The sequence below is a fragment of the Rattus norvegicus genome, chromosome X (genome assembly GCF_036323735.1).
Source record: "Rattus norvegicus strain BN/NHsdMcwi chromosome X, GRCr8, whole genome shotgun sequence".
NCBI classification, from domain to species: Eukaryota; Metazoa; Chordata; class Mammalia; order Rodentia; family Muridae; genus Rattus; species Rattus norvegicus.
The window spans coordinates 119,282,745-119,426,923 of NC_086039.1; the positions used below are offsets into that span (position 1 = coordinate 119,282,745).

The 144,179-nt window shown below is 37.4% G+C and overlaps 1 protein-coding gene across 4 annotated transcripts; it reads left to right on the forward strand.

The window, feature by feature from the left end:
* Window positions 1-4,057: 4,057 nt before the first annotated feature.
* Window positions 4,058-109,496, forward strand: Wdr44 (WD repeat domain 44). Of its 4 annotated transcripts, none has more exons than XM_039099449.2 (21): window positions 4,058-4,421; window positions 4,504-4,690; window positions 37,640-37,673; window positions 45,205-45,279; window positions 55,403-56,048; window positions 56,803-56,933; window positions 57,912-58,007; window positions 60,165-60,313; window positions 61,004-61,087; window positions 73,349-73,455; window positions 76,707-76,858; window positions 78,631-78,769; window positions 81,076-81,140; window positions 85,942-86,055; window positions 91,969-92,091; window positions 96,332-96,523; window positions 96,696-96,797; window positions 102,855-102,970; window positions 103,973-104,100; window positions 105,544-105,678; window positions 108,346-109,419. In XM_039099449.2, the coding sequence occupies exons 2-21, from the start codon at window positions 4,614-4,616 to the stop codon at window positions 108,438-108,440; spliced, it is 2,760 nt and encodes a 919-aa protein (XP_038955377.1). In that variant the 5' UTR covers window positions 4,058-4,421; window positions 4,504-4,613; the 3' UTR covers window positions 108,441-109,419. The 4 variants fall into 4 exon arrangements, with proteins under 4 accessions (XP_038955377.1, XP_063135846.1, XP_038955378.1 ...); XM_063279776.1 differs by having other exon boundaries at window positions 60,165-60,301; XM_039099450.2 differs by having other exon boundaries at window positions 4,058-4,199.
* Window positions 109,497-144,179: the final 34,683 nt, after the last annotated feature.

The window sequence follows — 144,179 nt, forward strand, 5'->3', positions numbered from 1 at the left end:
CAGGGGATTTTAAACACAATGGATTTTGTTAGGTAGTAGATTTCTGAGATATGGGTGTGTACATTTTGTATAGTCCTATGTTACTTGATTCAGTTTAAATGTGGATTTTTGCTTTTACCTAGTTTGGGGGCAATGAAATAAATGCATATGTAAATGTGAAATTCTTCTCATGTTGTATTTTTAATGTATTTATCATGATAGAGTAAACATCTTCTAACAAATTCATTCTTTTAAAGATAATTATTTTGCCTTCTTTCAGAGTCCTGAACAAGAGTGCATTGCTACATAATATTCTACTATAAAATAACATGTTTGAATTGCAGTCTGGTTCTCCTATGTCAATACATTTTAGACTTTTTATTTCAGTTCTGCTTAGCTTAAGGTTTGAAAATTCATTCTGATGTTAACATAAAGTATAATTTTAAAGGTACACTGATGGGCTGAAAAAAAACATATAAAGATTTCAAGGCCAAATAGCAACAATTTATTTAATTACGGTTTTAACACAATTGATCTTTCCAACAGATAATTCAGGGCCAATGATTAGCAAATGTTATCTTGTCCCTGACAAGTACTCAACAATTTCAGAACATGTTCTTAATGGATTCTGATATTTCAAAGCACACAAAAATATCTCATAAATGGCAATATCAAATCTTTTAATGTCTATAATGTATCTCCACCAACCTCATCCTCTATGAGTTATTTATCCTGAGTTATCACTGTCTTGCTTACAAGAAAAGGTTACATGGATTATAAGCTGCTTGGATTTTCTGATTGACTACTGCCTACTAGTTGTAGGGATACTGACAGTTTATATGATTCTGGTTAAGAGGAGAGAGAAAACACCCACACCAAGCTGCTCCATATGGTAATGTTGACTTCTTCCCTTTAGAATAGAATTATTCATATATGGAGAAGTAAAATAGCCAAGCAAGAAGAGTTTCCTTAAACCTAACCTTAGCTTTAGGTCTGTGTAGTTCTCCAGACATTGGGAATGAGCCAAGTGGAAAAATATTTTATCGTAATTTCCATTTATGCATAAGATTTTGTGAGGTATTATGATTTTTGTGGAAGGAATTCAAATAATCAATTGAAGAGTACTTTCATTTATGAGGTGGCCTATAAATTTCTATTGTATAGACCAGAGTACAAAAACATTTTTGTAATGACTCTGATAGTAAATATTCACACTTTACAAGCTGCACAATCAACATTTCAAGTGCTAAACTCTGCCAGGAAAACAGTGAGCACATAACATATAAATAGGACTAGCTATATCAAATTAAATTTTATTTTCAAAAGCAGCAAGGACTAGTTTGTTCATCACTATATAGGAAGACAATAGTTTTGTCTTTTTCTTATGCTTGTTTTTGTTTGTTTTACAGCACTTCAGGGCTGTCCATGAAGGGGTCAGAGAAGGTCAATAAAACAGGGACCTCAATCATCCCTGTTTCAAACAGAGCATTTAAAAATGTATATATGGATTTTCCTGTGAAATTAGATTTGATTAATGGGCTCATTTATAAAAACCATTGCTTTGAACTTAACTTAATGCTTCAAAACTCAGAAACAGATATTCAGGCAAAATAAACACATCTTTAACATTTTCAAAAATGATGAAAGTTAAGGTACATTTTATTGCTCCCAGCAATTAACTTCCATGCAGTTATAAAAGCACTTGAATAGACAACTATAACAGCTCTAAGATGTTATTGGCTTATCATTCTTGCTACCCATTTTGACCTTTTCTCAACTGAGTAATTAATGTTTAACTTACCTTAAACACTCCATAGAGAATTGGCATAGAGTATTCAAATAAAACATCAAACCAGGACTGCAACACTAGACTATGAGCTTGTGTAAGATCGTAACTAAGTTGTTTCCTTCATATTCAAATTGTCTTCAGCATTTTGGAATATTCCATGGCACCAAATAAGACATGTTTACTGAATTGCTACATACTCCACACATAGTAACACTGCATCAAAATATTTTTCTTCAAATATTCAAACAGGTGATACCTCTACAATAAACCAAAATATTTTAAGAAATGTGTAGGTTTGCTGACAAGTAATTAGGAAGAAAATAAATTTATATGGTTATATGCTTTCATATAACAATATTTTTCAATAATTTTTCCATAACTCAAAACAAAAAGTCTGTCTTTTATAGTGAACAAAAAATTGTAATTTGAGATGAACCTTTGTTTGTTTGTTTGTTTGTTTGTTTGTTTCTGAGACAGATTCTTAAGTAACATCATTATACAGCATAAGATGACTTTGGCATACTGATCTTCCTGTCTCCATCTCTCAAATGCTAGTATTGCTGATATGCACCATTGCACACAGTATAATTAACTTGCTTTTTAATTGTCAAATAATTTTTTATATTTGGGGGAGCACAGTGTGATGTGTTAATCACTGTAAACACTGGAGAAAATTCAATAAAGCTGTTATCATCTTACCAGTTTATTTTGTAGTAAGGATCATAAGTCCATTCTTTAAAATAAGACATTTAAAACACTTGAAATCTAATAGAAATTGTTGACAAAAGTTATACTTTCAAAAGAATCTATAACTCCTTTGCCTGCACTATGGACATTTCTAAAGTTTTTGAAACCCAGATATTTTCCTGTTAATTAAAAAGTCTGGATTTCAAACCTTCATCTAAAAAAAATTCATATGTCCCAAGTGGCCATCCCTAAAAAGATATATGAGCAACAGAAACTGGTATCGGTAGGTTATATTTATATATTTACTCATATAAATATGACATTAATAATTAAAAGAATTGGGGAGGCAATGGCATTGGAGGGATTGGAGGGAGGGGGAAATGATATAAACACAGTACACAGTTTTTTTCTAAGGAACTTATTTGCCAATCAAATTGTCAATCCTAGTCTTATTTGGCAGTCGTTATCTGAACAGAATGAGGTTATACACTAGTTTGTTTATTTATATGAACTATCATATCTTCTACTGCAAAATACTAGCAGAATTGATTATGTTGTGTTTTCCCTAACCCCTCTAGGATGTTTCAGAACGGAGTTTATAGCATTTAAATTTATAGAAGTCCACCAGAGCACACTAGATCTTGTCTGGTGTTGCACTGCTCCATCATATCTTTAGAACCCTGTTTCTAATTTCTATGAGGCTATGTCCCTGATCCCAATCCAAGCTTTTCTGCTGCCGTTTTGATTAAAGCTGCATGAACTACTCCAAGAGCCTTTCATGACATCAGTGGAAGAAATAACTGTGCCTCATGAAAACACTGAAAGTCAATATTATCACTTTAATGGGCAAAAATGACCATTTGTTTCTGAAAGAGCATCTGTCTTTCAAAATATATCTTTCTATTTTAGTCACAGGACACTGAGCAGTTGAAGATCTTAGTCTTGTAATGGTATCCTCTTTTCTGTCTTATGTTTGTAGATCAATCACATCTTTGTGTGTGTGTGTGTGTGTGTGTGTGTGTGTGTGTCGGTCTGTCTGTCTGTCTGTCTTTTGGGTGACACACATTTTGGGCAGTATACACTTTCTCTCACATCATTGGGCAACGAGGACAGATCAGTGTTGAGAAAAAGTTGGAGTTCTATTGCTGGCTCAGCTCCAGCAATAAATCCACCATTACTCTTTGGAAATGGGACACACCCCAGCTATTTCTTTCTTATGGACTTTGCCCCTTTGTTATCTGGATCTCAATTAGGGATCTCATAGTAAGTGAATAAGACAGGTCTATTCCTATAGACTAGAGATGGTAGAAGTGCCAAAACCCTAAGGCAAGATATTTCAGACTTGGCTAAACGACTAAGTAATATACAATCCTAAATGCTCACACGGCTCTCTCATGATAGACGGAAGAGATTCAAAAATCATCCCTCTCAAAATGCTTCTTTCGAACTGCAGTTAGCAGAATTAGTAAATAAAACACTAAGGGAAACTCCACCGAAGTCGGGCGTGTCTCAGACTTTTGGCACCCAGCTGCTCCTGCGCAGGTCCTAGACTCCTCCCCTCCGCAGGCTAGACACCTCCCTTATTCCCACTACTTCCGGCCTCTACCAAACGCCCTCAACACGCTTGCGCCATTTTGACAGGCTTCTCCCGCATTAGTAATCAGAAGATTGTCTCTCTGGGACCGCCCCCCGCCACCTCTCCGCCCCGCCCACGCTTTACCGGCCGGACGCGAAATCTCGCGAGGTTAGGTGCGCGTCGGTATTTTGCGGGCTAGTAGCTTTCCCTGCAACTGTAATTGCCGCTGCGGGAGAAATTGGAGCTGCTGTCGCTGGCACGCCCGCTGCCTGCTCTCCGGGACTGAGAAGAGCCACAGCTTCTTCTCTAGCGCTCTCCATACACCTAGCACCCGGGTCGCCGGCAACAATCCCAGACCCACTGCAGCCACCTCGGGCAGTCGCTTTGCAGGTCATACCCTTAGCCCAGCAACTGAGGGTGGTCCCCTGTCCCTAACCGACTTCTCACTCCACGTCATCTGTGCCCTCTTCAGAGTCGCCTGGGACCCACCTCTCTACACTCTTAACTGACGAGGAGGAGACGCTCGGAATCACCCTTTCTCTAGGCGGAGCCGGCCCCCTCACCCGCGGGTGTGTCCTATAAATGGCGTCGGAAAGCGACACTGAGGAATTCTATGATGCCCCTGAAGATGTGCACCTGGGGGGCAGCTATCCTGTGGGGTAAGTAACAGAAGCCCGGGCCCAGAGCTCAGACATCCTAGTCTCTTGCTTTTCCCGCACCTCCCTATACTCCTTTCCTAAATCCCGCTGTGTCCGTCACCGCTGTTCCTTAGTCTCACTTGGACACCTCAGAACACAGACCTGGGACTTCTTAGGGCAGGATGAGTTGGAAGAGGGAGAGGGACTCCTCCTCCACCCTTTTCCATAGTGAACAGCTCGGTGCCTGTTTCGGAACCCCTTTCTTGTCTTAGCCAGCCATTGAGTGGATGGCATTCGTGCCTCAGAGGCAGCGATTTGTATTTGCGGGGTTCAAAGCTTACCTTTCCAACATCTGTTTTGGCCCTCGGGGACCAAAAGGAGCAGTAGCAGGAGAAATTGAACTTCCTGGCTCTTTAAAAGCAAAACAAAACAAAAAAAAACCAAAAAACAAAAACAAAAACAAAAAACCAAAAAAAAAAAAAACCCCTCTAGCTTACCTATTCATTTCCGAAGTGGCTGTAACTCGACCCTATTTGCCATTCACCTTTTCTTTTGCATAAAAAGAGAAGCGGGGAGAAGGCAGATAGATATTTATTTAAGGAGGTCCTCCAGCCAGCGCATGTGTTCAACATCAGCTGTGTTTTACTGAAATAGCACTTTACTGTGTGCCAGAGGAAATTGTAGACAAGATCCTTAGCATTAGGGAGAATGATGTGGTCTGAAAGGGCAGCCGGACATAAATGTACACAGCCGAGTACAGAGCTACAAACAAGTGCTGAGTAATATGGTCCTTGGAAGGAGTGCCCAGCTTGGTCCCCTTTCTCTCATTTTGCAAGATGTTTTACTGGTGATTAATATGGTTAGCTCTGAGTAGGAAGTTCACTCTTAGGAAAGCTTCTCTGACCAGGATTTGGACTTAACTTATTTTATTCCCCTCCACATTTCAGAGTTAAAATACAGTTTCAAATTATTTCCCAAACTCATCTCCTGACATGTCTAACTAGAAGCACTGAAATGTATTCTCCAAATATAAGATCTTGAAAATTAATTGGTAAAATGTGTATGTTCATGTATGGTTCTTAGAGCTGAACTCTTAGTTTTTAGAGTTACCTTGTGGAGGAAATACTCTGACAGAAATAAAGTGACAACTACCTTTTAGAAGGGCTTTCAAAAATCTGCTCTATATTATATACACTATATTCCCCAAAGTTACAGCAACAAGATCTGAAAGAAACATATGTTGGTAGATTACTAATGTATGTGTTTCCAGCAAGCTGTCTGTCACTATTGTGAGATGTGGGTTCAATAGTGATCTGTCTTGAGATAGCACTGAATCGCCTTGAAGTTCAGTATTTGATCCAGGTTCAGAACTTAGATTTTCAAATATAATGGATTCTTCTGAAATAAATGGATTCTGTGTGGCTATTCCTTCAAAGTAAGAAACTGTCAGCTCTGGTTAATTGAGAATAAAACACTTAGTAAGCGTTTATGGGTTGTTTTTTTCTTTTTTCTTTTCTTTTCTTTTTCTTTTTTTAAGTCGGGAAGGAGAAATTATCAGCTTTCACTATTGTTAGCAACTCAGTAACAGTTATTTCAGAACCTCTGTAAATTGCTAGTTCAGGACCTGACATAGAACATGTATTCCAGTGTGAATTCTTCTCTTTTCTTTTTGGCATTGGATCTGTTAATTTTATAGAGTGCTTACTGCAGGAGGAAGTATACAGAACTTATTTGAATCCAATGAGTCATTATGAGAGAATTGATAGGCACTTATTTCCCCCGGGATGATAGAGTTTCTCAAGAACTTTATAGTAGGTGAAAAGTTTGTTTCTCTTTAAAGTCCTGTGAGTGTCACTTTCCTAAATTTAACTCTAGTTTACCCCCAAATTGAGTATGTTGAGAGTTCTATGGATAAAGTGACAAGATTTGTTTGGATTATATGTCCTCCCTCCTAGTGTATTAGTGAGAGACTTGGAAGAAAATACACTTTACCTGGAGAATTGGACCTGAGGAACGTTAGTAATATTGGGAAGGCAGAAAAGGGATGGCTTTGTTTATATTTTCCTCTATCCCTTGTGGCATATTTGTAAGGTACTGTGAGCAGACTTAGCTTGGCAGCTAACAGCTTAAAAAACCCAGTGACAAATTGTGATTTTGGAAAACAGGTGGCATCACTAGCTGGTTGAGCATAAGAAATGTCTTCTGTTCCTTGCTATGAACCAAAGTGGCTCTATTTAAGCTCTAAGAGGCTAATTGAGTGAATTTGACCACTTGAAAAAATGCTTCTTCATGTTTGTGTGTTTGGGAATACATAGAGCATTTCACCAAATTCTACTAAATTGAGGACGCACTTGAGAGACTCCTTATATTTTGTTAATTTTGTTAATCAGCAGATTCCAAATACATAGTTTGTTCCCTAATATTGATTTATTGCATGTTTTTTATTTATTAATCTATATTTTGAAAGCTAATTTAATAAGCAGCCCATTTATTAGAGTTTGAGTCCAGGGCAGTTATGTTTCCACCATGGCAGACCATCTCTTACCCAGTTTGTAATGTGTACATTTGTGATGATACCTTTTGATTAGTACTTGGTGCATTTTGACATATATGATCTTAGAGAAATTAAATATATTGTTAAAGGAGAAACAACTTGTAAGCAACAGAGCTAGCATTTGAAACCAGCTCACCAAACACTAGTGTAGTGTTTATTCTAATATATCATAATTGCTATACACTGTATAAAGCGATCTTCCCCTAGTAGATCCCTGAGTAAAGTCCTTTTGTACAAACCTTCTAAATTGAACTGATACATCTGTTTACAACCAGCAGCCCAAACCTTTCAGTTCTCTTGGCTACGAATTCCAAATTTCTCTTTCAAGAATTTATATTTTCATTTTGTTATGTAGAACTTTTATAATATAATTTTTATACCTAGAAATGGCAATTTGTTGAACTCTTTCCCAAAACATTATGAAAACTAGAGTACATAGTGAGAAAGTAGCTTATCCATGATGCCATACTGAATTAATTACAGAACTCTATACTAGATCACTTTCATAATAGGGCATTCTTTCTGCTCTGCTGCTTAATACAGCAGGAAAGGCAGGAGGAACTGTGGTGTAGCAGAAAAGAGTGGAACACTGTGAGTCATCTCATTTCCTCAACTTTAACTTTAAATTGAAATTACATTTTTGAGAACCCTTTAAAATTTGAATGTCTGTCATATTGAGATTTAGTAGTATATGGTTTGTTTTATTGACAAATTTTTGTTCTTGGAGAAATCTATAGGCATTCGTGTGTGTGTGTGTGTGTGTGTGTGTGTGTGTGTGTGTGTGTTGGTGTGTGTGTGTGTGTGTTGGTGTGTTCCTATGTTGTTTGTTTTTATTGTACTGACAACTTAATCTCAGATATACTCTAACACTGAGCAGTGTTCCCGGCCTATGTTTTGTTTGATTTTTATTTTAATGTGTATTTGTTAAGTTGCCCGGGCTGGCCTGGACTTTTTGTAGCACAGGTAGGCCTTGAACATTGTGGCCTATCTCAGCTTCCTGAGTAGCTGGTCTTACTAGCCTGCTCCACCAGGCCTGGCTTACATGTTTTTATAATCTTTTATTTTAACAAACATTGATGGCTTTGGCACATGCATGGTTCAGAATCTACAGATTTGAAATTATTTACTGCTTAAATTATATATGAGTTGGATACCTTTCTCAACTGTGAATTATACCTATCTATTCTCAAGGGCTGCATCTGAGAACATTTTTATAAAAATAAATGTAATGTTTTCAACTTTTTTAGTGACAACCAAAATCCTAGACTTCCTAGGTCTCGGGGCGTTAGGATAAAATAATGCATTTTTTAGAATAGGAGTTAATTATACATATTTTGGCTTAGCCTGCCAATTTGGTTGAAAGTGAAACCTAGACTTAGAGAAGGAAGTGGCACATTACTTAGTAGTTGAAGCTAAAATGCAGGTCTTTTCGATCCCTTATCTATGTGATGCTGCCACATTTGAATGGACAGAGAATTATAGCAAGTAGCTATGCTACAGGGTTTTGGCACATAACTTGTTAAGTCAGGGCACGAAGGTGGTCTACTTCTAGTTCACAGTTTTTATGCTTTACCTTTCAAAAGTTTTACTGTTACAGGATTCTGACTATGGCTTGTTCATTTCCTGTAAGTCAGAATGAAAAACCAATGATTGAATAGCTTATTTATGACAGTCAATGTGTAGTTTTGTTTCACTTTTAGGGGTCTTGTTAGTATTAACAGCAAGCCATGTTTAGGCTAGAGTAATGGTAAAGTATGGTCTGAATAATGAAAACAGAGGTAAAAGTATTGGGAAGAATTAATTGTTAGGTCTAGCTGATCATAGTAGCTCACTTATAGCTTATATATACACAGAGAAATTTAAAAAAGCAAACCTCCCCTAAACCAGAAGTGTTTAGATCTAAAAACATCCCTAAATTGAGTATTTTCCTTTATTGAAAACTCTATTATCTCACTTTATTTAGGCGTCAGAAGCATTTCACCCTGAAATGAAAATTTATATTGGGGGGGGTGAAAAAAAAGAAATTTATATTTGTTTTTGCTTGGTGGTGGGGGTGGCGGTGGTGTGGGGTGTGTGTGTGGGGGCGGTGTTTGTGTTTTGACATTGTCTTAGTATATAGCTTCAAACCCATGATCCTCCTGTCTCAGCATGTGGGGCTGGGACTGTAGGACTGTTCTACTACAGTCACCTCAGCACACATTTTTATTTGCAAAATATTAGTGTATTATAAGTTTAGGAAAAAATACTTGTAAATGGCTGTTTGAGCTAGGCATAGTAACATACTTTTAATTTAGTATTTGAGAGATGGAGGCGTTGAGGATCAAGAATTGAAGTTCTTTTTCAGTTGTATGGTGAGTTTCAGGCCGGCCTTGGCTATATGAGAATCTGTCAAAACTACCATAAAAAATGCTTGGTTGTTCCTGAGTTGGCATTTAATCATAGATTATATTGATTTCTCTTGGCTCTGTAGATTGATAGAAATATATTTATCAGTGAAGTTTTAACATACTCATGTAACATATTGGAGTGGGGAAAAACCTTCTACATATTAATTAGTAAATTTAGCTTCTAAATGTGGTGACCTCCAACTGTCAGTTGGTGACTCATGGAGGTAGGACAGTTGGTAGCAATATGGCAACTTGGAGATGTAATTTGAATCTGTACAAATTAATGTAAGTTGAAAACTTTATCTTATGGTAACTTATTTCACAAAATACAACATAAAATGATTTTCTCAAAACATATAGAAGCAGACATGGTGTATGTCTGTAATATTAGTACTTGACGAAATGGAGACAGGAGAATCCTGAGTTCAGAACATGGGTCCTCCGCAAGAGCTCTTAACCATGGAGCCACCTCTTCAGCCCCCATGCCTATCTTCAGAAGTCAGGTCTTCATGCTTGCTTCGCAGGATTTTTTCCTTCTTTATACTCTTGCTGCAAATACGGTAACTACTTTCTGGGAGTATAGTAGAGATAATATAGAAGGAATAGTAGTTTGAGATCATGGAAATTGTGATGGTGATGGAAGAGGAGAATGTCACCCTAAGCATCTGGTATAGGGAGGGTCCAGATTCTGAGCTACTTTCTGTGACCTGGTAGCTGAGATAGGATATATAATTCCTTTGGACATTTCTGTCATATGGATACGCATATATGTAAGATACTAGTACCCAGTTTAAGCTTTGTTTAAAGTAATAAAATTTGTAGCCACTTTGTGATACCCTACTGATACTTTATTTGAATTGATAATCTATATTTCTTTCTTCTATTTATACACAACTAAGCTATTTTCCATGATCAGTTCTGTTCCCCTCTGGCTTTGATATATTTTTCAGCTGAACTGAAAAATTGGTTGCTTTCTTGATCTTCAACATGGAATTCTATCTTACTTCAAATTGAACCTTTTTATATTAGTCTGCTCTCAGGATTCAAAATGGGAGGAAAAGCAACCAAGATATACTATAGATTTCATATCTTATAGCAACTTCAGTGGTTTTTCATCGTAGTCAGTATAGAAATTTATCTCAGTTATTATAGCAACCAGTCTGTCAGTTATTCTTCTAGTTGTTTTGCCTTCTCTCAGATACTGGGATTTGCCATATAATCAGACTTTGGGAATGTGTTTCAGGCCTCAGCGTTTTTATTACTAGCTGCAGATGTCTACCAGTTTACAATTTGTCATTCCATCATTTCTCTCAAGTTTGCCAAACATGCAAACATTTTAAGCATACAGAATTAACAAAAGCCCTGTGTTCTTTAAACTGCTTTTCTGTTTCAGAGTTAGCCATTGTCTTGAAGGCTGAATGCATGGTATCACCTTTCCTACCTACCAACTGTGCTTATCCCTTTGTAATGTCAATGAAAATGAACTCCAAGCCCCAAAGTACCATTTAGAAAGTACATTTACAAATAAGATTCTGAATACAGCATCATCACTAAGTAGCTGAAGTGCCTTGACTGAAAGAAAGCACCTTGATACACCAACAACTATCAAATAAATAATCTGGCTTTTAAAACAGTTATTTTATAGGCCATTGAAAGAATGCTTAGCCTGAAAATTACTTTATTCTAATGTAAGAAAATGTTACCTATCTTTTGCTGCCTTTGAATAAGCAATAAATGAAACAACTGAATAATTGTATGGGTCTTTAAATTTGTCCTATTCACTTAATAAAGTTTTGTCTTCTAGAAATATCACAGCTTCGTAAATAAAATAGGCTTAAAATACATGTTTATTTTGCTGAAATATAAGAAATATTTAGAATATTCAAGTTATTTCTGTTACTACATGGTTCTGGTACTGATTGTTAATGCTGCAAAGCGTAGTAATAATTTCTGATTTGTGTTACAGCTGTTCTTTTGGACTGAATGAGTTCTAGGTGGTTACTCTTATCAATGATAGTACCAATATGGATGTCATTTTATTTATATATATAATGACATGTTCCATTTTGTTTTAAAATTCAAAGGAAAGTTTTGTTTTAAACAATGGATATGTAAGAATATACTTATGTCTGTGGTATAATATGTTTTGATAATGCATATATGTGTGATGTTTATTTCCATTTCTTCTTTCATTATGGTGAAAATATTAAAAATTCTTAACAGTTTAAAAAATACAATAAGTTATGATAGCCTCCAATCTTTGCAGTAGTACACCTACATTTCTTTCTTCTAACTAATGTAACATCCATTTATCAGGCTTGTCATATTCTTCCCTTCTTCTCAAATTTCTGCTAACCATGACTCTTCTCCATCTATAAGATTTCCTTACTTGGATTCTATATGAATGAGCTAATGAAGTACTTATCTTTTGTGTCTAGCTTATTTCACTTAACAAAATGACATCCATTCCCACAAAAGCGATCATAAATGACACACTTTAATCCTTTGGTAGAAGTGAAGTGTATTCTTTTGTGTGTATATGCCATGTTTCTTTATCTCTTCTTCAGCTAATAGACACTTATCTTTCTATTTCTTGAGTATGTGAATAGTGCTACAGTATGTATACAGGTGTAGGCATATCTTTTTGGTTCATGTTTTATTTTCTTTGGATATATAATCAATAATATGATTACAGGATCATATTATAGTTCCATTTTTACCTTTTACGAAAAATCACATGCCATTTTTTAGTGATAGCCTTATTAATTTACATTACCATCCAGGATTCTCCTTTCTGTACAATGGCATTAGCACTTGTTATCATTTGTCTTTTTTGTAGTTAGCTCTTCTTATTGGAGAGAGGATATACCTCATTGTTATTCTGATTTGCATTTCCCCAGTGATTAGTGCTATACAGTATAATATTTATTTTACATGTTGGTCATTTGTATATGTTCTTTTGAGAAATTTCTATTTAGGTTTCGTGCTCATTTTTATTAGATTATTTTATTTTGTTGTTAATTTGAGTTATTTACAGATTCTGACCATGAACCTTTTGTCACATGTATACTTTTCATTTTTCTATATAAATTGTCATTTTATTTATTGCTTCTTTTGCTTTACAGAATCTTTTAGTTTAATAAAATCCTATTCAAAATGCATTCATCTACTGTTCTTTTATATTTCTACCTAAAGAAAGCATTTCTTGTGCCTCTATACCTTAAAGTGTTTTTTCTTTTTTTTTCTTTTTTTTTTTAGGTTTTTTTTTTTGTTTTGTTTTGTTTTTTTGTTTTTTTTTTTTTTTCGGAGCTGGGGACCGAACCCAGGGCCTTGCCCAGGGCCTTGCGCTTCCTAGGTAAGCGCTCTACCACTGAGCTAAATCCCCAGCCCCCTAAAGTGTTTTTTCTATTCTGTGTTTTAGTAGTGTCAGTTTCCAGTTTTATATTTAGATCTTTAATCTATTTTTAGTTGATTTTTGTAATTGGTAAGAGACACGGATCTAATTTCATTCTTCTACATTTGAATATATGATTTCTCCAACTCTATTTATTGTCCTTTCTCCAATTTGTGTTCTTAGCACTTTTTTTGTCAATGATATTTGGGAACAAATATGTGTGTTTTCTTCTAGGGTCCTGTTCTGTTCCATTCCATAGTCTCTTAATACCATTGCTATGCTGTTTTAATTATAATAGCTCTGTAGCTTGTTTTGAAATTACAGTGCAATGATTCCTGATTTGTTGTTATGCTCAAGAAAGACTCTTTTGGCTGTTTCAGAGTTATATGTTTGTGAAGGTGCACATGCACAGTTACATAGGAACTTATTTTTAAAAGAAAGGGACTTACTTTTAAAAGCATCATATTTGTGAAACTTCTTTTTCTTTTCTCATATCACCCAGGCTAGCCTTGAACTCATTATGTAGCCCAAATATGACCCTGAACACCTGACTTTCCTATTCCTACCTCCTACCTGCTGGTAGGCATGTGCCACCTTTAAGGTTTTTACATCCCTTAAGCTGTTCTAGAACAAAACTTGTTGAACCCTGGACATTCTTGTGAAGTACAGATGAAACTTTCCAGTGAACCAATAAATGTGCTGTATTCAAATACAATTTGTCCAAATCAGGCATTTACGTCATTAAGTAGGCTTATGAGAAGGATTTGGGAGTATTTCATTTCTCTGGCAGTGCTCTTGCATTGCTAAGAGTAGTTGTGGATGAAAATTAATCTCATAGTTTCTTTTAAGTTGGTCCTTGAAAGTGTTTGATAAAATTTGGAGACTGAAGAAATCACCTTTTTTGCATATCGAAAGTACCCATGAGCATACTGGTACATTTTTAAAAGTCTCTCTTTTAAAGGTATGCTTATCTACCCTTGTCAAACAAAAATGGCAGGTAGTATTCATATCTCCTTGCCAATTTTCTCCTTTGTAGATTAGCCAATGCCATTATTACTGTAAGAGGTACTAACATTACTTCTTGTCCCTTACAACTGTAAAAGGATAGTGACGGATGAAATATACAGGGTAGGGAAACTTGGGAAGACGCAAGGGATGGGTAGGTTAAATTGGATATAGTATATATTGGTGAATGGAATTGGTAGATATGTCAGCAGGGAGTTAGTTACTGAGTTAGTGAACGATGCTTGAGCTGAGTGATTTAGGTAGCTATATAAAGATTAGCTCCTTGAATGAATAAGAGCAAGTAGAATTATCAATATTTTTAGATGCACTTTTTTAGGATTTACTTATTTATTTATGTATATGAGTGCTCTATCTGCATGTACACCTGTATGCCAGGGCATTAGATCATCGTTTTTTAAAAGATTTATTTATTTATTTTATGTATTTGAGTACACTGTAGCTGTCTTCAGACACCAGAAGAGAGCATCTGATCCCATTACAGATGGTTGTGAGCCACCATGTGGTTGCTGGGAATTGAACTCAGGACCTCTGGAAGAGCAGTCAGTGCTCTTAAACGCTGAGCCATCTCTCCAACTTGAATTGTCAATATTTTATAGAAAGTATTTGATCTTTATCAGATTGGCTTAAGGGGTTAAAGTAAATGACTGAGATTAGTTGTTTTTTTTGTTTTTGTTTTTGTTTTTGTTTTTTGCCTTTAGGTGTATTTTTCTATTTCCATTATGTCCCAGTCATAGCTCTTGACTGTTGACTTTTATGTTAGCCTTTACTTTATTTTTTTAACAGAGAGAGATGTACACAATTGATATGTAGAAGAAGTGGGAATAGAGTTGGTATGTAAGCATATTCTGTAATGTTCCACTTTTCTTCTTTTACTTTTGAATGTCTTAGCTCTGTCTCATTCAGTGTTCCTAGCTCCACTCATTCAACCCCCACCCTCCCTCAATCTCTTTCCCCTCTCTCTTACACACACACACACACACACACACACACACACACACACACACACCCCTCTCTCTCACCACCTCTCTTTCTCTCTCTCTCTCTCTCTCTCTCTCTCTTTCACACACACACACACACACACACACACAGAAAATTCATAAAATACATGAAAAAATGAAAAGTCCAGGTTCCTCTCTACTTTTTTGAAAGAATGAGCATTTTCTGTATTTTACATGTAATTAGAATGTTCAAGGTAACCTACCATTCCCATATGCGTACTGTTAAAAAACACAAGATAGCATTTTCATTTTCTTCTTATGCATTAATTTAATTAATAATTGGCCAGGAGCCAAATTCAAAGTTTCAAAGTGATTTTGCTATTGAAAAAGCTGGAATTCCTGACCCCACTCACTACCTTTTAAATAATATAGTCTTTGTTTCCAGAGGAGATCATACTCCGAGTATGAGCCACTGACTTGAGTTGTCAGAGCCTCCTCAAAGCCTCTGTGCATAATTTTCCTGTAATTGTTTTTTAGATTGTTGTCAGTTGTTTAGTGAGGCATATAGTACCATGTTGTGACTTTTTTTGTAACTCTAATTCATTTTTTGGCCACAAGCCACTAACTGGAAACACAGTATTCTTTTCTTTTTTTCTTTTTTACTCTCTTCCTCCTCAGATGTGTTTTCTAATAGTCACAATGAATTTATGTGGTAGACTTTAACAGTTTTCACCTAATCAATCCTCAGTTGGCTGTTAAAATAATGGAAAAATACATTGTTGACAACTAACTAGAAAAATTAAGTGAATGAGGATTATTATTTAAGATATATGTAAGATTGAATAAGATTTATAATAAATAATAAAGGGCTTAAACTTGGCCTATGGACTCTCTTATGTAGGTAAATGTAGATAGTTTGTGTTTATAGAATGTTGATACATATCTTATAAAAGAATATAGAAATATAAATTTCATATATATAGAACATTAATTGAATTAATAAAAATAAAATTGAGCCATGCGTTGGTTACAAATGCCTTTTGTCCCAGCACTTAGTTTATACAATATTGCATATCAAAAATTAAAAAATTCACATAGACAGAGGCTTAACACAGAAGTGTTGTTTTATAAATTTTCTCCTCCTCTTTCCTATATTTAAGCCCTCCCATATAATCCTCCCTACTGTCTTTCAAATGTATGTCTTTTTAAAGTAATTGTCACTTGCATGGATATTGTGGATATACCTATGTATTCCTAAATGTGACCTGCACAGTCTGTATATTGTTACTTTTGTGTATGTTTCCAGGCTGGGTTTTTTTCCTCTGTTTAGCTTAGGATTGGTTGCTTTATTTGTGCTTATTTATCTATTTATGTCTATCTTCCTCTTTTTCCTTGCCTGGCCTTTTAGGCAAAAAATAAATCATCATACTAGTTTTCAGAGCACCAGAAACTTTCTAAGTTCCTTATTAGACTTTATACTTTAGTGCTGGCCTTAAGGTTTGCTCTCAGATTTTACTGTTTCAGCTTGCTGGGCTTTAGAATTTAAATCCCTTGCATTAGCTTCTTACTAGAGTGCCTGATGAAGGCTTTATCTCTGCTCATGTCCTCTTCACTTCAAGGAATTGTCTCAGTACTTACTTCATAGAAACAACTTGGTTTTTGCTCTTTTTGTTTCAGTTGCTTGTTACACTGCTTTATCTTATCTCATTTTTATGTAGTCCATATAGCAAAAGCGGAAGAGAAGGAAGGGCAGAATGAAACTACAAAGTGGTTCCTGTTAAGCAGCTCTTTGTAGTCACCTTCCTATAAGAAATGTTCCGGAGCAACCAGCTTTGTTCCAGCTGACTAACTCTAGGCACTTTGCTTCTGTGTCATTACCCCTTTTACCTCTTCCAGACTGTGTCAGTGATTTTTTTCAGACTAGCTACTTAAGAAACAACCATCCTGGACTGGAGAGATGGCTCAGCCTTTAAATGCTAGGCTCACAACCAAAAATGTAAGAAACAACCATCCGTCTAATTCCCTCAAGATTAAAGTTGTCAGATTTTTTTAAAACAAAAAGAAAATTCATTGTTAGTCAATTTTGCTGTGTGTAGTCCTGATAGTTTTCTGTTTGCGTTGGGGTTGGTTTTCTTTTTCTTTGAATTTTGCTTGCTTGTTTGTTGTTCTTGGCGGTGGTGATGATGATGATGGTAGTGGGTGGGTGGTTGGTCGGTTGGTTTACAATACTGAGACTTTTCCAGGGCTAGGAAGGTCCTCTACCACTAAGCTACATTCCTGGGTTTTGGCTGGTTGTTTTATTATATTTTTCGAAGTACAGTGAGAAATTTAAAATTGGCAATGTTGAGGATGAGATTGCACTTTTGAGTTTCTTGTTTTTTAATTGAATATGAAACAGGTGGCAAATGAGGAATAGTCTGTTTACTGATTCCACTTTATTTGCCAAAGACTTACAGATTGTTTGTTTTCAGATAACCCTCAGGTTAGGGGAAGAAAAACAACAACCCCTAAAACAGAGAATCTGTGGTTAAATGTGCAAGAAACTATACATAGGATAGCTTTTAATCTCTGGCTTTTGAAACTGTAAGCATTTAATGTTATTTATAAAAAGTAGTTTTTAGCACTTGACAGTGGACTTTAGTTCTTTATAATTCAAGGCATGAACAATGAAGATCTGAGCTTAAAATTGGGAAAGATGACCCAACAGTGATTGTCTACAAGCAGTGGCCTAACCCACACAGGTCACGTGCAGCCCAGTATAGCTATGAATGCAACTCAACATTAAACTGTGAACTTAGTTAGAACATTGTATGGTTTTGTGGCTATTTTTTATAACTTGATTATGTGATTTTTAAACTTGAACTTTATATATGATGGTGCTATTTCATAATGTCACAGAAAACAAGAATATATGTATGTCCTCACAGTCTACTGGCCATAGTTTGGAAACCTGTCTTGCCAAGATGGCTTAGGGAGCCAGAAATTTAGATACACTTGGCCCTCTAAAGGAACCCTTCACTGAGGTTCTGGGGAAAATGAATTAAATTGATATTATGATCATGTCAACAGCTGCTTTTGAAAAGGCAGCTTTTCAGGTTAATATATCTATATGAGATCTTTTTAAAAATTTTTATTATACATTTCTTCTTTACTTACATTTCAAAGGTTATTCCTCTTCCCAGTTTTCTGTCCATAATCCCCATTCCCTCCCCTCCCTCCCCCTATACGGGTATTCCCCCTATATATCCCCCTTATTGCTCTCCCCCCTATTCCCCTGTACTGGGGGTCCAACCTTGGCAAGACCAAGGGCTTTCCCTTCCACTGGTGCCCCAACAAGGCTATTCTCTGCTACATATGCAGTTGGAGCCTTGGGTCAGTCCATGTATAGTCTTTCGGTAGTGGTTTAGTCCCTGGAAGCTCTGGTTGATTGGCATTGTTGTTTTTATGGGGTTGCAAGCTCCTTCAACTCTTTCAATCCTTCCTCTAATTCCTCCCAAGGGGGTCCTGTTATCAGTCCAGTGATTTGTTGCTAGCATTGACCTCTGTATTGGATGCGCTTTGGATGTGTCTCCCAGGAGAGATCTATATCCAGCCTCTTTCCACACATGCATTTTTAGCTTCATCAATCTTTTCTAGTTTTGGTGACTGTGTGTGTGTGTGTGTGTGTGTGTGTGTGTGTGTGTGTGTGTGTGTGTGTATATATATATATATATATATATATATATATATATATATATATATATATATGGGCCACATGTGTGTCAGGCTCTGAATGGCCATTCCTTGAGTCACTGCTCTAAACTTTGCTTCCATATCCCCTCCTTTGGATATTTTCCCCCTTTTAAGAAGGAGTGGGAGCATCTGCATTTTGGTCATCTTTCTTCTTGAGCTTCCTGTGGTCTGTAGATTGCATCTTGAGTAATTTGAGCTTTTTGGCTAATATCCACTTATCAATGAGTGCATACCATGTGTGTTTTACTGTGATTGGGTTACCTCACTCAGAATGATATTTTCCAGTTCCAACCATTTGCCTATGAATTTCATAAAGTCATTGTTTTTGATAGCTGAGTAGTATTCCATTGTGTAGCTTTACCACATTTTCTGTATCCATTTCTCTGTTGAAGGGCATCTGGTTTCTTTCCAGCTTCTGGCTATTATAAATAAGGCTGCTACATAGTGGAACATGTGTGTTTATTGTATGTTGGAACATCTTTTCGGTATATGCCCAAGAGAGGTATAGCTGGGTCCTCAGGTAGTTCAATGTCCAATTTTCTGAGGACCCTCCAGACTGATTTCCAGAGTGGTTGTACCAGTGTGCAATCCCACCAACAATGGAGGAGTGTTCCTCTTTCTCCGTATCCTCACCAGCATCTGCTGTCACCTGAGTTTTTGATCTTAGCCATTCTGACTGGTGAGAGGTGGAATCTCAGGGTTGTTTGATTTGCATTTCCCTAATGACTAAAGATGTTGAACATTTCTTTAGGTGCTTTTTGGCCATTCGATAATCTATACTTGTATTGACTGCTATTGAAACTAGGAGCTTAATTCTTCAAGTTGTGGGAGGATTATTAGTTGAAAGAATTGAGACACAAAATCTCTTTCGTATTGCAGTTTGTTCACTAGTTGTTGATTGATATATGATAATGTGTCTGAAATGTTACTAATAACCTTTTTATAATGCAGGAAGAGTACCCCAATGGCTCTTTTTATGTGGTGACTGATTCTTTTAAATGACAACAAATTGGCTGTTGATATTTATTTGACCTACTCCTATTACCCCACATATATTGAAGTAAGTCTGTTTTATATACATATCTGAGTAATGGGGGCAATTGTCAATTTACCTATCTAGACATTGTGTCAGTTTGCAATAGTAGCCTTCTTGAAATTTTAGGAGTAGAAACAATCTAAGCAAATAAAATGCAGCTGTTAATTTTCCATTCTATTCTTCATTAAGTATTTTTGCTAACTGTACATAATACCATATAAGTAAATAATATTTGCATTTTTGCCTTTACACTGAATATACTCTGATAGAATTTTGACTACACACATGTGCAGTTCCCTTCATTGAGTGAATGCTACTAAATATTTATATAATGATGTTAGCCATTCGATTCCTTTCTTGTCCTTTAGTCATACACCAGCAAAGTTACTAATAATTAACTTGATGAGGTAGAATTACTAAATAAGGTATAGACTCTTGCTTAAATTCTAATTTCAGATAAGTACATTGAGTTGTATTCTAATTATAGATAAATACATTAAGGATTATTCATTGTCTGTTATTGAAAGCTGGCTGTGTGTTCCATTCTCTGTTTTCTTTTCAATTTTTAATTATGACAATCAGTGGATATGTGGATATAGGCCCAGGTATGAAATTTAAGTATAACTGTAGAGTACAATAAAAAGAGTAGCATTTAGTCTGACAAAAGTCTAAGGTTTTTAGTGTGATGCTGAATTTTGTTGTGTTTCTTGTTAGTTTTTTGTTTTCTAGTGTCCATCACTTTTTTATTGGGAAGAACACTAGTAGAAAGAAAGCGTCATATATTGTTTAGGGATTCACATGTGGGAATGGTTGATGAAACTATTTTTTTTTTTAGTTTGTTAAGTCAGGGTTTCTCTGTATAGCTTTATAGCCTTGGTTGTCCTAGAACTGACCAGACTGGCCTCAAACTGAGAGATCTGCTTGGATCTGTGTCCTGAAAGCTGGGTTAATGGCATGCACCACCACATCCCACACCCAGTATGATAAAACTTTTGTTTGTTTTGTTTTTTGTCAAGACAGGGTTTCTCTGTGTAACCTTGGCTGCTCTAAAACCCATTTTGTAAACCAATCTAGCCTTGAACTCACAGAGATCCACCTACCTCTGCCTCCTGAAAGCTGGGATTAAAGACATGAGCCATAAACAACCAGTAAAACTATTTTTACAAAACCACAAATTAGGGAATTTTACCCAGTTTTACCTGTATTGGGTAGGCAGACATAGCATATAATAATGATTCTGGGATGGCTGTTATCCAACAGTCTAGGTAAAATGGGGACTCATAGGAGTTAATTCTATGTCTCATATCTAAAAATGACATAATATGTTGAATATCCCTTATTCAAAATGTGTGGGAACAGAAATATTTTAGATTTAAAATTTTTAGGCATTGAGGATACTTTCATAGATACTATAAGATATCTTTGGAATGGAAACTGACTCTACATGCAAGAATCACTTATGAGCTATTTATGCCCTATGAACATAACTTGAAGGTAATTTTATAGTATTTTTGTGAGCCTGTACTTCATACCCTTCACATGAAATTGGGTACAAAATTTTCCATTTGTGGCATCATTGTTGGCCCTCAAAATTTTTGACTTTTGAAACATTTTAAATTTTCAGATCTAGGTGTTCAAGTTAGCTATTCTAATATAGTCTTGTACATAGCAAATAAATAGCAATAGTTTAAAGGTTAAAACATGGATGACAGTGAAAAAATTTGTCTATACATGTGGTATTATTGCATGTACTTTATGAACTAAATCCAAAATGAAAAGTCTCCACTAATTCCCCAAAGATCCTATCATGTAATAAGTTTTAACAGGATGACTGAAATATTATAATACAACTAAATTCAACCTCTTGATAAAGCTTTATAATTTTTTTCATTATTCTACGTCTACCATCAAAGCTTTAGTTTGTGTTTTCACTTGGAAAAATTAAAGGTTCAGATGTGTTATATATCAAGTTAAGGAAGGTTCTAGAGAGCATGTGGAAAGACATGATTAATCCAAGTGATCTAGCTAAAAATATTAGAATTCTTAGAATAAAAATTACAAAGACTTCTTCTGTATTTTATTAATATTTAAAAATTAGATTTCAAACTATTCCCATATGAGAACTACAACCATGTGATGCATAATAATATTCTTAGTTAAAAACAGCTTTCACATAGAACAGTGACATGTAAGATATCATCCTCGATGACATCATTGCCATCTTCATTTTGTGTAGGTGTACTCTATGATGTTCACGTAACAAAACTGTGTAACACACATTTCTTAGCGTGTGTCCTAGTTGTTAATTTAGTCATGCCTGTGCTTGGACAGTCTATAATAACTCTCAAGAAGATCTGAAGATAAGGCTTGGTGGTAGATTGCTTGTGTAGCATGTGCAAGGCTCTGGTTTCAGCCTCAGCACTACAATAATATGCATGAATTCATTCACACACATACAAACAAGTACTAGTTTCATGCATAAAGCTGAAGTGTTTTGTTTATATTTAATGTTTTACAAGAACTTTTATTTTCTTTAGCTTCCAATAAATTGCCATTGTAGAAATAACTAAAAGGGCTATTCTATTCCAGGGAGCCTTTTAAATATCTTTCATCCCCTTACATACACTTAAATTCCCTTATTGTGTCCTTGCATTATATCGTGTGAGCCTTTGGGTACAGTTATCGTATATTAAAATTGTCTCTTCATAGGTTTGCCTCACTTACTATATTATGACTTCTCTCTGTGCAAAGGCTGGGTCTTTTTTACCTTTGCTTTCTCATTGTTGCTTGGCAATGCCTGACTTGTGGAAAACAACCAGTCATGGTTTGTTGATTAAATGAAGGAACTCAAAAGCCCAGCATATCCATCGCCTTAAATTTACAAGGTGAAAAGTGAGGCTTAGTGAGATTGTGGCTTTAGTGAGATTGTAGGAACAGAAGACTGTAGAGGTCATTTGTTTCAACTGTCTGTGATGCCCTTGTTAAGGTTATCATGCAGTTCTGTTTGAACACCTTATCACAAAAGAGGTTCTAAACGACTGCTGTTATTAAGCAAGCTCATTAAGTTGATAAAAAGACAAGTCCACCTTAAGGTTTCTGCTTTCAGTGTTTGTTCTGAAATAGAATGCTTCAAACATTTTAAGGTAGATTTTCTTTTTTCCTTTTTGTTTTTCTGGTCTTCTCTGGATTGACCATCCTTATTTCTTTACATAATTTTACATGGGTTTCAGAACATTCACCAAATTGGTGAATTCACCAGCGTTCTTTTAAAAATGTTATTTCTTAGTAAACAGTAAACTTCAGTGTATTTCCATCAGTGAGGTGAACCCCCTTCCTTTATTCTGTTAAGTCAGTCTAGGATGGCAACCACATCACAACGTTTTCAAGTGTAAGCTATCAAGAGAAACACATACAGTTTCACTGGGCATGTTGTTAAACTATGAATTCTTTATTGGACAGTTTGCATTTATTACTGTTACATTTTGTTTTGTTAAGATTTAGTCTATTTTTCTAGTCCATCTGAATATTTCTCAGTCTTCTAGACAGTATGTTACTTTTCTGGCCCAACTTTGCCTCATTGGCAAATTTAGTAATATATGGTCATTTTATTTATCGAGACTTTCATCAAGACTTTGCAATAGATAAGAAATTAGTGTTTGCAGTGATTTGGATAAAATATCCACTATCGTTTCAGGTATCTAAACCTGATCCGCAGTTGGTGATGTTGTTTATGGAGGAAGTACACCACTGGAAAGAGGCTTTGAAATCAAAAGCCTTACATTCAATTTACTCTGTCTTCTTCGTGCTTGAGATTTAAGATTTGAACCCTAAGCTTCCTGCTCCTGCCAATGCCTGCTGCTTGCTGCCATGCTTCCCCACCATGATGGAACCTTACCCTTCTGGATGTAAACTCAGATTTTTTCTTTTGTAAATTTCCCTGGTTGTGCTGTTTGACTTAGCAATAGAAACCAAATTAGAACAGTGCTTTAATCTTAATTTTTGTGTACAGTATTCCTTTTATGTCCTAGTTCAGTATCCCCATCTAAAAGGAAAATCAGGATAATCTTGTATGATTGATTTCAGTGAATGCCCATGGCTCTTAAACAGTTTACTAGTGTGTGTCAGATATTTGGGATTGACTTATAATGATATATATATAAATTTATGCTATCTACCTGCTTCCCATTGTTGATTATCAGAGTGTTTTCATTGTGGTGTCCTTTCCTATTCTTGTTTTTTTTCTGAGATTTTCATAGGGAATGAGCTGTGTAAATTCTCACATAGGCCAAGAGATAATGTATATGATACCATAAAGCTGGGCTTTAGAACAGCCTGAGACTTTATTCTTGAATGCTATAGGTCCCAGTTTCCTCATTCTACAATCTGTTTTTCTTCTTTGAATATACTGTTAATGATGTTATTTGAAGAAATAATTCACATGTAAGCAAACCTGCATTCTCTTTTGGTTGTTCTTGTTATGAGTGTAAATTAGAGCTTCTTGTATTTTTTTAAACTTTAGTGTACTCTATGCACCAAACTTCTGACACTTTTTCTTCAGTCTTTTTTTAGTCAACTCTCTTCAGACAGTGTACCCATTCAATCCTTCCAGACTCCCCTGAAGGGTTTTCTTTGAAATATTTCTTATAATGTGCTTTCAGCCTCCATGGTAGAGTTTCATTCAGGTCTTCTTCCAGAGATATCTGCAGACCTCACAGAAGCAAAGACCCCCGGAATTATAATACCCAGAAAGCCTGTTTATCTGTCAATATAAGAACAAGAGGAAAAAGAACAAGTACAATAAAACTGATGTACAGAATTTAATCCTGAAATGGGAAAGTTTCAGTAATTCAGATTTTACTACAGCAAGTAACATTGTCCACCTGAAAATAAGCTTCTTCAATAAAGACAAAATTGAATTAGAGAACAACAGACTAGAGCTCAACAAAAAGAAGGAACACATATCCAGAATATGATAAGGAATTCCATTATACTGTATGAAGGACTGTAGGCTACCTTGGGTGGTTTGATTAAAATACAAATGAAAATAGAAGTGTTGTATTCCAAGAGAATTTGTGAACTGGAGAATTATTATAATTATGAAAAGGGTACTAAGTGAACCCTACTGTTTTACATGTGGCCAAAATGCATTTTACGAAATCTGCCTGCTGCTTTCTGGTATGTACAGAAAGGAAATCCTCCTCAGTACACCATTAGGGTAGAGCTGGCCCCTCACCAAACTATGACCTCATCCTGAGATGCCTGTTCTTGTGGCTACACTTGTAGCTAGAAAGGAAGCAAGCTACAACTACAGGGCACATTGCTGGAAACAGAACCAGGCCCTTTGACTCCCTAGATACCTTGGCCTTTGAGCACAGCCTAAGCTGTAGACCACTAGTTGGACAGTCCCCTCTATGGGACCTGGTATTGTGCATCTGAGCCAGACACCTTGCTGGCAAGACCACCAGCCCTCTTAGGGTTCTAAGGTCACTGAAGTAGTCCTTGCAGCCTCTGCAGGTTCACTTTGTGCATCACACCTACTTGTTGTGAAGGATCACTCCTGAGCATTTAGTAAAATAAATTAGTTCCCTAGGGAAATGATATTTCTTATGTTATTATCATGGTGATACAATCAACAAAATTCAAACCATGTAATTGTATGAGATGAACAACATAGTTTCTTTGGCACATGAATCACAAGAAATAAACATTAAAAGGAGAACCTACTGATTAGTACAAAGAGACATTTCAACTGATCAATCAATGTGTAAAAGACAATGCCCCTCAAACTGAGTTCAGTTTAACTCTGTGTGGAAGAGAGAACCAACTACTGCAAATTATTTTCCGACCTCCACACCCCCACACACCTGGTGTACACACATATATCACTTCTCAACCAAATACTTTGTTTAAAAAAACATTGACATGACTTTAGAAATTTGGGTATGAGCTATAAATAATTATGACATGTTAAATATTATAATATTATAGTTATGTTTTAAAGAGAAATCTTTATCATTTTTAGATTCATATCGAAATAGTTAATCTATAAAAAAAGTCATTTGAATCAAAATATCTGACAGCAGAGTATAGAGAGGTGTGTTAATCTATCATTGTTGAACATGGTCAGTATATAGAGTGTAACTTTATCATCTTATCCTCCAGGTTCTGTGTATATTTTAAATATTCATAATGAAAATAGCAAATTCTCCCTGAAACATTTTTTGCTCAAAGATAGTTATTTACAGGTTTAGGTTCAAACCTCAGCTCTGATTTAAACAGTTAAAGTTTCAAATAGCTGGACATCTACCTATGTGAAATCAAAAAGGGTCATAAGAATCATTAAAATAAATTGGACAACTAGATGACTTGTAGGAAACAGCAAAGAAACTACTCACACCCTCTCTAGTTCTAAGTAGGCTTCGTTGGTTTGTGCTAGTTGATTTGTGATGGGAATTGAACCCAGGACCTCAAACATGTTCAGTATGCACTCTACCACTAATTTAACATAAGTCTTTGACCTTAGCATAAGTACTTGCATACCAGGGGCAGTGTCTGCTTTTTTCCCTCCTTTATACCCAGTGCTTAATAAGTACCATGCTATCAATTAGTAATAGGTAGATATTAAATGCATTAATTTAAACTTTTTGTGTTATTCTCATTTTTTAAAAAAATGAGGTAATTCCAAGTATGTTCAGTCTGTGGCTATAGGCTGCATATATCCCATGATAACAATAAATGTGGACCAATATATATGTAGATATCACTGCCATATCAGAATGAAGATCGGATACTTCTGGAAATGAATCCCTTGAGTTTTTTTCCTAAAAAAAAAAAAACCCAAAATTTGTGCATAATGTGTATATATGAGTGTGTCTGGAAGGCCATGGTAAACATGTGGAGGTTAAGACAACATTGTGGAATTGGTTTTCTCCTTCTACCCTTACATTGGTCCTAGGGATTGAACTAAGGTCTACAGAATTCAAATGTAGGTGTCTTTACCACATAAGCAGTTTCATTGGCCTTGGAGATAATTATGATACATGCAAACACCAAAAAAGGTGTTTTTGTGTTGAGACTAATTTTCAAGAACAGTTTAGAAAGTATCGCTATAATTCCTTTATATAGTCAGTAGCATCATAGATGGCATGCTTTTTTTTTATTAATTCTCCAGGAGTTTTTCATATTTTGATCATATTCACCCCGTAATGCTTCACAGATCCACATCTCCTTCCCTACCCACTCAACTTCGTGTCTGTTTTTTAAAAATCCATCAAAACCAATTTCTGATACTCAAATACTCTTAGCTGTATGGATTTTTCATTAGAGTGTGCTCGAGTTACAAGGGCTGTGCTCTTAGAGGAAATAGTATCTTTCTCTTGCAGCAGCTAACAGTTGCCAGTAGCTAAATGATTAGAAGTAGGAGTTTGCTACAAATTCCTTTCTCCACGCTGGACTTTTGTCTGACTTGAGCTTGCACAGATCTTGTGTATGTTACCACAAATACTCTGCATTCCTGTATGCAGCTGCTCTACTGTGACCATAAGACACTGTTTTCTTCTACCACCTCTAGCTCTTATACTCTTTCTGACCCTTTTTGCCCAGTGATTCCTGAGCCTGGGTAGGAGGGGTGCTATATATATTCCATTTAAGGCTCTTTACAGTCTCATATTCTCTGTACCCATGGTTAGTTGTGGTCTTTGTGTTAATCAATATCTACTCAAATAGAAGTTTCTCCAAGGAGGATTGAAAGATGTATTGATACGTGAGTATAAGTATGAGTCATTAGGAATCAATACAGTGCTATGGCATTTTAGCAGAATAATAGTAGTAGGCTCTCATCAAGGTCTTCTGACCTGTCTAGCTCTGATAAAGGGTAACAAAAATGGGTTTGCCTTGTAGATCAGGACTTAAAAATTCAATCAGAAAGTGGCTGCTTGCTCCCATGATATTCATGCCTCTATGCACTAGTTGGCATGTCTTGCCAGGCCATTCATATTGTAGTTCATAGGGTTCACATGGGGTAAGATCGATAATTACTTTTCTGGAAGCATGCATGGTACCTTGATTGTGAAATTTAGCTAGTACAGGTGAAGCTTCCAGAAGAGTACCAGCTTGATTTCTCCCTGTTCTCTAACTGAAATATGTGGTGTCATCAGCAACAACAGAACATGAAATTCTATCAAATGCTGGAGGGTAACCAAGAGCAATAGCTTGTAATTTTTTTTGGGGGGGGGGGCTCTATAGGACCTCTCCAGCCAACAGTTCAAAAGAATTAACCCATTGATGGCACTGGACTTTTTATTTGTTAGCCTTTGCGTCTAGTATGAACATCATTGCCATGTTAAAGTATAACTCCATTCTAACTCTGTATATGTATGTGTGTATTAGGAAACTTCTATAGTAGTAATTTTCCATATGACTTTAAAAAGTCTTTTGTGTTATTTTCCTTTCTTGCACTCCTTCCCTTCTTCCGCTCTACCATGCTGATTTAATTTTTTCTATTCCACTATCCCATTTTAACTCTTTATACCAGTGCATTCTATCTCCCCTAATATGAAAGCCCTTCCCCGTGGTTTCTTAGTAATTTCCTAACCTCTATGGTCATTCCAAATAAAACACAAACACTGGAAGGCTGAAATATAGCATCCACAAATGGGAGAAAACATGACATTTGTCTCTTTGGATCTGGGCTTCCTATCTCAGAATAACTGTTTCTGGTTCCATTCATTTACCTGTGAATGTCATAATTTCATCTTTCTTTATAGCTGAATAATACTCAATTGTGTAAATATATTTTTGTTATTGATCCCTCAGTTTATGGACATCTATGCTATTTCCATTTCCTCACTATTGTGAGTAGATGAATAAGGAACATGAATGGCCAGCTATCTTTAGAGTAGGTTATAGAGTCCTTTGGGTGTATACCCAGGAGTGGTTTAGTTGGGTCATGTGGTAGGTCTATTTTTAGTTTTTTGAGGAACCTCCACAATGATTTCCATAGTTGCTGCACCAGTTTGTACTTCCACCAGCAGTGAATACGTATTTCCTATTCCCTACTAAACCTGATAGCAAAACAAACCATAGTTGTTATATCTAAATCTCTGAAACGATAGCCTGATTCTCTAATATTATTTGAGGTATGCTAGAGATCTAACTCAGTCTTTTGTGTACATTAGGCACATATAGGATTTGGGGAATAAATTACTTTTATTTTAAAAAGTAAAGACTGTTCCGCCAGAGAAGGTGTACCTAACTCTCTAGAGACTGGAGGCCCCAGGAAGTTTAGAAGTCTGATAGGGTGGGTGGGGTGGGGGCGTCCTTGTAGAGTCAGGGGTGGGGGAAGGAGGTATGTGATGTGGAACAGTCAAGGGGGCTGGTAAAATCTGGAGTGTACAAATAAAAAAAAAGATTAAAGACTGTTCTCAACACATTAAAAGGTCAAGGTTAGCAAGTTCCAAAGACTATCGGTAAGAGCATTGTTAAAATGTTGCTTTGCTGATATGTCTGTGCTTTTTATTGCAGTTGTATTTGGTTTTACAGCCTGTACAGTAATTAGGTTAGAAATTTTAAAGAGGAAAATAATGTCTACCATATTCTACAAAACACAAAATTAGTAATGTGTTAAAAGTTTTGTGATTTTTTAAATGACTGTAATGCAGATAGTAAAATAATTTTTATTGTAGCTACCAATACAGTGTCTGCAAAAAGAATACTCTTCATAAAAATCTTCATCAAAATACTAAACAGATAAGAGACTAGAGAAAATATCTATAATGCATAGTTTTATATTCAAATATAATTTTATTAGTATAAACTGTAGCTAGTATGCAAAAATAACTTAATCATAGAAAATTTATAGCCAGCATGTAGGTACATGACTGCAGTAACAACTACTGGAGAGGCTAAGCATGAGGCTTGAACCTAGGAGTTGGTGATTTATCTTGACAATACACTGATAGCCCACTTTCAAAATATAAAGGCAAATTATTATAAATAAAAGTATTCTATTTATGTAGATGGTTGCCGAGATGCTAATATGAAAATTCCATTTATATTCAAATTCTAAGTGGAAGCTGTACTACTTTTTGCTAAGTTTTTACATGAAAGCCATGATTTCTTTTTTAGAAAAATTCCAATGTTAGTTTAAAGTAGACTTTCATTTTGAAACTGTTTCACAAATAGTTTTGTTCATATTTATAGCTAAAATATATTGATAGACTGTTTTCAATATGCTACAAACTCAAATTTTTACTGTGTGCATTGATCTAGTCAGTGATTTTTTTTTTGTATTTGACTCTAAAAGGACAAATAACAGCAGTGATCTACAAATGAGATTACATTGAACATAAAAGCTATTGAACAGGGAAAGAAACAGTTAACAGAGGAAAAAATAAAGTGTAGATTGGGATAAAATGCAAACTTTATATTTTATAAGGGATTAATATCTATAATATGTCAGAAACTTAAAAAACTCAGAAGCAAGAAAATAATGACCCAGTTTTAAAATGGGAAGGGCCCAGAGAGATTGCTTAGTGGTTAGGAGCACTGGTTGCTCTTCCAGAGGACCCTGGTTCCATTCCTAGCATCCATATGGTAGCTTATAACCATCTGTAATTCCAATTCCAGGGTATTTGGTACCCTCCTCTGGCCTCTGAGGTAGGGTACTAGGCACCTATTTGGTATACAGAAATAAAAGCAGGCAAAACACCCATACATATAAAATAGTAAAACAATTCCTTTAAATGAACAAAGAGATATTCTTACAATTCCAGTATTAGGGAGGCAGAGATAGGAAGATCAGAATTTCTAGTTCATCCTCAGCTATTAATGAGTTTGAGGTGGCCTATATGCTACACATGACCTTGCCTCACCCTCTGCACTCAAAATGAACAAAAACCCGAAGAGGCAGTTTCGAAAAAGAGACATAGGAATAGCCAACAAATATATGAACTGCTCAACATTACTAATCATAGAGGCAATGCAAAAATCATGACATACATGTTAGGGCTGTTACCAAAATGTAAGGTAAGTGGTGAGAATATAGTACTCTGTACATTGTTGGTAGGGATATAAATTAGTATAGCAATACTTTGAAGACAGTTTTATTTAGCTCAGAATTGCCTTGAAATCATTGCATAGCTGAGGATGACCTTGAGCCTCTTTTGATCCTCATGCTCCTGTCTCCCAAGTGCTAGGATTACAGGTATGTACCATGACACCCAATTTATATATACAGAGACAGGTTTCTCAACTAGACATAGAACTAGAGTATGAAATAGTAATTCTATCTGATGGTATGTAGCAAAAGAACATGAAATCAGTATAGTGTAATGAATATTTTAATTCCCATGTTTACTGTAGTATTCATAACCAAGATACAAAGTCAAGGTAAATGTTTATCAGAGTCTGAATAGATAAAGATAATGTGTTATGTATGCACAATAGAATATTATTCTGCCATAAAAGAAGACCATTCTGTGATTTACAGCAACATGGATAAACTTAAAACTTATGTTAAGTAAAATAATACAGGCACAAAAAGTCAAAAGCTTTATCCTCTCACTTATGTTACAATCTAAAATAAGTCATACCTGTAGAAATCGAGGTCTAGTGGGGTTATGGAGTGCTGGAGAGAAGGATCAGTATAGGAAGGTTTCCTTCAAAAGGTTTAGAAAGAAAGTTTAACATCTATGGTATAGCATATGACAATAGCAAGTAATGCATATTTAAAAATTGCTGTGTTGGCTTAGTTGATAAAGTGCACATGGCTCTAGGTTATAACCCCAGCACCATATAAATTGGGTCTTGTACATATCTGTACTCCCAGCACCTGGGAGATAGAAGCAGGGATATGAGAAGAGGTTCAGGTTACCCTCAGATATACAGTGATTTCAAAGCAAATCTGGGCTCAATGAAACCCATCTACAAAAAATTGCTGTGATTATAAATTTCAATTGCTGTTAGAAACACGATGAATGTATCAACTGATGGGGTAATTATCTTGATTTAATTATATATACATATATATACATATTTATATATAAATATATGTATATATAAACTTCATTTTTCCAATAGTTAAGAACATCATTTGTCTCTTCCCTCCCTGCCTGCCTGCCTTCCTTCCTTTCCTTTTTTCCTTTTTTTTTTTTTTTTTTTTTGGAGACAGAGTGTCTTAGAAAGTTGGCCAACAAGACCACCTTTTGCCGCAAATCTCTCTGCGAGGTCTGTAGATGTGTCATAGTGTCTTTGCTTATACAGCATTATAATATAAAACCATGTCACATAAAGAGGAGGCATTACACATACATATATTTATGCCTTTCTTCATCTGCTTTCTAAGTAGACTGGGCTCTGCCTATACTAACATTGTTTTCTTACTGTGTCCATATGATGATATTAAACTTCTGATCTGGCCTAGCTATTAAGATAAAATGAATATGGTCTGTTGAAATTATTATAAAAGTAATTAAATGATCATGATCCACCAAGTGGCTGCTGGGAATTGAATTCAGAATCTCTGGAAGAGCAGCTAGTGATCTTAAATGCTGAACCATCTTCCCAGCTCCAATAGCATTGTTATTATTATATGTTTCTGGGAATAAATTAGAAAAATAAAGTCTTGGCTTTTGTAATATTAAAAAAAACTTCCTAAAAATCACATAAACTCTACAAGATCCTTGTTTAGGATCTTGCAGCTAGTTATAGTTGAGGTAAAAGGATGTTTTTTTTTCTTTTTTGACATCTAGTCCTTTATTTTTCCCTCCCATCCCTAAGCCTGACCTCAGTAATTTTTGTAAGTACTTTATGCCCACTCTGAAATGGTAAATGTTACCCTCACTTTCAAATCGGAGACTGAGATACATAGAGGGCTGAGTGGTCCCAGGACACTAAAGATTAGTAACATACTTATCTGGCTTCTACTTCTTGGTTAATAATAATTTTCTGATAGAGCTGAGCATACGAAATAAGCATAATAACCATTTTAAAACCTTGGAATGATTGAAAAAAATGCTACAAAGTGTAAAATCACATGCATAAAGTGTCGTTGGCAGCATCCCAGATCCCTAGTCTTATTTGACCAGGCAATTACAGTTTTCAAAAATGTGGTTTCTCTGTTCAGCACAGATAAGAAACATAGTTAGAAGGGCAAGACAGTTTTTAAGCTTAAGAACATAGTCAATTATAAGAAGTGACCACTTAAAGTAAGGAAGAAACAGAACTAAATTCCATGTATTTTAGCACCTCCAGGAGAAAATTGTTATATTAAAATATTTATTGTTTGTGTATACTAATTAAGAGGGATTCATATATTTTATTTAAAGAGATATTTCTAAATGACAGACATTGAAACTGCAAGGCTTACTCTTATATTCATATACAAAATAATTTTGAGATTTTATGTTAAAAAACATTAAAAGACAAAGGTTAATAAAATCCAGTAGCTGCTGCTACGCATCGAAGGCAATTAGAGCTGCTTCTTGAGTTGGACTAAACCTGTCTAAGGCTTTGAATTCTGACTGGCTCTTAGCAGGTACACTAAATGCCTAATTGACATGAAATGGCCTGGGAAAGAAATAAGCAAAGATTCATATGGGAAATCTCCAGAGAAGTGAATTCTTTGAGTCCCCCACTTTTGTAGTGTTTTAAGACGTGGCCTACCTAGAAAGTAGGCAATAGTGCAAAGTTGTTGAGAGCCTGGAGTCAGGCTTCCTAAGGTCGCATTCGTGCCCCTGTGTTTTAAAGATAGAATTTAAATGATTGAGTCTAATCTAAGTCAGACTTCTGTTCTGTGAAATTAATATAATTAGTAGGAAATTTTCCAGGACTTAAAAGAGTTCAAGCATGCAAACATGATTTAGGCTTATATGTTAGCCAATTTTTTTTTGTTTCCAAAACCTTTATTAGAAAAGCTTGAAGTGGATATATATCATAATGTTTGCTACTATTACTTTGTTTATTATTTATGTCTGTGTGAGTATATGCCACATGTGTGTGACTGCCCACAGAGGCCAGAAAAGTGTATTGGCTCCAGTAGAGTTTGAGGTACCCGCAGTTGTTAAAGCCAGGATGTACTGAGACCTTAACTCAGTCTTCTGCACCCCTAACCATTGAGCCATCTCTGCAGTCCCTGTTTACTGTTTGTATGCTGAAGTGAATTATTCTTTTTTCATTTTGGTATATAACAATGGTTATTTACAAGTTAAATGTAATTTTTTTATTCTTTACTAGTCATTGAAGTTCTAGAAATAGAATAGAAATGTATAACAAATTCTAGCCTTACATACTACCCTAATAAAAACACTTTCAAACTGAACAAATTAGAAGAAACCATGGTTGTTTGAAATATTTTGCACCAAACTCTTAACAACTTTATATTTAAAATATGCTTTAAACGTGAGTGTTTTAAGGCGTTGGGGATTTAGTTCAGTGGTAGAGCGCTTGCCTAGCAACCCTAAAGCCCTGGGTTCGGTCCCCAGCTCCGAAAAAAAGAAAAGGAAAAAAAAAACGTGAGTGTTTTGGTTTACCAGGCTTTTGTTTAATAATATTGTCTATTGGTAAGACTTCATTTTAATCACCAGCTCAGTGTAATCTATTTTTTTCCACTCATTTTAGATGAGATTTTTATTTATTTTTTTATTAACTTGAGTATTTTTTATTTACATTTGGAATGTTATTCTTTATATGAGTTTTATAGGCTGCAGAGTACTCTTTTTGTTTTCAGAAATCCATTTTTGGCTCCTTACTACTGATAGCTGCCAGAACACCACGGAAAAATGTAGAGTAATTCAAAGTTGCTGACGAAACTGCATGTACTATGTTGTCTTCATGTACTCAGATTGAATCTTCACATCAGTCCAAAGTAAATGTTTTTTTCCCCTTTTGAAGAGGACAAACCAGAAACTGAATCATTAGTGATATGATCGCACACCGGGTGTCATAGAACAGTGATCATACAAAGTTAGCCTGCTTAACAGACTACTTTACTATGTCCCTTGTCTCTCAAGAGGAAGTAGTTACTCTGCATAATCTGGAATAGCTCCATGAATGTCAACAACTAGCCAATAACTTCGATTCTGTGATTCAATAGCCAGAAATGTATTGCATACAAGAGCTAACTAAGTATAGCTTTTTTATTTCTAGAGGATACAGCCAGCTAAAGAACCTGGTCAAATTTCTCCAGGTACAAGGATTCTGGATAAACACAATTTTCTCCCTTCTGTATTTTATGTGGGGTTTAGTTATTTTGGTTTTGTTTTTAAACACTTTAAATTTTCTTGGTTTTAGAAGTCTATTAAAGGTGTGTACCTCTCCTTTCTTGTTTTGTGATACATGGAAATTTGAGTCTTCGTTTTTGTTTGATTGTACTTGCTTGATTTAAACATCCATTTATATAGAATCGATCTTTATTTATTTCTTTGGAGTTAAAATAGTACCCCCAGTTCTAACCAGCTTTATATATGCAGGATTTTATTATACAGCAATATAGGTTTGACTAGAGAACCAAATAACTGTCAACTTACCACATATAATCCAACAATTCAGGAGACAGAGGCAGGAAAATCTTTTGACTTTGGACTATGTAGCAAGTCCTTTTCTTTTTTTTTCCTTTCCTTTTCTTTTCTTTTCTTTCTTTTTTTTTTTTTAGCAAGTCCTTTTCTTAAGAAAACAAAGCCTGCTTTTATTTCTGGAAATGGTCCTTTGTTAACACAATTTTATATTGACCAGACACTGGTAGTTAAATGGGCACTGTTTATGACATCTAATTTTGCGTTGTTTATTTTTTTAAACAACTTTAGTAACTACAAATGTCTACTTCATCTTCTTATCTCTAGTCCTCGCACTTAGTGGTATTCTCTAAGTGTTTGTTCAGTGACAGGATTTAGTGTTCCTTGAAAGAAATTTAGTTTTCCACTAAATTTTGAACATTTCTATAATAACATCATCTAAATTTGGCATATAAAGAACATGGTAGTTTGGTTCTGCCTTTAAATATGACTTAGAGGAAAAGTCACCTAGTCTTTTCATCTTTTTTTTGTTTTGTCTGCCCCAAGACACACTGTAATTAAATGGGTTCGGCTTGGCTTTGAAGCTGTCTTTCAACACAAAGCTGTATCATCTGTGATCATTGCATTTTATTTTTCAAAATCCAGGAATGACATGTTAATTATTTACTGTTGCCATGTAGCACTGAGGTAAAATAATTAGTGGCCATAAATATATTTGTTCAATTGTGTATTGAAGCAAATATTAAACTGTTCTTACTTGGAGAAAACGAAAAGATGAGGATTGAGAGATTCTTTTGAAATTACTGTATCTAAAGTAGTCTATGTTCAAGGTTAGAGTATTTTTTCATTATTTTTGTCTTTTATTTAAATAGATTCTTTTTTGCATAATATAACCTGATTATAGTTTCCCCTCCCTCTACTCTTTCCAGTTCCTCTCCACTTCCCCTTCCATTGAGATCCACTCTCTTTCTGTCTCATTAGAAAAGAACAGGCTTCCAAGGGACAAAATTAAAATATAAGATAAAACAAAAACTATCACATCAAAGTTGGAAAGGGCAAGCCAACAGAAAGAAAACAGTCCAAGAGAAGCAATAAGGATCAGAGACCGACTATTTTGAGCACTCAGAGATCCTATAAAGATACATAAAAAACAAAACTAGAAGCCATAATTTAAGTGTAGAGGACCTGGTGCAGACCTGTGTAGCCCCTGGGCATGCTGCTTTAGTCTCTCTGAGTTCATATGAGCTTTGCTCACATCGATTTACAAGGCCCTGGCTCTTACACTATTTGCTTTTTCATTTATGGGGTTCCTTGAGGCCTGAGGGGAGGAATTTCATAGAGACATCCTATTTACGTGAGTGTTCCAACATCTCTCACTCTCTGTATAATGTCTGACTGGAGTTTCTATATTTGTTCCTATCAGGAAGCTTCTCTGATAAGGGCTGAACAAGGCACCAATCTATGAGAATAGCGGAATGTCATTAAGAGTCAGACCCATAACAACTAGAGCAGAGGCTCTTTGTTAAAGGTGTAGCCCGACTGATATCTATTCCCTAATAGGGCTGCTTTGTCTATTCTCATTGGAAGAGGATGAGCCTACTTTGAGAGACTTGATGTGCCAGGGTGGGGTGATACCCAGAAGGGCCCCACCCCTCTCAGAGGAAAAGGGGAGGGTCTGTGTGAGGGGGTGCAGGTTTGAGATGTAAATAAATACACATGGATTTCAAAAAGAGTCGTTTTATCAACACACGTTTTTGGTTTTTTTTTTTTTTTGTTTGTTTGTTTTCGTTTTTTGAGCCAGTAGAATTTGATTTTGGCTTAGGTAAGAGTAGAGTTTGCCTCAGTAGAATAACTGAGGTCAAAACAAAAATGATTTTTTCTCCAAAATCAATATGACTAGCACATGAAAAATTTCAACCATGATAGAAATTAAAGAAGTATAATGTAAGACAAAAATAATATATATATTTGCTTAACAAATTGACAAAGATGGTACTCACTTTTGGAAAAGGTAACTAGGCATTCTTAAAGCAGGGAGAGCATAAATTAGTGTGGTGTTCTGGGTGGCAACCTAAAAGCATCCCCCAAATTTGAAGCTTTTATACTTTTAACTCACAATTTCACATTTATCAAAATCATGTTGAGGAAGTTTATCACGGAGTTGCAATGTTTCTTATGGACAAGGCTTCATATATATGTATACATATATGTATACACACACACACACACACACACACACACACGAAGACAAATAGCTTCTGTTTTCCAGATTTTGTTATGTAAAAACAAGACTTTCCAGTAACAAAATATATTCCTATTTTTAAAATGCCTTTATTAATATGTAGAAGTCTTTCTTATTTCTTCTATTCAGTATCTTCTTTTGTTTCTGAACAGGTCTCCAGGAAAAGTTGGACTTTTATCATTCAAGGTGAGTCGTGCTTTCTCACAGATTTAGGCATTTGTGACCTTCTTGTTACCTTTTTTAAAAACTTTTTCTCCAACAACATTCTCTTTCTACTCTTTTAATTTACCAATTAGTTAGATATCCCATAAATACCTCAGTGAGTATTGTGCTTTAAGTATATATATGTATATATATATAATTTTTAGAATTTCATTAATTTTTATTTGATTTATAGTCTTAAAAATAAAAGAAAACTATAAAGGACTAAGTATATAACAATGATGGAGTACTTGCCTAGTATAAACAAAGCCTGAAGTTCAGACCCTAGTGTTTTAAAAAAGAAAAAAAATAACCAAAACACTTATATGGTTCTTATGGGCACATATTTTGACACTATTAGTACACATAAAAATTAATCCTAGCCTTATACTTAAATGAAAATATTGTGACAGTATGTCATCGGGAGTCATTTTTGTTTGGTCTTTTGATGCTGGTTATCAAACCTGGAGCCTAACACATGCTAGGTAACTGTTCCATCACTGAGCTACATCTTGTTTCTGAACACTCACCTATTTTACATGCAAGAATATAATCAAGAAAATTTACTTACTTATAAGTATTTATATATTTGTATTATATGTTTTGTATGTATAATCTTGACCATGCTCTACATCTCTACATTTAGTGTGTGTATGTGTGTGTGTGTGTGTGTGTGTGTGTGTGTCTGTGTGTATGTAGTATATTATGTAGAAGATTTTGAAGAAATAAAAATTAATTATACACAAAACCCAAGTGAGTTTCAAACACCAGAGTGTTGATTAGAGGTACAAGGAACAGAAAATTATATATACTTTGATTCTATTATGTTAAGTTCAAAAGCATACAAAAATGAATATAGTATTTACAAATATAATGAAGGGATTTGCCTCAGTCCTTTGGTTCAATTCCCTTAGCACCCCATAAAAAACAAGCATGATGTTTCATGCTTATAAGCACAGCACTAGGGATGTGGAGGCAGGGAAATCAAAAATTCAAACTCATTTTTGTTTATATAGTGAGTTTAAGGCCATCTTGGTCTACATGAGACATCAAACAAACAAACAAACAAAGAATGAAAGGAAATAATTGTGGTCAAACTGGAAAGAAAGCAAAGTAATGATAAACATAATTTAGGCTATCATTTCTCAGAATGAGAGACTATAAAGAAAAATGATAACAATATACAAAAGATTTAAAAGTTCTTTTCTTAAACTAGGTGCTTAAGAAAGAGTTTATCATAATTCTTGTATTTTATAGAATATTTGTACTTAATATTTCCATAAACATGTTTAAAAGTTTTATATATATATATATATATATATATGTATAATAGTTTGTTTGTTTAAATGTCCTCAGAGCAGAAGATACATGGTGGAAATAGCCTTTCTTCTTATTGCTCATCTCCTTTGTCCTAGTCTTCCTATCTAGAAGTGATGCATTTTATGGTTGTAGGATTTTCAAGTCACTTGACTCTAAAATAGGTTTGGAGAATCTACTTTATTCCAGTAATTAACGATTTTTCTCACTTGATTAAAAATAGATAGCACATATGTATTTTTAGTAAATAAATATGAGATTGGGTATTATTCCCTTCTTTTTTATTTCTAAATAAGTATGGAGTCACAGGAAACTACAAAATAGTAGGAAGAGGCCTTATTTATCCTTTACCCAGTTTCTCCAGTGGTTATAACTTAATCATAGAACCGTGTGAAAACCAGGAATTTGACATTGGTACAGTGTGAACGTATAATCTTCCCAGTAGTTTTTGTGTGTATGCCTGTGTAGCTACCACAACCAAGATGCAGAACTGTGTCATCAACACCTGCTTTGTGTACCACTTTATATTTAGCATGCTACCAACAACTCACATCGTTTTCAAATTTGTTTTTCATCTCTGTAATTTTGTCATTTGAAGATAGTCTATAAATAAAATTATATGCCCCTATGAAATTAGCTGAAAGTATTGAGATGCATCAGTCTTGTTGCATTCATCAGCTTTGTGTTCATTTTCATTACTTAGTAGCGTATGATATACGTGCACTGAGGCTACTAGTATGTTTTATATATATGGGACATATCTACAGGTATCCTTTTTAAAGATTTAGTTTTATATGTATATCTGTCTCTGTATATACCACAGAGGGTAGAAGAGAGCATTGGATCCCATGGAGTTAGTTTACAGCCAGCTGTGAGCCACCGAGATGTGGGTGCAGATAACTGAAGTCTGACCCTGTGGGAAAGCACATAGTGCTTTCAATACTGACTTTTCTCCAGCTTCTCATTTCCAAATATCTCAAATGGTACAAATAAAGGTCCTGGTTTGTGGTAATTTTACAGTCTCACATTATAGCTATCTATGGAAAGGGATAAAATGGCCTTGGCTTTTGTAGAACAGACTAAATGCTGAGTATATCAGGAAGGTTGGAGGAAGGAGAACACAATGTAGCAACCACGAGAGCACTGTTAAATGAGGAAATAAAAAAAAACACTTTTAAAAAAGAAGATAGACTTTGTGCTAAGATTAGAAAATTGGGACATTGCATGGGTAGGTAGAGGACTGTTGTCAGGGTATTCTGTTAGGTAACAGCAGTATGAACTAATATGTAAAGGAAGCATGTGCTGGAAGCATTCAAGACACTTAACTAGTGTGACATCTGTAGAAGCTTCAGTGATACAAGGTTGAAAGAATAGAGTAGGTTGTGATGAGCCTTAGACAGCAAGCTAAGAATTTTAGTCTTTAACATTTTAAAGCAGGGCATAGGAGTCACTTTGTATGTCACACTTATTCTAGCCTATGTTTCTGTTCGTGTGTGTGTGTGTGTGTGTGTGTGTGTGTGTGTGTGTGTGTTTGTTACAAGGTCTCACTATGTAGCTCAAGGTCACCTTTTGAGATTATTCTGCCTCTGACAAAGAGACATTGGAAATAACATTGAAAGGAATGGACGGGTAGATATAAAAGCCATTAAGAAGGAACCGGATGTAGATCTCTCCTGAGAGACACAGCCAGAATACAGCAAATACAGAGGCGAATGCCAGCAGCAAACCACTGAACTGAGAACAGGACCCCCGTTGAAGGAATCAGAGAAAGAACTGGAAGAGCTTGAAGGGGCTCGAGACCCCATATGTAAAACAATGCCAAGCAACCAGAGCTTCCAGGGACTAAGCCACTACCTAAAGACTATACATGGACTGACCCTGAACTCTGACCCCATAGGTAGCAATGAATAGCCTAGTAAGAGCACCAGTGGAAGGGGAAGCCCTGGGTCCTGCTAAGACTGAACCCCCAGTGAACGTGATTGTTGGGGGGAGGGCGGTAATGGGGGGAGGATGGTAATGGGGGGAGGATGGGGAGGGGAACACCCATATAGAAGGGGGATATTGGCCCGGAAACCGGGAAAGGAAATAACAATCGAAATGTAAATAAGAAATACTCAAGTTAATAAAGAAAAAAAGAAAAAAAAGAAAGAAAAATGATAAAGTCAAATAAAATCTGTAGGTCAGTCAATAAAAAAAAGAATTGTTTCTTTTTTTATTTTCTCAGCAGAAAGTTAATAGAAGTTTTTGTAATTCTAATCTATATTAAATATCTACCTCTTCACTAAGAAAAACTGGGAGTCAACAGAATTAATGAATGTATCATTTTTTTTAATTTTGAGATTATACTGATAGTGTTTCTCCCTTTCCATCCTCCAAAACCTCCCAAATACCCTTTCCTGCTCACCTTCCAATTCATGATGCCTTCTGAATTTCTTTTTATATATTTACTATTTGTAGCTTAATGTTCTATATCCATCCAGGAACTGTGTAGCAAGGCTGGCCTTGTACTGCCAACAAAACCCCTGTTCTGGCCTCTGAAATACTGAGGTGACAGGTGTGAGGTGCGGTACCTGGTGCCTATATTACTGTTCTTTCATAAATAACATAGAAATAAAAACTATTTCTGTGAGTATGGATGATTCAGTTTTGGACAAAGTAATTGTGAAAATGAGTTTTCACAAACTTTTTTTTGCATTCTTTCATTGAAAATAGATTTTTTTCTCCTAAAATTTATTCTGATTACAGTTTTCCCTCCATATCATCATATCTAGCTACACTACCTTTCTATCTCTCATTAGAAAATGTGGGGTTCTCTGAGATAACAACAAAACAAAAACAAAATATAATATAATAAGATGAAACAAAACTGTCACGTGGATGTTAGTTAACAAGGCAAACCGAAGAAGGAAAAGAGCTCAAGAGAAGGCAAAAGAATCAGAGACCCACTCATTCACCCACTCAGAAGACCCGTAAGAACACTAAACTGAAAGCTATAATCTATGTACACAAAGAACATGGTGCAGACTCCTGTATGCTCAATGCTTACGGCTTCAGTCTCTCTGAGTTGCTATGAACCTTTCACAGTTGATTTAGAGGGCCACGTTCTCCTGGCTCTTCCACTTTTTCTACTTCCTTCTTTATGGCTTTCCCGAGCCTTGAGTGGAGGGACTTGATGGAGACATCCCATTTAGAGATGTGGGTCCTAAGGCTTTTCTCTCCACATATTTTATGGCTGTGGACTCTTAATTTGTTCCCATCTGCTGCAAGAAGAAGGTTCTTTGATGACGGCTGAATAAGGCACTTATGGTATGAGTATGGCAGAATATCATTAGGAGTCATTTTATCACTACTTTTTAAACCAGTATTATTTGGTTTTAACCTAGGCTGCTGCTTCTTGATAACCCAAGAGGTGTTGGGTATAGGTTCCATCTCATGGAGTGGGCTTTAAGTCAAATGAAACATTGGTTGGTTATTTTCTCAAGCTTTGTGCTACTATTTCTCTAACATAATTTCCTGGCAGGGCAGCATTGTAGAACAAAGGTTTTGAGGCTGGGTTGGCTTTTATTTTACACTTTTGGTAATCGGCAGTGTATCTTCCTGTACAATGAAACCAGAAAGTAGGGGTGAAGGCACCAGATTGACCTCTTCATGTTCAGTGAGTTCTGTGGGTGGATCCTTGGTGACAGTTTATGGAGAGTAACCTTTTGTGGCAACAGCCTGGTTTGCTTGGGGATTTCGATGGCCAACAACTCAATCAGATATAACCCAGTCCTGGTACAGGAAGCCTTGTTTGCTGACAGAAGATGGCTAGTTAAGACTCTGTCTCCTTCATTATTTGGAAACTTCATTAGGATTGCCTTCATGTTTTTAGAAAGTTTCCACTGTGCTAGCTTTCCATAACACCAAATGCACCTCAAGTCTAGCTGTTTTCCCCTGCATTCCCTCCCTCAAACACATCTCTTTTCCCCATCACTACCTGATCCTTCCATTTCTGGTCAATCATCCTGAGTAAGGTAACCCAGACCCAGAAAGATAAATATGGTATGTATCCACTTATATGTGGATATTAGCTAATAAATAAATGATAACCAAGCTGCAATCTGTAACCATAGAGAGATTAGGTATAGAGGAAGGGACTGGGTAGTGGACAAATAGTCCTGAGAGAGGGAAATAGAACAGATTTTATGGATGAACTGGGAGCAGCATATTAAAAGTAAAATGTTCAATCATATAATTAAAGACCATGGAGAAAGTATAAGCAACTCTATTAGCCAACACAAGTGGAGCATAATATCTACATGGATGACTAAAATGTGAATCATGAATTGTGCCTTTTATGAAAGTATGTTTCTGATACTGTGATACATAGGGGTTAGAGGAATTGCATGATATTGGGAAAGCTGGAATTTAGTAAGTTTTGTGTTTCAGTAATGAACATCCCCACCCCATAAGAAGAAGATACTGAAGACTCAAGTCTAGCTAACTGGGTGATGTTGTCATGTCACATGTCTTACATCCATTGTCTTATCCTCACAGCCTGATATGTTATCAAAAGAATCTAAGTCTACATGTAGTTAACTACTGTGATGTTTCTCCCAGTGAAAAATATCATTGACTTATATGTGCTTAGGTTTTACTAAGAAGCATTCTGATTAACTCCCTTTCCTGGAGATTAGGTCTTTTGGCTGGTACCATATGACCTCTTTTGACTTTTGACACAACAACTTGCTACCTTTTAAATTCAAAGTCCAAAGTCCAAAAAATATTGTTAAGCCACATAAAATAGAAATCTAATTACTACCTAGAATTTTTTGTCAGTGTAAGAGTATTAACTTAGGGTCGTTGTGTATATTAATGAAAACAAATCAAATCGTGGCCTAGGATGTTTTCGTGTATATTTTTACTTAGCTTAACTGAGAAAATTTTCTGTTAAATTATGTTGTAAAATGTTTTTGATTTACTAGATAATAAACATTTGGAATATAATTGAATTAAAATACTTTAAATTGATAGAATTGACAGTGCTTTTTTTTTAGGTTATATCCCATTTTTTTATTAGATATATTTCTTTACTTACATTTCAAATGGTATTCCCTTTCCTGGTTTCCTGTCCTTAAGCCCCCATCCCCACCCCCTACCCCAAACGGGTGTTCCCCTATCCACCCCTTTACCCCCCCCCCCAGCATTCCCCTGCACTGGTGGTCCAACCTTGGCAGGACCAAGGGCTTTCCCTTCCACTGGTGCCCCAACAAGGCTATTCTCTGCTACTTATGCAGTTAGAGCCGTGGGTCAGTCAGTCCATGTATAGTCTTTGGGTAGTGGCTTAGTCCCTGGAAGCTCTGGTTGGTTGGCATTGTTGTTTTTATGGGGTTGCAAGACCCTTCACCTCTTTCAATTGTGCTAACTATTAAAGATGATTATTTCAAATATCCTCTATCTTCGTTCAAGTTCTGTTTACTAAGTTTTGATTTGTTCTTTCGTTTAAAGCTAACCTGGAGCCGTAACAATGGCTCAGTGGTTAAGTGAGCTTGTTCTCATAGTGAGCCCAAGTTTGATTTCCAGCAGGCATATGACAGCCTACAGCCACTAGTCATCATCCAGTTCCATAGAATCATGTATGCACACAGTGTATATATGTACACGTGGACAAAACAGTTATACACATTACATTTAAAAATAGGTAAATTAATAAATACATTAAAAAATACTTCCTTTCCACAAGGCTCTGCTCTACATTAAAAACTGTACTAAACTAAGAAATGCTGAAAATGGGACAAATATTCTTTTATAGGGAAGAGTACTAGTTGGTTGTCCAGTACCAAATAGTCAAACATGAAAATATATTATACAGACACATCAGCTTATATTTTAGGACTATACATTTGCATATACATGCACATGCAGGCAGAACACTGATACATATTAAAAAATAAACCTTTGCTAAAAGATAGGCTTAATTTTAACATTTAAAAGTGAAAAATTATAAATTTGCTTATTATTATTTATTTTTTTTGCAAATCATAGTGGTGTACCATCCGTGGGTACCTTTTATATTTCTTTGCTGTGATTAGTATTACTTTTTTATTTTAGTTTGTAAGGGACATTTTCGTGATTTCTTTGCTTTATTAATGTTGTATTTTCCCCCTTTCCACCCTTTTTGAGCAAACTTTTAAAGAAAGTCTTCTCTTCCTTTCAACAGGAAACAAAGAATACAGGAAACAAAGCTGGAAATGAGTCCCCTGTACAAGAATTGAGACAAGATGTATCTAAAAAGGTTGGAAAGATATAATGTCAACTTTAGTTTGTAGGGGACATCAAATTTATATGATATATTTAGAATAGAATGGTTTCTGTATTGTTTAAGCATACTATTCTACACATACTACTTGTTTAGGACATGGTTTCGCATCTCTCAGTTTTATGGTGCAAGAACATTGGCCTTTTTAGAAGTCATATCATTATCTACTTGGTAATTCATCCTTGAAACAATTGTTTGATTGTTTAATATGGCTGCTAAGTACTATGACACTAGTCTTTAATCTTAGCAAGTGGGAGAATCTCTGTATTCTTCCTAATGAGTTCTAGATCAACGAGGCCTACAAAGGGAGATTCTGTCTCAAAAAATCAATACAGTAACACCAACAGCAAAATATGGTTGTAACTACTGGTTTAGGCTTTCCTAATCATGAGTTTACTATTAAAAGTTACACAAGCTGACTAAATGTGGTGCTGCACATCTTTAATCCCAGCACTTGGGAGCTAGAAGCAGCCTGATCTCTAGGAGTTTGAGGTCATCCTGATCTATATAGCAAGCTCCAGGACAGACAGGGATAGTTAGGCTCATCTCCAAATAACAACAAAATACAGATAATGAAAGGCTCATTGTAGCAAATTATGATATCTTTAGGAGTCAGAGGTACCAGGAGGATCTTGTGCTAATTGTGTTCATAGTATCTTTTAAACAATTGGTGCTGTGAAGCTTCAGAAGTTAGTTCACAAAGGAGAGATACAGATTTGGGGCTTGGGGAGATGTCTTAGTGGGCAAAAGCACTTACTGTTTAAACATGAGGAACTGAATTCAAATACTCAGAACCTATATAAAAATGCTGGTCATGACTGGGTGTGATTTGGTTTAAGAGTGAAAGGATGGACACGGGTTGATCCCATAGAGTGTTCTGCCTCAGCAACATAACTTGTCTTTAATGAATAAGGTAGAGTGATGGAGGAAGACAGAGGGTATCCTTAGCTGTTCTCTGTATGTAGTGCACACAGCACTACATACTGGAGTGAGGGAATAGCCGGGGTGGGGGGGAAGACACATTCTTAGAGGTGAAAGAGAGGGGGGTAGGGAAAAGGGACTCTATGAAGAGGGGACCAGGAGGGGGTCAGCATTTGGAGTGTAAATAAATAAGCTAATAATTTTGGTTTATTTTATTATTTCTTAATATACTTTTATTGGATTTTTAAAATACATTTACATTTCAAATGTTATTCCCTTTCCCAATTACCCTTCCAGGAATCCCCTCCTCCATTTCTCCTTCTTCTATGAGGGTGTTCTCCCACCCATCCACCTACCCCTTCCTGCCTCCCGGCCCCAATATTCTAGTACACTGAGGACCCAGAATTTCTACTCCCATTGGTGCCCAACAAGGCCATCCTCTGCTATACATACAGGTGGAGCCATGGGGTCTGTCCACGTGAACACAATGGATGGTGGTTTAGTCCCTGGGAACTCTGGTTTGTTGTTATTGTTCTTATGGTGTTGGAAACCCCTTTAGCTCCTTCTCTAACTCCTGTGATGGGGACCCCGTTCTCAGGTCAATGGTTTGCTGTGAGTATCTGCCTCTGTATTTGTCATGCTCTGACAGAGCCTCTCAGGAGACAGCTATATCAGGCTCCTGTCAGCATGCAGTTTCTGGCATCAGCAATATTGTGTAGGTTTGGTGGCTGTATGTATATGGGCTAGATCCACAGGCGGGGCAGTCTCCTTATCTTCTCCCATGAATATTTTTGTTCCCCCTTCCAAGAAGAAATAAAGCATCCATACTTTGGTCACCCTTCTCCTTGAACTTCATGTGGTCTTTGGATTGTATCTTGAGTAATCTGAGCTTTGGGGCTAATATCCACTTATCAATGAGTGCATACCATGTGTGTTTTTCTGTGATTGGATTACCTCACTCAGGATTATATTTTCTTCTTCCACCATTTGCCTACGAATTTCATAAAGTCATTGTTTTTGATAGCTGAGTAATATTCCATTGTGTAAATGTACCACATTTTCTATATCCATTCCTCTGTTGAAGGGCATCTGGATTCTTTCCAGCTTCTGGCTATTATAAATAAGGCTGCTATGAACATAGTGGAGCATGTGTCCTTGTTATAAGTTTGAGCATCATTTGGGTAGATGCCCAGGAGTGGTATAGCTGGGTCCTCAGGTAGTGCAATGTTCAATTTTCTGAGGAACCAGACTGATTTCCAGAGCGGTTGTACCAGCTTGCAATCCCACCAACAATGGAGGGGTGTTCCTCGTTCTCCACATCCACACCAGGATCTGTTGTCACCTAAGATTTTTATCTTAAGCATTCTGCCTGATGTGAGGTGGAATCTCAGGATTGTCTTGATTTGCATTTCCCTGATGATTAAGGATATTGAACATTTCTTTAGGCGTTTCTCAGCCATTGGATATTCCTCAGCTGAGAATTCTTTGTTTAGTTCTGTAGTGCCGCGCCCAAACTCGACCAGCAAGGAAGACAGGACCACAGGAGATCTTCTTCAAGCAGTTTTACTCAGGAACCTTGATACAATCTTCTGACCTCTATCTCTTCTTTTTTTTTTTAAAGATTTATTCATTTATTATATATGAGTACACTGTAGCTGTCTTCAGACACACCAGAAGAGTGCATCAGATCTCATTACAGATGGTTGTGAGCCACCATGTGGTTGCTGGGAATTGAACCCAGGACCTCTGGAAGAGTAGTCGGGTGCTCTACCGCTGAGCCATCTCTCCAGCCCACCTCTATCTCTTCTGACTCTCTCCCTCCTGACTTTCTCTCTTCTTACTGTCTCTCTCTCTTCTGACTCTCTCTCTCTGACTCTTTCTCTTCTGACTCTCTCTCTTCTCTTTTCCGACTCTCTCTTCCTGGGGAACGCACTGCACCACACTTAAATAGCTAGCACTGGCCAGTCCTAGCAAGCCACGTGGGTCATGTAGATAGGCTGTCACTATGCGGAAGCTAGTGGGCCAGGCAGACCTAGCCAAATAAGGACTTGTTTACTGCAAGGAGCGCTCACCTTTGGGAGGGTGGAAGGTGGAAACCAGTGCCATTTTTGAGGCGTGGCACGTCGCAGCTCTCTACACTGTAGCCCATTTTTAATAGGGTTATTTTATTTTCTGGAGTCTAACTGCTTGAGTTCTTTCTATATATTGGATATTAGCCCTCTGTCAGACATAGGGTTGGTAAAGATCTTTTCCCAATCCATCGCTTGCCATTTTGTCCTAATGACAGTGTTCTTTGCCTTACAGAAGCTTTGTAGTTTTATGAGATCCCATTTGTCGATTCTTGATCTTACAGCCTAAGCCATTGGTGTTTTGTTCAGGAAATTTTCCCCAGTGCCCATGTGTTTGAGGCTCTTTCCCATTTTTTCTTCTAATAGTTTGAGTGTATTTGGTTTTATGTGGAGGTCTTTGATCCATTTGGACTTGTACCTTGTACAGAGCAATAAGAAAGGGTCAGTTTGCATTCTTCTATATGCTGGCCACTAGTTGAAACAGCACCATTTGTTGAAAATGCTATCTTTTTTCCCACTAGAAGGATTTAGGTCCTTTGTAAAATATCAAGTGTCCATAGGTGTGTGGGTTATTTTCTGAGTCTTCAATTCTGTTCCACTGATCGACCTGCCTGTCTCTGTACTAATACCATACAGTTTTATCACTATTCTCTGTAATAAAGCTTCAGGTCAGGGATGGTGAATACCCCAGAATTTCTTTTATTATTGAGCATAATTTTAGCTATGTTCTTTTTTTTGTTATTCCAAATTAATTTTCAAATTGCTCTTTCTAACTCTGAAGATTTGCGTTGGATTTTTGATGGGGATTGCATAGAATCTGCAAACTGTGTTTGGCAAGGTGGCCATTTTTACAATATTAATCCTGCCAATCTATGAGCATGGGAGATCCTCCTTCTAACTTCTGAGATCTTCTTCAGTTTCTTTCCTCAGAGATTTGAAGTTCATGTCATATAGACCATTCACTTGCTTGGTTAAAGTCACACTGTGACATTCTATATTATTTGTTACTATTGTGAAAGGTGTTGTTTTCCTAATTTCTTTCTCAGCCTGTTTATCCTTTGAGTAGAGGAAGGCTACTGATTTATTTGAGTCAATTTTATATCCACCAACTTCGTTGAAGTTGTTTATCAGGCTTAGTAGTTGTCTCCTGGAACTTTTCCAGTCACATAATTATACTATCATATCCTCTGCAAATAGTGATATTTTGACTTCTTGCTATCTAATTTGTATCCTTTTGATCTCCTTTTGCTGTCTGATTGCTCTGGCTAGGACTTCTACTATATTGAATAGTTAGGGGAAAAGTGGGCAGCCTTATGTAGTCCCTGATTTTAGTACGGTTGCTTCAAGTTTCTCTCCATTTAGTTTAAAGTTCACTACTAGTTTGCTATATATTGCTTCTACTATGTTTAGATATAGGCCCTGAATTCCTGATCTTTCTAAGACTTTTATCATGAAGGGGTGTTGAATTTTGTCAAATGTTTTTTCAGCATCTAATTAGTTAATCATGTGATTTTTTTTCCTTGAGTTTGTTTATATAGTGGATTACATTGATGGAGTTCTTTAATTTGAACCATTCCTGCATCCCTGGAATGAACATGATAGATGATCATTTTTTTTTTTAAACAATTGGCATTTGCTTTTATTTTTCAAGCGAGTCCTTGGATTTCTGCAAGAACAAACAACTTCCCAAAGATCACACACACACAAAAAATCAAGTGCTAGATGCAGGCAGGGAGCCCAAAACTGTCTGATAACAGATACTATCACCAGCCAGGCCTCAGACTCTGGGCTCATTTACACCTTGCTTTGATAACAGAAACAAAGCGAGTCATCATAAAAGACAGTATAGCTGGGAGCACGGGTCTGCCTCCACTTCTCTTAGAAAGGAGGGTTTCCACATAGGTCTGCGTTCTTGCCTCAAATTCTGTGATCTTCGGACGCACATCTTTTTAAAAGTACATCTCTAAAGACTCGCCCTCACTGCAACTGCTTCTTTGGGGACAGGAAAACAATGCTCCAACAGTTGAAAGACTATTGCCTTAAGGTGTCCAGTTTTCATGCAGACACACCCTCCCCTCACCCAACAGGCATGCTTTCTTTCCATGCAAGTTTGAAAGGCAAACTTTTTAAATGTAATTATTTTTTTTTAATTGAGATGGAAGATAGGAGATAGGCAGTATAATGAAGCCCTGAATTGTATCTGTTTTTCTTGGCTTACAACTCACTCTTGGCCTCCAAGAAAGAAAACAGTATCTTCTCCAGAGTATTAGAAAGCTCCAGATGGAAACACGGCTTCAAGGGGAGATTAAGGTGGGCTTCAAAAAGCATGAAGACAGCACAACCATCCGTCTTCAATGCATCTTCCCTATAGCCAGTGAACTCATCCCCTAGTTTTTATTCTCATTTATGACATTGTCCAGAGAAAACTAAATTGATTTTGCTATAGGGACGTAGGAAAAAATTAAATCCCAAACCTTCTGTGTCCAAGGAGAAAACCCATAGACAGTGGCCGTTATGTTCTGGACTGTCTAACGAAGCTAGATGATCATTTTTATGTGTTCTTGGATTCGGTTTGCAAGAATTTTATTAAGTATTTTTTCCATCAATATTCATAAGTGAGATTTGTCTGAAGTTCTCTTTATTTGTTGGTTCTTTGTGTTTAAGGTTCTAGGTTTACGTATAACTGTGGCTTTGTAGAAGGAATTGGGTAGTGTTTTGTGGAATAGTTTGAAGAGTATTGGTATTATGTCTTCTTTGAAGGTCTGATAATTTCTGGATTAAACCCGTCTGGTCCTGGGCTTTTTTTTGGGGGGGGGGATTGGGAGTCTTTTAATGACTGCTTTTGTTATTTTCAGGTTATGAGACTGTTTAAATGGTTTATCTCATCCTGATTTAACTTTGGTACCTGGTATCTGTGTAAAAAGTTATCCATTTCATACCGATTCTCCAGTTTTGTTTAGTATAGGTTTTTGTAGTAGGATCTGATGATTTTTAAAATATCCTTGGTTTCTGTTGTTATGTTTCCCTTTTTGTTTCTGACTTTGTAAATTTGGATACTGTCTCTATGCCCTGTGATTAGCCTCGCTAAGCATTCATCTGTCTTGTTGATTTTTTTTTTTCAAAGAATGAGTTCCCAGTTTTCTTGATTCTTTGTACGGTTCTTAGTTGATTTCAGTCCAGATTTTGATTAGTTGCTACCTTCTTCCACTCTTCTTGGTTATACTTGCTTCTTTTTGTCCTAGAACTTTCTGATGTGCTGCAAACTGCTAGTGTATGCTCTGTCCATTTTCATTTTGAAGGCACTGAGAATTGTGAGTTCTCCTCTTAGTATTCCTTTCATTGTACCCATAAGTTTGTGTATGTTGTGCTTCCATTTTCATTAAATTCTAAAAAGTTGTTTATTTTTTTATTTAATCCTTGACCAAGTTATCATCGAGTAGGTCATTGTTCAGCTTTCATGTGTATGTGGGCTTTCTGTTATTTTTGTTATTATTAAAGTCCAGCTATAGTCCATGGTGGTCTGATAAGATGCATGCGATTATTTTAATCTTTTTGTATCTGTTGCAGCCTGTTTTGTGACCAATTATATGGTCAGTTTTGGTGAAGGTATCATGAGATCCTGAGAAGAAGGTATTTTCTTTTAGGGTGAAATGTTCTGTAGATATCTGTTAAATCCATTTGGTTCTGAATTCTATTAGTTTTACTGCATCTGTTTAGTTTATGTTTCCATGATTTGTCCATTGATTAGATTGGAGTGTTGAAATCTCCCACTATTATTTTATGAGTTGCAATGTGTGCTTTGAGCTTTAGTAGAGTTTCTTTTATGAATGTGTTTGCCCCTGCATTTGGAGCATAGATGTTAGGTATTGAGACTGTATCTTGGTGGATTTTTCCATAACTTTTGGTTGAATTGATTTTATTTGATATTCGAATGGCTACTCCAGCTTGTTTCTTGAGACTATTTGCTTGGAAAATTTATTTCCAGCCTTTTACTCTGAGGTAGTGTCTGTCTTTGTCACTGAGGTGTGTTTTCTGTATGCAGCAAAATGCTGGGTCCCATTTACCTATCCAGTCTGTTAGTTTACGTCATTTTATTGGGGAATTGAGTCCATTGATGTTAAGAGATATTTAAAAAATAGTGATTGCTGGGGGTTGGGGATTTAGCTCAGTGGTAGAGCGCTCGCCTAGCAAGCGCGCAAGGCCCAGGTTCGGTCCCCAGCTCTGAAAAAAAAATAATGATTGCCGTTTCCTGTTATTTTTATTGTTATATGTAGAATTTTGTTTGTGTGTCTATCTTCTTTTGTGTTGGTTGAAAGAAAGATTACTTTCTTGCTTTTTCTAAGGTGTTGTTTCCCTTCTTGTGTTGGAGTTTTCCATCTATTATTTTTTGTGGGGTTAGACTTGTGGAAAGAGATTGTTTAAATTAGGTTTTGTCACGGAATATCTTGGTTTCTCCATCTATGTTAATTGAAAGTTTTGCTGGGTACAGTAACTTGGGCTGGCATTTGTGTTCTCTTAGCGTCTGTATGACATCTGTCCAGGATCTTCTAGCTTGAATAGTCTCTGGTGAGAAGTCGGGTATAATTCTGATAGGTCTGCCTTTATGTTACTTTATATGTTGAACTTTTCCTCTACTGCTTTCAATATTCTTTCTTTGTTTTGTGCGTTTGGTGTTTTGACTGTTATGTGGTGGGAGGAATTTATTTTCTGGTCTAATCTATTTGGAGTTCTTTGGGCTTCTTTTATATTCATGGGGATCTCTTTCTTTAGGTTAAGGAAGTTTTCTGTATTTTTGCTGAAGGTATTTTCTGGCCCTTTAATTTGGGAATCTTTGTTCTCTTTTATAACTGTTATCCTTAGGTTTGACCTTCTCATTGTTTAGTGTGTTTCCTGGATGTTTTGGGTTAGGAGCTTTTTTCATTTTGCATTTTCTTTGACTATTGTATCATTTTTTTCCTATGGTATCTCCTGCCTCTGAGATTCTCTCCTTTATCTCTTATATTCTGTTGGTGATGCTTGCATCTGTGACTTCTGATCTCTTTCCTAGGTTTTTTATCTCCCAGGTTGTCTCTTTTTGTGTTTTTTTATTATTCTTTATGTGTTTCTATTTCCATTTTTAGATCCTGGATGGTTTTTTTTTCAATTCCTTCATCTGTTTGGTTGTGTTTTCCTGTAATTCTTTAAGGGATTTTTGTATTTTTTCTTTAAATGTTTCTACCTGCTTACCTGTGTTCTCTTGTATTTCTTTTCATTATTTATGTTTTCCTAAAGTCTTCTGTCATGTTCATGAGATGTGTTTTTAAATCTGAATGTTGGTTTTTAGGTGTGATGGGGAGACTTGCTCTAGTGGGTGAACTGGTTTTGAGCCTTAGTTAATATTATATATGGTGAAATGAGGTAAGTTTTAGTATTAAAATTTCAAGACAGAGAAAAACTATTACTTGTAACATTCTGGGATATCAAAGGTGAATCTTACTGAATAGCAGTAATTATCAGTTTTTTGGTGTAGAATTGTCAAAAAAAAAAAGCTGACCACAATAGGTCTAGGACTACTCTGTTAACTTACTGAGCTGAGGAATTGAGAAAGTAGAACTTATTCAGGGTTGGTACAGTAGAAGGATAAGTAGATCAGAGGGTTTAATGTGTTAATGATGACAACACTGTGTAGAAGAGGAGTGCTGGAGAGATGGCTCAAAGGTTAAGAGTACTGGGTTCAATTGCCAGCACCCACATGCCAGCTCACAACAGTCTGTAACTCCTGTTCCAGAAGACCCAACACTGTAACACAGACACACATGCAGGCAAAACACCAATGTACATAAAATAAAAATAAATAATGTTTTTAAAAAGATTGGGTAGAAGATGTTTTCTTCTAAATATTACTTGAGGATATAGGTCACCTGAGTAAGAGCAGTGAAGGCTGGTGTTTGAGCTTTTTTCATAGATCTGTCCACAGTCTGAGGAATGAAGCCTTACTCAGAGTTTTTCAAGAATGTTCATCGCCTTGCATCTGCTGGCTTTCCTCCTATACTCTTGAGTTCAGACTGAAACAAGTTGAACCCTTATCCTAAGTGGATTTTTGTTAACTAAAGGTAGCAGGGAGTTGCTGTAGCCAGTGTGGCAGCGCTATGTAAATGAACTCTTGGCATTTGGAGTCTTCATAAGAAGATATATGACTTTACCTTACAAGGGTGACTCAATTTTTGTGACTGTATTAACATAGATTATTATAGTGTTTAAGAGTATAGATTCTGAAAGCAAACTTTTAGGGTTTATGCTCCTTTTATTACTGACTAGTTCTAAAACATTGGACAAATCACTTGGTCCAGGTATACTTTAGTTCCTTCATATGTAAAATGATGAAATTATAAGTGAAACTTTGTAGGATGATGTCATTATGCAGCATGGTGGGTCTAGCCTATCATTGGATGAGAAGGAAGGGTAGGCGGGAAAAAGTCTAGGAAAAAGAGAGGAGAAGGAGCAAGTGGAATCAAGGTAGAAACAACTGAGGAAGATGATTCCGATCCAGGTGGTCTAGGACAATTTTTATCTTGTCTAGGTGGGTGGTTTTTAATCTTTATTAATTGGCAGTGAATTTATTCTGTAGATGTAGATTGAGAATTTATCTATAAATCTGATTGTTGGGTTATAGTTTGTTGAGTCTTGATTTTTACTGGGTCATTGGGAATTTGTACTTTAACTACCAGAGGGTGGTTTTTAGGAGTGTGGGAAGTCATGGCAGGAAATTGTGCTAGGCTATAGAATGCCCAAGGCTAGCGTGAGGTGTTGCCACACTAGAGCAACCCTTGGAACTCGATGTGTGTGTCAGGCATGGTAAAAATCCACCAAGGAAGACAGTGCATGGAAGTGGTTGTTTCTAGCTGGAGCACACAGCTCTTGCGGCTCTCCGTGGAGTGAGAATGCATGGGAACTGGTAGTTGCCTATTTATTTTTTATTTATATTGCAACAAAACTTCATATAGGTTATTGTAAAGATGAAAATCAATGAAATGTTATAGACATTGCCTGACACATACTGAATTAGCTATTATTTTTTTTCTTGTGAATAGCTTCATTATTTTTAAAACTGCTTTTTAACCTTTCATTAGATAATTGAATGTATTATTGAGGAAAGTCAGAAAGTACTACAATTGGAAGATGACTCTTTGGATTCCAAAGGAAAAGGACTTTCTGATCAGGCCACTGCTAGTCATTCTGTGGCTGGGACAGAGTTTAGTAACATACCTGGACTATTAGCCATACAGCATGAACTACAACAAGGTTCCAGAAAGGCAGACAGTCAGAATGCAGCTGAAGAAACTGAACTAGAAACACAAAAATGTTTTCCTTCTGATAACAACTGTGAGAAGAGTGAGAAGACAGAAGATGAAACTAATAATTTAACTGAAGTAAGTTCAGCTGATCAGCTTGATGCTTCTAAACTAGAAACTGAAATATTGAACAAGGAAGCAGTGGAAGTCAAAGAAGGTGATGTTGTAAATCCTGCATCCTCAGATGCTCTATCTACTAAAGATTTTGCTGCTGTGGAAGAAGTGGCTCCCGCCAAACCCCCAAGGCACCTTACTCCAGAACCTGATATAGTAGCCAGTACAAAGAAGCCTGTTCCTGCACGCCCACCCCCACCAACTAATTTCCCACCTCCTAGACCGCCACCTCCATCTCGACCTGCACCACCACCAAGAAAAAAGAAAAGTGACCTGGAGTTTGAGGCTCTTAAAACACCTGATCTGGATGGCAAGTATTAGTTGAAAAATATTTTGGTTGGGAAACATGAGAGTTGAAACTTTAATGTTTCTGCTTTGAGTTAGGGAGAAATAAGAGTGGGTCTTTTCTGTCATCCAGGCTAGCATGGGCTTTACTATGTTGACCAGGCTACCCTTGAACTTAGGGAAATGCCTCTACCTCCCAAGCATAGGCATTTCCTATGATTCTCAGCTAACTTTTCTGCTTTTGTTTCAGTTTGTGCCAAAGAAAAACCACAGATACCTAGGTTATATAAATTATTTCTTGAATAAGTTGACAAAAGGTGAAAGGTATTAGATTGGTAATAAATTATAATAATAAGTAAAATATCTTGACAAACTTGAGACTTTCACATATTTTTTCTTCTAAGAATTTGTATGTCAATGGTGGAAAGAAAATGGGATTGGAAAACTTACAATTTAAATTTAAATCCTAAAGCTTTGAATATATATAAGGTAGTCTTGGAAAAGTTAAATAATTAATTTGAAGCATGTCTTTTCGATAAAGAAAATGAAGAATAAAAGCCACTGTTCTTATAGGCTTGCTACAAGAAATAAAGTTGAAGGTACTTGGTGTGTGTGTGTGTGTGTGTGTGTGTGTGTGTCTGTGTGTGTGTGTGTGTGTATTCACATGCTTGAATAGGCATGCATGTACACATGTGTATGTATATAATTGTTGGCATTATTGTTCTGTTATAAATATTGTCATATTATTGTTACTATTATTAGTTTTATTATCATTTCAGTACCCAAAGACAATATTGCATCTGATTCTCTGCTAACTACAAATATGGCTTCAGAAAGTACAGTTAGAGATTCTCTGCCTTCTCTCGATTTAGCAAGTGCTACCAGTGGAGATAAAATAGTTACTGCCCAGGTTGGTGAATTACTGTTGTATTTGATATAGGCGAATTTAAACTTTATATAACTGGCTGATATAATTTTTGACACTGTCTTTTCTAGGCCAAATATTTCTTTGTCCCCAACACCTGACCACTTTACGTCCATGTCTAGCTTGGCTAGTAACTAGTTTAGTGATGTCAGCTAACTGTTTAGCATGTGATTTTTAGAGGCCTCACTGATAAAGTGGGGAAATGACCCACCTTGAAGGTTTTTGTAAGAATGAAATATGCTATTATATGTCAAGTGTGTGGCAGGTTATGGTATTTATAAAAATAGCTGCTGTTGTGTTTAATGTTATAAGTTGCCTTTCCTAGACATAAAAACTCATGCACTAGGCTGTTGGCTATACAGAAATACTGCATAGCATTTTACCACAGCCAAATTCTAGAAATCAGGATAATTCATAGAGTAGCTGAGGTGGAGGGGGATGGGGTGAGGTGGGTAAACAGACCTGGAAATGTGACAAGACCATCTTCTTATAGCAATACAGTACAGGTCAAAAAACAGCCTGCTTTTTGGAGGACTTTTGTGTTTTCCTTTTTAAACCATTGTTTTTTTTTAATGTAGAAAAATATGCAATACAACTGTATATGAAATTTTTAACATATTTGTTGTCTAGCTTTTTATATAAACAGAAGTTGTCCTAAACTTTCTTCAGCAATATCCACATATGGCCTGAATTAATTACAGTCTTAATAGAGAGCTGTTGTTTTGGATGGGTTCAAATAAAACATTTATTTGTTTGTAATACTACTAGGCATGATTTCATGAGCAGCAGTAGTTTTGGTGTCTAATGTCTTTAAGCATGCAGAGAATAATAAAGGACTAAAATCTGTCTTTTAAATGTTCAGTAGGCTCTTTTATCTAATTTTATAGAAGTACACATAGTAATGAATAATTAAAATTTATAGAAATTATTTCAGTAGGTCTGTTTATATAATTACAATTTTAGGAAAATGGAAAAGCACCTGATGTGCAGACAGTAGCAGGTGAAGTGATGGGCCCTCAGAGACCTAGATCCAACTCTGGAAGAGAGCTTACTGATGAGGTAAAAACCGAAAATGTAAAAATTCTAGTGGGGAAGTGACTAGAGATTGATCATGCTGTTGGTTACATAACGCTAGAAGTGTACATAATGACCCTAAAATACACTTAGAAATAGTTAACACAGTGATGTTTCATGTCACAGTAATAATTTACTATATTTTAATTGACATTTCACATTTGTTTATATTTGTGCGTTACAATACAATGGTTTAACAGATCAGTACAGTATATAATGACTAAATCCAGAAAAACTGCATTTCCACTTTTGAACATTATTTCAGTACCAGAAACATTGAACTTGTCTTAGGCCCGAATCATTAAAATTAAGATTATCTTAGGTTTGGAATTTCATTTATATATTGAAGTTTGAATCTCTGATGGAAATTTGTCATTTCACAAAGATGTGCAATGGAGTGCATACATTAAAATAAAATTGAAGATAGGCTGATAACAAAGCAGGGCTGTAGGATGAGGTATGAAGATTACATGTTCTATATCTATCTGGGCTGTAGAGTAAGTTCAAGGCCAGCCTGGTAACTTTCTGAGACATTAGATCAGAAAGAAAAAGGCAAAAAACATCCGGAGCTGTAACTCAATTGTATGTTTGCAATCACTCATAAGCTCATAGATTCCAGCCCTTCACTCTAAATTTTAAAGGTAAGAAACCATTATCAGATCGCGGCTCAAGGCTGGTGTGATATCTCTCTCTGTCTCTCTGTCTCTCTGTCTCTCTGTCTCTCTCTCTCTCTCTCTCTCTCTCTCTCTCTCTCTATCTCTCTCTCATACACACACACACACACACACACACACACGGGGAGGGGGATGGGAGAAAGTGAGGGAGGGGCAGAGAAATGTAAAAAAAAGCCATAAGTATCAGAAATGAGTATCTAACATACTGGGATTGTTTTTTTATTTTATTTAATTTTTATTTTTTCTCCATCTTTATTAAATTGGGTATTTCTTATTTATATTTCAATTGTTATTCCCTTTCCCGGTTTCCAGGCAAACATCCCCCTAACGCCTCCCCCTCCTCTTTTCTATGGGTGTTCCGCTCGCCATCCTCCCCCGCATTACTGCCCTCCCCCCAACAATCCCATTCACCTTTTTTTTTTTTTTCGGCGCTGGGGACCGAACCCAGGGCCTTGTGCTTCCTAGGCAAGCGCTCTACCACTGAGCTAAATCCCCAACCCCCCCATTCACCTTTTATAAAATACAGATTCTGCTGGTTTGTACTGTGTGTGCATGTGGTACTGGGAATAAAAAAAAACACATTTGGAAAATGGTTTAGCATTTTCTCAAAATGCTAAACAGTGTTCTATTCCTGTTTTCATACTAAAGCAAAATAAAAACATATTCACACAAATATATACACAGATATTCAAAGCAACATTGTTCATAATTGCCAAAAGTGGACACAGCCCTAACATGTATCATTGATGGTTCAATCCTTAAATAAATGTAGTATGCCCATTCAATAATATATTTTCAACAATTCAAAGGAATATAGTATTGATATTTGGATAAGCCTTAAATGTAGCATGCAATTTGAACGAATCCAGATACAAAAAGATATATGTATACATATATGATTGAACTTGTAAAATGTCTTAAATAGACAGACCAGTGGAGTAAAAAAGTAGAATAGTAATTACCAGAGACTAAAAAAAATTAAATGGGATTGAAAACTAATATATAAGTGGGTTTTTTTTGTGAGTAGTCAAATGTTACATTTTAATGAGAAACTAAGAACTGTAAATATATTATATGCCATTGAATTACATACTTTAAGGCATTGTACTTTGTGTTAGAGCAATTATATCTCAGTGGAAAATATACACCCAGTAGTGACTATTCAGAAAATCCTTAACTTAAAATTTTACGGAGTTTGTAGACTCAAAACAGATAATTAAAAGCTAGAGAGGTGGCTTAGCAGTTAAGAGTCCTTCTTGCTCTTCTAGAAGCCCCAAGTTCAACTTTCAGTATCCAGATCAGATGACTCACAACTACCTGTCACTCCTCGTCCAGGAGAACCAACACCTCTTGCCTCTGCACAGCGCATGTATATATGTACAAACATGCGCACACATATGTAATTATATATGTTCATGCACATAATTCAAAATAATTTTAAAAGAAAAATTTTTTTCTTACAATTCAGGAAATTTTAGCCAGTGTAATGATTAAGAACCTGGATACTGGAGAAGAAATACCTTTAAGTCTTGCTGAAGAGAAGTTGCCCACAGGTATTAATCCTCTCACCCTGCACATCATGAGGAGGACAAAGGAGTATGTAAGGTATGAATTAAGGTTAGTTAACAATTTCACTATTGCACTGTGGTGGTGACTATTTAGGTTCGTGAACTACAACTGTCCCTATTTTCTTTTATCTTTTATCTCTCTTATCGACATACCATTATTTTGGGAGACTATTCTAAATCTTTAAACTTTAATCTTTAGTCTCTTGTCTTTTAAAAGGATTGATGCTAGAGACAGTATTAAACCAATACATTAAGACTAAAATGCCAAGTCTGAGAAGCACTTAGTCTTCTAAAACTTTGCTTTTTAAGTATTTGTAGTATTTATTGCAGTCAGAAAAATTGCTTTAGAGTGAAGTAACTGATCTTTTCTTATGCAGTCTAAGGAATAAGTTCTAGAAAAACAAGTACTTTTACTACGTTTAATATATGTTGTATCAAATGGACTAAGAAAATGCTGTCTACAAGTTACTTTATTATTTAATATGTACAGCCTTGTTATAATAGGATATCACAAGCTATTAAATTGCATTAACTTAAATTTTATACATTGCATCTTCTTTAATATTCCATATTTTAATCTTGGAAACTAGTAATTCTGTGTTTCTTCATTAATTTGAAGTTAGATAAAACTTATTAAGATAAATTTTTATATTATGATTAGTAACTGCATAAAAAGCATTCAAGTACATTTTTGAGAAGAAAAATTATTTCTTTTTAAATGACTTCCCCCTTCTTGTAGCAATGATGCCACACAGTCAGATGATGAAGAAAAGTTACAGTCACAACAAACAGATACTGACGGTGGAAGGTTAAAACAGAAAACGTGAGTTATACATCTCTTTTCTTCTTTTTAAGTATTTATTAGAAGGCTAATTAAATTGCCAGGTATATTTTTAATCAAAATTGTGATACAAAAATGTTCTTGGTCACTTTTTTCATTATTATAAAGCAGGTCTTGTGAGATTTATCTCCTATATAGCCCCTACATACACTCATTTTGAAGCTTCTAATATGATAGTATTACGTTATATTACCACAATCCGAGTATTGTTCTGTTGCCCCAACTAATTATCATAACAAGGCATTGATCTATCATAAACTCATAAGAGGATCAAATCTTTGCAATATTGCTTGGACATATCTGCTATCACTTAATTCCAGTAAATTCTTTCTCATAATTACTTTCAGCCTGAGAGAAATGCTTTAAATTGGAGTATGTGATCTCCCTCCTGGTTTTAAATCAGTGATAAATGTGCATTATGTACTACTCTTCCTTACCCTCTATTGACTGATCATGACTTTTTTCCCCCATCTTTATTAAATTGGGTATTTTTCATTTACACTTCAAATGTTATTCACTTTCCCGGATTCCAGGCCAACATCCCCCTAATCCCTCCCCTTATATATGGGTGTTCCCCTCCCAACTCTCCCCCCATTGCCGCCCTCCCCACACCAGTCTAGTTCACTGGGGGTTCAGTCTTAGCAGGACCCAGGGCTTCCCCTTCCACTGGTGCTCTTACTAGGATATTCATTGCTACCTATGAGGTCAGAGTCCAGGGTCAGTCCATGTATAGTCTTTAGGTAGTGGCTTAGTCCCTGGAAGCTCTGGTTGCTTGGCATTGTTGTTCATATGGGGTCTCAAGCCCCTTCAAGCTCTTTCAGTCTTTTCTCTGATTCCTCCAATGGGGGTCCTGTTCTCAGTTCAGTGGTTTGCTGCTGGCATTCGCCTCTGTATTTGACATATTCTGGCTGTGTCTCTCAGGAGAGATCTACATCCGGTTCCTGTCGGTCTGCACTTCTTTGCTTCATCCATCTTGTCTAGTTTGGTAGCTGTATATGTATGGGCCACATGTGGGGCAGGCTCTGAATGGGTGTTCCTTCTGCCTCTGTTCTAAACTTTGCCTCTCTATTCCCTTCCAAGTGTATTCTTGTTCCCCCTTTTAAAGAAGGAGTGAAGCATTCACATTTTGATCATCCGTCTTGAGTTTCATGTGTTCTGTGCATCTAGGATAATTCAAGCGTTTGGGCTAAGAGCCACTTATCAATGAGTGCAAACCATGTGTGTTTTTTTGTGATTGGGTTACCTCACTCAGGATGATATTTTCTAGTTCCATCCATTTGCCTATGAATTTCATAAAGTCATTGTTTTTGATAGCTGAGTAATATTCCATTGTGTAGATGTACCTCATTTTCTGTATGCATTCCTCTGTTGAAGGGCAGTTCCATCCATTTGCCTATGAATTTCATAAAGTCATTGTTTTTGATAGCTGAGTAATATTCCATTGTGTAGATGTACCTCATTTTCTGTATGCATTCCTCTGTTGAAGGGCATCTGGGTTCTTTCCAGCTTCTGGCTATTATAAATAAGGCTGCTATGAACATAGTGGAGCACGTGTCTTTGTTATATGTTGGGGCACCTTTTGTATATATGCCCAAGAGAGGTATAGCTGGATCCTCAGGCAGTTCAATGTCCAATTTTCTGAGGAACCTCCAGACTGATTTCTAGAATGGTTGTACCAGTCTGCAATCCCACCAACAATGGAGGAGTGTTCCTCTTTCTCCACATCCTCGCCAGCATTTGCTGTCTCTAGAGTTTTTGATCTTAGCCATTCTGACTGGTGTGAGGTAGAATCTCAGGATTGTTTTGATTTGCATTTCCCTTATGACTAAAGATGTTGAACATTTCTTTAGGTGTTTCTCAGCCATTCAGCATTCCTCAGCTGTGAATTCTTTGTTTAGCTCTGAACCCCATTTTTAATAGGGTTATTTGTCTCCTTGCAGTCTAACTTGGTGAGTTCTTTGTATATTTTGGATATAAGCCCTCTATCTGTTATAGGATTGGTAAAGATCTTTTCCCAAACTGTTGGTTGCTGTTTTGTCCTAACCACAGTGTCCTTTGCCTTACAGAAGCTTTTTTGCAGTTTTATGAGATCCCATTTGTCGATTCTTGATCTTAGAACATAAGCCATTGGTGTTTTGTTCAGGAAATTTTTTCCAGTATCCATGTGTTCCAGATGCTTCCCTAGTTTTTCTTCCATTAGTTTGAGTGTGTCTGGTTTGATGTGGAGGTCCTTGATCCACTTGGACTTAAACTTTGTACAGGGTGATAAGCATGGATCGATCTGCATTCTTCTACATGTTGACCTCCAGGTGAACCAGCACCATTTGCTGAAAATGCTATCTTTTTTCCATTGGATGGTTTTGGCTCCTTTGTCAAAAATCAAGTTACCATAGATAGGTGTGTGGTTCCATTTCTGGGTCTTCAATTCTATTTCACTGGTCTATCTGCCTGTCTCTGTACCAATACCATAGTTTTTTTTTATCACAATTGCTCTGTAATACTGCTTGAGTTCAGGGATAGTGATTCCCCCTGAAGTACTTTTATTGTTGAGGATAGTTTTAGCTATCCTGGGTTTTTTGTTATTCCAGATTAATTTGCAAAATGTTCTGTATAACTCTATGAAGAATTGGATTAGAATTTTGATGGGGATTGCATTGAATCTCTAGATCGCTTTTGGTAAAATGGCCATTTTTACTATATTAATCCTGCCAATCCATGAGCATGGGAAATCTTTCCATCTTCTAAGGTCTTCTTCAGTTTCTTTCTTCACAGTCTTGAAATTCTTATTGTACAGATCTTTCACTTCCTTGGTTAAAGTCACACCGAGGTAGTTTATGTTATTTGTGACTATTGTGAAGGCTGTTGTTTCTCTAATTTCAATCTCAGCCTGTTTATCCTTTGAGTAGAGGAAGGCTACTGATTTCTTTGAGTCAATTTTATACCCAGCCACTTTACTGAAGGTGTTTATCAGGTTTTGTAGTTCTCTTATGAAACTTTTGGGATCACTTAAATATACTATCATATCATCTGCAAATAGTGTTATTTTGACTTCTTCCTTTCCAATCTGTATCTCTTTGATATCCTTTTGTTGTGTGATTGCTCTGGCTAGGACTTTGAGAACTATGTTGAATAAGTAGGGAGAGACTGGGTTCTTATCATTTGGTTCTCAGCACTACCACTCAGTAGTGTCTTAAGGTCTAGCATGCCGATTCTCCCGAAGTTCTCTTATTGTTGATGATAGTTTTTGCTTTCCTTGTTGTTTTGTTAATCCAGATGAATTTGAGAATAGCTTTATCTCTTTTAAAAGTAAATTTGGAATTTTAATGGGGATTGCTTTGAATCTGTAGGTTGATTTTGGTAAGATTGCCATTTTTTAATCTTGAAAGTATAACACCCTTTCATGTTTAAAGTCTTGGAAAGATCAGTAATTCAAGGCCCATACCTAAACATAATAAAAGCAATATATAGCAAACCATTAGCCAACATCAATCTATATGGAGAGCAACTTGAAGTAATCCCATGAAAATCAGGGACAAGACAAGGCTGCCCACTCTCTTCCTATTCATCCAATGTAGTACTCAAAGTACTAGCCAGAGAAATTAGGCAAAAAATGAGAGCAAAGTGATATAATTTGCAAAGGAAGAAATCAAGGTAACACTATTTGAGGATGATATAGAAGCATACATACATAACCCAAAAAAATCTACTAGAGAACTCCTAGTGCTGATAAAGAACTTCAGCAAAGTGGCAGGATATAAAATTAAATTAAACAAATCAGTAGCCTTCCTCTATTCAATGGATAAAAGTGGTGAGAAATAAATTAGGGTATTGACACCTTTAAGAGTAGTCTGAGGCGGGTTTAGTGCAGAATTCTTTCAGACCTTCATACCAATATTATCCAAACTATTCCACAAAATTGAAACAGATGGAGCACTACCGAACTCCTTCTATGAAGCCACAATTACTCTTATACCTAAACCACACAAAGACCCAACAAAGAGAGAGAACTTCAGACCAATTTCCCTTATGAATATCGACGCAAAAATACTCAATAAAATTCTGGCAAACCGAATCCAAGAGCACAGCAAAACAATCATCCACCATGATCAAGTAGGCTTCATCTCAGGTATGCAGGGATGGTTTAATATACGGAAAACCATCAACGTGATCCATTATATAAACAAACTGAAATAACAAAACCACATGATCATTTCATTAGATGCTGAGAAAGCATTTGACAAAATTCAACACCCCTTCATGATAAAAGTCCTGGAAAGAATAGGAATTCAAGGCCCATACCTCAACATAGTAAAAGCCATATACAGCAAACCAGTTGCTAACATTAAACTAAAATGGAGAGAAACTTGAAGCAATCCCACTAAAATCAGGGACTAGACAAGGCTGCCCACTCTCTCCCTACTTATTCAATATAGTTCTTGAAGTTCTAGCCAGAGCAATCAGACAACAAAAGGAGGTCAAGGGGATACAGATCGGAAAAGAAGTCAAAGTATCACTATTTGCAGATGATATGATAGTTTATTTAAGTGATCCCAAAAGTTCCACCAGAGAACTACTAAAGCTGATAAACAACTTCAGCAAAGTGGCTGGGTATAAAATTGACTGAAATAAATCAGTAGCCTTCCTCTCCACAAAAGAGAAACAAGCCAAGAAAGAAATTAGGGAAACGACACCCTTCATAATAGAGCCAAATAATATAAAGTACCTCGGTGTGACTTTAACCAAGCAAGTAAAAGATTTGTACAATAAGAACTTCAAGACTCTGAAGAAAGAAATTGAAGAAAACCTCAGAAGATGGAAAGATCTCCCATGCTCATGGATTGGCAGGATTAATATAGTAAAAGTGGCCATTTTACCAAAAGCGATCTACAGATTCAATGCAATCCCCATCAAAATACCAATCCAATTCTTCAAAGAGTTAAACAGAACAATTTGCAAATTCATCTGGAATAACAAAAAACCCAGGATAGCTAAAACTATCTTCAACAATAAAAGGACTTCAGGGGGAATCACTATCCCTGAACTCAAGCAGTATTACAGAGCAATTGTGATAAAAAAAAAAAAAACCTGTATGGTATTGGTACAGAGACAGACAGATAGACCAATGGAACAGAATTGAAGACCCAGAAATGAACCCACACACCTATGGGCACCTGATTTTTGACAAAGGTGCCAAAACCATCCAATGGAAAAAAGATAGCATTTTCAGCAAATGGTACTGGTTCAACTGGAGGGCAACATGTAGAAGAATGCAGATCGATCCATGTTTATCACCCTGTACAAAGCTTAAGTCCAAGTGGATCAAGGACCTCCACATCAAACCAGATACACTCAAACTAATAGAAGAAAAACTAGGGAAGCATCTGGAACACATGGGCACTGGAAAAAATTTCCTGAACAAAACACCAATGGCTAATGCTCTAAGATCAAGAATCGACAAATGGGATCTCATAAAACTGCAAAAAAGCTTCTGTAAGGCAAAGGACACTGTGGTTAGGACAAAACAGCAACCAACAGATTGGGAAAAGATCTTTACCAATCCTACAACAGATAGAGGCCTTATATCCAAAATATACAAAGAACTCAAGAAGTTAGACTGCAGGGAGAAAAATAACCCTATTAAAAAATGGGGTTCAGAGCTAAACAAAGAATTCACAGCTGAGGAATGCCGAATGGCTGAGAAACACCTAAAGAAATGTTCAACATCTTTAGTCATAAGGGAAATGCAAATCAAAACAACCCTGAGATTTCACCTCATTCTCACACCAGTGAGAATGGCTAAGATCAAAAACTCAGGTGACAGCAGATGCTGGCGAGGATGTGGAGAAAGAGGAACACTCCTCCATTGTTGGTGGGATTGCAGACTGGTACAGCCATTCTGGAAATCAGTCTGGAGGTTCCTCAGAAAATTGGACATTGAACTGCCTGAGGATCCAGCTATACCTCTCTTGGGCATATACCCAAAAGATGCCCCAATATATTAAAAAAGACACGTGTTCCACTATGTTCATTGCAGCCTTATTTATAATAGCCAGAAGCTGGAAAGAACCCAGATGCCCTTCAACAGAGGAATGGATACAGAAAATGTGGTACATCTACACAATGGAATATTACTTAGCTATCAAAGCAATGACTTCATGAAATTCATAGGCAAATGGTTGGAACTGGAAAATATCATCCTGAGTGAGGTAACCCATTCACAGAAAAACACACATGGTATGCACTCATTGATAAGTGGCTATTAGCCCAAATGCTTGAATTACCCTAGATGCCTAGATCACATGAACCTCAAGACGGATGATCAAAATGTGAATGCTTCACTCATTCTTTAAAAGGGGAACAAGAATACACTTGGTAGGGAATAGAGAGGCAAAGATTAAAACAGAGACAGAAGCAATGTCCATTCAGAGTCTGCCCCACATGTGGCCCATACATATACAGCCATCCAATTAGACAAGATGGATGAAGCAAAGAAGTGCAGGCCGACAGGAGCCGGATGCAGATCGCTCCTGAGAGACACAGCCAGAATACAGCAAATACAGAGGCAAATGCCAACAGCAAACCACTGAACTGAGAATAGGACCCCCGTTGAAGGAATCAGAGAAAGAACTGGAAGAGCTTGAAGGGGCTCGAGACCCCATATGTACAACAATGCCAAGCAACCAGAGCTTCCAGGGACTAAGCCACTACCTAAAGACTATACATGTACTGACCCGGACTCTGACCTCATAGGTAGCAATGAATATCGTAGTAAGATCACCAGTGGAAGGGGAAGCCCTGGGTCCTGCTAAGACTGAACCCCCAGTGAACTAGATTGTTGGGGGGAGGGCTGCAATGGGGGGAGGATGGGTAGGGGAACACCCATAAAGAAGGGGAGGGGGAGAGATTAGGGGGATGTTTGCCCGGAAACCGGGAAAGGGAATAACACTCGAAATGTATATAAGAAATACTCAAGTTAATTAAAAAAAAAAAAAGAGTAGTCTGAGGACTCAGCCATACTACTCCTGGGAATATACCCAAAAGAAGCTCCAAAAAATAACAAGGATATGTGCTCCACTATGTTCATAGCAGCTTTATGTATAATAATCTGGAGGTGAAAAGAACCCAGATGTCCTTTAACAGAGGAATGAATACAGAAAATGTGGTACAGCTACACAATGGAGTCCTACTCATCCATTAAAAACGATGTATTCATGAATGGAACTAGAAAATATTGCCCTGAGTGAGGTAACCCAATCACAAAAATACACACAAGCTATGCACTCACTGATAAATGGATATTAGCTCAAAACCCCTGATTACCCAAGATACAATCCACAGAGCACATGCAGCTCAAGAAGGATGACGAAAGTGCAGATGCTTAAGTCCTTCTTAGAAGGGGGAACGAAACTATTCATAGGAGGAAATACAGAGACAAAGTTTGGAGCACAGACTGAAAAAAAGGACATCTAGAGACTGCAGCACCTGGGGATCCATCCCATATACAGCCACCAACCCCATATAATGGTGCTGATGCCAAGAATGCATGCTGACAGGAGCCTGATATAGCTGTCTCCTGAGATGCTCTGCCAGAGCCTGACAAATACAGAGGTGGGTGCTCACAGCCAACCATTGAACTGAAATCATGGTACCCAATGAAGGAGTTGGAGAAAGGATTGAAGGCACTGATGGGGTTTGTAACTTTATAAGAAAACAATACCAACCAACGAGAGCTCCCTGGGACTAAACCACCATCTATAGAGTGCACATGGACAGACCCTTGGCTCTAGCTGCATATGTTGCAGAGGATGGCCTTTTTGGGCGTGGAGGCTGGAAGGGTTTGGAGGGTGGGTGGGGAACACCCTCCTGGAAGCAGGGGAATGGTGGATGGGATAGGGTTTTTATGGCCAGGAAATCTGGAAAGGGGATAACATTTGAAATGCAAATAAAAATTCCATAAAAATAATAATAATTCTGTGAAAAGCAGACAGTAAAAAATAATATAAAATGTTTTGATGTGACTAACCAAGCAAGTGAAAGATTTATAGAACAAAACCTTCAAAAATGATATAAAATATTTTGGTGTGACTAACCAATAAGTAAAACATCTGTAGGACAGACCTTCAAATTTCTAATGTAAGAAATCAAAGAAGACCTCAGAAGATGGAAAGATTTCCTTTCTAACTAGTTTTCCTTCTTTCATGCTTTTTTTTGTTTTTTTTGTTTTTTATTTTTGTTTTTTTGTTTTTTTTTATTAGATATATTTCCTTACTTACATTTCAAATGTTACTCCCTTTTCCTGTTTCCTGTCCATAAGCCCCATCCTCTCCCGCTCCCCCATATGGGTATTCCCCCTATTCATTCCATCCATTCCTTTTACTGCCCCCCATATTCCCTTGCACTGCACTGGGGTCCAACCTTGGCGGGAACAAGGGCTTCCCCTTCCACTGGTGCCCCAACAAGTCTATTCTCTGCTACATATGCAGTTGGAGCCCTGGGTCAGTTCATATATAGTCTTTCAGTAGTGGTTTAGTCCCTGGAAGCTCTGGTTGGTTGGCATTGTTGTTCTTATGGGGTTGCAAGCTCCTTCAACTCTTTTAATCCTTCCTCTAATTTCCCCCAAGGGGGTCCTGTTCTCAGGTCAGGGGTTTGCTGCTAGCATTGACCTCTGTGTTGGACATGCTCTGGATGTGTCTCTCAGGAGAGATTTATATCCAGTCCCTTTCAGCATGCATTTTTTTAGCTTCATCCATCTTATCTAGTTTTGGTAGCTGTATATATGTGGGCCACATTTGGGTCAGGCTCTGAATGGCCATCCCTTGAGTCGCTGCTCTAAACTTTGCTTCCATATCCCCTCCTATGCATATTTTCCCCCTTTTAAGTAGTGGGAGCATCTGCATTTTGGTCATCCTTCTTTTTGAGCTTCCTGTGATCTATGGATTGCATCTTGGGTAGTTCCAGCTTTTGGGCTGGAGAGATGATGGCTCAGCGGTTAAGAGCACTGAGTGATCTTCCAGGGGTCCTGAGTTCAATTCCCAGCAACCACCTGGTGGCTCACAACCATCTTTCATGCTTTCCTTTGTGTTTGTTTTGTTTTCTTTAATTAACCAAAAAGTGTAATTAAGGGTTATTTACGGGATCATAGGCAACTTCTTAGTGGCTAACTTGAAGAAATGTTTTTCTCTCCTGATAGCTATTAATTACCTACAGATCTCTCAAGAAGGGGTAGGTCCCTTTGAGTCAAAACCCAACACATTTTAAACAGCTTACAATGTGATACCAAAGTTTATGATCCTATGGTTCTTCTCTTACCCTGTACAAATACTTATACTGGTGGTCATAAGGATTGTGCTTCATTATATATGTCACAAAATTGGCTGTATTGCCATACAAAGTCCAAAGCAAATGATCCTCTTAAGTCTGATTTCTTTTTTGGTATATTAAAGGAGGCAAGACTATTTGGAAAAGATATGCCAAAAATACAGATACTTGAAACTGAGCTGTCAAATAGTGACCACTTTCAGGTTCTAGAAAGTTAAAAGTTGTTCAGGAAATGTAAACAAATATATAAGTGATTTTTCATACAGTCTATGCCCTAAAGCTCATTTTTCTTTCAATTTTGATTTCCCTATGCACATTCTCACTGTATGACTCTTTATACTAGCTCAGTCTGATCTTGAACTCACAGCCTCCTGCTATTTTGTCCTAAGTTTTGCCATTACAGGTACATATCACTATGTCCTGTTAAAGCTCATTTTTCTAAGGGGAAAATTAGGTTTATTCAGTTTCAATTTTGATTTTATATATCATTTTTTCAATCTGGTAATCTAGTACCTGAGTTTCCCAAGCAACAGGGAAGCTGCAAACCATGAAATATACATTTACATGATAAGTCTTTTGGGTAATATTCAGATTGCAAGATTGTAATGAGAAAATGTTGAGAGGACCCATATAGAGTAAAATAGTCTGTCTATACAGGGGCTCCTTCCAGCTTTTTCTCTTACCATTACACACAATAGAACATAGAAGTATTTGGAATAAATGATGGCTTAAACCAAGAAGGCAGTCAGTGCCCAAAAGGTATTGACCTGTCATTCTGACTTTTCTGGACCATATCAAGTTAGTTTGAAAGTTAATTGAGTCTAAGTGAATCCTGTCTCAAAAGCCCTCAGAATAGTATGAGTTATAACTGACACTATTCATCAATGAAAAGATACCTACTAAATTTTTAGTGCCACATTTAAAGGCATGAAAGTCTATATTTTAGAAAGTCACCTCATCAATGATTTACAAGTCTTCTTGGCTTTTAAATACTAATCATTGTAGTTTTATTTCCTACTGGCATAATTAAAAACCCTGATAAGAGCAGCTTGAAAGAGAAAGGGTGTATTTAGCTCATAGCTTATAATTGCAGGCAAGGCAGCTCTTGCAAGGCAGCAGGAACTTGAAGCAGCTAGTCATCGTACATCCACAGTGAACAGCAGAGAGCCATGAACTGATACCTGCACTTTCGCGCTTAGCACCATTTCTCTACTCTTAAATGACCCAAGACCCTATACCCAGGGAATGGTTTCACCCATCGTCTTCCCGTTAATTGAGACATGCTCCTAGACATGCTTGCAGACAGACATGCTCACAGGCTAACCCAATCTAGACCATTTCTTACAGAACCTTCCTTCTCAAATGATTCTAGACTATGTCAAATGGGCAATTAAAACTAAACATCATTGTACTAAATGCATAGTTATCCGTAAAGTGGCCACCTTACTTTGGTTTTAGAAACTGGTTTCATAGGGATGGGGATGTAGTCAATGGTAGAGTGCTCACTTAGCATATGAAAGGCACTGGGTTCAATCCCTAGGACTACAGAAATTTTTCTCTGTTTTATGGTGATTGAAAGTAATAAGAGAAATGTTTAAAATTGAAAATAAAAGGTTCTAATTGTCTCACAGCCAGAAATCATCAGTGATCTGATAATTTTTGAATCATCAAGATTCTTCATATTTTTTTCACAATGCTTGCGAATCAAAACTAGAGACTAGCACATGCTAAGGAAGCATACTATCACTGAGCTAGACCCATAGCCCCAGAATATTTGTTTCTTACAAAAGAGGGATTACATTATAGCTTATATTTTTATTACTCTAAATAAAATAAGTCATGGCATCTCTTCATGGTAGCACCAAAACTGTATTGCAGTCTTTCTATGAACCATGCATAGAAATAAGTTGCTGTGGATACAGTAGTTAAGACAATTACACTAATGCCTTCCTGAGCCTTCCAGTTAAATGGCAAATACTATTTCCAGGGCAAATACTAAATATGTAATTATGCACAAAAGTGCAGCCATATTTATGATTGCTGTCAAAGCAAACTATAAGGTGCTTTGGAAGTGTACAACAAGAAAACATGTTTTTGTTCAAGGAAGCCTCTTTTGAGAGAAGATTATTTGATCTGAGACCTAAAAGCAAAATAGAAATTAGTAATCAGTGCTGGAGTGCTCAAGTCAGAATTAAACACATATGCAAAGATCATAAGGTAAATAAGAGATTGGCAATTCAAAGAATACGGATTTGTTTTATTATATTTTATACTAACACTTATTTATCCATTTTGCTGTTGATACACATATCTATTTTTTAATTGAAAAGACAATAATTAGATTGTGGTTTTGGAATCTTTTGATAATTGTGTTGCTCTGTGTTTGGGGGTGTCTATTGGGAAAGCTCAGCCTAATTTTATTAAAATGTATACCCAAATGAAAGAAAAAAATATGAGAGATCAACTTAGACTTCCCAGATATTCTATTTTGTAGATTAATGACCAAATTTTTTAACCTACTTTTTTGTTGGAAAAATTTGTTTTCTTAGAGACAAGTCTTTTAAGTAGTCTCTCAAGATTATTTAATTGCATATTTGTGACTTCTCCACAAGCTCTTCAAATCAGATTATCTGGGGGTAGGGCCAATGGATCTGCTTAAACATGCCCATCTACATGCCACCACTGCCTGTCAATTATTATTCACACTTGAAAGGTCTAGAATGTATAACTGTTAAGTGGGAGAGATTACATTCATGTATTTTTCTCTGAAGGATATTGACTTGAGCATATTCATTCCATAGAAGAAGGAACCTGAAAAACTTGAATACCTACTATTAATGTTTTAAGACATAGCTTTTAAGTTTACCTGTGGATCGTTCCTGTGGCACAAGTTGTAACAATATACATTTTGTGTATTTTCTTCAGGACTCAACTAAAGAAATTCCTTGGAAAATCAGTAAAGAGAGCAAAGCATCTTGCTGAGGAATATGGTGAACGTGCTATAAATAAAGTTAAAAGTGTAAGAGATGAAGGTCAGTAAAATAAGGATGCTTCAACTGAATACTCCATTAATGTGTGCATTCTAAATTTAGCTTGTCACTTATAAGAAGCACTCTATATCAATGAATATATTAAACTTATATAGCCACTAGTGAGTCACTTAATTTTATGAATATGAAGAATGATAATGTATATGTTTAAGCATGAATTAGTTCAGTAGTTTTGTGATTATAATAACCTTAAAGGATTTACTGTACCATGATTAAGTGAAAATTGGTTTTGTCAGACTTTTTGGTTTTTAAAATTATTTTTAATGGGCTAGAAAAATGGTTTAGTGGTTAAGAACACTGACTGCTCTTCCAGAAAACACATGTTAAATTTTCCAGCATTCATTACATGGCAGTCTAGTCCTGTGTCTAACATCAGTTTCAGGGTATCTGACATCCTCTTCTGGCTTCTATGGGTACCAAGGACACACTTAATATATAGGCATTCATATATGTAAAACACTCATATCCATAAAAATAAATAAACTTTTAAAATGGTTTTTAATTAGGTAAATTTAGGCAATTGTTTTAATGGATAAAAGCGCTCGCCATGCAAGGTGGTTTGACTGTGCTTGGCGCACAGTGAGTGGCACTGTTAGGAGGTGTGGCCTTGTTGGATGAAGTGTGTCACTGTGGGGGTAAGCTTTGAGACCATCCTCCTAGCTACCTGGAAGACAGTCTTCTCTTGTTTGCCTTCTGAACAAGGTTTAGAACTCCCAATTCCTTCTCTAGCATCATATCTGCCTGGAGGCTACCCTGCTTTCTGCCATGATGATAATGCACTGAACCTGTAAGCCAACCCCAGTTAAATGTTACTCATAAGAGTTGCCTTGGTCTTGGTGTCTCTTGTCAGCGATGGAAACCAAACTAAGACAGAAGTTGGTACCAGGAGTGGGCTATTGCTATGATAGGCATGGCCATACTTCTGTTTGGAAGAATGTAGATTTGAGGACTTTAGATTTAAAAGCAGTGGAATGCTTTAAGTGGGACTTAATGGGCTATCTTAGTATGAATACGGAAAACTTTGTTGCTGAATATGATTTAAATTGTGGAAGCCTGGCTCTATAGGTTTCAGAAGAGAAGAATTTTAGTTTGTGGCCAAGAGCCTATTCTTGAGGTATTTTGTTGAAGAATGTGGCTGCTTCTTGCCCTTGTCAATAGAGTATACTTGAGGCTAAGGTGAAGAGATCGAATTTAATTACACTAGCAAAGGAGGTCTCAAAACAACCCAGTTTAGACTGTGTGCTGATGAAGTATAACAAGCCTCAAAAGAAAAAAAATACAGAATGTATGGGTCAAAGGTAAAAAGGCACCTGGAAGTTCAGTGGAGTTGAATCCTATGTTCCAGGCGATAAACAGATTAAAGGACTGGTAACTTTGAGCCAAGATCTCACCCCACTAAGCTTAGGTCCAGGCATGTTAGTAAAAGCCTTTAATTCCAGGACATAGAGCCAGGCAGATACTGAGTTCAAGACCAGCCCGGTGCAGAGCAAGTTCCAGGTAAAGAAAAGCTTAGGTCTGGCCATAGGGGTACATGCCTTTAATCCCAGCACTCAGAAGACAGAGCCAGGCAGATCTCTGATTTCAATGTCAATCTACAGAGCAAGTTCCAGCCAAGCTTAGGCAGTGAAGGAGTTGGAAAACAGAAAGCTGATGATAATAGAACAATAGGGCCATGTTCTAGCTCCAGTAAGCAGCAGAACTCAGCAGCTCTGGACATGTGACTCTGGCTTTATAGTTGATAGGGGAAGACTTCTGGGACAACTGATACTGGTTAGCTGGAGCTAAGAAATTAGGGATGATTAAGGAGAGACCAGCATCACTGAAGTGAAATCCTCTGGGAAGTAGTTTTTGAGAGCACAAAGAAGCCATGTTCCAGAGATAGCCAAGGTTGTACCTTGAATAGCCAAGTATATTCAAACCACCACATTCTACTCTCAGGTCCCCACAAGCTTGTTCAAATACATGAGTCTATGGGAGCAATCCCTAGTCATAGCATAATGAAAAATACATTAAGTTGAGCTTCAAAAATTTCCCATAGTCTATCACAGTCTCAACAATATTTAAAAGTTTAAATCTCTTCTGAGATTTATGCAGTCCAACTCATGTATATCATGTAAGATATACAGTACCATTCTAAAATGTCATACTGAGGAAATACTGGGCCAAACTAGAGCAAAATCCTACTAGGCAAACTCCAAACTTTGTTCATGTCTGATGTCAAAGCACTCTTCAGATCTCCTTTCAGCTTTGATAACTACAACGAACTTGATTCTCTTGGGCTGGTTCCACTCCCTATTAACAGCTATCCTCATTGGGTATCCCATGGCTCTGACATCTCTTCCATCTCGGAATATCAAGATACCAACTTCAACTTTACAGCTTCTTGTTCCAATGCCTCAGATCCATACAAGATCTTCTGGGCTCCTCCGAAAATCTTGGGTCACTTCTTCAGCTCTGCTCTGCCCTCTGTAGCAGTCTTAGAATTTGATTGACTCCATTCCATTCCATTGCTGCTGCTATTCTTGGTGATCATCCCATGGTACTGGCATCTCCAGTACACTGGGTCTTCCACTGCAACTAGGCTTCACCAGTAGCCTCTCATAGGCTTCCATCATGGTGCCAAGCCTCAACTTCTTTGCATGACCCCTTCAGTCCTGAGCTGTCAACTGTAACTGAAGTTGCACCTTCACCAATTCCCTTCTGTCTCCTCTCACAGTGTCAAGCCTCAGCTGCTGTCCATGATCCTTCATGCCTTCAAAACCAGTACCACCTGAGTGATGCTTACACAATGAATAATGTAAAAATAGGTTTTCTTACTTTGCAGAGATCATAACCCACTGTCTTTGTCATTATTATACTCATTTGTTTTATTAATAAGTGCATTTAGTATTTACACTCTGCCAGATAATCTTCTTTTAGCTTGAATCAATTAATTTACTCATAAGAACTCAATGAAGTGAGTATCATTATCAACATTTTATAGGTGAGAAAACTGAGAGGTATAGACAGATTAGTAACTTCTCTATGGTCATCCAGACTTTAAATAACAGCTAGATTCAATTTCTAATCAATGTAGCATCAGACTCCATTTTCTTAACCAGTATGTTATATAGTAATAGACAAATTGTGCTTCCCTCTTTACTAATAGTGTGCTGGATGATCAATATATTTGAAAGCATGATTATAACTAGATATATATTAACCATTAATTATTTTCATTGCTTTGTCTTCAGTGTTTCATACTGATCAAGATGACCCTTCATCAAGTGATGATGAAGGAATGCCATATACAAGACCAGTAAAATTCAAGGCAGCGCATGGTTTCAAAGGACCTTATGATTTTGATCAGATCAAAGTGGTACAAGATCTTAGTGGTGAACACATGGTAGGTAACTGTTAAATTTTTCATGACTAGTGGACTAGTTTTTGAGGCTTCTAACTTATGTTTACCAATGTATGTACGTCTACTAATCAGACTCAAGAACAGTAAATTTATATTAATATATTTAAATGAAGAGTTTGTCTCTGAAATAATGTTTAAGAAATAACATTTTAGACTGAACTCTCACAGGCCTATAATCCTAGTGTATAGAAGACTGAGGCAGGAAGATGACAAGGTCAAGGCCAGCCTCTACTGCATAGGGTAACCAAATCTCAAAATAAAAGTGAGCTTTAGAATGAATGAGTTCTAGGCTAGAAAGGTGAGAAAACTATGCAGAGGGATCAAACTTTAGAGCACTTAAATTAGAAAGTAGTCTGTCACTTTTAAAAATATTTAAATATTTCCAGCCATAATTTAAATAAATATTTTAGGGCAAAGGACATGTAGAGCATTTATACAGTGTACATAAAGCCCTACTTTCAATCCATATCATCTCAATGAAAATTATTCACAATCTCAAAGTGTTTTCTATAGTAAAATGTTCTGCCAAGACAAAGAGATAGGTAGAAGTTTATATTCTTTCAGAATTTGTGAAGTACCAGTCTGGGCATGTGGCTTGTTGGTAGAGTATCTATGAAGCTCTGGTTTGATCCCTCACACTGCAAAGAAAAAAAAAACATATCAAGCCTACCAATATAGATGAAAATACTCCTTGTATTGCAGTTAGCTTCTGTAAATCTAGGAACACAAAGAAGATAGCAGTCAAACTCAAAGCTAGGTAAACTATGCTGAGCTCTCGATCAGGGAATCAAATAAAACCTAAGCTTGCCCTAACTACAAAGTGACTATGCATCAAATGTTTTAATTATTTACAATGTTTTCTTTGGAACTTACTCAGTCTTCTTATAGTAATTTTTGAGCCTACATTTATTTCCTACTGAAGTAAAATATATCAGGATAAAAATGATGATTTTTTTTTACTGTATTTGCCTTTTATGGAAATGGATGCTATTTAAAGTAAATTCTCAGTTCCAACTTTGATAATCTTTCTACCCTGAGACTGTATAGATGGATACTCTTTTTACTACACCTAAATATGATTTTCTTTGTTGGAATAGGATTTGGCTCCTCCATACTAAAGACCCCCCATTCTTTAACTTTTCTGAATATATAGTTATCTACTGTTTTCAGTTTCTGTTGAGGGTCTACCCATGTATTATAGAGAGAAAGTAAGTAAGACCATAGTATTTAGTGACTTCAAAGGCGTTCATACCATGGTTTTCACAGCTAGGGTCAACTTTATTCTTTTTAATCCTGATAGGAGTTATTAGTGAAAAGTGAGAGCTTTCTTTTACTCTGAGATTTACTTAAGGGATGGAAATTTCTAAGCTCTGGTATGTGCTTTTCTAAACAACATTACTGGCCATCTAGGAACTCACAAATGGCACCTGAGGTTGCCTTCAAACCTCTACACACATTCACGCACATATGCATATATACAACCAAAGATACTTCTCATTTTTATTAATATGTGACTTTAGTTCATGCTTTCTAAGTTTGTTAGGTTAAACTATGGAAATCTTAGTGATCCTAACAGGCCTTTCTTCTGAAAGTCTCCTTTTGTGGTACTGTAGCACAAGTGCACCTGTGACTGTAAGTTACGTTAGGGAAGAGACTTTTGTCTTACTATGTATAAGGTTGCATAATTTCAAAGACTGTGTTAAAGTAATGTCTCTTAAGCTTGTAAAGTCATTTTGAATATTTTGTTTTGATAGGGAGCTGTTTGGACCATGAAATTTTCTCACTGTGGCCGGTTACTTGCCTCAGCTGGACAAGACAATATAGTGAGAATATGGGCTTTAAAAAATGCTTTTGACTATTTCAACAATATGCGAATGAAATACAATACTGAAGGTATTTTTAATTTCTTTTTTGTTATTGTTCGTTTTTCAAGACAGGGTTTCTCTGTGTAGGCCTGGCTGTCCTAGAACTCTCTCTGGAGATCTGGCTAGCCCTGAGCTCAGAGATCTACCTGCCTTTGTTTCCCAAGTACTGGGATTAAAGATGTGTGCCACCATGCCCAGCTTATTTTTTATTTCTTTAAATACCTAAGTAAATCTGGAATTTTTGCCTTTTGGATGAATTAAAGGTTGAGTGTCCTCAGTTCTCAAATTCTAAAATGCTTTGTAATCTGAAACTCACACAGCAAGAAAATGTTCAAATTGTTCTAAATTTAGGTTTTATTCTAATTTTGAGAATTTCAGGTTTCACTTTTTTTTTCAGATTAGCAGTATGATCTTGTAAAGACCATGCAGTTATTTAAAAGTACAAGCTCCAAGCTCTAATAAGAAAATATTCAAATGGATTGCTTTTCTTAACTGGCAAGTCAGTCATTTGTAGTAACTGCTAATCATAATGCACTGGATTTACCCAGCATCATGTTACGCACCTATAATCTTGACCCTCTGCAAGGCTAAAGTAAGAAGGTTAAAAACTCAAGGCTGACCAGACTTATACAGCAAGAGCATTTCAAAAATAAAAATAAGGCAACCAGCAATAGCTAAAAATTTCTAGACCTAATAAAAAATTACCACAAAGCTTTTGATTTATACCTTTTAAGTATACTATGCAATTTTATCAACTACTTAAAAATTCCTTGGATTCGCTTTGTAAGCCTCAGTTTGATTCTAAATTAAAATGGCAGATCAAATTAAACTGGAAAACGAATAAGAATACTATGTATACTTGCTAAGTAAAGGAAGATAAAGAAGATAGCCATGAAAAGTAAGTTGTCAGTATGTCAATGGATATACAAAAAATGGTTAGCTCATAAGAAAACCTTAGAATATTACAAATTTGTGGTTAACACTAAGTACACCTTAACAAAATATTCTTGTCATATGATGATTTAGGAAATAATGAAAAAATTAAGTAAATAGAGACTCTAATTTTATAATTAAGATTACATAATTTTTATTGGATATTTTATTTATTTGCATTTCAACTATTATCCTCTTTCCTGGCTTCCCCTATGGAAATCCCCTATCTCATTCCCTCTCTCCCTGCTTTTATGAGGGTGCTCCCCTACCCACCTACGGCCTCCCTGCCCTGGCATTCCCCTACATTGGGACATCAAGACTTCACAGGACCAAGGGCCTCTCCTCGCACTGATGCCAGACAAGGCCATCTTCTGCTACAATTGTGGCTGGGGCCATGGGTCCTACCATGTGTACTCTTTGGTTGATTATAATTTTTAATGTAACCAACTTTATCCACCAATCATCCCTTCTCAATCATCTAAGAAGTTAACAAATGGGAGAAAGGAAAACAGAGTTAACTATTGATGAGGGTATAGATTATGATCAAAGTACCAATTTAAGAACATAGAAATTTAAATCAGCCAGCTAGTTAGACCCTATGTTTCATTTGTTTGGAATTTCTTGGTACTGGAAATTGAACATAGGTTTTCAAGAAAACCAGGCAGCTATCATTAAGTTTTATCATTAATCTATATTCTTTTTTTGTGGTTTGTTCAGTTTTTATTGAGGTGCATAAGCTATATTCTTAACCTCAATCTGCCTCCCATTTAAAAAAATACCATGTGAAAATGCCTCACTGTCTTGCTCAGTCTGGCCTTGAACTCTCTTTCTAGCTCTGGCAAGCCTTGAACTTAAGATCTTCTTGCCTGAAATTTGAGAAAATGAGGCTGCACCACCCTATATTCTCAGAAAACCTTTTGGAGTTTCCTTAACATACATTGTAATAAATAATTGAAGATGGTGATGTATTTAACAAGACAAAGTTGTAGAGTGAGTCAGTGAGCTTTTTTTTTGTTCTCCCTGGTCATTTTTCCTTCTTCTACCTGAGGCAAAAAGCCTATTTCAGTTGCCTTTGAGACCTAACTTCAGCTCAGACCATTTATTCAGATTTTGTTGTTTCCCCTTGGTTTTTGTAATGAGTAAGAATGTATTTACTGTGAATAGCACGGATTAAATGATGTTTTGTTTACTGACTTAGGGAACTGTTTAAGCTGTTTTATTAAGATTGATCAAAATGATAAATATAACTATGTGGATGCTGTTATGGTTAAAGTTCACATTTAGAAAATGTGTTTTTCTGTGATATTATATTTTATAATTATCATTAGTTCAAAGTATTTCTTGTTGGTAGATGAACACATATATATGTATGATTTTTTACAATTGCTATGCTGTTTTTAGGACGTGTGTCACCTTCACCATCTCAGGAAAGTCTAAGTTCATCAAAATCAGATACAGACATGGGGGTATGTTCACATTTTATAGTTACTATTATAAAACTCTATCATTTATTTGATGCCCTAAAATTATTTTCAATTATTAAAAAGTTCTGTCAATGCATTTGATTAAAATTTACAAGTAATATTAAAATGTTTCATTTATTATTTTTCCCAAGTGAGAAATACTTAAGTTTTAAGACTGCCAAATGGTGAATAATAGTATTGAAGATACTACCCTACTGATTCATACTTAAATAAAACAAAATCACCTTTCTTCAGTCTGGGTTTAATATTTTTAATATAATAATAATTGTGCCACTTTATAGTTATAGTTAAATTCTTCTTGTGTCTCCTTAGTATTCCAGGGAAAAGATACTTCTTAATATTGCCTCATATTGCCTTTGTAACTCCTAATATTCTGGTATCTGTGACTTCTAATTTTCATCCTGGTCTGTATCCTAAATATTCTTTCATATTGAATCATTCTTTCTTCATATTTTTGCTCTGTCTAGAATACCCTCTCTGGATTCTGCTGAAATATCTTTTGTGCTCTTGTTAATTTCCCTAAATCCAGCAGGCAAAATTATTACTCATGTGATTTTATAATGTGTCATGTATATTTTTATATTTATATTGCTTACCATATCTTCCTTTTCAGTGTGTTTTTCTCTTTAGGCTTTGGACTAATCCTGGTTATCTTACTCCATGCTGACTATAGTAGGCATGAAGTCAGCACTGAATTCCTGCTTCTGTGCTTTTATTCTAAGTTTTGCCCTTATCTGAATGCTTCCAGTTTCCCTTCTTTCCATTCAGACTATGCCAGTTTTTCATGGTTTACTTTTTCTCTAAAGCCTTCACTCACTACTGTATGGTGACAGTTTTAACTGCTTTGCTTTAGGGAAAAGAGTCTGTTTATTTGTTTACTTTATTATAAAACTGCCAGGTTTTTAGTGCTTCTAAAAACAGCCTATACTATATAAGACTGTCTTATATATATTTTGCAATTCATAGATTCATAACTATTTCTGTCAGTGCCCTACCTCTGATCTGTAAGTATAACTAAAATGTTAGTTGAGTACAAGACATTATGAATGAGAACTATTAAATTTCCTTAGAAATTTCCTTAGAAAAGTTAGCCATTTTTCTTATACTACTTGATACTTTTTCTTCTGAAATACTTGAGTAAATTATCATTTTGTGAAAAGGTCATTTGATATTGCTTTGATTCCTCTGATTCTTTCTCAAAGTAGCTGAATGGGGTCTCTTTCATGGCTTTTGGAATTATTTAAAGTAACCTTAGATACAGTGGAACACAATAAGCACAATAAGAGATCATTTTCATATGCATTTTGTCTGGCTCATGGTAGTGGTTTCTTACTCCTTTTGAAGTGCTTTTGTGTTTTTTTCTTCATGTGAATGAGAGTATAATAGAACCTTCTGTACAGTTAAGCAGAGAGTGATGAGCCAAGGTTTCTCACCTACTCACTATCACTGTTCTAAAGTATTCCATTCTGACTCTATGAATGTTTTTCTTGATTCTCAAAAGGAGTTCAGAAAGTGTAGGGGAGGTGTGTAAGTTGCTTGCTCTGTTGTCTAAGGGCTTAAAACCTTTCAGTGCTGGCTTGAGCATGGACTTTTAGCCTTCTCAGTTTACAACCCATAGTTGGACAAGAATGTAATATGCAATTCTGGGTTAAATTTCTTCTTTATGCTATAAATTATAATTATGCTTTTTTTTAATCTAGAACTTATGGTTTGGGGGTAAATTTTTATTTAAAATACTTAATTCATGGAGTGTCAGTGTATATTACTAACATGTAACTGCTACTTAAAATAGCCTGGAATTGCTGCTGGGGAAATGTGCTTAGGAGTTAATGAAAAATAAATAACTATTAAGCAGGAAGTTGGATTTATGTAAAGAATGAGAATATTAATGTTATGTCTTTTATCAGGGCTCATTAGTCTGGAAGTAAAAATTTTGGGAAGAAGTTTTTATCTAGAAGTGATTGGCAAAAATTTCAGAACTTAGTGTTCTAGCCTGCCTACATGGTTCCTATGAAAATGTTTTAATCAATTTTTTAAGCTGGAGCCCTTGTCCAGCATTCACAAGGGCAGGATTCCATCTCCAGCACCAAAAATCAAGTTTTGGTATAAACAATAATCATAGCTTATTTCTATCTTATGACTATTGTCCTAGTTCAAACCCTCATTTTTTCTACATTTTAACGTTTTGATGATTTTATTATTAAAATATAATTATATCCTTTTCCAAGTTCACTTTCCCTGTCCCTTCAGAAAGACAGACACAGACAGAAAGACACACACACACACAGCTTCCTCTCAAATTCCTAGCCTATTTAACTTTTATTTTCTCTCACACACTGTTATTCTCATTTTCTCTCATACTTTTATTCTTTCTCTCTCTCTCTCTCTCTCTCTCTCTCTCTCTCTCTCTCTCTTCCTCTCTTCCTCCCTCTCACATACTCTCTCAATCTCTCTCTCTCTCTCTCTCACACACACACACACACACACATACAGAGAGAGAGAGAGAGAGAGAGAGAGAGAGAGAGAGAGAGATTGAGAGATGTGTAAATATGTTAATAAAGCCTGTTGAGAATGGTTACTGTTTATGTGTACATGAATTCAGGGTAGAGCACTTGATATTGTATAAGCAATTAGTGAGGCCCATCCCTTTGGGAAAGACTATTTCTCCTTCTCTCAACATTATTAGTTATCTATAGTTGTTTGTCTCATGACATTTCCCCCGTCCTCATTTGCAGGATTTTTGGTTTTTGTCTTTGTTCCAGTCTTATTTAGGCAACCCCATAGTAGAGGTATCATAGGTTGAAGCATCTTTGTCATTTCTAAACAATGCAATCTCACAGGAGATATTCTGATCCTCTGGTTCTTAAAATCTTTCTGCTCCCATTTCCTCCATGTTCCTTACAGCATTTTTTAATGATAACATGTTTCTTTTTAAATTATTTTAAGTAGTGATTCCCAAGTATTATTTTTGTTTTGACAGCTATCATTTATTTCAGCATAGGTAGCTGAGATGTTAAAGGCTAAACTCACAACCAAAGGATAAAATGTCCCTAAGTCTTAGGTGTAGTCATTGTGTTTTAAATCTAGCTAATGGGGCTAGGCACCCTGTGATCAGTTTGTTTTGACCAGTTGTGATTTTCTGTAATGGTCTCTACTTGTAAAGAGAAGATTCTTTGGTGAGGGCTAGGAGATACACTTATTTGTGGGTATAAAAATAAGTATTTTGAATGCAGTTAGAAATTATGCTGATTTAGTAGTTATAGGTTCTATGTTGGCCACAGTACACTCTCTTCCATAATCTCACTAGCCAGGGGTAGTTGGCTAGGTTTCTAATACCAGGCATGAGCTCCCTCTTGCCTCAAATCCAGTTACAGTTGTTTGTTACTGCCAAGATATTAATTCCACTGCTACGTCTTAGGGATATCCCATACTGCTTATTGTGCTTCATAGGCTTCACAGCTGGGTAGAAATGTTGATTGCTTGTATCCCTTGACAGCTTGAATAGCACTTTCCTAAACTATGAACATTATTCTGCAGGAAGGAGACTCTCAGGCCAAACCCAGCACAGATCTTTGAAGACCTGTATCCGAAGTCAAACCTGCATTCTTAAACTTATTATTATTATTCCTGCCTTCACTTGCTCCATCCAAACATTCTGTGACAGTGTTCACAGTTTTTCTAAAGCTCCAACCAGATCTTGTTACTTTTTCCTTTTCAGAATTCTGTATTAGTTCCCCAGGGCCTTATTCCACCTAAAATTTTGAGCTACGTGCATAAGATCTTGTGATGTCGTCTCAAAAATACCTGTTTACCCATCTCTATCCTCATTCTAAACACTCTTCCCTAAACAGAGAGGCTTAGCTGGAACTCTGTATTGTCTCTCATGCTGTATGCACTGAAATAGTTGAGTTAAATCTGGACTTACAAATTAGATAACTTATATTCTACCTTAATTCTCTTGTTCACAGGTGACTATGTGACCTTCTAATATGTTATTTTAACCTCTTGGACCTGGTGAATTTTTCTTAATGTATTTATATTCATAGTACTAATAACTATTTCAAAGATTTCCTAGCTAGGATTTATTCTGATGATAAATACACATAGCGTGTAGCAACCAATTTTGGCATGCATGTGTGGTATTATTATCTACTTCTATAAAATAACAAAAACATAACTTTAAAATTGCTTAAATAATGAAGAAGTGAGTTAAGAGGTAAGGCTTCTTGGGGTTACTTAGCTCAGTAATATCACTAGAGAAACAGTTCTATCAACTTTCTCCTTTTTACTCTATTTTGGTTTGGGTCTTTCCATACTTTATGGTAGTCCTAATGTCTTAAGTGTCTCATGGAGATGTTCAAAACAAAAAATGGGAAATTCTCTTAAGTGAGTTCCCTTGAACACACCCTATGGCTCACCTAGTGATCCTTCAGAAGTGGAGTGAGATAATCTTAAATTAATTCAGCCCAGTCATTACTTACCCCCATAAGCTAGTTCTACTTCTGAAGAAACAGAAGCTGAGAAAGGGACAAAGAAAGGAGTTCTTTTAGACATGGAAAGGAGTATGACAGGCTATATTGCCTCAGAAATTATTCTAGTTTATCATTGCATGGAGAAAAAGAAAGGTGATGAGTAATTAATCAGCATAAACAGGGAAGTCGGCTTTGGATGGCTTGAAATTCCAGTTGGGCATCATACAAATTTATGACACAATGGGTAGGTGGGAAATGTCTGAAGGTCTACATTCCATCCGAGTTTTAAAGTTTGTTTTATGTCTAACTAGGTATGTAGTGGAACTGACGAAGACCCAGATGACAAAAATGCACCTTTTCGGCAACGACCATTTTGCAAATATAAGGGACATACTGCTGATCTCCTTGATCTTTCGTGGTCTAAAGTAAGAAATTATTATTAGAATTATGTATCAATCCATATGACTTTGACATGATTGTTTTAAAACTCCTTATTTGTAGGATTGTCATCATACTAGCAAGTGTCAGCTCTCTACTTTGTGGAAGTTACTTACAAGCTGCTCTAAGTTCTAAAAAGAATAATTTCAAGTGTGGATATTGGTTAACCAGTCAGATCTATTATTTGCTATTTACTTTTTAGATGCAATGATTTTTTTTTCAGAAAGAAATGATGCTTAAAATGAATGTGACTTCAAATAAGGTGTGTTTTTTTCTTGATCCCTTAAACTTATATCAGTAATCAAAATCTAAAATATATTTAAAATTTAAGAAAGAAAATGATATTTAAACAAGTTGACATGAGAAAACTGAACTTGCATTAACTAGATATTAATACTTGGGATACAAGTGGTACCCATATGTTTTAATTATATCAAAAAACCTTAAATAGAACAGAGATATTAATACCATATTTTAGCAAACTAAATCAAGATAAACCTGAGCTCTCTTTGTTTGTTTGTTTGTTTGTTGCTTTTTTCATTGAGATTGAGTCTCTGTAGCTGAGGGTGAGCTGACATTTGCTCTGTGACCCAGGATGATGTCATACGCACTGTCAACTTCTTAAGAGCTTTGCATCTGCCTGCCAAATATTAGGATTGTAGCCTTCCATCAACATTCCCTACTATGCATCACATTTGAATCAGTCTATTTGTGAATGCTCACTCTCCTTAGACATTCTGAGTGTTTTATATAACCCATCTGTCATAATATTTTTCTCTCTGTTTCACTCTAGTATTCTATTTCTTACACCAAACATCTTAGAACCTTTAAGACCTGAGTTTGATCCTAAGAAATAATGTAAAATTAAAAGTTAAGTGGAATGGCACACATTTATAATCCAAGTATTGGATAGAGACAGGTAGACCCATGAAAGTCTCTGGTAAGCCAACCAAGCCTGCTCAGAAAATTCTAGACCAGAAAAATTCTCAGTCTAATAAAATAAGTAGTACTTGAGGAACAACACCTAAGGGGTCCTCTGATCTCCACATGCACGTGCAGACATGTGTATAAGCACACGCATGAACATAAGCAGGAAAAGAGCCCTTTTTTGAAAAAAAATGTGAAGTTTTAGTTTTGAAATTTTAAAATTACATTTATTATTTGTGTGTGTGCACACATGTCTGTGGAAATATGTACCAATGTGTGCATATGGAAGGAAGCCAGCAGACAAAAAGTGGGATTCAGTTCTCTCTTGTTGTGTGTATCTCAGTGATGGTACTCAGTCAGTCAGGCTAAACAGCAAGCACTTTTGCCCTCTGAGCCATTTCACAGGCACAAGAACCTTTTTACATATAAATAAAGAGTTCTATATGTAATAGTTTTTATATTTTAGTTGATACATGACAAGTAAGCATATTAATGAAGTCTACCATGATAATTCAATTTGCATATATAATATATAATGATAAAAAAATCAGGTAAATGACATCCACCTTCTTGAAGATTTACTAGTCTAATTTCATTTTGGTGCAAAACTAAGCAGACTCAGCAAGGTGTGTGTGTCTGTGTCTGTGTGTGTCTGTGTGTCAGTGTGTCTGTTTGTATGTGTAAGAAAAATAGTCAATGAAAGAGAGACCGTCAACTCAAGAGGGACTAAGAGAGGAGGACATGGGAGGGTTGGAGGGAAAGAACATGAGAGGGTTTGAAGAGTGAAAAGTAACAGGGAAATGATTAAATTTTAATTAAAGTAAAGTAATAAACTGAGAACCTATAAACATCTGGCTACTAGATAGTTTGTATTGCATATTCATTCAAAACATATCTATTCTTTACTTTTCCACCTAGTTAGGAGCACAACTCTGGGGTCAGACTCTAGGATTTATATTCTAATTACTTTGCCCCTTGTACTTCTGGGTCTTTGGCCACTTTTCTTAACTATATCATACTTAGCCTGCAAAATAGCTTAACGAAAATGGCTTCTTTGTAGAGTTAGAAGGAAAGATTAATTGAGTAAATACAAAGCACTTACATAGGGCTACAGAGATGGCTCAGGAGTTAAGAGCACTTGCTACTTTTGCAGAGGACCTGGGTTCTGTTCCCAGCACTCATATAGTGGCTCACAACCATCTGTTATTATAGTTCCAGGGGATCCAACAGGTTCTTCTTGCTTCCATACAATGCTCATACATTCATACCAGCAAAATGCTCCTACACATAAAATAAATCCTTTTTAAAGCGCACCTACTTATCACACAGAAAATGCTCAACTACCATCTGTAAATAGGGCCAGTTACCAACATCTTCATGGGACAGCTTACAACTGCCTATAACTCTAGCTCCAAGTGGATAACTCTGTTCTCTCTAGGCCACTATACTCAGTGTGCAAATATCCCCGACACTGACATATACATAACAATTAAAAATAAAGAAATAAAAACTTGATCTGTGAATGTGTCAAGTACTGACGACACCAAGCTTAAGTATTTTACATATGTTCTCTGTTTCTGTTCAATTGTTCAATCAAAACAGTTGAAGTTCCTGATATTCATCAAAGGTTTGAAAAAGTGTTTGTATGAATTAAGTAACATGTTGACAGGTGTCTACAAAAGTGTGGGTAGGGTAATTCACACTCTATGTCTTTAGACCAGTACTCTCTAGTCAATTCCCTGGTAACAGTAGTTCCTCGCCCTACAGGTGATTGTAAAATTTTACAATGCTGGATACATTGAAAAGATTTAAGAAATCATAAATTCTTCTTTTCCTGCATCCTTTACAAATTTTGTAGGTCAGAAAAATGTATTTAGTATCAGTCTACATATTTGCCTTATGACTGTTGATAGTTTGTAAGCTGGGATGTCCTGATTCTTCATATTATATATCTAATCATAACAAGATAAATGCAAAAAAAATCAAGAGTATATGCTTTGAAAATTTTTGTGGATGGTATTCACGTGTGTGTGTGTGTGTGTGTCTGTGTGTGTGTGTGTGTGTTCCTAAATACATAAATAAAGTCATCTCAATGTAATTTTACTTGTATGTTATGCTTTCAGTGTGGAGTATTTGTTATTGGATAACTGTTGGTATTGGTGTGCTTTTTGCTGGGAAAATTCTAACTGCTACTGTATTAATTACTTTCTTATTGCTGTGAAGAACCACTATAACTAAGGAAAGTTAAAAAATAAAGCATTTAATTGGGGTCTTGCTTATGGTTTCAGAGGATGAGTCCATGATTATCATGGCAGCAGGCAGGAATAGAGACAAAAGATGTAATTGGGAATGGAATGGGGTTTTGAAACCTGATACTGCACTCCTCAGTGACAAGCCTTCTTCAACAAGGCCACAAATCCTAATCCTTCCCAAACAATTCCACCAACTATAGACCAAGCATTAAAATATATTAACCTATAGGGTCCATTATTATTTAAGCAACCAAAGATTTATAGGTCATATTTTCAAGAAGATTCTAGACCATTGAAGGATAGGGACCAAGTCTCTTCAGTGTCTATGAGAATGTGTTTGTAGTGAACTTTCTGCTTTCTAAGTACTTGTTTTGTGCTAGGTAACACAGTATTACATCATCCAGTAAAAATTCCATGTAATAGTGGATCTTTCATTGTATAGATGAGAGGTTTGACTTCCTGGATCCATATAAGGATTACAAAACTATTCCAGATTGAATGTACTTTATGCGACTCGGAAGTTCAGTGCTTAGTTTAAGAAATTATTTCAGGACTGGAGAAACGGCTCAGCAGTTAATAGCATTGGCTGCTCTTACTAAGAATCTAGATTCAATTCCTAGCACCCACATGATGCCTCACAAATATGTTAAAGGGATCCATCACCCTCTTCTGACCTCTGTAGACACCATATATTCGTGTGATACAGAGACATATATGCAGATAGAACACCCATACACATAAACATTTTTTAAAGAAATTAATTTCATTTAGTAAAAATGTATTGAACAAAATTCTTGGCATAGTATAATAAAGTTGAGCATGTCTTTAGCACTTCATATTTTAAGAATATATTCATAAATCTCATATGCCTGAAACAAGCAGCAAATAAAGCCAAATTTTATTTTATTGAAATTGTTTGTTTGTTTGGCTTATTTGGGTATTAACTGTATGCTCTGCTACTGAGCTACACCCTCAGCTCTAAAGAAAGCTAATATTAAAGAGCATTGGACCATAGGTTTAATGCTATTAGTCAACAGAAAATTATAGTACAACTTTATATGTTCATTAAAACTTTTCTGGAACTAGGTAATCTTTGAAAATAAAAAATAATTATTACATGCCTTCCAAAATCTATTACAAAGCGTCCAAATTCACCCCCTCTTTTTTCCTCTTTATTTCTTGATACTGAAGGTCAAGCCTAGAGCCTTACAAGTTCTTTACAACTGATCTATTAACCCTACCCACCAGATTATTATTTATTTTACAAACCATAATAAAAACTTATAACACAGTGGTCTCAATTTCACAATGTTATAGCCTTTGCATCTACAAATGATAAGATTAAATCATGATACCCTGTGTGACTTCTGAACTCTATATTTTAATAAGGTATAATATGTATTTCAAAAGTGGACATTTTAAGTATGTTTAATAAAATAGCACATCGAGTTACATAGCTAAATCAATATTTGCAGTTAGTCTTTTTGGCTCATTATTTTATGATTTTGCAAATAGGGTCTCTTATAGTCAGGGTATCCTCAAACTTATTACTATGTAAGTAAGGTTGTCTTTGAACTCCTCATTCTCCTGAGTCCGCATCCTAGCTATGAACTGCCACACAGGTAACAATTAAGTGTTCTTAATTACTTTGGGCAAATGACAAAGCATTTTGTGCTTTGCTGTACTCTGCAAAACATGGGTAGAGCCTACCATCTGTTCTTGAACCATAGCTCTTCCACTGACAGAACTGTGCAATCTTAGACAACTTTTTTAAATTTTCTGAGCCTCGCCATTACCATTTGTCAAAAAGGATGATAATAATATGCTTACTTCATAGAGTTGTTTATAGTGCTAAGGAAAAAAGCCTTCAGCAAATTTTATATACTCAATAAGTTTTATTACAACCTTGATTTGTTTGTCATGTGAGAAACTTCAAAAAATTCTAGAGTTCCATTGACTTTCCTCATTCAGTGTAATATATAGTTCTCCCTTTAAATATATGAGTTTAGAAGTTATTGAGACTTGACCAACCAGAAGCTTTTGATGGGTAGATGTTTGGTTTTAGGATAATTGGGCAAATGGACAAATGCAATGCCTAAATCAGATTTCCTATATCTTCCAGATCAGCAAGCTCTGTGATGCATTCTGAGAAATTTGACATTTCCTATTCTCTAACTTTCTTGCCTAGAATACATATTCTAGGCAATATTGTGCCTAGGAGCACAATAAATTTTCATTTCTATACTGCATTACAGAGTAATCTTTTTGAAGGCATTGTAAGGAACATTAGTACCCATGTAAGTTAGAATTCACCAGTGTTTCGTTACAAAAAATTAGTATACTTAAATTAGTAGATGTCATATATTCATGGTTAAGTTTCAGTATATGCAGGTTATAACACCTAAGACACTCCTTAATCCTCTGCTAATGCCTGACATATTTTCTATCATACATTGTAGGATTCATAGTAATGCATCAAGTAATGCTAAAATGTCTTAGAGTCAGTGAAATACATTAGACCATAATTAAAAAAATATTTTTTCAAGTTAATTGAAATAGCCATGTTCTTTTGAAGCTGCACAAAACAAATATATATATATATATATATATATATATGTAACTAAACACTGCCAAATAAATTTAAGCCTCATTTAATTTCATTGTGTAAGTCATATTTTCATATATACAGTAATAAAGTAACTGATATCATTTTCTCCGTAGAACTACTTTCTGCTCTCTTCTTCTATGGATAAAACTGTCAGGTTATGGCACATTTCTAGAAGAGAATGCCTTTGCTGTTTTCAACACATAGATTTTGTCACTGCCATCGCTTTCCATCCAAGAGTAAGTAACCAGTTATATACTCTTTTGTCATGCTAAAAGGGAGGTGAAGGAACTTTATTTCTCCAAAGAACAGTGAAACTACCAGATAAAAAAAGAACAGTAGTAGCCAGATCATTAAGAACAACTTTATTAACATTCTAATTTGCTTTAAACATGGGAAGGGAACTGAATGTTGTAGCACAAGCATTCATTCCATGGCTCAGGAGGCTGAGGCATGCAGCTCTGAATGTGAAGCCAGCCTAGTCAATATAGGGAATTTAAACGAGCCAGAGTACCTTGAGAAAAGCTGTTTCAAAATAAGGGAAAGGGGGCTGAGAATGTAGCTTAGGATGGTATTTACTTTTTAAAAAAGGCAGCCTGGGCTTCAATTGCAAACACTACAAAAACTACTTTTGGTGATGTATGGCTTTATTCATTCGGAAGGTGGAGATTGAAGGATCGGAAGTTAAAGGTCACTGTTGACCACAAAATGAGTTTGAGGCCAGTATTAGGTATAGAGGACCCAATTATTCAGTGGGTGGATAAGAACTATTCTAATAATTTGCATTACATGTGGGGGATTATGTTCTAAATATAGTAGTAAAATGTTATCCCAAATATAAATAAATTGTACTACTAAAGATGAGAGATATTGGAGAGAGAGAGGACAATAAATATGAGAGAGAGAGAGAGAGAGAGAGAGAGAGAGAGAGAGAGAGAGAGAGAACGAGAACTAAGTATGGAGAGAGAGAGAGAGACAACTAAGTATGGTATTGCATGCCTATAATCCCAGCTCCTTGAAACTGAGTCAGGAGGCTCACTAGTTTGAGGCCAGACTGGACTGAAGGGTAAGACATGGTCTCTAAAAGAAGGAAATGGTAGGTGTAAGAAAGTAAAGGTAAGGGGTTGGGCATTTAGCTCAGTGGTAGAGCACTTGCCTAACAAGTGCAAGGCCCTGGTTTCCGTCCTCAACTCTGAAGGAAAAAAAAAAAAAGAAAGTAAAGGTAAGTATATAGGTGAGAACTGAGGAAAGGTTGAGGAAGGGAGACAAAGTACAAAAGACTGAAATGAGTAAAAACCAAATTCCATTATATTATATCCCATATTATTCAAACTTTGTTAATATTATTTTGTGCATTTGTTGTATGTATGTGTGGTTGTATGCATATATATATATATATATATATATATGCACATGTAGGTGTACTTGCCATGTGTTCAATTGTGGAGACTAAAATCAACATTGATTTATCTTCCTCTGTATAGCATACTCTAGCTTATTTTAATAACCAATGAAAGTTTCATAATTTTATGTATATAGGAATTTTGCATACATATCTGTATACCACGTGTGTGCCTGATGACTTGCAATGCCAGAGAGGGTTTCGGGTATTGAGTCACCATGTACACACTGGAAATTAAATCTGTATCCTCTGATAGAGCTGCCAGTGTTCTTAACTGCTGAGTCACATTTCTAAGCCTCTACCTGATTTTCTGTAAAAGAGTCTTGCTCACTGGATGTCACTCTTCTGACTAGACTTGCTGGACAGCAAACTTTTCAGAATCCCATGTCTTGTCCACTGACCCAGCACTGGGTTACAGATTTGTGCTGCCACACCCAGCATTTATGTAAGTGCGGGGAATCAACACTCAAGTCCTCCTGAATTTGGTAGCAAGCGTTTTATCCAAACAAGCCATCTCTGCAACTTCTTGTCAATCTGAATCTTGTTTATTTATTGGTTTTTTTAAGATCAGGTCTCACTCTATTGTTCTGACTCACATCAAAAACTTGGCCTCAAGTGCTCCTCTCACCTTAGCCTTTGAGTAGTTGAGGCAGCATATAAGCTTTGCTGATCTTGAGTCACACTGTTGATCCTTTTTATTCATGTTCAAACCTTTAATATCTTCACTTAGAAACCAAGTACTTCTCTGGGTTTGATAGTACTTGCTTGGAATGCCAGTAATCAGGAGGTTGAGGCAACATGATTTTGAATATATGGCCCGACTGGGCTACATTGTAAATTTCAGGGTAATGTAGGCTATATAATGAAACTTGGTCATGAAGCAAATGAAACAAACAGCAATTAATTTTATTTCATCAAAAGGTAAAAATACATGGAATTATAGATGTCTTAATGCCTTTATGGTATAGAGCCATAAAGGTTTAAATCTCAATTAGTTTTCTTTTTCTGCAAATGTCAGCACAAGAAGAAATATTCATTGATGCCACCATTACGGCCCAATTAAAATAAGTGGAGAACTTGAATTGGGTCTAAATTGACTTTGTCTCTCATAGCCTGATGAATGACCACCTTTTCCTAGTCAGGTTGGTCATCCCAGTGTCTTTAATAGCCATTTTTAATACAACATTCAGTCATTTATGCATTTCTTCTTTCTTTCCTCAAATTAGGAGAAATGACTAACTGTCCCCCTCAGTATAATGGCTGTCCTTTGATAAGCCTATACAACATAGGCAGTAATAATTCTACACCCTTAAAAGACTTAAGACTTAATTAAAAAGGTATGATCTGTGTTTGTACCCTATTAATTTTAGCTATTAAACTAGCAGAATATTCTTTCTAAATAAGCTGCTCATCCTTTCCCTTACAGATGAAGGATGGATTTTATACATAGCACTGAAGGAAATCTCTCCACCTACTATAGTAACAGTAGAGAAAGGAATCACTAGTTTATAATAGATTTCTATATACTATATTATTATTGAAGTCTGTTCAATTATCTTTATAATTTTCTTTGCAAACCTAAAAATATAGTTCACAAAACTCCACTGGCATGAGGAGGTTTTAACAGGGACTGAGGAAGATGAGAGCCATGTCAACATTTTCTTAGATAATAGGATACTGCAATGTTACCTGGGAAAAAGTAACAAAATTGTAAACAAAATAAAATCTAGATAGCTAGAATGGAGACACAAGCTATTATTTAAATAAAATTGTTAAAATCTGAATTCAAAGATGAAATACTTTTCACTTATTCAGCTTTTCTAGCCGTTGCTAAGTATAGTTTACTAAACCATGGCCTCAAAAATGTCTATCACATAATATATATTTATCAATAAAAGGCCTCAGCACTGATTAAGAAAAAATGTCTTACATGAAGAAAGTGTCCTGATCTTTAATATGCAATCCTTGTGTTTATGTGAGTGGTGGCTGTAATATGTGTGTATATCCTCTCATCTTAGATTTTGAAACCAGGTTTCTCACTGAACCTGGAGCTCAGCAATTTAGCTGGACTGGTTTGCCAGGAAGCTTTAGGGGTCTGACTGTCTCAGTCCCAGTACTGAAATTACAGATATCTGTCATTATCATATATGTGGGTGCTGGGGATCCAAAATTAGGTCCTCACACTTTACCAACTAAACTCTCCCCCATCCCCTAATATGTGATCATCACATTACCAAAACAGCCCAGCTGAGTGGTAGGACTAATTTATGGAGGATTTTTCCACCTTGAATCTGTTGACATTCATGTCTGTGTATTGTAGCACTTCTATTTATATGGTAGCATCCTTCCGTACACCAAATTATGACAATCAAAAAGTCTGCTGACTTTGCTGTATGCCCAGGATTTGAGCAGCTCCTCAAAATATAGAACATGTGGTCTGCAATTCAGTATCAGAGTTCCTAAAACGCAGGTTTGGTACTTTGTAACTGGTGTTAGCCTTATATCCCAGTGTTACACATGTCCTGGAAACAAGGGCATACTCAAAGAAAGTCTAGGGTGAAGTAAATTTAGAAGTTGCTATCCACATTATATCCCTTTTAGAGATTTAAAATACAGACTGAGAATCCTGTTTTAAGTTTTTGCACTCCAGAATTTCTTAAACTTATTTGATTGTAGATACTATTTCATGTGATGCTTACTAAAACATTTATATTAACAGCCATATCTTGGAAAAGCAGTTTGAAAAATATGATGAAATAATTTAAATTCTGTTTCTCCAGCATGAAAGCTGGAATGTGTAATTTTTGTCAATTTTATTGCACAAAATGATGCTAGCGAAAGAACTAAAATGTGGCTACATGCAAGTGTATCTCACTGAGAGAGCACTTGCTTTCATGCATGAGACCAGGACTTGACTCCCTAGTATGCAGCCTTCAAAATGAAAAGAAAATAATAGGAACGAATACTATTCAAATAAGATTTCATTGTAGAACATTACTTTTAATCACTGGATGTGTTAGTTAATTAGCTAAATCTTCCCAGATGTGAAAATAAATGCATTTTTGCCACCTTTTTAGGATGACAGATATTTTCTCAGTGGATCATTGGATGGAAAGCTCCGCCTATGGAACATACCTGACAAAAAAGTGGCTTTATGGAATGAAGTAGATGGTCAGACAAAGTTGATCACAGCTGCCAATTTTTGTCAGAACGGCAAATATGCAGTAATTGGGACATATGATGGTAGATGTATTTTCTATGATACAGAGGTAAGACCCTTATGATTTTAGACAACTTATTTCTATCCTATTTATACCATCTGGAGATTTTATTTGCTTTATCTGTAAAATAGGGTAAAAAGACTAATGTCTGAGACTTAGAACATATGATAATGGAGGATTTTTCTAATTCTGATATTTTTAATTTATGGTTTTATTTTAGCACTTGAAATACCATACACAAATACATGTACGATCTACTAGAGGGCGGAACAAGGTTGGAAGAAAAATTACTGGGATTGAACCTTTACCTGGGGAAAATAAGGTACTATATAGTATTCAAAACCATGTCTCTCCATGCTGTGTACGGATTCTATTTTTTTTAATTTGATATTTTTTCTTTTGTTTTATTAGATTTTTTTTATTTAAATTTCAAATGTTATTCCCTTTTCACGGTTTCCTTTCAATAAACCTCCTATCCGCTCCCCCTCCCCCTAATTCTGTGAGGGTGTTCCCCCTCCCAAAACACCCACCTCTTCTCACCTCCCCACCTTGACAGTCCCCTACACTGGGGGGTCCAGCCTTGGAAGGACCAATGACTTCTCCTCCCATTGGTGCCCAACAAGGCCATCCACTGCTACATATGCAGTTGGAGCTGTGTGTACTCTTTGGTTGGTGGTTTAGTCTCTGGGAGCTCTGGTTGGTTGGCCTTGTTGTTCTTATGGAGTTGCAAGCCCCTTCAGCTCTTTAAATCCTTTCTATAATTCCTCCAATGGAGATTCTGTTCTCAGTTTGGTGGTTTGCTGCTAGCATTCGCCTCTGTATTTGTAACGTTCTGGCTGAGCCTCTCAGGAGACATCTATATCAGGCTCCTGTCAGCATGCACTTCTTGGCATCAGCAATATTGTCTGGGTTTGGTGGCTGTATGTATATGAGCTGGATCCCCAGGTGGGGCAGGCTCTGGATGGCCATTCCTTCAGACTCTGCTCCAAAATGTGTCTCCGTATTACCTCCTATGATTATTTTTGTTCTCCCTTTTAAGAAGAAGGACTGAAACATCCTCACTTTGGTCCACCTTCTTCTTGAGCTTGATGTGTTCTGGGTATCTTGGGTAAATTGAGCATTTGGAATATCCACTTATCAGTGAGTATATACAATGTGTGTTCTTTTGTGATTGTGTTACCTCACTCAGGATGATATTTTTTAGATCCATCCATTTGCCTATGAATTTCATGAAGTCATTGTTTTTGATACATGAGATTAATACTCCATTGTGTAGATGTACCACATTTTTTTGTATCCATTCCTCTGTTGAAGGGCATCTGGGCTCTTTCTAGCTTCTGGCTATTATAAATAAGGCTGCGATGAACATAGTGGAGCATGTGTCCTTGTTATATGTTGGGGCACCTTTTGGGTATATGCCCAAGAGAGGTACAGCTGGGTCCTCAGGTAGTTCAATGTCCAATTTTCTGAGGAACCTCCAGACTGATTTCCAGAATGGTTGTACCAGTCTGCAATCCCACCAACAATGGAGGAGTGTTCCTCTTCCTCCACATCCTCGCCAGCATTTGCTGTCACCTGAGTTTTTGATCTTAGCCATTCTCACTGGTGTGAGGTGAAATCTCAGGATTGTTTTGATTTGCATTTCCCTTATGACTAAAGATGTTGAACATTTCTTTAGGTGCTTCTCAGCCATTGGATGTTCCTCTGCTGAGAATTCTTTGTTTAGTTCTGTACCCTATTTTTCATAGGATTATTTATTCTCTGGAGACTAGCATCAAGTATTATTTGTACATATTTGATATTAGCCCTCTATCTGATGTAGGATTGGTAAAGATCTTTTCCTAATCTGTTGGTTGCCATTTTGTCGTAATGACAGTGTCCTTTGCCTTACAGAAACTTTGTAGTTTTATGAGGTCCCATTTGTCGATTCTTGGTTGTACTGCATGAGCCATTGGTATTCTGTTCAGGAAATTTTCCCCAGTGCCCATGTGTTTGAGGCTTTTGCCCCCTTTCTCTTCTAATAGTTTTAGTGTTTCTGGTTTTATGTGGAGGTCCTTGATCTACTTGGACTTAAACTTTGTATATGGTGATAAGAATGGGTCAATTTGCATTCTTCTACATGCTGACCTCCAGTTGAACCAGTACCATTTGTTGAAAATCCTGTCTTTATTCCGATGGATGGTTTTAGCACCTTTGTCAAAGATCAAGTGACCATAGGTTTGTGGGTTCATTTCTGGGTTTTCAATTCTATTCCATTGATCGACCTGCCTGTTTCTGTACCAGTACCATATAGTTTTCATGACTATTGTTCTGTAATACAGCTTGAGGTCAGGGGTGGTTATTCCCCCAGAAGATCTTTTATTATTGAGGAAAGTTTTTGTTATCCTGGGTTTTTCGTTATTCAAAATGAATTTGCAAATTGCTCTTTCTAACTCTATGAAAAATAGCCGTGGAATTTTAATGGGGATTGTACTGAATCTGTAGATTGCTTTTGTCAAAATGGCCATTTTTACTATATTAATTCTGCCAATTTATGAGTATGGGAGATCTTTCCATCTTCTGATATCTTCAATTTCTTTCATCAGAGGCTTGAAGTTCTTATCATATAGGTCTTTCACTTGCTTGGTTAGAATCACACTGAGATATTATGTTATTTGTGACTATTATGAAGGGTATCATTTCCCTAATTTCTTTCTCAGCCTGTTTATCCTTTGAGTAGAGGAAGGCTATTGATTTGTTTGAGTTAATTTTATACTTAGTCCCTTTACTTAACTTCTTTATCAGGCTTAGTACTTCTCTCGTGGAACTTTTGGGGTCACTTATGTATAGTATCATATCTTCTGCAAATAGTGATATTTTCACTTCTTCCTTTCCACTTTGTATCCCTTTTGACTTCCTTTTGTGGTCTAATTGCTCTGGCTAGGATTTTGAGTACTATACTGAGTACATAAGGAGAGAGTGAGTAGCCTTGTTTAGTCCCTGCTTTTAGTGGGATTTCTTCAAGTTTCTCTGCATTTAGGTTGTTTATTCTCTGGTTTGTTGTTTATTGCTTTTACTATGTTTAGGTATGGGCCTTGAATTCCTGATCTTTCCAAGAATTTTACCATGAAGGGGTGTTGAATTCTGTCAAATGTTTTCTCAGCATCTAATGAGATGATCGTGTAGGTTTTTTTTCTTTGAGTTTGTTTACTTATTGGATTACTTTGATGGATTTTCATATATTGAACCATCCCTGTATCCCTGGGATGAAGACTACTTGATCATGATGGATGATCATTTTGATGTGTTCTTGGATTCGGTTTGCGAGAATTTTATTGAGTATTTATATTTCAATATTGATAATGGAAATTGATCTGAAGTTCTCTTTCTTTGTTGGGTCTTTGTGTGGTTTAGGTATAAGTGTAATTGCGGCTTCATTGAAGGAATTGAATAGAGTTCCTTCTGTTTCTATGTTTGGACCGTATTGGTTTGGACCGTATTGGTATTGGTATTAGGTGTTCTTTGAAGGTCTGATATAATTCAGCATTTAACCCATCTGGTCCTGAGCTTTTATTGGTTGGGAGTTTTATGCTTTCCTATTGTCTACTTCTCTTGAGTTTATTTGCTTCTTTTTGTTCTAGAGATCTTAAATGTGCTGTCAAGCTGCTTGTGTATGCTTTCTCCAGTTTCTTTTTGGAGCAGAGCTATGAGTTTTCCTCTTAGCACTGCTTTCATTGTGCCCCATAAGTTTTGGTATGCTGTGCCTTCATTGTCATTAAATTATAAAAAATCTTTGATTTCTTTTTTTATTTCTTCCCTGATCAAGTTAGCATTGAGTAGAGTTGATCAACTTCTATGTGTATGTGGGCTTCCTGTTAGTCTTGCTGTTATTAAAGACCAGCCTTAGTCTGTGGTGATAGGATGCATGGGATTATTTCAGTCTTCTTATATCTGTTGAGGCCTGTTTTGTGACCTATTATATGGTCAGTTTTGGAGAAAGTACCATGAGGTGCTGAGAAGAAAGTATATTCTTTTGTTTTAGGATGAAATGTTCTATAAATATCTGTTAAATCCATTTGGTTCATAACTTCTGTTAGTTTCTCTATGTCTCTGTTTTGTTTGTGTTTCAATAATCTGTCCAGCGATGAGAGCGGGGTATTGCAGTCTCCCACTATTATGTGAGGTGCAATGTATGCTTTGAGTTTAGTAAGGTTTCTTTTATGAAATTAGGTGCCCTTGCATTTGTAACATAGATATTTAGGATTGAGAGTTCATCTTGGTGGATTTTCCCTTCGGTACATATGAAGTGTCCTTCCTTATCTTTTTAATAACTTTGTTTAAATGTCGACTTTACATGATATTAGAAAGGGTACTCCAGCTTGTGTCTTGGGACCATTTGCTTGGAAAAAATTTTCCAGCCTTTTACTGTGAGGTAGTATCTGTCTTTGTCTTTGAGGTGTGTTTCCTGTATGCACAAAAATGCTGGGTCATCTTTCCATATCCAGTCTGTTAGTCTATGTCTTTTTATTGGGGAATTGATTCCATCGATGTTAAGAGATATTAAGGAATAGTGACTGTTGTTGCCTGTTATTTTTGATCTTAGAGTTGGAAATCTGTTTGTGCATCTCTCTTCCTTTGGATTTGTTGCAAGATTACTTTCTTGCTTTTTCTAGGGTGTAGTTTTCCTTCTTGTGTTGGAGTTTTCCATCTATTATCCTTTGTAGGGCTGGATTTGGAGAAAGGCATTGTGTAAATTTGGTTTTGTCATAGAATATCTTGGTTTTTCCATCTATGTTAATTGAGAGTTTTGCTGGATATAATATCCTGGGCTGGCATTTGTGTTCTCTTAGTGTCTGTACGACTTCTGCCCAGGATCTTCTGGCTTTCCTAGTCTCTGGTGAGGAGTTTGGTGTAATTTTTGTAGTTCTGCCTTTATATGTTATGTTACTTGACCTTTTTCCCTTATTGATTTTAATATTCATTCATTGATTGGTGTTTTGACTATTATATGATTGGAGGAGTTTCTTTTCTGATCCAATCTATTTGGAGTTCTGCAGACTCCTTGTATGTTTATGAACAACTCTTTTTTTAGGTTATTGAAGTTTTCTTCTATAATTTTGTTGAAGATATTTACTGGCCCTTTAAGTCTTCACTCGGTTCTCTACCTATTATTCTTAGGTTTAATCTTCACCTTGTGTCCTCTATTTCCTGGATGTTTTATGCTAGGAGCTTTTTCCGTTTTACGTTATCTTTGATAGTTATGTCAATGTTTTCTATGGTATCTTCTGCCCCTGAGATTCTCTCTTCTATCTCTTGCATTCTGTTGGTGATGCTTGTTGTGTCTATGACTCCTGATCTCTTTCCTAGGTTGTCTATCTTCATGGTTATCTCCCTTTGTGATTTCTTTCTTGTTTCTATTTCCAGTTTTATATCATGGATGGTTTTGTTCAATTCTTTCTCCTGTTTGGTTGTGTTTTCCTGTAATTCTGTAAGGGATTTTTGTATTTCTTCTTTAAGGGCTTCTACTTGTTTACCTGTGTTGTCCTGTATTTCTTTAAGGCAGTTATTTATTTCCTTCCTCAAGTCCTCTAACATCACCATGAGTTGTGATTTTAAATCCAAATCTTGCTTTTCCGGGGTGTTGCGATATTTAGTGTTTGCTTTGGTAGGAGAACTGGGTTCTGATGATGCCAAGTAGTCTTGGTTTCTGTTGCTTAGGTTCTTGGGGCTTGCCTCTTGCCATCTGGTTGTCACTAGTGTTAGCTGGTCTTGCTGTCTCTGGCAGTGGCTTGACCCTCCTCTACGCCTGTGTCAGCATTCTTGGAGACTGGCTTTCTCCCAGGGTGATCTGGATACAGAGAGCTGTGGGGCTGTTTCAGCTCCGGGGGCAGGCACAAACTGAAATCCTGTCTCAGAATGCTCCTGGATTTGTTTGTCCTGATAACTCCAGGAAGGTCCCTCGGAGCAGATGAGTTGGTCTTACCTCTGTTCTCAAGTGTGTTAGTGCTCCTATCAACTGCTTTTCAGCTCTGGAAGCAGGCAGAGACCGCAAACGCAAGTATCCTCTCCCTGACTGCTCCTAGGTTCCTGTGTCCAGAGGGTTCCAGCCCGGTTCCTCTTGGGCCAGGAGTGTGAGCAAAAGTGGAGGTATCCTCTGAGCTCTCAGGATTGTCCTCACTCCTGAGAGTCCAGGTCTTTCCCCAATGGGTTTTGGGCACAGAGAACTGTGGAGTGTATGGATTCTTGAAAGTTAGTTTTAAAACTGGGCAAGAAAATGGATAATATTGCCGTTTGTAGTTTTGCTGTTTACTTAGTTTATGTGTAATATACTCTTTTGGCGTTATGGCTTAATTTACGTTAAAATGTGATATTTTTAACTTTGCTTTTGATTTACTTCTAGATATTGGTAACCTCAAATGACTCCAGAATCAGACTGTATGATCTGAGAGACCTATCACTGTCCATGAAGTATAAGGGTTATGTCAATAGCAGCAGCCAGATCAAAGCAAGTTTCAGGTAAATTGGCATTGAGAAATTCCCAAAAGTATGACACTTCTTCACTCCTCATTTTTCATTATATGAGGTTCTTATTCATAACTGGTATTACACAGTATCATCATCATATATTGCTTACTTTCCCTACCTATATGGTAAGTAAGAAAACTATCCCTGTTTTACAAATAAAGAAAGCAAAACACACATTAAATAATTAACTTAGAATCATAGTTGTGAGAGACATGCATAGAAGATTTTTAGCCCCAGAATGTTTGCATTTGAACTTTTGTGTAAGCCATTAAGATATAACCCACCCGACAACCACTACTACACACATATTATCTTGATCCCTTTAGGTGCACGAGCTAAGAGAGCATTTTCTCACCCTTAGAGCAAAGTACCTTGTCATTACACCTTTGCTTTTCATTATCTGAACTCTTAATTTGGGATCTGTAAGCTCTCCTGAGATAGGATTAGCTGCCTAGCTTTCTTCTTTCTAATCCTTCTTTCAACTCTTCTCAAAACTCATTATTTTCTTCTTAAAGTCCCCCGTAATTACCCAGCCATTCAGTTGGCTTCTTTTGCTATCCTTAAGTCACTAGTACTAGAATGGATTAACCAACATCATAGGTACCAGGGCTTTGAAGAAAATTCTAAAGCTAATAGAGTCTTGATTAGCAGGATGAGGCTCTGGATTGGGTCCGCAGCATTAATAATTAATGTCCGAAATGTGAATAATAGGTAACATTCCAATGTCTGAAAATATTAGCCTTGTTATCCCCAGAGATAGTATAGTAATCATCATAGTGTTAGAACAAATAAGTACCAACGAACAGACATCATCCAAAAAACCTGGTTATGCATCATCAACCCACATTCAGAATCCAGAATAAGAGATGGCTTTAGTTCTCCACAATCTTACTTCAGGTGTTGTTGTAGATATCTATAATCAGGAAGCACTGATAGAAGGAAACCTTGATTTTTTTTTCTGTTTATTTTTTGACCTATCCTGCTCAAATATAGCCATGACTTTACTTACCTCGTTAGCGGTTCAGAAGATAAATATGTTTATATCTGGAGTACTTACCATGACCTAAGCAAGTTTACTTCAGTCAGGAGAGATCGTAATGACTTCTGGGAAGGTATTAAAGGTAAGCAAATGCAGCTTACATATATATGTGCATTATTATAAAGGAGTAGATATTTGTTGAGATATCACTATGCTGGAAACATAGATGGACATATTTATGTCTTTCCATTATGTCAGAATTTATAGAATAACAATAAATTCATAAGTTAAGACATTGTTGGCTGCAATTTCCCAAGAAGTCCCAGTTTCCTCTAGTAGCTGGCCACTGGCCAACACAATTTCTTTTATCCCAAGTTTTAAGAATTATTACTTGTGTGGGAGTAGTGTGGGAGGTATCATTCCTCATGACACTGTGTAAGTGTGGAGGCCAGAGGACAGCTGTGTGGAGTAAGTGTTCTCCTTCCTTTTAAAACTTGGTTTCAGGGATCAAACTCAGGTTGGTAGACTTGTAACAAGAACCTTTACCAAGTGGACCATCTCACTGGCTCTTTTGTTCCAATGTTAATTACTAATAGTTAAGTTTCAAACCACACACTGCATAAAACACAATAATTAGTAGTTTATATAGGTGGCTACTAAATAGTTAAAGAGGTCACAGAGTTCAGAGATGCCTTGCAGGGACAGAGGCAGATACATGCAAAGAGTCACTAAGGTTGTTAGATAAGATATTTAGGAAAACAACAGAAGAGCTTCTGGAGTCTGAGAAGACCAAAGCCACAGCCAAGCTCTGAAAATACAGGATGGAGAAACAGCTAACAGACAATTCAAGTGGAACACTTCAAGCAGAGGGGACTAAGCTGTGCTGAAGCTTATGGAACTATAGTGTTTTCTCTGTTTTTGATGTAGACCACATGATCAAGTTGCAGTTCCGTAAGTTTGTAACCCTTGTCATTAAAATGATAAAGCCTGTCCTTTTATAGGGGCTAGATAAGCATATCCCACATCTTGATGTATTCACAAAGGTCTGGGGCTTGTTTCTTTTTTCTCTGATATAGTTTTAATAAGCCACTGTAGTCATGTCTTCCAGTCTATGTTGATAAGTTTATAAGTGCTACCCTTGTAGTTTTACAGTCTGAGCTTGCTTGTACTTGGTGCTGTACAAGCGATGGTGTCTTTGTGTACAAATAAGATGCAGTGTCATCCTGTCTCTGCATTTCTATTCAAAATGGAGCCAAATGCTGCTTGGTAATACACCACCCAGAGCAAGACAGGGAAAAACTTAGAGCAAGGCACAGCCTTATCTTCACAGATATATTGGAAGTTTAACAATTATACCTGGTTCTGTTTCATTGCTAACTGTTCTATTTTCTATAGCAAAGAAAAATTGATCCTAATCCAAAATTTGAAAAGTAATGGAAGAGTAGAATCTATGAGACAGTTTTTAGAAAATATATCTGAGTTTAAAATTAGTCTTATATATTTAAAAATATCTTTTTCATATTCTCATTTTGTCTTAAAGTTTAGTATAAAATTTCTCAGTTATCTTGAAATAAATTTTTCCCAGCACATAATGCAGTTGTTACGTCAGCCATCTTTGCTCCAAACCCAAGTTTGATGCTATCCTTGGATGTGCAGTCTGAAAAATTGGAAGGGATTGATAAATATGAAGATGCTGAAGTTTTGGATAACACATCTACTGGTAGGTGCCTATATTTTATTTTGTTCTGGTTTTTTTCCTACCTACCTATGGCAAGATTTTGCTGCATGTAAAAAATTTCTGTACAACATAACAGTCATTAGATATACATTTCTGACCATTCTAGTGACATATTTCTTATAACTTTTACACATTTAAATTCATCTAAGAATTTTGGAAAATTGAAAATTCATCATTTCTGCAGGCAGCATTCTCTAAAGAGATAGCAAAATTATCGCTTAGCCAGTAAAGTCCCCTACTTCCAAGCCTGACACCTGAGTTCACTCCACAGGACACATGATAGAAGAAAAGAGTATTCTTCAGTGCTTACACACGGCATCAGATGCACCCCACGGATAAGTGATACGATAAAAAATTTAAGTGAAAATTAAATTTTATAAATACAGCTTTGATCAGCCTCTTCTAGACAGCAATGGCAGAGACTTTGCCTTAGCTAATGTTGCGTTGTCAGCTCCTAGTGCAGTGCTTGCCTGCTTTTAGTTGATGCCCAGTACTCATTTGCTGGCTGAGTTAATTATTCAAATGAGAGCAAGGTTCTTTAGCTTTCTACAAATGCTGTTCTTCTTGCAATAGGTAACTGTTCCCAGACCTGCAGTTTTGTGTCATCTGTAGCATGTGTTTGCGAATCAGCGGTGATTTCAGTTATTTATTTGTCTTAAGGCAGGGTCTTAGTGTGGAGCTCTGGCTTTCCTAGAACTTACTTTGCAGACCAAGTTAATCTTGAGTTCACAGAGATTTGCTTGCTAGTGCCTCCCTGTGCCTGTGCCCGTGCCTGTGCCAGTGCCCATGCCTGTGCCGAAATTAATGTGAGGTATTTGAAATGCTCAGAATAGGAATTGGAAAGAAATGCTCAAAAGTAAGAGTGAATATACCAAACAATTACATCAAATGTTTTGTGTTGGTCCTTAAGGGTGTGGTTAAGAACATGAATTTGTAGGACAGTTACTAGAGAAAATAAGCTTATATTAGGAATTTCAGTCATAGAATACTTTTTAATAGTTTTATGCCCTTCAGGCAGAGCTTTTAGAGAGCCATGAAATCCCAACAGTAAATAGGATATACATGTGGGGCTGTTTTGTTTTGTTTTGTTTTTCAAGTCAGGGCTTTTGTTTATACCCCTAACTATTTTGGACCAGAGTGGCCTTACACAGCAGAGATCTGCCTGTCTGACTGCTGGGATTGAAGATGTGTACCACCATGCCTGGCTTCAGAGGGTACTTTTCAGAGGGATTGCTGAAAAGTTCTTAAGCACTTTCAATGAACTGACCCAATAATGCCATTTGTACCATCTATTTAATGGGCCGTTCTGTCTGATGAATATTCTTAGAAACAAGGATGAAGTTCAACCTAGCACTTCTTTCAACCCAGATCATGATTATTAAGCTTTTAATACATGCCTATGTGGAGAGAATATGTAGTAGATTGTTTTAAAGCCTTCTCAAAACTGTACCATATTAACAAAGTCCCATAGACTCTCTGGATTCTTTTTGGAGGTGTACAAATTTTAATAGATTATTTCCAAATTTGTATCTGTCTAGGTATATGTAAGATTAAAGTAGTAACCTAGGGTATAAGTCCACAAAACACATCCAGTGGCCCTCTTTCTTTATTCCTGACACTTGGCAGTATAGGGTTTTCTATATTACTCTCACCCCAGGTTGGGGTGATCTGGTTTATACCGTGTAATAAAAATTAACGACAGTGTAGTCTCCCTTTGCAACTCAAGCCTACCTGGAGCTCACTATGTCTTTAGGCTGACCTTGTCAAACTCCTGCCTCACCCACTTTGTGATGAGACTTCAGCCAACATCTCAGACTTTATTGTTGAGTCTTAATAAAGAATTTTCATCTTCTTCTGCTTTTCTCATGTCTCTAAGTCCTTTACTGCTGTTGTGCTGCTTGCCTTTAAGATATGGTAGAAGGATTATAAGCAATGTTCAAAGGCTCACAGATGGTATTAACAAACCTACAGTGAAAAATCATTTTATCTTACACACCCTGTACCCAACTTTTCAATGAAAATTTAAATTCTTTTATCCCTAAGTAATCAGTGTTTCTTACATCAACAGTTTTTAGTCTATATATAATCTAGTTAACATGGAATTGGTTTGGCAAATGCTTCTATACAGCTGGCAAATGAAAATGCAAGCATTTTGGCCATTCATTGTAGCTATATAGATCTTCAATACAGACCATAAAGGCACGGTGCTGTCAGCATTCACAGAGCAATGTATGTACTCATTTCACAGCAGTTTCAATGTCTGTGGTAAAGCCAGCCTTATCAATCACCATAGAGACCCCCCTTTAGCGACAGATTGCCTAGCTAGTAACATTCTTCCAATCCTGAGGTTGAAATGTATAACTTTGAGTCCTAAACTACCTTGAGTAACTAAGAACAGTAACATTCTTAAGACAGGAAAAGAACATCTAAGAAGAAGTGAAGTGGAAGTGTATTTTAGTTGCAAATTACCATAGGATGTAAGAATTCTAAAAAATCAAAACAAACAAAGAAAAATATATGGTTGGGAGAGGATTTCCCTCCCCCCCCGCAAAAAAGGTAGAAACATGGTCATGAACATATATAATTTTGGCAATAGGCTTCCTGGTCCTTTAAAATCAACTAATAATAAACTTTTTCTGTGCTTTTTAGGTATCGTGAAGACAGATAACACAGAAGTTCTTCTCTCTGCTGATTTTACTGGAGCAATCAAAGTGTTTATTAACAAAAGGAAAACTGTATCTTAATTTGAAATTATATTTAAAATAAACATATCACTAAGTTTCTATATGTATCAGAAATGAGAAAAATATTATAGTGTTTAAGGCTAACATCCTTTTTTAGCTTTTATTGAAAGTTGTTCAAATATAATATATATTTTTTGAGAGGCAGTGTTAGTGATCTAGGAACTCCTAGACTGATAGACTAGAAAAGAATGTGGCTAGATTAACATTGCCAAGCATAGAGTTTATGTTTTATTATGTTGATGTTTTGTTATATAATTATAAACATGCACAGGTTTCTGCATGAAAAGATATTAATATATTAATCACATGTGCGTGCCTTTTGGTTACATGCACTAAATCTAACAAAGTTAAATTATTTTGGTGGCTCTTTTGGCCTCCTACTAGGTGAGGTGGTCTTGTTTTTAGTTCTAAAAAGTTTCTTTGCACAAAATTTCGTTTTTAAGAAATGTATCTTTTGACTGAATTATTGTTTTGAAAATGTTATATAGGTTTTCAATAGGTCAATAACCATATGTAAATGGTTTTTTATAAATTTCTCAATTTGGGGACAATATTTTTTTGTGATCTAAATTGTGGACTTATTCTTTACTTTGTAAGTGTATATATATATATGTATATATATATATAAATATAATTTTTTCTTTGCAACACTGGAGCACAATGTTTCTATGTAAAGAATTCTTTTCTTTATCCATGAGCACCAGGCTTTGCTCACTTAAAAATAAGCCACATTAAGGAGTGAGTCTTCTTTTTTTACAATAATGTAAAAATGAACTGTTTACATTTTTTTAAAGCATTGTAGTTTTTAAAAATTAAGCTGTTTTGTTTTGTGTTGTTGAATTTGAAAGGCTTTGTAAATATCAATATAATGTACCAATGAAATAACATCTGGGACAATGGAACCCTGGTAATGTTGTTGATGGTTTGCATATGTTTCTGAAACTGAAATATGTATCATTAAAGTTGGTCATCAACACTTGTTAAAGGTGAGTTATTTTCAGATGACTTTAGTAAATCAAGAGATGCAAGAAAAATAAATTATTGTCTTAAAAAGACTTTAAATCTCTTAAGTTATGATGCATTAGCTACATGCCTTTAAAACTGTTTCTAAGTATAATTCTACTGTCATCTATGCTCACATGTTCTGCATTTCATTCCAGTATGTACAGACCTGAGCAGTCACCATCATATCCTACTTAATCCACCATGGCCTTGAACTTAAGCTTTCTTGGGTTTCTACTTGATTGCTTGTCATCTCTCTTGGATTTACCCTGCACTGCCTTCTTTCTTTTTCTTTTTTTTTTTTAATTTTATTTAATCTTTTTTTTTAAACCCGATTGTATCCCCCTCCAGGTCCACCCTTTGACTGTACCCTATTCCATACCTCCTCCCAACCCCAGCCTCCACAAGGATGTCCCTATCTCCTACCCCACCAAATCTCCAAACTCCCTGGTGCTTCCTGTCTCTTGAGGGTTAGGTGCATCTTCTCTGACTGAACTCAGACACAAGAGTCCTCTGCTGTATATGTGTTGGAGGCCTCATATCAGCTGGTGGATGCTGCCTGCTTGGTGATCCAGTGTCTGAGAGATCTCAGTGGTCCAGGTTAATTGAGACTGCTGGTCCTCCTACAGGTCACCCTCCTCAGCTTCTTCCAGCTTTTCCCTAATTCAACTACAGGTGTCACCAGCTTCTTTTCATTGGTTCAGTGTGAGTATCTACATCTGAATCTTTCAGCTGCTGTTGGGTCTTTTGGAGGGCAGTCATTATAGCCCTCTTTTGTGAGCACTCCATACCCTCATTACTGTGTCAGGCCTTGGGTCCTCCTCTTGTGCTGTATCCCAGTTTGGGGGTTGTCACTGGACCTCCTTTCCTTCTTCTCTCCTTGTTCTTGCCCACCTCTCCTTTCCCTCTCTGCCTCCCCTTTCTTTCATGTCTCTTGGATATCTCACCTTCCTATACTCTATATGACATATTGAACTCTCTTAATTCATCATAGATTTTTGGTCTTAATATCTGTATAGCAGATCCAGTGCCATTTTTCTATTTGATCTTTTCAACTCTAAAACTCTGAGACAGCTTACTGCTGAATTTGTTTCTTTGGTTTGAGAGAAGGGCTGTCTGTTTACTCCTAATTATCCTGGAACTCTCTGTAGAGCAGTAGAGCAGGCTGACCTCAAGAGTTCCTCCTCCCTCCACCCCCTAAATGCTGGGATTAAAGGTGTGCACCACTGCACCTGGCTTTGCCTGACTTCTTTCAGAGTACTTCTGACTTGGTGGGTATTTCAACTGCAGATAATCAAGGCATTAACATAGTAATGTTTGCTGATACCTGTTATATAGTTGCTTACAGAAGAGGCTAAGCTAGGTGCTTAGGAACAACTGACATTTCTGTCACTATATAAATACACTGAAATTATAAATAAGAAAATGTGTTTGTAAAGGAAGCCTCAAGACATGTACAAAGAAGCTGAACAAGGTGTGTACACATATCAAGCAGTATCATAGGTTCAAGGCTTGCCTGCACTACAAAGCAAGTTAGTTTAACTTCAGTCTGGAAAACTGACTAAAAAAGAAAGACGAGGCTATAGTTAGGGCTCAGTGGTTAAGTTCTTCCTGACCATGTACAAAGGTAGGTAGACAGACAGGCAGGCAGGCAGGTAAGGGAGGGAGGGAGGGAGGGTGGGTGGATGGATGGATGGATGGATGGATGGATGGATAGATAGATAGATAGATAGATATGAAAGCAAGTTTTAGAAATCATAAATGATGTGATTTAGGAAAGAACAGGTTTTAGAGTCATGTAAACTTGGTTTTATCTGACTGGTAGCACATCCCTTGGGCAAGTTATTTATACTATGTTATCCTTTATTCTTTGTATGCCATATGGAAATAGCTAATGCAAAACATAAATATCCAATGAGAAATGTTTGAAACATGAGATCTAGCTACTAGGTGTACTCAGTAAATGTACAGTTTTCATTGTTCTTTTCAATCCCCTTATTTATTTTCTAGATCAAACTAAACATTTGAACACACATGAGCATACATGCTTTTTAATTGCATGGAATCATGGACACATACATGATAGCTTGTTTTGTTTTACTGTTTAGTTAGTGTCTCATTATGTAGCCCTTCCTGGTGTAGACCAGGTTCCCTGCCTGTAACTCACAAGAGATCCACCTGCCTCTGCCTCCTGAGTCCTGGAATTAAAGCAGTGTACCACCACCCCCCAGCAAACAATAGCATTTCAAGGATTAACATGGTGTCTTTTTAAAAAGGCCAACCCCAAACCTTTTCTGTCTTAACAATCATCTTCTCAAAAAAGAAAGAATATTTTGATAGGTAAAACAAAATAGAAGCAGTATAGTCCGTACAAGTAGCCTACAGTGGCGAATAAATTCGACTTTTAAAAGTAATTATATTCCCCTATTTCTCAATGAAAATCTCACTGTGTGCTGTGACAGTCTGAGAACCACTGTGCTAGATAATCAGATTGACTCATTCAGAGCTCTTTTGCCGAGTTGTATCAAATCTTAGTCTTCATCTTTGTCTTGTTAACATGCCATTTTTCACTAGACTTCAGATTACACAATTTGAGAGAAACTTTTATGTTTTGGAATGTTTACTTAGTATTACCATATCCATCCCTTCTGTTTCTAGTTTATAATTTCAAGAGTAAGGTACCATATCTCTCTCCATTGGAGTAAAAATCTGATTATCAAAATGTTTTTAATCATCTTAATGCAGGGACTAAATGTAAAGATATGTTTGAGATTGTTTCCTCATAGATTTACTCTTCTTTCTATTGTTCTATCTTTATTTTGGTTCACTTGTTCCTTTTGTCATATTTCATGTGTGGGTGTGTATGCATATTGTAGCATGTGCAGACATCTGTGTGGTGTGGGTATACATATACTTGTGTGCATGTGCACATAAGGCCTGAGATTGATATCTAGAGTAATCTTTAATTGCGCTTCCACTTTATTGATTGAGGCATGCTCTCCTACATCAAACACACCCAGAACCTGCTGCTGTGGCAATTCTTGCTAGCCTGCTTGCTCCAGGGATCTCATGTCTTACCCTTCAGAGGTTGGAATTACAAGTAGGCCAATACATCCACCTAGCATTTGCCTGGCTTTTGGAAGATCCAAACTCCAGTCTCTTCATGACTGTTTGGCAAGCACTTAAATATTGTACCATCTCACCAACCTGCTTTTTGGTTTTTTGGGACAGGGTTTTATGTACCCTAGTGTCTTAGTTTGAATTCCTGTAGTTGTGATAAAACACCCATAACCAAAAAGCAAGTTGGGCAGGAAAGGGTTTATTAGGTTTATACTTCCACAATGCTGTTCTTACTGAAAGGAAATTTGATCAGGAACTCTCCAACAGGGCAGGAACTTGGAGGCAAGATCTGATACAGAGGCCATGGAGAAGCGTTGCTTACTGGCTTGCTCCTCATGGCTTGCTCATCCTGCTTTCTCATACAACCCAGGACCACCAGGACAGAGATAGCACCACCTACAATAGACTGGGCCCTCCTGTATCAGTCACTAATTTGAAAAAATGCCCAACAGGCTTCCCTGCAGCCTGATCTTATGTGGGGGTGGGGCTTATTTTGTAATTAAGTTTCCCTCTTAGAGGACTTTACTTGGGTCACATTGGCATACTCCAACATACCTAGGTTGGACTCAGACTCTATGTAGTTAATGATAGTGTTAAACTCCCAATCTTCTATCTCCAGAGTGTTGTGATTACCTCTCTGTATATGTACCACTACATCAGGTGTCATCACGGGTTTTCACAAAAAATATTCTGTCAGTTGCAATACTTTCCAGCTTCCCATTCTGCTTATTAATTACTTGATGTGCATTAGTACCTACTATGTATAGGGAGCTGTTCATCTGAGACAATAAGTAGGCAGATGCATGTGCCAAAAGAGCTCACTGTTTGGAGAAAAGATGGCTGCAGAAACAAGAAGTTTGGAACTATCTTGTGACTGATGCCTAGATTTATCCCCTTCCCTCCCTGCCCCGTGTGTTTTACCCTTAGTAAATCATGGCAGACATTAGGTTATTAAAGCACTCTTTGTTGATCTCATATAAAGCACTAGGGATAATATGGGTCAAAGAGTTTGTGCATCAGACATAGGTAAGGCAGAGAAAATGGAGTACCACCAAGGCTGTCAATATTTTTCTTAGTTTCTGGCCCTTCCCCCTCTTCCAGCTGTTAAGAACCACTGGTTTACTTCCCAGAAAAATCTTAACCATCTCTGTTTTGAGCTAACTATGTGGTTAACAGATCTTTCCTCCCAGTTGCTCTTATCTTTCCATCACTTCTGAAAGCTGCCCCATTTTTGTTTTGTTTTAGTCTTGAGTTTTCGATCATGTAGTTTCCCCCGTTCACCGCAACCACACTTTTCAATAGATATGAGTGCAGGAAATATATCCACACTGTTCAAACAGGAACAATATTAGGTATTAAGACATGTGTCAAAGGAAAGACTTTACCCCAGGAATCCAAAATGTGTCAAGTGCCCTTGGACAGGTTACCTAGAGTGGTTCATATGGATTTCTTTGTATTTTCATCTACCCCACATTACACTATTTTCTTGGATTATTCACAACCACTTTAGATTTGTAGCAGTGTTGCAAAAAAATAAGTAGAGAACTCTCAAAGGCATGTTTGTTTCAGCATGGTATGCAGCACCATAAATATATAAAACAATACTGTTGGGGGAGCGCTAGTTCCAAGTTAAATAATTTGGTGCTAAAACATGAGAACCTGAGTTCAAGTTCTGCCACCCATGTAAAGAGGCCTAGCACGGACACATATGTGCCTACAACTCCGGTTCTATGGAACGTGTCTCAAGGGTTTGGCAGAGAGGAGAGCAGAACAGCAGGCATACTCCTTTGGTGTGTGAACATTTACAGAAGTATTCACACCTGCACACGTGCATTCACTACACATACTTACTGTACAAATACATAATGATAGTAGTAAAAATACAATGTTCTCTTACACTCATGACCCAGTTTTCCTTAATGTTTGTCAAAGTAAGTTCATCAAAATAAGAAGTACCAATACATTATTATTAAGTAGACGGCAGGTGTTATTAGGATTCTGGCATGTTTACTAGTATTCTAGGATCAAACCTGAATACTATGTTGCATTTATAGACATCATGCTTTTTAAAAGTTCAAATAGTTTAATGTTTTTATAGATGTAGAAAATGTACCTGTACCCTCTACAACTATTTCTCCTACTCTTAGGCTTATGTTATTATGGTGTATTTCTTTTTACAATTAAGAAATGTAAGAGTAGCACGCCTCATGCATTCTATAAGTAAGCACTCTTCCAATGAGCATCTCCTCAGCTGTATCTTTGGTGTGACGGTCAGTCCTGGGAGTTACAAGAGGAGACGAGAAGCACAAGACGGCAGTACTTACTCCACTCAGAGCTTCTAGAGAGGTTTGGGCCATTCTGGGAGAGGCAGAACATGGGAAGTTTGACCATGCTTACCCCATGACTCCACTGGACTTTGCAGCTGAAGTCCTTTCACCGACTTACTGCAGAAATCAAGCATTTAAAAGTTTTGTGCCGGAGAGAGACCTCACCACCTGGTCAGGTGGGCACTCCTGAGGCTGCAGAGCGGAGGAGACCACCGACACTGCCCACCCCTGCCCACATCCCTGGCCCAAGAGGCAACTGTATAAGGCCTCTCGGTTCCCGTAGGGGAGGGCCCAGGAGCGCCAGGAGCCCTGCGCCTGAGACACCGCCTGAACCTGAAGGAAACAGACCGGATAAACAGTTCTCTGCACCCAAATCCCGTGGGAGGGAGAGCTAAACCTTCAGAGAGGCAGAGACGCCTGGGAAACCAGAAGAGACTGCACTCTGCGCACATCCAGACGCCAGAGGAAAACACCAAACGCCATCTGGAACCCTGGTGCACGGAGGCTCCCGGAAAGAGCGGTGCAGATCTTCCCGGTTGCTGCCGCCGCGGAGAGGACTTAGGCAGTACCCCACGAGCAAACTTGAGACTTGGAACCACAGGTAGGACCAACTTTTCCCCTGCAAGAAACCTGCCTGGTGAACTCAAGACACAGGCCCACAGGAACAGCTGAAGACCTGTAGAGACGAAAAACTACAGGCCCGAAAGCAGAACACTCTGTCCCCATAACTGGCTGAAAGAAAACAGGAAAACAGGTCTACAGCACTCCTGACACACAGGCTTATAGGACAGTCTAGCCACTGTCAGAAATAGCAGAACAAAGTAACACTAGAGATAATCTGATGGCGAGAGGCAAGCGCAGGAACCCAAGCAACAGAAACCAAGACTACATGGCATCATCGGAGCCCAATTCTCCCACCAAAATAAACATGGAATGTCCAAACACACCAGAAAAGCAAGACCTAGTTTCAAAATCGTATTTGATCATGATGCTGGAGGACTTCAAGAAAGGCGTGGAGAACTCCCTTAGAGAACAAGTAGAAGCCTACAGAGAGGAATCACAAAAATGCCTGAAAGAATTCCAGGAAAACATAAATAAACAAGTAGAAGCCCATAGAGAGGAGACACAAAAATCCCTGAAAGAATTCCAGGAAAACACAATCAAACAGTTGAAGGAATTAAAAATGGAAATAGAAGCAATCAAGAAAGAACACATGGAAACAACCCTGGACATAGAAAATCAAAAGAAAAGACAAGGAGCTGTAGATACAAGCTTCACCAACAGAATACAAGAGGTGGAAGAGAGAATCTCAGGAGCAGAAGATTCCATAGAAATCATTGACTCAACTGTCAAAGATAATGTAAAGCAGAAAAAGCTACTGGTCCAAAACATACAGGAAATCCAGGACTCAATGAGAAGATCAAACCTAAGGATAATAGGTATAGAAGAGAGTGAAGACTCCCAGCTCAAAGGACCAGTAAATATCTTCAACAAAATCATAGAAGAAAACTTCCCTAACCTAAAAAAAGAGATACCCATAGGCATACAAGAAGCCTACAGAACTCCAAATAGATTGGACCAGAAAAGAAACACCTCCCGTCACATAATAGTCAAAACACCAAACGCACAAAATAAAGAAAGAATATTAAAAGCAGTAAGGGAAAAAGGTCAAGTAACATATAAAGGCAGACCTATCAGAATCACACCAGACTTTTCGCCAGAAACTATGAAGGCCAGAAGATCCTGGACAGATGTCATACAGACCCTAAGAGAACACAAATGCCAGCCCAGGTTACTGTATCCTGCAAAACTCTCAATTAACATAGATGGAGAAACCAAGATATTCCATGACAAAGCCAAATTTACACAATATCTTTCTACAAATCCAGCACTACAAAGGATAATAAAGGGTAAAGCCCAACATAAGGAGGCAAGCTATACCCTAGAAGAAGCAAGAAACTAATTGTCTTGGCAACAAAACAAAGAGAAGAAAAGCACACAAACATAACCTCACATCCAAATATGAATATAACAGGAAGCAATAATCACTATTCCTTAATATCTCTCAACATCAATGGCCTCAACTCCCCAATAAAAAGACATAGATTAACAAACTGGATACGCAATGAGGACCCTGCATTCTGCTGCCTACAGGAAACACACCTCAGAGACAAAGACAGGCACTACCTCAGAGTGAAAGGCTGGAAAACAACTTTCCAAGCAAATGGTCAGAAGAAGCAAGCTGGAATAGCCATTCTAATATCAAATAAAATCAATTTTCAATTAAAAGTCATCAAAAAAGATAAGGAAGGACACTTCATGTTCATCAAAGGAAAAATCCACCAAGATGAACTCTCAATCCTCATCTTCGGTTGGTTTATATACAAGTGTGCAATTTCTAGGCTTGAAAGTAAAATGATGCTATCTGGTGCTGGATAGAGGAGCCTTATTTTTTATTATGGCAGCTTGCTATTTTTGTAACATGGTGATTTGGTTGAACACAATAAAGTACAGTAGTAACTGAAAAAAAAAAGAACATCCTATTTCAGAGATGGAGTCTAGAGAGGTAGCGCCTAGGTTTAGGGGACTGGCTGCTCTTCCGATTCCCAGCACCCACAAGGCCGCTCGTGCCGCCTGTAACTCCATTTCTAGGTGATGCAACAGATGATGCAGTTCAAGAAAAAAATGCATGTAAAATCTGAAAAAGAAATCATTTTTATAAAGGTCATATCGATTATTTTGTGATAAACGTAAGAAAACATTTTTTAAAATGAAAAAAAAAGTTTTGTGCCATGCTTGTGTTGTCTTTAGTATGAAATCTAGCAAATGTATTTTTTTTTACACAGAATTCACGTATTTTCCTCCTCATTTAGAGAGCTAATACCTTTAGGAAAAAGTCAGATTGTCCAGATTTAGTGACATTATAGGTTTTTCCAGTAGCCTTAATAAGTGATACTAAAAATCTTCATACAAATTGATTTTAAATAACATTAGACTCAGGAACAGTGGCTTATGCTTCTTGTCCTTGCTACTCAGGAGGCTGAAGCAAGAGGATTACTTAAGCCAGGAGTTCAAGACCTCCTTGGGTTATAGAGTGAGACTTCAGCTTAACAAACAAACTAACCTTAAATGATTACTCCTCATAAACCCCGAGTTATGGTATATATATGCCTGTAATCCTGTCATATGGGAAGCTGATGCTGGAGAACTGCTAAACTTGAGGCCAATCTAGGCTACATACGTGGTTTACAATGTAACAAACAAACAAACAAACAAAAACACTACACACAAACAGTGGGAATCTCAATAAACTCATTATTATATATGTCATCAAAGGACTATTATGAAATCAAATAAAAAAATAAAGGATCTCAGTGGTTAAAAAAAAAAAAAAGAAATTTAAGAGTAGCCAGCAGGATGGCTCATCAGATGAAGGCACCTGCCACCAAGCATAATCTGGATTTTACTGTTTTGTGAGTGCCCCTCAACTTGGGCTTATCTAATATTTTTCTCATGATGCAGTTATGATTATGAACTTTTGGAAGGAAGGCCACTGAGGTAAATTACTTTTTTTTTATTAAATCGTAGTAGTCGACGTGACTTAGCACTGGGCTGAGGTAGTAGCTATCAGATATCTATTCTATACAGTTACAACTCTTTGGAAGTTCTGTTGATCAACCTTCTGACACTATAACAAATACTTGATGTAATCAACTTTTAAAAGAATGTGTTTTACTCCCAAGTTTCTGAGTTCCCAGTCCTTGATAATTGGCCCTGCTGCTTTGGGCCTGTGCTATGGTATTACACAGAAAAAGTATCACGTGGCAGAGTGAAACCACTTATGTAGTGGTAATGGAGCAAAACAGGGAAAGAAGAAAGGACTGGGGCCTCAATGCCATGCCCAGAGTAACCTAACTTTTGCGCACTAGGTCTTGCCTTTTAAAAGTTCCATCATAGGGGCTGGAGAGATGGATCAGTGTCCAGAGTGTTTACTGCTTTTGCAGAAGATCCGAGTTTAGTCCCCACCACATCAGATGGTTTACAACTGCCAATAACTCTAGTTCCAGGTGTTCTGATGCCTTCTGGCTTCAGTGGGTACCTGCATGATATGCACATAAGCTCATGGTGGAATACACATATACACGTAGAAATATATCTTTAAAACAACAAGTTCCACCATGAACTCCAGGGATTAAGTTTGTAACACATGGACATTTTGGGAAAAGGAAAGATCCAAGCCACAGCAGGTTGGGAAAGGGTTTAAGCCCCAATTCCCTTTTGTTTTCCATCAAGTTGGCAATTTTCCCCCCACTTTTTCTAAGTTGATGAACCTCCAGAATATCATACATGGAATAAAAACTCCTTGTTATCCATTTTATGAACTGTCAATTTTCTCTACCTTGTAAGTATAACTTGGGGTCCAGTTGGACTGCTTCCCAATCATTTGTCCCTCAGCCTACCATGATAACCAGTTCCTTTCTGCAAATGTGGGATGTGTTGCCACCCTGACAAAAGGAGATAGGCAATTTAAATCTAAGGCAATCATACATCAGAGCAGAGCTTTAGCAATGAAGGCCCTGATTTGTAGCTTTTTGGAGCCAGAGGAGTCAAGGACACCACAAGAAAACCTACAGAATCCACTAACCTGGGCCCATAGAGACTGAGCTATCAAACAGGCAGCATGCATGGGAAGGATGGAGGCCCCCTGCACATGTGTCAGCTTTGCCAGTGGGTCTTCATGTGGGACTTCTAACAGCAGAAGCAGGGGTTGCCTCTGATTCTGTTGCCTGCCTGTAGGTCCCTTTCTTCTAATTAGGGTGCCTTGTCTAGCTTCAATAGGAGTTGTGCCTAGTCCTACTGCAACTTGATATGCCAAGGTGGATTGATATTCATGGGAGGCCTCCCTTTTTCTGAGATGGAAGACTAGACGATGCGGGACGGGAAAGGAGGGGAGGAGGGCCTGGGAGGAGAGGAGGGAGGAAAAACTGTGATAAGGGCTTAAAGTAAATTATGTAAAAAAAAAGTAAAGAAATGTCATGATCTTTTTCTAGGGTGCAGTTTCCCTCCTTGTGTTGGAGTTTTCCATCTATTATCCTTTGTAGGGCTGGATTTGTGGAAAGATATTGTGTAACTTTGGTTTTGTCATGGAATGTCTTGGTTTCTCCATCTATGTTAATTTAGAGTTTTTCTGGGCTTAGTAGCCTGGGCTAGCATTTGTATTCTCTTAGGTTCTGTATGACATAGGTCCAGGATCTTCTGGCTTTCATAGACTCTGGTGAGCAGTGTGGTGTAATTCTGTTAGGTCTGCCTTTATATGTTACTTGACCTTTTTCCCTTACTGCTTTTAATATTCTTTCTTTGTTTTGTGCATTTGGTGTTTTGACTATTATGTGACGGGAGGAGTTTGTTTTCTGGTCCAATCTATTTGGAGTTCTGTAGGCTTCTTGTATGCCTATGGGTATCTCTTTTTTTAGGTTAGGGAAGTTTTCTTCTATAATTTTGTTAAAGATATTTACTGGTCCTTGGAGCTGGGAGTCTTTACTCTCTTCTATACCTATTATCCTTAGGTTTGTTCTTTTCATTGTGTTCTGGATATCCTTGTTGTTTTGGGTTAGGAGGCTTTTGCATTTTCCACCAAAGCATGAAAAATTCAGAGGTGAATGCTAGCAGTAAACCACTGAACTGAGGATGGGGTCTCCATTGGAGGAGTTAGAGAAAGGATTGAAGGAGCTGAAGGGGCTTGCAACCCCATAAGAACAATACCAACCAACCAGAGCTCCCAGGAACTATTTCACAGCCCAAAGCGTACACTTGGACAGACCCATGGCTCCAGCTGCATATGTAGCAGAGGATGGACTTGTTGGACACCAATGGTAAGAGAAGCCCTTGGTCCTGCCAAGGCTGGACCCCCTAGTGTAGGGGAATGTCAGGGTGGGAAAGTGGGGTGGTTGGGGAGGGGAAACACCCTTATAGAAGAAGGGGAAGGCATATGGAATAGGGGGCTTATGGTCGGGAAACCAGGAAAGGGAGTAACATTAGAAATGTAAATAAAAAATATTCAATAAAAAATAAAGAAAAAGAAAGGTCATGAGCATCCTGAGTGCTGCAGTAGTGAGGCCACTAGATGGAGCCATTCACTATAATTTCTTCATCCCTGCCTCTTCTCTGATTCCTGTCTAGAGTTTCAAGGTTGATTGATTCTGCCTCTGTTCTTCAGTCTTTCCAGAGGTCTGTGGTGCCTGTGAAAGGGTCTGGAATTCTGCCTGTTTCCCTTGTAGCACCCTCAAAAATTGACTGAACTCAGAAACATGGCTAGTGGCATTCATTCTCTGAAACCAAATATAGGACCATACACAAAAACAGGACCTGAACTCTAATACTATTGAGTAATAAGAATTGGGCAAATTGTTCTCCATTCTTGATTTTTCCAAGTTATTGATATTTTCATTTTCACGCTTACCTTGATGTTTAGAGGTCACCGCAGTGAAATACTGTTTGTGAGATTCTTTTGGGCTGGCACATGGTCAAGAGTGCACGCTGCTCTTGCAGAGAATCTGAGTTGGGTTCCCAGCACCCATAGTGAGTGGCTCACAACTGCCTATGACTTCAGCTGCAGGGGATGTGCCATCTCCCTTCTGGCCTTGTGGACACCTTTTTTGCAGATTATTTTTAAATTTTGTTTATTCACTTTATATCCCAATATCAGCCACCCCTCTCCTCTTATTACCTCCTCACACAGATCCTCTCCCAAATCCCCCTCCCTTCTTCTCTGAGAAGGGGACCCCTGTCCCAGTATCACACACACACACACACACACACACACATACACACACACACACACACTACACACCCTGACAACCATCCTGGCACATCAAGTTGCTACAGGACTAGGCACATCCTCTCCGTCTGAGGTAGGGCAGCCCTATTAGGGGAATGGGATCCAAAGACAATTGTTTGGAGACCTGCATGAAGGCCAAACTGCTCATTTGCTACCTACATGAGGTTTGGGGACTTAGGTTCAGCCCACGTCCCTGTTTGGTTGGTGGTAGGCCCTGGGAGTAGGTTAGTTGACAATGTTGGTATTCATGTGGAGCAGTCCTGTCCTCTTTGGGTCCCTCAATCCATACAATTAAATCTCAAATCAAATAAAAAAGAAGTCTAGATGTCTTTAAAACATGAAAAACCTACATGAAATTCCCCAATCCCAGAGACTAACAAGAAATCGGGGACTAACACTCCCTAAATTTGACTTAATCATTGTTATAGACATACATTTCTTGTTCGGCATCTTTCTTTTAAAAAACCTACATTTCCCTGTGAAACGTTTTTTTTTTTTTGTTTTTTTTTTTAATTTTCTTACAATGTAGGAAAAAGGGTGTTAACTCAGGATTAATTAAATAGAATGTACCAGAGCCTTTTCTTTTGTTTCTCTTCTTGGTTTTTTTTTTTTCTTCCTTTAAAAAGCGGATGCTGACTTTGAACTTCTGATTCTCCTGCCTCCATCTCCCAAATGATTGGCTCAAGAATGTCTTTAAAATGATGGTAGAGATGCGTGGCTCTGCTATTAGCTTTCTTCATTGAGTCAAAAGCAAGATTTTCCTGGGCTTCAGCAAAATGTAAAATTCAACATAAAAAACATTTCAGATTTTCTCAGCTCTATTTTGGTTGTGAGCCTAGCCTTTAACGGCTGAGCCATCTCTCCAGCCCTTCTCAGCTCTAATTTATGATCTCCCTACCCAATTCTCTGAATTCAGTGGTCCCAAATCTTCCTAATGCTGTGACCCTTTAATGGTGTTCCTCGTGTTGTGGTGACCCCCAACCATAAAATTATTTCCTTGCTACTTAATAAATGTAATTTTGCTACTGCTATAAATCCTCATGTAAATGTTTTCCAATGTTTTTTTGCGGGTTGCAACTCATAGAGGACCTAATTACAACTTTTCCCTGCTGTTTACAAGCCTCTGCCTAATTTCACTCACTTCCACTAGAGGGTGACCAGAGAAAGGAGATGAGACTCAAACCAAATTCTTGTGTTTGTGGCAGTCATTCTTAGAAAAGGGAAAAACAAGTAGGTCAAAGAAATTGATGCCACAAAATGAAGTTGAGATTTCTGATTGCTGTTGGCTTTTATTTGTATTAAGCTGTGATCATGTATTAACCAAAGAAAATATGATAGATGCTTTACATAATTTTTAAATAAAATTATAGAAAGTATAAACACACATATGGAATGTATTAAACCAAGAAATGTATAAATCAAGTCTCTATTAAGGCTTGATATCCATGTGAACTTCCAATTCTTTCTATAAAAATTGTTAATTGAAAATTTCTATTAGAAACTTCATCCCCTACCCACCCTGTTAATTCAGCACAGAAATTTCTGACACTCTAAACAACTTTCTAATAAACTTTATTTCTGAGTATTCTCTTGAAAAATACCTGGCAGTTTCAGGAAAGCAGTTTTCCATAGAAATCCAATAAACATAACCTTGTTGTTTGTAAGGTTGATGCTGAAAATAATTTTGCCCAGTTACCTAATAGGGGCTAACTGGGTGCTATGGAGTATGCCATTAATCTCAGCGCTTGGAAGGCAGAGGCAAATAGGTATCTGTGAGTTCAAGGGCAGCCTGTCCTACAGAGTAAGATCCAGAGCTACTATCATGACCAATAAGAAGAAAGAAGGGAAGGAAGGAAGGAGGAAGGGAAGAAAAAAGGAAGAGAGAGAGAGAGAGAGAGAGAGAGAGAGAGAGAGAGAGAGAGAGAGACTGACTATGAGTTGGAGTAAAAAAATCCTGTAGGTACCAGAGGTAATTAGCTGATTGCAATGCATGGTGAGGTAGGCATAGAAAGAATATATTGTAGGCTCAGAAATTACAAGATGCACAAAATAACTGATGGAGGAATATTACAAGGATAGGGATCAGCTTATAGGGGTCATAGATAAAAACATGGGACAAGTGAAACTAAAGCTAAATGAAGTGCAGTAATACACTGGAAAGTACTAAAAAATAGAAAGCCAGAAGTACATACTTATAATATCCAGATAATATCTCAACAATATAATGGAGTAGTGCAGATCTTATTTACAAAATGATTCATTGTTGAGTATGGATGGGATGGTAAAATTGGAAAGTCCGCATTTTGTGAGCATCATGATAACATCAAATGCACAAAAGAAAGAATATTAAAAGCAGCAAAGGAAAAAGGTCAAGGAACATATGAAGGCAGACCTATCAGAATTATACCAGGCTTCTTAACAGAGACTATGAAAGCTAGAAGATCCTGGGCAGATGTCATACAGAACCTAAGAGAATACAAATGCTACCCCAGGCTACTAAGCCCAGGAAAACTCTAAATAAACATAGATGGAGAAACCAAGATATTCCATGACAAAACCAAAGTTACACAATTCCTTTCCACAAATCCAGCCCTACAAAGGATAATAGATGGGAAAACTCCAACACAAGGAGGGAAACTACACCTAGTAAAAGCAAGAAAGTAATCTCCTTGAAATGAATCCAAAAGAAGAGAGACACACAAACATAATTCCACCTCTAACAATGAAAATAACATGAAGCAACAACCACTATTCCTTAATATCTCTTAACATCAATGGATTCAATCCCACAATAAAAAGACAGACTAACAGACTGGATAGTAAAGAAGACCCAGCATTTTGCTGCCTACAGGAAACACACTACATTGACAATGACAGACACTACCTCAGAGTAAAAGGCTGGAAAACAATTTCCAAGCAAATGGTCACAACAAAGAAGGTAGAGTAGCCATTCCAATATTGAATAAAATCGACTTTCAACCAAAAGTTATCAAAAAAACTAAGGAAGGTCACTTCATACTTGTCAAAGGAAAATCCACCAAGATGAACTCTCAGTTCTGAATATCTATGCTTCAAATGCAAGAGCACCCATAAAAGAAATTTTACTAAAGCTCAAAGCATACATTGCACCACAAACAATAATAGGAGAGTTTAACCCTCCACGCTCATCAATGGACAGATCAAGGAATCAGAAACTAAACAGACACATAGTGAAGCTAACAGAAGTTATGATCCAAATGGATTTAACATATCTATAAGGCATTTCATCCTAAATCCTTTTTCTCAGCATCTCATGGTACCTTCTCCAAAATCGACCATATAACCAGTCATAAAACAGGTCTCAACAGATAGAAGAAGATTGAAATAATCCATGTACAAGACAATAAGAATGGATCGATGTGAAGATGTGAATTTTTCTTTTTCTAATTTTTATTATATATTTCTTTACTTACATTTCAAAGGTCATTCCCCTTCCCGGTTTTCTGTCCATAAGCCCACATTCCATCCCCTCCTCTCCCCCATACGGGAATTCCCCCTATATATCCCTCTTATTGCCCTTCCCTATATTCTCCTGCACTGGAGGTCCAACACTGGCAAGACCAAGGGCTTTCCCTTCCACTGGTGCTCCAACAAGGTTATTCTCTGTGACATATGCAGTTGGAGCCCTGGGTCAGTCCATGTATAGTCTTTCGGTAGTGGTTTAGTCCCTGGAAGTTCTGGTTGGTTGGCATTGTTTTCTTATAGGGTTGCAAGCTCCTTTGGCTCTTTCAATCCTTCCTCTAATTCCCCCCCATGGGGGTCCTATTCTCAGTTCAGTGGTTTGCTGCTAGCATTGACCTCTGTATTGGACATGCTCTGGATGTGTCTCTCAGGAGAGATCTATATCCAGTCCCTTTATGCATGCATTTTTTAGCTTCATCAATCTTATCTAGTCTTGGGGGCTGTATATATATGAGCCAAATGTGTGTCAGGCTCTGAATTCCTTGTGTCACTGCTCTAAACTATGCTTCCATATCCCCTCCTACGAATATTTTTCCCATTTTAAGAAGGAGTGGGAGCATCTGCATTTTGGTCATCCTTCTTGAGCTTCCTCTGGTCTGCAGATTGCATCTTGGGTAATTTGAGCTTTTTGGCTAATATCCACTTATCAATGAGTGCATACCAAGTGTGTTTTTCTGTGATTGAATAACCTCACGTAGGATGATATTTTCTAGTTATTTCCATCTGTCTATGAATTTCATGAAGTAATTGTTTTTGATAACTGAGTCATATGCCATTGTGTAGATGTACCACATTTTCTGTACCCATTCCTCTGTTGAAGGGCATCTGGGTTCTTTACAGCTTCTGGCTATTATAAATAAGGCTGCTATGAACATAGAGGAGCATGTGTGTTTGTTGTATGTTGGAGCATCTTTTGGGTATATGCCCAAGAGAGGTATAGCTGGGTCCCCAATTTTCTGAGGAACTTCCAGATTGATTTCCAGAGTGGTTGTACCAGTTTGCAATCCCACCCACAATGAAGGGGTGTTCCTCTTTCTCCACATCCTCGCCAGCATCTTTTGTCACCTGAGTTTTTTATCTTAGCCATTCTGACTGGTGTGAGGTGGAATCTCAGGGTTGTTTTGATTTGCATTTCCCTGATGACTAAGGATGTTGAACATTTCTTTAGGTGCTTTTTGGCCATTCGATAATCCTCAGCTGAGAATGTTTTGTTTAGCACTGTACCCCATTTTTTATAGGTTGATTTAGCTCTCTGGATTCTAACTTCTTGAGTTCGGAGAAAATCAACAAGATAGATTAAACCCTTAGCCAGACTAACTAGAGGTCACAAGAGTGTATCCAAACTAAGAAATTCAGAAATGAAAAGGGAGTCATAACAGCAGAATCTGAAGAAATTAAAAAAAAATCATCAGATCCTCCTACAAAAGCCTATATTCAACAAAACTTGAAAATCTGGAGGAAATGGACAATTTTCTAGACAGATACCAGGTACCAAAGTTAAATCAGGAACACATAAATCATCTAAATAACCCCATAACTCATAGATAAATAGAAGCAGTTATTAAGTCTCCCAACCAAAAGGAGCCCAGCCAGGTCCACATGGGTTCAGTGCACAATTCTGAGACCTTCATAGAAGACCTCATACCAATACTGTGTAAATTATTCCACAAAATTGAAAGAGACGGAGCACTACCAAATTCCTTCTATGAAGCCACAATTACTCTTATACCAAAACCACACAAAGACACAACAAAGAAAGAGAACTTCAGACCAATTTCCCTTATGTATATTGACGCTAAAATACTCAATAAAATTCTTGTAAACCAAATCCAAGAGCACATCAAAATGAACATCCATCATGATCAAGTAGGCTTCATCCCAGGGATGCAGGGATGGTTTAATATATGAAAATTCATCAATGTAATCCACTATATAAACAAACTCAAAGATAAGAACCACGTGGTCATTTCATTAGATGCTGAGAAAGCATTTGACAAAATTCAACACCCCTTCATGATAAAAGTCCTGGAAAGATCAGGAATTCAAGGCCCATATCTAAACGTAGTAAAAGCAGTATACTGCAAACCAGTAGCTAACATCAAACTAAATGGAGAGAAACTTGAAGCAGTCCCACTAAAATCAGGGACTAGACAAGGCTACCCACTCGCTCCCTACTTATTCAATATAGTACTCGAAGTCCTACCCAGAGCAATCAGACAACAAAAGGAGGTCAAAGGGATACAGATTTGAAGGGAAGAAATCAAAATATCACTATTTCCAAATGATTATGATAGTGTACTTATGCGACCCCAAAAGTTCCACCAGAGAACTACTTAACCTGATAAACAACTTGAGCAAAGTGTCAGGGTATAAAATTAACTCAAACAAATCAGTAGCCTTCCTCTACTCAAATGATAAACAGGCTGAGAAAGAAATTAAGGAAATGACACTCTTCACAATAGTCCCAAATAACATAAAATATCTTGTTTTGACTTTATCCAAGCAAGTGACAGATCTGTATGACAAGAACTTCAAATCTCTGAAGGAAGAAATTGAGGAAGATCTCAGAAGATGGAAAGATCTTCCATGCTCATAGATTAGCAGGATTCATATAGTAAAGATGGCCATTTTACCAAAAGTGATCTACAGATTCAATGCAATCCCCCTCAAAATACCAATCCAATTCTTCAAAGAGTTAGACAGAACAATTTGCAAATTCATCTGGAATAACAAACAACCCAGGATAGCTAAAACTATCCTCAACAATAAAAGGACTTCCGGGGGAATCACTATCCCTGAACTCAAGCAGTATTACATAGCAATAGTCATAAAAACTGTATGGTATTGGTACAGAGACAGGCAGGTAGATCAGTGGAATATAATTGAAGACCCAGAAATGAACCCACACACCTATAGCCACTTGACTTTTGACAAAGAAGCCAAAACCATCCAATGGAAAAAAGATAGCATTTTCAGCAAATGGTGCTGGTTCAACTGGAGGTCAGCATGTTGAAGAATGCAAATCAATCCATTCTTATCACCCTGTACAAAGCTTAAGTCCAAGTGGATCAAGGACCTCCACATCAAACCAGACACACTCAAACAAATAGAAGAAAAAATGGGGAAGAGTCTTGAACACATGGGCACTGGGGAAATTTTCCTGAACAAAATACCAATGGCTTATGCTCTAACATCAAGAATCAACAAATGGGACCTCTTAAAACTGCAAAGCTTTTGTAAAGCAAAAGACAGTGCCATTAGGACAAAATGGCAACGAACAGGTTGGGAAAAGATCTTTACCAATCCTACATCTGATAGAGGGTGAATTTTTCTACATGCTGACTGACAGTTGAACCTTCACCATTTGTTGAAAATGCTGTCTTTTACCCCTGGAAAGTTTTAGATCCTTTGTGAAAGATCAAGTGACCATAGGTATGTGCATTCATTTCTGAGTCTTCAATTCTATTCCAGACCTGCCTGTTTTGTAAAAATACCATACAGTTTTTACCACTATAGCTCTGTAATACTGCTGGAGGTCAGGGATGGTGATTACCCCCAAATTTCTTTTATTGTTGAGGATAGTTTTCACTATGCTTTTTCATTCATTCATTCATTCATTCATTTTTTTCTTTCTTTCTTTTTTTGTCATTTCAACTGAATTTGCAAATTGCTCTTTCCAATTCTATAAAGAATTGAGTTGGAATTTTGATGCAGATACCATTGAATGTGTAGATTGCTTTTGGCAAGAGAGCCATTTTTATTATCGTCATCCTGCCAATCCATGAGCGTGAGGGAATCATACAGATCTTTCACTTGCTTTGTTAGAGTAATACCAAGGTATTTTATATTATTTGTGACTCTTATGAAGGTTTTTCATTTCTCTAATTTTTTTCTCAGCTTGTTTATCCTTTGAATAGAAGAAGGCTCTAGATTTGTTTGAGTTAATTTTGTATCCAACTACTTTGCTAATGCTATCAGCTGAAGGAGTTCTCTGGTGGAATTTTTGGGGTCACTTAAGTATAGTATCATATCATCTGCGAATAGTGATATTTTTTGACTTCTTCCTTTCCAATTTGTATCCCTTTGATCTCCTTTTGTTGTCTAATTGCTCTGGATAGGACTTTGAGTACTATATTGAATGGATAGGGAGAGAGTGGACAGCCTTGTCTAGTCCCTGATTTTAGTGGGATTGCTTCAAATGACTCTGAATTTAACTTGATGTTGGCTACTCATTTGCTTTATATCACTTTTACTATATTTAGGTGTGGCCCTTGAATTCCTGATCTTTCCAAAAATTTTACCACAAAGGAGTGTTGAATTATGTCTAATGCTTTTTCAGCATCTAATGAGATGATCCTGTTTTTTTTTCTTTGAGTTCATTTATATAGTAGATTACTTTGATCATTTCATATATTGAGCCATCCGTGCATCCAATGGGATAAAGCCTACTTGATCATGATGGATGATCATTTTGATGTGTTCTTGGATTTGGTTTACAAGAATTTTATTGAGTATTTTAGCGTCAATATACATAAGGGAAATTGGTCTGAAGTTCTCTTTCTTTGTTGGGTCTTTGTGTGGTTTAAGTATAAGCGTAATTGTGGCTTCATAGAAGAAATTGGGCAGTGTTCCTGTTTCTATTTGTGGAATAGGTTGAGAAGTAGTGGTATTATGTCTTCTTTGGAGGTATGATAGAATTCTGTACTAAAGCCATCTGGTCCTGGGCTTTTGTTTGATTGGGAGACTTTTAATGCTTGCTTCCATTTCTTTAGGAGTTATGGGACTATTTAGATGGTTTATCTGATTCTGATTTAACTTTGATACCTAGTATTGGTCTAGAAAAGCATGCATTTCATCTAGATTTTCCAGTTTTGTTGAGTATAGGCTTTTGTAGTAGGATCTGATAAAGTTTTAAATTTCTTTGCTTTTTGTTGCTATATCCCTCTTTTCATTCCTGATTTTGTTAATTTGTAAACTGTCTCTGTGCCCTCCACTTAGTCTGGCTAAGGGTTTATCTATCTTACTGATTTTCTCAAAGAACTAGCTCCTGGTTTTGTTGATTCTTTGTATAGTTCTCTTTGTTTCTACTTGGTTGATTTCAGCTCTGAGTTTGACTATTTCCTGCCTTCTACTCCTCCTGGGTGTATTTGCTTCTTTTTGTTCTAGAGCTTTTAGGTGTGCTGTCAAGCTGCTGATATATGCTCCCTCCAGTTTCTTTCTGCAGGCACTCAGAGCTATGAGTTTTCCTCTTAGCACAGCTTTCATTGTGTCGCATAAGTTTGGGTATGTTGTACCTTCATTTTCATGAAATTCTAAGAAGTCTTTAATTTCTTTCTTTATTTTTCCTTGACCAGGTTATCACTGAGTAGAGCATTGTTCAACTTCCATGTATATGTGGGCGTTCTTCCCTTATTGTTATTGAAGATCAGCTTTAGCCCATGGTGGTCTGATAGGATGGATGGGATTATTTCTATCTTTCTGTATCTGTTGAGGCCTGTTTTATGACCAATTATATGGTCAGTTTTGGAGAAAGTACCATGAGGTGGTGAGAAGAAGGTATATCCTTTTGTTTTAGGATAGAATGTTCTATAAATATCTGTTAAGTCCATTTGGTTCATGACTTCTTTTAGTCTGTCTATGTCTCTGTTTAATTTTTGTTTCCATGATCTGTCCATTGATGAGAGTGGGGTGTTGAAATCTCCTACTATTATTGTGTGAGGTGCAATGTATGCTTTGAGCTTTAGTAAGGTTCCTTTTATGTATGTAGGTGCCCTTGTATTTGGAGCATAGATATTTAGGATTGAGAATTCATCTTGGTGGATATGAAGTGTCCTTCATCATCACACTTGGTTGAAAGTTGATTTTATTTGATATTAGAATGGCTACTCCAGCTTGCTTCTTCCAACCATTTGCCTGGAAAGTTGTTTTCCAGCCTTTCACTCTGAGGTAGTGTCTGTCTTTGTCTCTGAGGTGTGTTTCCTGTAGGCAGCAGAATGCTGGGTCCTCTGTAGGTATCCAGTCTGTTTGGTCTATGTCTTTTTATTGGGGAATTGAGTCCATTGATATTAAGAGATATTAAGGAATAGTGATTGTTGTTTGCTGTTATTTTTGTTGTTAGAGGTGGAATTATCTATTGTGTGTCTATCTTCTTTTGTTTTCGTTGTAAGGAGACTACTTTCTTGCTTTTTCTAGGGTATAGTTTCCTTCCTTGTGTTGGAGATTTCTATCTATTATCCTTTGTAGGGCTGGATTTGTGGAAAGATATTGTATAAATTTGAGTAGAGTTGTTCAGCTTCTATGAGTATGTGGGCTTTTGTTTTTTTGTTGTTATTTAAGACCACCCCTAGTCCATGGTAGTCTGATAGGATACATGGGATTATTTCAATCTTCTTGTATCTGTTGCCACCTGATTTGTGACTTATTATATGGTTAGTTTTGGAGAAGGTACCATGCGTTGTTGAGAAGAATGTATATTCTTTTGTTTTAAGGTGAAATGTTCTATAGATATCTGCTAAATCCTTTCGGTTCACAACTTCTGTTAGTTTTATTGTGTCTCTGTTTCGTATCTGTTTTCATGATTTGTCCATTGGTGAGAGTAGAGTGTTAGTCTCCCACTATTATTATGGGAGGTTCAGTGTGTGCTTTGAGCTTTAGTAAAGTTTCTTTTACAAATGTAGGTGCCCTTAAATTTGGAGCATAGATGTTCAGAATTGAGAATTCATCTTGAATTTTTCCTTTGATGAGCATGAATTACCTTTTCCCATCATCTTTTTTTGATAACTTTTGGTTGAAAGTTTATTTTATTGGATATTAATATCTCCAGCTTGTTTCTTGGAACCATTTGCTTGGAAAAATTTTTCCAGCCTTTTACACTGTCTGTCACTGAGGTGCATTTTCTCTGTGCAGCAAAATGCTGGGTCTGTTCATGTATCCAGTGTGTTAGCCTATGTCTTTTTATTGGTGAATTGAGTCCATTGATATTGAGAAATATTAAAGACCAATGATTGTTGCTTCTTGTTATTTTTGTTCTTAGAGGTGGAAGTATGTTTGTGTGGGTACCTTCTGGGTTTGTTGAGAAAAAATTAATTTCTTACTTTTTCTAGGGTATACTTTCCTTCCTTGTGTTGGAGTTTTCCTTCTATTGTCTTTGTAGGGCTGGACTTTTGGAAAGATATTGTGTAAATTTGGTTTTGTCATGGAATATCTTGGTTTCTACATCTATGGTAATTGAGAGTTTTGCTCTTATGGTCTGTATCACATCTGCCCAAGATCATCTGGCTTTTAGAGTCTCTGTTGTGAAGTCTGGTGTAATTATGATAAGTCTACTTTTGTATGTTACTTGACACACCTCCTTAGGCTGTTGGCAGCTCAGGTCAGAGCCATTATAGAGAGGGAACAGCCTCATCTGGGCAGGACCCTGGGAGGAAAAGAGGGAGGAACAGGGCAAAGAGATGCAGGGGGAGGGGCGTGGGAGGGCAGGGGGAAGGGTGGCGGGGTGTGTGGAGCTGGGAGATGCTGCAAGCTGAGTTGGCCAGTTGGCCTGAAAACAAGCAGCAGCAGTGGAAACATAGTCAGCATCAGAAGCAGCCTGAACCCTGGTCAGAGAGCTCTCCTGCCAAGACCCGCGTACTGCTGCCATGGCCAAAGTGCTCAAATACCACGCGGGTGCTCCCTGGTGCTGGTGAATGGTGGATAGACTAGGGTGTGTGTGTGTGTGTGTGTGTGTGTGTGTGTGTGTGTGTGTCGGGGTAGGGAGGCAGTCACACCCGGAGCAGCGCAGTGACCCCCCGCCTCCTGCACTGGAGACTGCGCTAGGAGCTCTCTTTCTTCTTTGTTCTACCTAAGTTTTCCCTCTGGAGACCCACTGGCTGCCCTGGGGATGGGAGTCTTGGGCCCCTTGGGACAATGCTCTCTCTGACTGCTCCACCAGCGTTTGCTGGGCTAGAAGTGGGCTTCAGACAGCTGTGGACTGAGCGTGGGTCCCCACCCTGGCGGGGGTGGCAGAAAGCTTCAGATCTCACCTCCCAATCCCCTGACACCCCCCCCCCCCCGCACAAAGAGCTGGAGATGAGGGCACAAGGAGATCTGGTTCCCTTTAGGAGGGCACCTGGGGCAGCCTAGGCAGAAGGATGCAATGAGCACAGACATACTTGAGCGTGCAAGTACACACACACACACACACACACACACACACACACACACACACTTACACACAAAAACCCCACCCAAAAGCACAGGGCACCCAAGCTCTATTGGGCAGCATGGACAGAGGAAGCGTAGCAACTTCCTCCTGCTAAGGAGAAGTAACCTGAGACAAAGGAGAGTGGTGATGGGTGGGTGTTGAGGGGTACTGCCAACTAAGGCAGAGGGAAAGGATTGGAAACAACAGGGGTCTGCATCTGAGTGGACTTTGAGTCAGTCACCTCTGGAAGAGGATGGCTTCTAAGACTTCTGAGCGCTTGGAGGCAAAAGGATGGGGTAAGTCTGTATGTTGCTGTCTAAGGATGAAGATCCTAGAACCAGACGCCTACCACAGAGAACTGGGGATGTCTTGTCCGTGGGTAGAGCTGGGGGATGGGGATCAAAAGAGTTCTGACTAAGCCTTGGGGGTCAACCGCACCAGCCCTACTCAGATTATCTAAATCTGGAGGGAAGCCTTGGATGCTAAGGGGCACTTGCTCCTTAGCTTTTAAAGACCTTCGTTGCCAATTTTTTGGACTATGGACCAAACCTTAAATAAGCAGTGGGACTGATTCATTAGCGTGCTTTTTGTTACTATGTTTTGCAGGAGATTTGCTGGATTTTGTCTCTTTCCACTCCTATATTATTTTGTGTCATTTGCTGTGTTTAAATCTCACCACTTAAGAGAGGGCTTTTTGTTAGCACAACTTATCCTGGGAAGGGAACCTCGCAGATTTTCCTTGTAATTTTTATGTTGATCTTGTAGAATCATCAATACAGCCAACATTAAAGCGAGGTAAGGGGCTTGATCCTAACAGTGGGGAAAGTTGACATTAGTGGGAGTTCTGGAAGAGGATCAAAGGTAAAATATGTACCTTTGAGATAAAAATCAGATTTCTAATAGCTGCCACTGTGCAGAGCCAAGTGACTTTAAAAAAATGTCTTTATCGTGGCTGGACCCTTGAAGTTTAATCCTGCTGCTTGGTGAAGCTAAACCCAGACCTTTAATGTTGTTTTAATGGATTTGGCTTATTGTATGTTTCGCTCGGAATTTGGAGCCAGACCCTGTTGAGGTCAGATCAGAACCACACTTGTCATCGGGGCCATTTAAGAGAGGACCACAAGCTGTGTGCATGGCCTTTATTTATGCTGTCATCTTCAGTGGTTATTAGCAAGTGTTCCAGACACAAGTGATCCTACCACAAGGATGGCTTTTCTAAAATCGTAAAGAAAGAAAACCTTGCCCGAGAGTGGCTGGCTACCTACCACTGTAGAGTGGGAAGAGAGAGGGAAGATGGACAGATGGTATCAAGAGAATAAATGGGACACAGGCAACCTCTGCTGAGATTTGACCAGCATTTGACCTGCCTCCCCTAACAGTAAAAGGTTAATATTCCTTCTGAGGTTTTAGGCTTTAAAAAGATCAGTTTTGAGATAGGGTCTCAATCTATAGCCCAGGCTGGCCTGCAACTCTGGCCTTTTACTTGGTAGTAGTCCTCCTGCTTCAGTTTCCTGGGCGCTAGTATTACAGACAAGTGCCACCTATAATTTTTGTGCAGCATAGGTGCAGTGGCTTCTTCCTACCTCTCCATCCTTAACAACAATGGAACAAAAATCTATTAAGAGAGAAAGACTCTTCTTGGAGCTACAGCCTGTGGCCAGGGTTTCCTGGTCAGCAGACCTCACTTAGGATCAATTTTTATCTGTACTTCCTCCCTCTCTTTCTGTATTAACTTCCCTCCCCTTTTCCCCTCTCCTCATTTTTCCCATTTCCGTCTCTTTGTCTCTCTGTCTCCATCTCTCTCTGTCTCTGTCTCCCTGTATCTCTCTCTCTCTCTCTCTTTTTCTCTCTTTCACACACACACACACACACACACACACACACACACACACACACACTAAAGTTTTGCTACTTGGGCTCACAATGCTACCGAAAAGATGCATTAGGCATGTCCACTCACCCAGATAACGAGCCCATGACAGACCAAATTACAGATACCACCAAAGTTAAAATTGGAGAACCAATGAGTTATATTGATGTTGCTGACAGGAATAAGGATCGGGAGTTACTTACATGAGCAGAAATGATGCAAATACTCACAAAATTATCATCCAAAGCCTACCTGAGCATGTGTGACATCTCACAGAAGCTGGGAAACCGAACACAGTGCATAGGAAGTTGAAGTCCCTATTCTCTAAGGCACAATGAAGACCCAGGACTTCAGTGATCTTGAAAGATTTCAGCTGGATCTCACATTTAGTCCATTTTTAGTTGAGCCCTGTGAAAAGAAGTACTGTGTTGTCATCTGCTTGCAAGCAACAGACAGATTTTGTAGCTCGTGCAATAGTCAGAAGGAAAGTATTTGCCGGTAGCACAGCCTGGAGTTCTAGCAAAAGCCAAGTCCGCTCCAATAAGGTGTTTTTGGTAAATATAAACTTGTGTTTTCTGTCCTGCTCGGTTTTCATGACATACTTATAATGTCTCACATTATAGCTGGACAGCTTTCCACTGGATGTGTGTTCTCCCTCTCTACTGGCTTTCAAGCTTTGAAATGTTTAGGAATTTGCAAAATGCTACAAAAATTCTTGTAGTAGTTAAGAGTTCAACTCCACAGTTAAGCAACCCTGGCTTTGACTCCCAAAAAAATTACTTTTCTATTACTGCATGACCAATTAACACAATCCTAGAAGCCTAAAATAATGCACATTTACTAGTTCCTGTTTCTCTGGGGTAGTACCATGGGCAGGACTCAGTGAGAGGTACTTCTCTTAGTCCACAGGTCTTGTCAGCACTGGGTCCTCATCTAGATGGTGCTTTTTTTTTTTAAGGTGTTAAATTTTCTTTTGTTTATTTTTAATTTTTTTTTATTAACTTGAGTATTTCTTATATACATTTCAAGTGTTATTCCCTTTCCCGGTTTCTGGGCAAACATCCCCCCTCCCCCCTCCCCTTCCTTATGGGTGTTCCCCTCGCAACCCTCCCCCCATTGCCGCCCTCCCCCCATAGTCTAGTTCACTGGGGGTTCAGTCTTAGCAGGACCCAGGGCTTCCCCTTCCACTGGTGCTCTTACTAGGATATTCACTGCTACCTATGGGGTCAGAGTCCAGGGTCAGTACATGTATAGTCTTTAGGTAGTGGCTTAGTCCCTGGAAGCTCTAGTTGCTTGGCATTGTTGTACATATGGGTCTCCAGCCCCTTCAAGCTCTTCCAGTTCTTTCTCTGATTCCTTCAACGGGGGTCCTATTCTCAGTTCAGTGGTTTGCTGCTGGCATTCGCCTCTGTATTTGCTGTATTCTGGCTGTGTCTCTCAGGAGCAATCTACATCCGGCTCCTGTCGGTCTGCACTTCTTTGCTTCATCCATCTTGTCTAATTGGGTGGCTGTATATGTATGGGCCACATGTGGGGCAGGCTCTGAATGGGTGTTCCTTCATTCTCTGTTTTAATCTTTGCCTCTCTCGTCCCTGCCAAGGGTATTCTTGTTCCCCCTTTAAAGAAGGACTGAAGCATTCACATTTTGACCATCCGTCTTGAGTTTCATTTGTTCTAGGTATCTAGGGTAATTCAAGCATTGGGCTAATAGCCACTTATCAATGAGTGCATACCATGTATGTCTTTCTGTGATTGGGTTAGCTCACTCAGGATGATATTTTCCAGTTCCAACCATTTGCCTACGAATTTCATAAACTCGTTGTTTTTGATAGCTGTGTAATACTCCATTGTGTAGATGTACCATATTTTCTGTATCCATTCCTCTGTTGAAGGGCATCTGGGTTCTTTCCAGTTTCTGGCTATTATAAATAAGGCTGCAATGAACATAGTGGAGCACGTGTCTCTTTTATATGTTGAGGCATCTTTTGGGTATATGCCCAAGAGAGGTATAGCTGGATCCTCAGGCAGTTCAATGTCCAATTTTCTGAGGAACCTCCAGACTGATTTCCAGAATGGTTTTACCAGTCTGCAATCCCACCAACAATGGAGGAGTGTTCCTCTTTCTCCACATCCTCGCCAGCATCTGCTGTCACCTGAGTTTTTGATCTTAGCCATTCTCACTGGTGTGAGGTGAAATCTCAGGGTTGTTTTGATTTGCATTTCCCTTATGACTAAAGATGTTGAACATTTCTTTAGGTGTTTCTCAGCCATTCGGCATTCCTCAGCTGTGAATTCTTTGTTTAGCTCTGAACCCCATATTTAATAGGGTTATTTGTTTCCCTGCGGTCTAACTTCTTGAGTTCTTTGTATATTTTGGATATAAGGCCTCTATCTGTTGTAGGATTGGTAAAGATCTTTTCCCAATCTGTTGGTTGCCATTTTGTCCTAACCACAGTGTCCTTTGCCTTACAGAAGCTTTGCAGTTTGATGAGATCCCATTTGTCGATTCTTGATCTTAGAGCATAAGCCATTGGTGTTTTGTTCAGGAAATTTTTTCCAGTGCCCATGTGTTCCAGATGCTTCCCTAGTTTTCCTTCTATTAGTTTGAGTGTGTCTGGTTTGATGTGGAGGTCCTTGATCCACTTGGACTTAAGCTTTGTACAGGGTGATAAGGATGGATCGATCTGCATTCTTCTACATGTTGCCCTCCAGTTGAACCAGCACCATTTGCTGAAAATGCTATCTTTTTTCCATTGGATGGTTTTGGCTCCTTTGTCAAAAATCAAGTGACCATAGGTGTGTGGGTTCATTTCTGGGTCTTCAATTCTATTCCATTGGTCTATCTGTCTGTCTCTGTACCAATACCATGCAGTTTTTATCACTATTGCTCTGTAATACTGCTTGAGTTCAGGGATAGTGATTCCCCCTGAAGTCCTTTTATTGTTGAGGATAGCTTTAGCTATCCTGGGTTTTTTGTTATTCCAGATGAATTTGCAAATTGTTCTGTCTAACTCTTTGAAGAATTGGATTGGTATTTTGATGGGGATTGCATTGAATCTGTAGATTGCTTTTGGTAAAATGGCCACTTTTACTACATTAATCCTGCCAATCCATGAGCATGGGAGATCTTTCCATCTTCTGAGGTCTTCTTCAATTTCTTTCCTCAGTGTCTTGAAGTTCTTATTGTACAGATCTTTTACTTGCTTGGTTAAAGTCACACCGAGGTACTTTATATTATTTGGGTCTATTATGAAGGGTGTCGTTTCCCTAATTTCTTTCTCGGCTTGGATCTCTTTTGTATAGAGGAAGGCAACTGATTTATTTGAGTTAATTTTATACCCAGCCACTTTGCTGAAGTTGTTTATCAGCTTTAGTAGTTCTCTGGTGGAACTTTTGGGATCACTTAAATATACTATCATGTCATCTGCAAATAGTGATATTTTGACCTCTTCTTTTCCGATCTGTATCCCCTTGATCTCCTTTTGTTGTCTGATTGCTCTGGCTAGAACTTCAAGAACTATATTGAATAAGTAGGGAGAGAGTGGGCAGCCTTGTCTAGTCCCTGATTTTAGTGGGATTGCTTCAAGTTTCTCTCCATTTAGTTTCATGTTAGCAACTGGTTTGCTGTATATGGCTTTTACTATGTTGAGGTATGGGCCTTGAATTCCTATTCTTTCCAGGACTTTTATCATGAAGGGGTGTCGAATTTTTTCAAATGCTTTCTCAGCATCTAATGAAATGATCATGTGGTTCTGTTCTTTCAGTTTGTTTATATAATGGATCATGTTGATGGTTTTCCGTATATTAAACCATCCCTGCATGCCTGGGATGAAGCCTATTTGATCTTGGTGGATGATTGTTTTGATGTGCTCTTGGATTCGGTTTGCCAGAATTTTATTGAGTATTTTTGCGTCGATATTCATAAGGGAAATTGGTCTGAAGTTCTCTTTCTTTGTTGTGTCTTTGTGTGGTTTAGGTATAAGAGTAATTGTGGCTTTCTAGAAGGAATTTGGTAGTGCTCCATCTGTTTCAATTTTGTGGAATAGTTTGGATAATATTGGTATGAGGTCTTCTATGAAGGTTTGATAGAATTCTGTACTAAACCCGTCTGGACCTGGGCTCTTTTTGGTTGGGAGACCTTTAATGACTGCTTCTATTTCCTTAGGAGTTATGGGGTTGTTTAACTGGTTTATCTGTTCCTGATTTAACTTCGATACCTGGTATCTGTCTAGGAAATTGTCCATTTCCTGAAGATTTTCAAGTTTTGTTGAATATGGATTTTTATAGTAAGATCTGATGATTTTTTGAATTTCCTCTGAATCTGTAGTTATGTCTCCCTTTTCATTTCTGATTTTGTTAATTTGGGCGCACTCTCTGTGTCCTCTCGTTAGTCTGGCTAAGGGTTTATCTATCTTGTTGATTTTCTCAAAGAACCAACTTTTGGTTCTGTTGATTCTTTCTATGGTCCTTTTTGTTTCTACTTGTTTGATTTCAGCTCTGAGTTTGATTATTTCCTGCCTTCTACTCCTCCTGGGTGTATTTGCTTCTTTTTGTTCTAGAGCTTTTAGGTGTGCTGTCAAGCTGCTGACATATGCTCTTTCCTGTTTCTTTCTGCAGGCACTCAGCGCTATGAGTTTTCCTCTTACCACAGCTTTCATTGTCTCCCATAAGTTTGGGTATGTTGTACCTTCATTTTCATTAAATTCTAAAAAGTTTTTAATTTCTTTCTTTATTTTTCCTTGACCAGGTTATCATTGAGTAGAGCATTGTTCAATTTCCAAGTATATGTGGGCATTCTTCCTTGATTGTTATTGAAGACCAGTTTTAGGCCGTGGTGGTCCGATAGCACGCATGGGATTGTTTCTATCTTTCTGTACCTGTTGAGGCCCGTTTTTGACCAATTATATGGTCAATTTTGGAGAAAGTACCATGAGGAGCTGAGAAGAAGGTATATCCTTTTGCTTTAGGATAGAATGTTCTATAAATATCCGTTAAGTCCATTTGGCTCATGACTTCTCTTAGTCTGTCGACATCACTCTTTAATTTCTTTTTCCATGATCTGTCCATTGATGAGAGTGGGATGTTGAAATCTCCCACTATTATTGTGTGATGTGCAATGTGTGTTTTGAGCTTTAGTAAGGTTTCCTTTACGTATGTAGGTGCCCTTGTATTTGGGGCATAGATATTTAGGATTGAGAGTTCATCTTGGTGGATTTTTCCTTTGATGAATATGAAGTGTCCTTCCTTATCTTTTTTTATGACTTTTAGTTGGAAATTGATTTTATTTGATATTAGAATGGCTACTCCAGCTTGCTTCTTCTGACCATTTGCTTGGAAACTTGTTCTCCAGCCTTTCACTCTGAGGTAGTGTCTGTCTTTGTCTCTGAGGTGTGTTTCCTGTAGGCAGCAGAATGCAGGGTCCTCATTGCGTATCCAGTTTGTTAATCTATGTCTTTTTATTGGGGAGTTGAGGCCATTGATATTGAGAGATATTAAGGAATAGTGATTATTGCTTCCCGTTATATTCATATTTGGATATGAGGTTATGTTTGTGTGCTTTCATTCTCTTTGTTTTGTTGCCAAGACGTTTAGTTTCTTGCTTCTTCTAGGGTATAGATTGCCTCCTTATGTTGGGCTTTACCGTTTATTATCCTTTGTAGTGCTGGACTTGTAGAAAGATATTGTGTAAATTTGGTTTTGTCATGGAATATCTTGGTTTCTCCATCTATGTTAATTGAGAGTTTTGCAGGATACAGTAACCTGGGCTGGCATTTGTGTTCTCTTAGGGTCTGTATGACATCAGTCCAGGATCTTCTGGCCTTCATAGTTTCTGGCGAGAAGTCTGGTGTGATTCTGATAGGTCTGCCTTTATATGTTACTTGACCTTTTTCCCTTACTGCTTTTAATATTCTTTCTTTATTTTGTGCGTTTGGTGTTTTGACAATTATGTGACGGGAGGTGTTTCTTTTCTGGTCCAATCTATTTCGAGTTCTGTAGGCTTCTTGTATGCTTATGGGTATCTCTTTTTTTAGGTTAGGGAAGTTTTCTTCTATGTTTTTGTTGAAGATATTTACTGGTCCTTTGAGCTGGGAGTCTTCACTCTCTTCTATACCTATTATCCTTAGGTTTGATCTTCTCATTGAGTCCTGGATTTCCTGTATGTTTTGTACCAGTAGCTTTTTCTGCTTTACATTATCTTTGACAGTTGAGTCAATGATTTCTATGGAATCTTCTGCTCCTGAGATTCTCTCTTCCATCTCTTGTATTCTGTTGGTGAAGCTTGTATCTACAGCTCCTTGTCTCTTCTTTTGGTTTTCTATATCCAGGGTTGTTTCCATGTGTTCTTTCTTGATTGCTTCTATTTCCATTTTTAATTCCTTCAACTGTTTGTGTTTTCCTGGAATTCTTTCAGGCATTTTTGCGATTCCTCTCTGTAGGCTTCTACTTGTTCTCTAAGGGAATTCTTCACGTCTTTCTTGAAGTCTTCCAGCATCATGATCAAAAATGATTTTGAAACTAGATCTTGCTTGTCTGGTGTGTTTGGATATTCCATGTTTGTTTTGATGGGAGAATTGGGCTCCGATGGTGCCATGTAGTCTTGGTTTCTGTTGCTTGGGTTCCTGTGCTTGCCTCTCGCCATTAGATTATCTCTAGTGTTACTTTGTTCTGCTATTTCTGACAGTGGCTAGACTGTCCTATAAGCCTGTGTGTCAGGAGTGCTGTAGACCTGTTTTCCTCTCTTTCAGTCAGTTATGGGGACAGAGTGTTCTGCTTTCGGGCATGTAGTTTTTCCTCTCTACAGGTCTTCAGCTGTTCCTGTGGGCCTGTGTCTTGAGTTCACCAGGCAGCTTTCTTGCAGCAGAAAATTTGGTCTTACCTGTGGTCCCGAGGCTCAAGTTCGCTCGTGGGGTGCTGCCCACGGGCTCTCTGCAGCGGCAGCAACCAGGAAGACCTGTGCCGCCCCTTCCGGGAGGTTCAGTGCACCAGGGTTCCAGATGGTCTTTGGCTTTTTCCTCTGGCGTCCGAGATGTGTGTGCACAGAGCAGTCTCTTCTGGTTTCCCAGGCTTGTCTGCCTCTCTGAATGTTTAGCTCTCCCTCCCACGGGATTTGGGTGCAGAGAACTGTTTATCCGGTCTGTTTCCTTCAGGTTCCGGCGTTGTCTCAGGCAGGGTACCTGCCGCTCCTGGGCCCTCCCCCACGGGAGCCCAGAGGCCTTATACAGTTTCCTCTTGGGCCAGGGATGTGGGCAGGGGTGAGCAGTGTTGGTGGTCTCTTCCGCTCTGCAGCCTCAGTAGTGCCCACCTGACCCGTCGGTGAGGTCTCTCTCTCTCACGGGGTCTGGGAGCAGAGAGCTGCTGCGGGCCGGGATCCGAGGGTGTGGGACTTCCGGTAAACACAGAATGTGCCCGGTCCTAGAGGAATTCTGCTTCCGTGTGTCCCAAGCTCACCAGGCAGCTTTCTTGCAGTAGAAAATTTGGCCTTACCTGTGGTCCCGAGGCTCAAGTTCGCTCGTGGGGTGCTACCCATGGGCTCTCTCTAGATGGTGCTTTTCTGTGACATACACGTGAACGAATGTTTCAATGAAGCAGACACAAGTGAAAGGCTAGGACAGCCTCATGATGGAATGGTACACTGAAGCATACACGGTTGAAAAGATTTTCTACTAAAACAAGCACATAAAAAGACATGATAAAAGATTCTTCACTATTGACACACATATATTGGTCTGAATTACATTGCTTGGTTGAGATCCTTTGTAGGGACTCCACAGAGAGATACACACCAAAAAATTTCTGGTGATGTGCTGCAGTTTCATGCTACTTCTGCAGACTTGGGCTGATTGGCAGAGTGATGTCACTCATTCTGACTCACATGCTCAGACTCACTCACTGAGACAAGACCCTTGAAGGACATGTGGTATTTGGAGGGGGTATAAAAAGGACTTGTCAGACAGTAACAAGGGCTTAGCTAGGCTTGCTTATAGAGCTGGCTGTACAATGTTTGTTGGTCTTGCCTCTTCACTAATCTTCACTTCACTGAGAAAACACAGATGACAACTTCTCCTGACCTTCCTACTGGTCCCACTTACTGACTCAACAGTTTGGCTGAGGCCTGCCTGTTCTGAGTAGGTGGTGCCACAGTTGTTGTTGTCCCAACAATACCAAATTGGACCACTGACACACCAGTGAAGTGTTTACAAGTAGATTGAGTTGCCGCTACTGACCTATGAACTAAACTGGTCAATTTTCAGACAACACACATGGGTGTTGCTCCAAAAAATATCCATTTCTTTATCACTACTTATGGTGGGTAGAAGGGAGGTTAAAGTGTTTAAGAATCATCATTAAAAATAGGTTTTGAAAAAAATTAAAGTTATAGAACTCAATGGTGGTGACCATAGTTAAGATGACCAATGGTGTATAGATGGAACCTGAAGAGACCACCTCTGGTAGGTAGACAGGGACCCCACTGGAGGGATGTGGATACTAACCCACGTTGAAAATTTTTGAACCAAAATTGTACCTGTCTAAAAGAAATGCAGGGGGAAAAATGCAGAAGAGACTGAAGGAATAGCTTATAAGTGACAGACTCAGCTTGAGATTCATCCCATGGGTGGACACCAAACCCTGACACTACTACTGACGTTGTGCTTGCAGACAGGAGCCTAGCCTGGCTGTTCCCTGAGAGGGTCTAAGAGCAGCTGACTGATCATAATGGAAACTTACAGCCAACCACTGGACTGAGGTCAGCAACCCCCTGTGGAAGAGTTTAGGGGAAGGATTTAAGAAGCTGAAGGGGATGGCAATCTCATAGGAAGACCAACAGCATCAAATCACTTGGACGTCTTGGAACTCCCAGAGACTAAGCCACCAACCAAAGTAGATACATGAGCTGGAC

What these genes read in the sequence shown, in the direction of transcription:
- Wdr44 (XM_039099449.2), top strand. Translation starts at nt 4,614, where the DNA reads ATGGCGTCGGAAAGCGACACTGAGGAATTCTATGATGCCCCTGAAGAT. An exon ending in GACAAGATGTATCTAAAAAG is followed by an intron (nt 45,280 to 55,402) that starts GTTGGAAAGATA and finishes ACCTTTCATTAG; the next exon opens with ATAATTGAATGTATTATTGA. An exon ending in TTGATCTTTCGTGGTCTAAA is followed by an intron (nt 86,056 to 91,968) that starts GTAAGAAATTAT and finishes TTTTCTCCGTAG; the next exon opens with AACTACTTTCTGCTCTCTTC.